The following is a 114,312-nucleotide window of genomic DNA, read 5'->3' on the forward strand; positions in this document are numbered from 1 at the left end:
AAATACACTTAGTACCAGGAACTCTACACAAGCCAAAACTCAGCAATTTCTGTAAATCCTCCACAGAAGGGAAATCCACCTTAAAGACATTAGCTTCGAGGCTGACCAGCTCCCACTGAAAGTCCCCCGGTGCCAACTCCTGAAGCCTCCGGATAATCTGAGCTTCAGTCACCTCACCCTGAATTGCTTTCACAATCCCGGTAGTCAGGCACTGTGTATCCTCGGGAAGCTCCCTCGCGGCCGGGGACTTGAAGAACAATAACTCTGCACAGTACAACCCATACATGGTCAGAGATGGAGCCTGATCACGCACTAACGGGCAATCTCCCGAATCATGTGCAAGCTTGCCACACGAGTCACACAGCTCTGCGACATACTCTGCAATAAAATGGCCCTTCTCACCACACCGGTAACACAGCATCCTTTCCTTCTTGCGCGCCCACTTGGCCGCCCTCTCGGAATCAGACCTGTCTGATGCTTCACCCACAGCCCCAGGCACCGGAACATCAACCTTGGCCAGGGCCGTTACCACCTCCATCGCCTGAGTAGTAATATCCGTAGACTGAGCAGTATCTGTCTCAACCGCAGTAGCCACATGGTCAACAGGAGCCGGAGGCGGAGGCTGCCGACGAAACCTCCCAGAGCCACCACCCCGACCACCCCGATGTCCATGGAATCCACCTCTCTGGCGGTGATCCGGACCGGATGCCCCCTCGACAAAGCCACCGGGAGGTCCGAGGAATGGTCTCTCAGCAGACCCGTCACTCTGCCAAGTATAGCCTCGGCCTCCACCGGTAGACGAGGAACCACGGTGCTGTCCGTCTCCATACGCATCAACACCATCATCACCCCACTGACCTCGGGGCGACTCAAAAGACTCTCGAACTGTCAACTCTTTCCTAGGCTGCGAAGACCCCGGCCGATACTGAGCCGGCCTCGCGGCATAGTGCGGCGGCGGAGCAGCCCGGGGCGGAGCACCACCCGGGACTGGCACCACAGGTCTAGGGCCAGACCCGCCTCCACGACCCATGGCAGTGGCCACCGGAGGCGACGGCCCCGGAGGCCGCGGCCCTATTGGGCCCCCTCTTCCCGCGGGTAACCCCGGCGGCCTGGCAGGCGTTGGCCCCGTAGGTCAGGGACCAGCGGGTCCTCCACTTCCCGTAGGTAACACCAGCGGCCGAGCCGCCGCAGGCACGGGCGGCCGTGTCCCTTGGCTGCCGCCAGCCCGTCCCGAGGGGGCGGGAGCGCCTCGCCCGACACCGGCTACAACTAGCCCAGCACCGGCTGCGCTGAGCCCCGCGCCGGGGGCCCCTCGACCAGCACTCCCAGGCGGCGTCGGCGGCACGACAGCCCCGGCCCTACTCGCAGCCGCTTGGGGCTTCGCTGCAGGCGGCCCACCCGCTCCTCGATCGGCCATCGCACGCAAAGGAGGGATCCGGCGAGCACGGCCAGGACCGCACGGAGGTAGAACAGGCGTCCCGCGCCGACGAACCCTAGGTGAAGATGCAGACACGCACGCGTAGGAGGAAATCATGTCCGTGCATGCGGCGCTAGATGCTATGCATGTGGCGCCCAGTTTGGCCTGGGCCTCATACCCAGCCATCTCCGGCCCACGTAGCAAGGCGTCAACGCAAGTAGAATCCGGCCCAAACCGGCCCAGTAGCTCGTTCAAGCGCTCGCTGAGAGCCTCTCGGATCCCGCTCGGCAACCTCGACGGCACCACAGCCGCCGCCGCCGCCGGCAGCGATCCGGCTCTCGACCGGCGATCAGCCCTTCTTTTCTTGACCACCGTCCACGAATCCAGATGAATTAAATTGAACAACGTGAGGTTTGGAAGGCGTACCTTAGGCAACGGTCCCTTCCACGGCCTGACCGCCGATGCCGCATTTCTCCGGTGAACGACACGGCGTACCAATTCCTTCCTCTCGTCCGGAAGAAGCCCAACCCTCGCCGGATCCTCCACCGGCACAACCGTGTCTACGGTAGTGGCCACCTCATCTTCGTCATACCCTGCATGAAATAGATCACAAATCAGATCCGAAGGCGTAGGCGACGGCGGCGAACCCTCTTAGTTGTCGCTATCTCCGTCGGCCTCCTCCTCGTCCGTAGCCAATAGGGCCCAGAAACGACCGCCGATGCCCGCCCGAGCAGCCGCCGCGGGAGGACACGGCGTGGCGGAGGCCTCCGCGGTCTCCCGGGAAGTCGCCCGGGGAGTCGCCCCAGTCGCCCCTGCTGACATGTCAGAGCGCCGAACCTTTATGAACTGAACCTTTATTAATTACTCGTATGAACTGAACCGTATGGAGTGATGCCATTTCTTGCTACCTAATTGTGCATCAGCAGAAAGCAAATTGGCGAGAGCAATCTTGCGTATAATTAGGAAGATTAACAAGATTGCTCTTATATATACTACAAAACAGAACAAGAAGGACACGTGTTGCGACTTATGAGCAGACGTTATCTGTTGGTAATCCTGTGATATTATTAGGTCAACGCATGGATCTGCTTAGCACGACGTGGACGTAGTTGCTGATTAACTAATGGCCAGCTTAGCATCATGGTTCGTCTTGTCTCTTGATAGTTAACAAATCGGTGGGCTACAAACCCTAGATCGATCATCATCTCCTAATTAACCAAACTGGTACTAGTATATTGTTTTGTTGGGCCAGCTAGCCAGGCTCGTGTACAGGTCTTGCGGGCGATGTGTCCTGAAAATAGCAGGTGACGTGCGTGTTGAGAGATCTCGCTTCGATTCCGTCGATGAACTGGTCTTTGTGCGTCGCGTCGATCCAACTAATTCTTCTTTCCAAAAATGTTTTCACTAAGGAGAGAGCAGGTCAGTTAGAACTTAGAAGACATTTTGAAGATGATTTTCGAATACATTTTGAAAAGCTGATTTTTTTTCGAATACAAAGATGCTCCTAAAGTGTTATTTTTGAATACATTTTGAAGAGCTGATTTTTTTTCTTTTGCCACGGCTTCCTCGAATGTTATTTAGTGACGAAATTTTGCAAGCACGGACAACTTTTGTCGATGTTTGCACCAAAAAAATTTAATTTTTAAAATGTCTTTTATTTTACTGTTCATCACGAGCTCAAATGAGCTCGCGAGCAGAAGATGACTTTCGCCTACCTCCCCCGCTTGTAAATCTTATTGTTGGTATAAGACATGTTTTACCATGAAAAAAAACTAGAGGAACGTCATAAAATTATCTGATGTGCATGGTTTGATGCATAGACCAGGGGTATTCCTCCTTTATGATCTTTTTTTTTAATCTGATAGGACACAGAATTGCTAGCTAGATATACCTTGGAATGGTCGGAGCATTTCTTAGCTAGCCAGCCAACTGGGTGAAGGGTGAAAGTGAGAGCACATTGGTCAGTCAGTCGTTGTCCACTCATCTCTTTCTTGTTGGGCGAAGCTCTGAAATGTGCGATCGTCGGAGATTGCCTCGCCTCCAAGGTGAAGGCGCGTGCCCTTGGCTCGACACGGCGCGCGGCCAGGCACGCAGCAGCTACAAGCCTCGCTGAAAATGATCCGCTCAGGGCATCGATCATCGATCGACTATCCGCGGCCGCACGGCATGGCATCGGCCGACGAGTCGGCGCTGAATTTCCACGCAACTAGAGCTAGCGGACGGAGGCGAGGAAGGGAAAGCCCCGGCCGCGCGCGCGACCTGAGAAGAAGAAATCAACGAACGGTCAAGGAAAGAGAAGATAGAGACTTCTTGCGCGCGCGCGTCAGGCGTCGTGTCGCGCCCGCAGAGACGTTTGCATAGGCGGGAATCGCCGATGCGTCCGCTGCGTATCGATCTGTCGTCGCATTTGCGTGCAGCGACAGTGTGCGATCGGCTCTTGGGGGCGCGTGGCGGCAGCCCAACGGTTTCTTTGTCGATCTCCTGCTCCTAGCTAGCAGTAGATGCGATGGGACTTCGAAAGGAGTAATATTCGAGGCACAAAAGTGCACGGCAGCCGTTGTTGGATCGCATCAGTCATGTATGCGATCCACCGTTTCTTTCATTTGTATGCTATTGTTGCATCCGTATATGTATGCCTTCTACCACAAGCTAGTAGCTGCCAAACTCCAACGATGATGGGTACATTTTTTTCGAAATGGAGATAAAAAATTTACCTCGCCTATTTATTAAGCAGACGGAGAGGTTTGTTACTCTCTCTATAAAGTATTATAAGAGCGTTTAGTTTACTGAAATAGTGATCTAAACGCTTATATATATTTTTATCGAGGAGTACAAACGAACGTTACACAGCATGAATAATTATTCTTGCAAAATAATAGAACCTACTTGTACATACAATAAGCTAGGTGTTGCTGGCTTGCAGTATAGCGCATGGCACGATCAGTAACCATAATTGGCGGTGGCGATATGTGTACATCAGTATAAATTAATCTCAGCTAAGAAGTCACCCTCCTGACATCACCACTACAGTCTGCATATATCCAAATCAAAATTAATCAACACATATAAAACCGTCACGATCCCTTGGCGCCATTTTTCTCACGCATATAGTACCCTCACGTGCTTTTCGTTTTTCAACCCCATTTATTCAATGGAAGAACCTGCAGTCTCGTGCGCGTCTATGTCGTCCAGATCGACACGTCACAATGATCCACACAGTAACGAGTTAACATGCATGTCTTAGCGTGCATACCTCGCATTACCTCTTTCCAATACTATGACGTCGAGTTCGGTCATCACTAGTTTACATATGATCCGAATTGGCCAAATGCAAACGGTGTTTAGTTAGTGCAAATATATAGATCGGCTCAAGCCTTCCCGCGAAAAAAAAAAATCCACCTCAAGCCGGTTTTGCCTCATGCTTGGCTGTTGGCTATGGCTGCGGTTTGCAGGTCAAGTCAAATCGATTAGATTTCCTTGGCTGTGGGCTCATGATTTCTCACTAGCCGATTTTTTCGCTCTTGACGCCCTTCCGGTTTGACCATACAATCCCCATCACATGCACAATTTATAAAAGCTGCCATATTATTGTGTTCTATAAATGTGCCAACAAAATGTGAATCTCAGTACTCGGTGGTCAATACTCTTATGTTCTTAGTAGATTTATGATTTCTTCGGTTAGCCTCCCAGGGGACTGAAGGGAGGCCGGTTCGTAAAATAAGCAGAGCTCATGCTGCACAAAAATAATGTATAAAAGTGTATTTTTATAAGACTCTTACTTGAGTGTGGAGTTTGTGACTTTGTCTGATTGAGCTCCATGGAGCCTTTTTCTTGAAAAAAAAGAAACTCATATTTCAAAGTTTCATAAAATCTGAAAAATTATAGTTGTTCATATGAATGTATACTACATGTATTTGAAATTTCGTGTACATTAACTCAAGAGATACACAAAAAACAAATGGGTTTCTCTTTGATATTGAACAATACATACAATGTTTGCTGTTTTCAATATTAAGATTTTTTTTTCTTTTTGTGTACCTTGCATGTTAATGTATTTCATCATGAAAATTTACAGAATGCAGTATAGATACATGTTTAATGTAGATTTTTTCATGTTTGTTTTGAAACTTCAAGATACAATTTTTTTAACAAAAGGAAAAGGAGCTCACTCGTGGCCGAGCACTAAAAATCATCTCTACTCTTGCTTCAATTATGACCTAGGAGATGAATAACGCATGTGTACGTATATACCAGACATTCCCTCTCCCCCGGTCGCAAGTTAGTACAAAAAAGATACTAAAACGAAATAGAAGATTAACTGCATGATATAAACGACATTTTTTGTTGAGAAAAACGGTTTCGAGCACTGCTTTCATAAAGCAAGTGTCTCACTAGGAAAACGAGATTTTTTGTCCAAAAGGACCACCTGCCCAATGAAATTGGCAGAAAAGACCCCGGGGCCGTGGCGGCAGCACTGTTCACTGTACTGTTCACACGAGGGGTGTGGAAACGAGTACATGCAGTGGTGGCATCACTGTTCATGTGGGGTGAAAGTAATTTCAAAAAAAATGAAAAGTAAAAAAAGCTAGAATTTTTTGGCAGCAAAGACGATGAGTGTTCTAAACGGGTGCAAAATTTCAGTTTTTTTCTGCCTTTTTATTTTATTTTATTCAAAAGTACTATTCATATTGCATGAACAGTGCTGCCGCCACTGTGTGAGGCGGCATGTACCGTTCGTCGCCTCGTTGCCGTTTTTCGCGTCCCTCGCGTGTACAGTATATTAAACAGTGCTGCCGCCTCTGGGCATGGCGGCAGGTGCCACATGGCGGCTGGCACGCCTACCGCTACAGCTCAAGAGGTCTTTTCTGTCAATTTCATCAAAAGGGGGTCTTTTCTGCCAATTTTGTTGGGCAGATGGTCCTTGTTGGAAATATGAGCAAATTACTATGAGATTTAATCCGAATAAACAGAAGATAAATCATTGACCACAGCAGCAGAGATTAAACTAATCATGCGAACTAGCATAGCAGATGAACATATCACATCTAGGGCACATACTAGAAGCATGAATTCTATCACGATCTCGAACAGGAAGGATAGAATCACATACGGTGCAGCGGGTGCAGCACCGCCGGCGTTGACGTTGTCGCCCATGTCGTCGAGGACGAGGTTGCCGAGGTCGGGGAAGAAGTCGTCGTTCGCGAAGTCGTCGCTGCCAGCAGTCGCGCGAGTGCGCTCCCCAAAAACCTGATCGCCCCTCTCCCGTACAGGATCACGAGAGGCGGGGTTCCGGAGGCCTGCTGTCCCTTCTCGCGGTGCACGCCGGAAGGAGGGATGGAGAAGACTTGCTTGGCGGCGCAATGATCTGGAACGGTGGTGAGAAACCATACGAAGCGGCGGCTAGGGTAGACGTCTGCCTGACTATATAGTGCGGGCCGGGTAGGTCGTGGGAGTAAACCCCACGTCCGAGTCGTCACGATCCAAAAAATCGGAAACGGTTCAGTAATTAACGCGTCCGTTAATTATTAATTAATGACTCATTAATTTTCCCATGCAACAAAAATATAGACAACGTGCATAGTTCTGTTCTTAGCTCGGCTCAATCCCGCAACCCGCGGCGCGGCGCGTCGTGACGAGGCGTGGCGTGGCGTGGTGTGGCGAGGCGAGCGAGGAGGAGGAGCGCGCGTGTAGGTCTCCTCTTCTCATGCTCATACAAGTGGTAGAAGAGCTCACCTTATAAAAAGGTGCAACTCTCTCTCAACTTCTGGGGTGGGACTAAACTTTAGCCTCACTCACTCCACTCGCATGTGTGCATGAATGGGCCAAGAGAATTTCAGAATTTTAGTTGGGCTTTGGGCCAAAGGCCTACTAGCAAAATTCCAACAATCCCCCACAAAGTCTCATTGGCACATCTCATCATTTAGTTCCAAAACATTGTTTTATATATCGGTGCTTAGTGGAGACTGTGAAGTTGAACTTCCACTTAGAAATTTATGCTACACTAGATCACAACTTGAATAGTGGACTATGCCTTGAACTACAAGTTTTCTGTGAAACTAGTTTCACACAAATTCTTGACCAATACTGGGCTGCCGCAAGGCTTCCCCGCGGGTGGAGCGTATACGTCATACTCCAGGGTCTTTCATGAATTTATTAGAGAACACCCAATTCTCACAGACTGCGACGTTAACAGTCAAATTCATATAGGTGTGTTCCTCAGAAGATGTTCTGCAGGACAACATCTCTGCTTACCCGAATAAGCCACTTGGAACACATTAAGATAAGTATCAACCTGCCATGCAGATCAGGAGAGTATTGCATCTTCACGGAGTGGGATAATTAATATAGGGATACTCTCCTCCCAGCTGACCAACAGCTTGTCTCCCGCTTCTACTTCACGGGATCTCCGATCACATAGAGTGATTTACCACTATGGACAACTCATGCGGTGGGTCTCAAACCCATCTCCATCGATGCATTATCTATCACATCACGTGATAGACCCTTTGTGAAGGGATCTGCCAAGTTTTTCAACGTTTGGATATAATCCAACGTAATAACTCCGGAGTTCCTCAATTTTCTGACAGATTTTAGTCTCCTCTTCACATGCCTTGAGGACTTCATATTGTCCTTAGAACTGTTTATCTTGACGATCACAGTTTGATTATCACAGTTCATCAGGATAGGGGGTATTGGTTTTTCAACCATAGGTAAGTCCATCAAGAGTTCACGAAGCCACTCTGCTTCAACAGTGGCAGTGTCTAGTGCTGTTAGTTCTGCTTCCATAGTTGACCTCGTTAAGATGGTCTGCTTGCAAGACTTCCAGGAAACAGCGCCACCACCAAGTGAAAAAACATAACCACTTGTGGCCTTAATCTCATCAGCATCAGATATCCAGTTTGAGTCACTATAACCCTCCAGTACCATTGGATACCCGGTGTAGTGAATCCCATAGCTCGCGGTGCCTTTCAAATAGCGCATAACTCTCTCAAGCGCATGTCAATGATTATCTCCCGGTTTTGACACAAACCGACTCAGCTTGCTCACAGCAAAAGGGATGTCAGGCCTCGTGGCACTCGCCAAATACATAAACGAGCCAATAATCTGAGAATACCTCAGTTGACCTCTAGCAATCCATCGATTTTTTCGAAGCAACACACTAGCATCATATGGAGTTGGAGAAGGCGTGCAGTCGCTATACCCAAAACGACTCAAGACCTTTTCCACATAATGAGACTGAAGCAGTGTGATCCCACCATTCTCATCTCTCAACAGCTTGATGTTTAAGATAACATCAGCTACTCCTAGATCCTTCATCTCAAAACAGCGAGATAAGAAATCCTTAACCTCCTTGATTAAATCAAGTTTGGTTCCAAATATCAATATGTCGTCGACATGCAGACAAAGAATAACTCCTTCGCCCCCACCATAGCGATAGTACACGCACTTGTCACCATCGTTTACTACAAAGCCGGCAGCAGTTAATGTTCTTTCGAACTTCTCATGCCACTCCTTAGGAGCTTGTTTAAGGCCATATAAAGACTTTAATAACTTGCACACCTTTCCTTCTTGACCAGGTACTACAAAACCATCTGGCTGATCCATGTAAATTTCCTCCTTCAACTCTCATTGAGGAAAGCCGTCTTAACATCCATTTGATGAACGAGAAGACCATGTGAGGCAGCCAGTGATAGTAGCACCCGAATTGTGGCCAGTCTAGCCACGGGTGAGTAAGTATCAAAGAAGTCTTCACCTTCTTTCTGGGTATAACCCTTGGCCACAAGCCGTGCCTTGTACTTTTCAATCGTACCATCAGGTCTAAGCTTCTTCTTGAACACCCACTTACATCCTACACGTTTGCACCCATAAGGATGGTCAGTGATCTCCCAGGTACCGTTAGCTAAGATGGAATCCATCTCGCTACGTACAACTTCCTTCCAGTAGTCAGCATCAGGAGATGCATAGGCTTCTGAAATAGTCCTGGGTGTGTCATCCACGAGGTACACAATGAAATCATCACCAAAATACTTTGCAGTCCTCTGTCTCTTACTCCTCATAGGAGTTCCATTGTTACCCTCAACAGGATTCTCAACGTGTTCCATCGCAATGGTGGGTTCAGGAATTACAGTGAATTCCTCACTAGATGGAGTAGGTATCTCCTGATTTGATGAACTCGACATATCCTTCATAGGAAATATGTCCTCAAAGAAAGTTGCATCATTTGATTCCATAATCGTACCAACATGCATGTCGGATACCTCAGATTTTATTATCAAAAATCTATAGCCGATGCTATGAAAAGCATAGCCCAGAAGAACACAATCCACGGTTTTTGGTCCAAGCTTGCGCTTCTTGGGAATTGGTATATTGACTTTCGTCAAACAACCCCAAGTACGTAGGTAAGAGAGTTTCAACATTTTCCTTTCCCATTCCTCAAATGGAGTCATGGTCTTATGCTTTGTGGGAACTCGGTTTAGGACATGACACGCAGTCATTAGCGCCTCCCCCACCATTCCTTGAATAGACCCGAAGTGTCTAACATGGTGTTAACCATATCAGTTAGAGTTCGGTTCTTTCTTTCGGCTAACCTGTGACGCCCGGATATTTAAGCTACAGTAATCTTTGCTAACAATGCCACATCACCACGATTACTGTTGTTAATCTCGCGATGATTCAACCCCGTTCGAATTCAAAATTCAAATTCTAGATAAACGATAAAAGTTTTCAAAATATTAAACTAAAATGTTCGGTTTGTACTAAATATTACATAGATAATTATGGTGTAGAAGATACAGTTTTATAAAATGCATAAATATTTTAAATTTAATTAAAACAGAAAAGAAAGAAATAATAAAAGAAAACAAAAAACGAGCAAACAAACAAACAGGGGGGAAAAGAACCCCCCGGGCCAGCCGACCCAACTGGCCGGCCCATTCAGCCACCGACCCAACTGGGCAAAGGCCCAGCCAGCCACTCTCTCCCCTTATTCCCCCCGTCACCGTTGAGACCCCGAAACCCTAACCGCACAACCCCCTCTTCGAAAATATCTCCTCTCCCCCTCCTCCCTCCCGATCTGGATCGGGATCCAGAGGAGGCCACCGCCGCCTGGAACCGCACGACGCCACCGGACCTCCCTCACCGGACGCCGCCACCTCGCCGTCCTCCTCCACTCCGTCGCTCGTCCCCGTCGGCCCCCCCAACCTTCCCCGAGCCCACTGCCCCGTTCCCTGCTCCGCGATGTGAGCTTCCCCTCCCCTGCACGTTCCCCCCTGCCACATCTGCTCCTCATGCCGTCATGCACGCGCGCGCCTGCACGGCCACAGACGCGCCCCCTCACCTATCTCGCATCACCACCGCGGCACTTGCCGCTCCGGCCGCTCGTCCTACGCGCGCGCCCGCACCCCGCGCCTCCCTCTCTCCCCTATCCCCGCGCGCCTGTCGACCGCGCTCGCGCGCCCGTGCTCGCTCGCAGCCTTGCCTCTGATCTGCCGTGCCGCTCCACTGCCGCGGCTCTGCTCCGCCAGCGCCGCCCTGCTGCAGCCGCGCCCATGCGTCGCTTTGGTCGCGTGGTGCTCCCCCGCTGCCGCTAGCTGCTTCTGCCGCTACAGACTGGTGCTGCCGTCCGGCCTCGCCCGCGCTTACGCCGCTCTCCCGCCGACGCCCGCAGCTCCAGGCGCCGTTGCTGCCGCCCCGCCTCTGCTCCCTACGCCGCCGCCGGCCTCGCCGTGGCCGCGGCCGCCACTACACCCACGTCATGGCCGCGCCGGCGCCGCCCTGACCTCTGGCCTCGCCCCGCCGCTCCCTGCGGGCGAGCGCTCGCACAGGCGCCCGTAGCGCCCGCTAACCCGCAACGGCCCCCAGGGCCAATGACACATGGGGCCCAGCCCCAGAACGTTTAATAAAAAAAGATTTAAAAAAACTAAATAAAAATAAAAATATTAATTAATTAATTAACTTAATAAATCCTAATTAGATTAGCCTAATTAACTAGTTTCACCTAATTAACTTTGATTAATTAACTAACGGTGAATGACATGCGGGACCCACACGTCAGTTGACCCAGTCAACGCCCTGTTGACTGCTGGCGTCATGATGACGTCAGCATGCACTATTCTGGATAATGTTGTTTTAAAATAATTAAATAAATTCTAAAAATAATTAAAACTTTAGAAAATTAATATAAAATAAACCGTAGCTCGGATGGATAAACTTTGTACATGAAAGTTGCTCAGAACGACGAGACGAATCCGGATTCGCAGCCCGTTCGTCCGCCACGCATCCCTAGCATAGCGAACACGCAACTTTCCCCCTCCGGTTCATCTGTCCAAAAACGCGAAACACCGGCAATACTTTCCCGGATGTTTTCCCCTTCACCGGTACCACCTCGTACCGCGTTAGTGGCACACCTAGCATCACGCCTTGTCATGTCATGCATTTTTTTGCGATATATTTATTGTTTCTTCCCCCTCTTCTCTCGCTAGACACCGAGACCGACGTCGCTGCTACCCAGTACGACTACGGTGTTGACGACCCCTCTCTCTTGCCAGAGCAACCAGGCAAGCCCCCCCCCCCTTTGATCACCAGATATCGCCTACTCTTCTCTCTACTTCTTGCATTAGAGTAGTGTAGCATGCTACTGCTTTCCGTTAATCCTATCCTGATGCATAGCCTGTCCTTGTTACTACTATTGTTACCTTTACCTGCAATCCTAATGCTTAGTATAGGATGCTAGTTTATCATCAGTGGCCCTACATTCTTGTCCGTCTCCCATGCTATATTATCGGGCCGTGATCACTCGGGAGGTGATCATGGGTATATACTATATACTTTATACATGATACATGTGATGACTAAAGTCGGGTTGGCTCGAGGAGTACCCGCGGTTGATTCACGAATTGGGGGCTGGAAGGACATACTTTCCCGACGGCCCTCTGTGTGGATCTTTGTGGCGAAGCGACAGGGAAGGTTGAGACCATCTAGGAGAGAGGTGGGCCTGGCCCTGGTCGGCGTTCGCAGTTATTTCAAGATAACACGTTTAACGAGATCTTGGTAGACGGCCCTCTGTGTGGATCTTTGTGGCGAAGCGACAGGGAAGGTTGAGACCATCTAGGAGAGAGGTGGGCCTGGCCCTGGTCGGCGTTCGCAGTTATTTCAAGATAACACGTTTAACGAGATCTTGGTATTTGATCTGAGTCTGGCCACTGGTCTATATGCACTAACCATCTACGCGGGGACAGTTATGGGCACTCGACATCGTGGTATCAGCCGAAGCTTTCGTGACGTCAGCGACTGAGTGGCGCGCGCCGGATTGGACCGTAAGCCTACTCTTGTATTAAGGGGGCCAGTTCTGCTTCCGGCCGCGTTCGCAACGTGCAGGTGTGCAAAGGGCGATGGGCCCAGACCCCTGCGCCATAGGATTTAGACCGGCGTGCTGACCTCTCTGTTGTGCCTAGGTAGGGCTGCGACATGTTGATCTTACGAGGCCGGGCATGACCCAGGAAAGTGTGTCCGGCCAAATGGGATCGAGCGTGTTGGGTTATGTGGTGCACCCCTGCAGGGAAGTTAATCTATTCGAATAGCCGTGATCTTCGGTAACAGGACGACTTGGAGTTGTACCTTGACCTTATGACAACTAGAACTGGATACTTAATAAAACACACCCTTCCAAGTGCTAGATACAACCGGTGGTCGCTCTCTCACAGGGCGACGAGGGGAGGATCATCGGTTAGGGTTATGCTATGTGATGCTACTTGGAGGACTTCAGTCTACTCTCTTCTACATGCTGCAAGACGGAGGCTGCCAGAAACGTAGTCTTCGACAGGATTAGCTATCCCCCTCTTATTCTGGCATTCTGCAGTTCAGTCCACCGATATGGCCTTTACACATATACCCATGCATATGTAGTGTAGCTCCTTGCTTGCGAGTACTTTGGATGAGTACTCACGGTTGCTTCTCCTTCTTTTCCTTCTATCCCATCTACCTGGTTGTCGCAACCAGATGTTGGAGCCCAGGATCCAGACGCCACCGTCGACGACGACTCCTACTACACCGGAGGTGCCTACTACTACGTGCTGCCCGCTGACGACGACCAGGAGTAGTTAGGAGGATCCCAGGCAGGAGGCCTGCGCCTCTTCCGATCTGTATCCCAGTTTGTGCTAGCCTTCTTAAGGCAAACATGTTTAACTTATGTCTGTACTCAGATATTGTTGTTTCCGCTGACTCGTCTATGATCGAGCTCTTGTATTCGAGCCCTCGAGGCCCCTGGCTTGTAATATGATGCTTGTATGACTTATTTTATTTGTAGAGTTGTGTTGTGATATCTTCCCATGGGTCCCTGATCTTGATCGTACACGTTTGCATGTATGATTAGTGTACGATTGAATCAGGGGCATCACAAGTTGGTATCAGAGCCGACTGCCTGTAGGAATCCCCCTTCCACACTGCTTGGCCGAAGTTGAGTCTAGACATTACAAAACTTTTACTAACATGGTTGTGTGCCTTACGAGCCCACGTCGCCATCTGGGTGGTATTAGGATCTTTTACTCCTCGATCCTTACTCTGGGACTCTGAACTCTCTCCTACTCGGGTTAAACGATTTTACTAACTCTAACACTAGGATCCCGTGACCATGTTCACCCCAAATTTGGATAAGCCCTAGTTATTCTTTAGAGTAGTATTTGAACATTATCCACATTGTCATTTGACTCCTGTGAAAACATCCTTGTTTTCAGATGGAACCCACGAGGCAGGTCGTGCGCCACACGACGGCCATTGGTGCCTCAGGATCACCTGCTGTGTTGGTTGAGATGATGACCTATCTGGGTTATCGCTGGCACCCTGAGTACACCGTCTATGAGGAGTATCAGGACTTCAACCAAGAGCAGTACCGTGCCATCGTCCACCTCTACTCTCGGGAGTATGACTCCACTACTGTGCTTCACACTGCTCATGGTGTTGGAGTGACTATCGATATGGCGGTCCACGATGCTGCTTATGCTGCTCTGACACGTCTTCGTGGAGAGTATCAGGAGTTGGACACCTCCCCCTTCAGGCACATTACTATCGCATCCGATGTTGGTGCGGAGGGATACTACACTACTGCCTACTCCACTGTCACCCGAGAGCCCTTCTACCATCAGAACCTGGTTCTGCATGCTGATGGGCTGGATAGAGCTAACTGAGCTCTTCGCCACGAGTTGTACACCACCCGTCAGCACCTGTATCGTGCTCTGACGCTGTTGCACCCCTCTGTCCGCTCTGGTGATCTGTCGCGTTCTGCGATCTACCCTGCCCGGACCGTGATGCCCCAGGGCGTCGGCTGGCCAGATGTGGGAGGCTACTCTCCTGCATTGGGTCCTCTCCTGCCACCTGCGCATCGGGTTCTGCACCAGAGTATCCGCGGACCCCAGGCTACTCGCGTGGAGGTCTTCCCTTCGCGTCACTACCAGCTGTCGGGCTACACCTACCTCCGCAGTACCGCATGGGACTGACGTAGACTTGCTTATTAGTGTTAGATGCATTCGCCGCGAGCCTGTGTGCCGCCTATGATGTCTTAGCCTATGTACTGAACACTGTGTAACGAACTCTATGCATGATCTCTTTTGTAAGATATGCCGACTACTATGTAGTATCTATCGTGCTGCTTTCGTTGTGCATGTTTCATCATGAATGATTCTTGTTTTTGCAAATTTCTCAATGCTGAACTACCCCTGTTAAATATTAGCAGGATGGTTAGACCAGGTGGTCGTGGTCATGGTGGCAATGCCCCACCACCGCCTGAGTACATGGCTGGGATGATGCAACAGTCTGAATCGTCAGTTCATGGAGAATATTATGGCTCAGTTTCCTCGCCCCAATATGAACCAGCAGCCAACCCAAGTGACTCTGCAAGATTTCATGCGCCTCAACCCAACCGTGTACCGCAGCTCAACTCAGCCTCTGGATGCTGATGACTGGCTCCGTGACATCACCTATGAGATGGAGTCTGCTGATGTAGCCCCTGCCAGCTATGTCACCTTTGCTTCCTTCTTCCTGAAAGGACCCGCAGCTCAATGGTGGGACAGCCACAGTCGTACTCTGCCAGCTGGAACAATCATCACCTGGCCAGACTTCCAAGCTGCCTTTCGTGCTCGCTTCATTCCTCAGGGAGTCATGGACCGTAAGAAGCGCGAGTTTCGCAACCTCACCCAAGGCAACAAGACTGTTGAAGCTTATCAACGGGATTTTCTTGACTTGTCCCGCTATGCTGAAGAAGACATTGCAACTGATGCACGCAGACAGGAGAAGTTTCGTGATGGCCTTCAAGCTGACATCAAGCTCGCACTTCTAGTGCATGACTTTGCTGATTTCGCCATCCTGGTGAACAAGGCCATCAATGTCGAAACTGGTTTGCAGGAATACCAGGGCTCTCACAGGCGCAACCGTGACACGGACTCATCTTCGGGCCCGTCTTCACAGAAGCGTAAGATATGGATTCCCAACAGTATGTACCAGCCAAATGCACCTGCCCCAAGGCAGATCTATGCTGCACCTCGTCTGCCTGCTCCTCCAACTAGGCAACCAAGACTTCCAGCTCCACCACCACAAGCTCCTGTTCCCACTCCCAATAATGGTCTCTGCTACAAGTGTGGTCAGCCAGGTCACCGTGCTAGGGATTGCAATCAGAACCAGAATCAACTGGCCCTCCCAGCAACTGGCCGTGGAAGCAACCAGCCTCGCAACAATAGTGCCAAGTCTTATGGTCGTGTTCATGCCAACCATGTTGATCTCAATGAAGTTCTAGACCAGCCTGCTACCGTGATGGGTACACTCCTCGTAAATTCAGTACCAACATCTGTTTTATTTGATACGGGAGCATCGCATTCATTCATATCAGCTGAGTTTGCATTCATGCATGGCATTAAATACGAAGAGATGAACACTGCGATTGTGGTACACACTCCTGCGGGCCAGTGTCAAACCTCTATGGTTAGTCACGATGTTCCCGTTGAAATTAAAGGACTGGGATTCCTTGCCTCTCCCATCGTACTGAAGTCCTGTAGCATCGACCTCATTTGGGGAATGGATTGGTTGAAAGCGCATACTGCTTCTATAGTTTGCGCCACTAAGGTCGTCCATCTGCTACACCCTACTGATGAAATAATTGCTTACCAAGCTCATCTAGTTCAGAACGCCGAGGCACGTCTTTATGCCTTGAATGTGTTGAACGCTGCACCACTCGAGGGCATTGGAAACATTCCTGTCGTTCGTGAATTCCAAGATGTCTTCCCAGAAGAACTTCCAGGGATTCCCCCTGCTAGAGCTGTCGAATTCATCATCGACTTGAAACCCGGCACTACCCCTATAGCTAAACGACCCTACAAGATGCCGCCGCATGAACTCATTGAGCTTAAGGAGGAAATCGACAAATCTCTTGTCAAAGGTTTCATTCGCCCAAGTTGCTCTCCTTGGGGAGCACCTTCTCTCTTTGTTAAGAAGAAGGATGGGACAAACCGATTAGTCCAAGACTACCGTCCTATAAACCAAGCTACCATTCAGAATAAATATTCTCTTCCCCGGATCAATGATCTTTATGATCAACTGGCTGGCTCATCAGTGTTCTCCAAACTCGACTTGAGGTTGGGTTACCACCAGATCCGTGTTCGTGAGGAGGACATCCCAAAAACCGCCTTCGTGACTCGGTATGGATCATACGAGTACACCGTCATGTCATTCGGCTTAACGAATGCTCCCGCCACCTTCTCTCGTCTGATGAACTATATATTCATGGATTACCTTGACAAGTTTGTCGTGGTTTATCTGGACGATATCCTTGTATTTTCCAAGAACGAAGAAGAACATGCTGCACATCTTCGTCTTGTGCTGGAAAAACTTTGAGAGCATCAACTGTATGCTAAGTATTCCAAGTGTGAATTCTGGCTCCCCGAAGTAACCTATCTTGGGCATGTCATCTCCAAGAATGGTATTGCCGTCAACCCTGAACGAGTTCAGGCTATTCTCGATTGGACTCCTCCGAAGAATGTGAAGCAAGTCCGAAGTTTTCTCGGCCTCGCCAGCTATTGCCGTCGATTCGTCGAGAACTTCTCCAAGATTGCCAGGCCTCTGACTAATCTGTTGCATAAGGGTGTCAAGTTCGAATGGACAGACAAGTGTCAGGAAAGTTTCCAGGCGCTCAAAGACAAGTTGACTTCTGCCCCTGTGTTTGCTCCACCTGATACTAAGAAGGACTTCGTCATTTACTGTGACGCTTCCCGTCAAGGATTAGGTTGTGTCCTAATGCAAGAGCGCAGAGTGATTGCTTATGCCTCTCGTCAACTGCGCCCTCACGAAGAAAACTACCCAGTTCACGACCTCGAGCTTGCTGCTGTCATTCATGCACTGAAGCAGTGGCGACACTACCTTCTCGGTAATCGTTGCGAGATCTTCACCGATCACCAAAGTCTGAAGTATCTGTTTACTCAGCCAGATCTGAACCTCCGTCAGCAAAGATGGATGGAGACTGTTGCAGACTTTGACGTGGGTATATCATATACCCCCGGCAAGGCTAATGTAATGGCTGATGCCTTGAGCCGCAAGTCTTACTGCAACCACCTCCAGGTTCACAAAGTTCAGCCCTCGCTTGTCGAAGAATTTAGAAAGCTGAACCTCCATATTGTTCCTCCTGGAGCACTCGCTCCCCCTCCCCCGGAGTTCCGCGAGATGAATCTTCTTGTTGTTACTAAGGGTTCTCTAAATACCCTGGCTGTCGTACCAGATCTCGTAGCTGGTATAAAGACTATTCAAGGTTATGACTCTGAAGTCCATAAAATTAAACGCCATCTAGCAGAAGGAAAGCCCTCATTCTTCACTATCGCCGACGATGGCGCCTTGTATTTCAAAGGCCGCCTAGTGGTACCATGTTCGAAGAAAAATCTGGATAAGACTAAAAGGGTTATGCAAGAAGCTCATGATACGCCTCTGTCCATCCATCCTGGTAGTACGAAGATGTATCAGGATATTCGCCAAAGATTCTGGTGGTCTAATATGAAGCAGGACATTGCTCGTTATGTTGCGGAGTGTGACATTTGCCGTCGTATCAAAGCTGAGCATCAAAGGCCTGCTGAAACTCTGCAACCTATCTCTATTCCTGAATGGAAATGGGACCATGTTGAAATGGACTTCGTCACTGGATTTCCCAAATCGCAGAAAGGTAACGATGCTATTCTTGTCGTCATTGACCGGCTTTCCAAAGTTGCCCATTTTCTGGCGGTCAAAGAGACAATCACTGCTAGTCAGCTTGCTACTCTCTACATGGCCAGAATTGTTTCACTTCACGGTATTCCACTGGTTATCAGTTCAGACCGTGGCAGCTTATTCACTTCAAGGTTTTGGGCGAGTTTCCAAGAAGCTATGGGAACTCATCTGTCGTTCAGTACTGTGTTTCATCCTCAGTCGCAAGGACAGGTTGAACGTGTCAACCAAGTTCTCGAAGACATGCTTCGAGCTTGTGTAATCTCATTCGGCAAGAAATGGGAGAAATCTCTTCCATATGCCGAGTTCTCTTATAATAATAGCTATCAAGCTAGTCTAAGATGTCCCCCTTCGAAGTGCTATATGGACGAAAGTGTCGAACCCCTCTGAACTGGTCAGAAACTGGGGAACGTCCACTCTTCGGTCCGGATATTATCCAACGGGCCGAAGAACAAGTTCGCATTATTCGCGAGAATCTCAAGACTGCTCAGTCACGTCAGAAAAGTCAGTATGACCATCATCACCAAGACATGGTCTATCAACCTGGCGAAAAGGCTTATCTTCGAGTTACACCAATGAAGGGTGCTCACCGCTTCGGGATCAAGGGCAAGCTAGCTCCTTGCTATATCGGTCCCTTCACTATTCTCGAAAGGCGTGGAAAGGTGGCATATCAACTGGAGCTTCCGCCGAACCTTTCTCAGGTTCACGATGTGTTCCATGTGTCACAATTCCGCCGTTGCTTCAAGGATCCAATCCGAGCGGTGGATCATGAAGTGCTCGAATTGCAACAGGACCTCTCTTATAAAGAGCATCCGGTCCGCATTCTTGACCAAGCTGAACGCCGCACACGCCAGAAGGCGATCAAATTCCTCAAAGTCCAGTGGTCGAATCACTCTGAAGACGAAGCCACTTGGGAACGCGAGGACTGCCTGCGTGATGAATACCCCGCACTGTTTCCTTCTACCTCCTAAATCTCGGGACGAGATTTCTTGTAGTGGAGGAGAATTGTGACGCCCGGATATTTAAGCTACAGTAATCTCTGCTAACAATGCCACATCACCACGATTACTGTTGTTAATCTTGTGATGATTCAACCCCGTTCGAATTCAAAATTCAAATTCTAGATAAACGATAAAAGTTTTCAAAATATTAAACTAAAATGTTCGGTTTGTACTAAATATTACATAGATAATTATGGTGTAGAAGATACAGTTTTATAAAATGCATAAATATTTTAAATTGAATTAAAACAGAAAAGAAAGAAATAATAAAAGAAAACAGAAAACAAGCAAACAAACAAACAGGGGGGGAAAAGAACCCCCCGGGCCAGCCGACCCAACTGGCCGGCCCATTCGGCCACCGGCCCAACTGGGCAAAGGCCCAGCCGGCCACTCTCTCCCTTTATTCCCCCTGTCACCGTTGAGACCCCGAAACCTTAACCGCACAACCCCCCCTCCGAAAATATCTCCTCTCCCCCTCCTCCCTCCCGATCTGGATCGGGATCCAAAGGAGGCCACCGCCGCCTGGAACCGCACGACGCCGCCGGACCCCCCTCACCGGACGCCGCCACCTCGCCGTCCTCCTCCACTCCGTCGCTCGTCCCCATTGGCCCCCCCAACCTTCCCCGAGACCACTGCCCCGTTTCCTGCTCCGTGATGTGAGCTTCCCCTCCCATGCACGTTCCCCCCTGCCACATCTGCTCCTCATGCCGTCGTGCACGCGCGCGCCTGCACGGCCACAGACGCGCCCCCTCACCTATCTCGCATCACCACCGCGGCACTTGCCGCTCCGGCCGCTCGTCCTACGCGCGCGCCCGCACCCCGCGCCTCCCTCTCTCCCCTATCCCCGCGCGCCTGTCGAGCGCGCTCGCGCGCCAGCGCTCGCTCGCGGCCTCGCCTCTGATCTGCCGTGCCGCTCCACTGCCGCGGCTCTGCTCCGCCAGCGCCGCCCTGCTGCAGCCGCGCCCGCGCGTCGCTTTGGTCGCGTGGTGCCCCCCTGCTACCGCTAGCTGCTTCTGCCGCTGCTGACTGGTGCTGCCGTCCGGCCTCGCCCGCGCTTACGCCGCTCTCCCGCCGACGCCCGCAGCTCCAGGCGCCGTTGCTGCCGCCCCGCCTCTGCTCCCTACGCCGCCGCCGGCCTCGCTGTGGCCACGGCCGCCACTACACCCGCGTCATGGCCGCGCCGGCGCCGCCCTAACCTCTGGCCTCGCCCCGCCGCTCCCTGCGGGCGAGCGCTCGCACAGGCGCCCGTAGCGCCCGCTAACCCGCAACGGCCCCCAGGGCCAATGACACATGGGGCCCAGCCCCAGAACGTTTAATAAAAAAAGATTTAAAAAACTAAATAAAAATAAAAATATTAATTAATTAACTTAATTAATCCTAATTAGATTAGCCTTATTAACTAGTTTCTCCTAATTAACTTTGATTAATTAACTAACGGTGAATGACATGCGTGACCCACACGTCAGTTGACCCAGTCAACGCCCTGTTGACTGCTGGCGTCATGCTGATGTCATGATGACGTCAGCATGCACTATTCTGGATAATGTTGTTTTAAAATAATTAAATAAATTCTAAAAATAATTAAAACTTTAGAAAATTAATATAAAATAAACCGTAGCTCGGATGGATAAACTTTGTACATGAAAGTTGCTCAGAACGACGACACGAATCCGGATTCGCAGCCCGTTCGTCCGCCACGCATCCCTAGCATAGCGAACACGCAACTTTCCTCCTCCGGTTCATCTGTCCGAAAACGCGAAACACCGGGAATACTTTCCCGGATGTTTCCCCCTTCACCGGTACCACCTCGTACCGCGTTAGTGGCACACCTAGCATCACGCCTTGTCATGTCATGCATTTGTTTGCGATATATTTGTTGTTTCTTCCCCCTCTTCTCTCGCTAGACACCGAGACCGACGCCGCTGCTACCCAGTACGACTACGGTGTTGACGACCCCTCTCTCTTGCCAGAGCAACCAGGCAAGCCCCCCCTTGATCACCAGATATCGCCTACTCTTCTCTCTACTTCTTGCATTAGAGTAGTGTAGCATGCTACTGCTTTCCGTTAATCCTATCCTGATGCATAGCCTGTCCTTGTTACTACTATTGTTACCTTTACCTGCAATCCTAATGCTTAGTATAGGATGCTAGTTTATCATCAGTGGCCCTACATTCTTGTCCGTCTGCCATGCTATATTATCGGGCCGTGATCACTCGGGAGGTGATCATGGGTATATACTATATACTTTATACATGATACATGTGATGACTAAAGTCGGGTTGGCTCGAGGAGTACCCGCGGTTGATTCACGAATTGGGGGCTGGAAGGACATACTTTCCCGATGGCCCTCTGTGTGGATCTTTGTGGCGAAGCAACAGGGCAGGTTGAGACCATCTAGGGGAGAGGTGGGCCTGGCCCTGGTCGGCGTTCGCAGTTATTTCAAGATAACACGTTTAACGAGATCTTGGTATTTGATCTGAGTCTGGCCACTGGTCTATACGCACTAACCATCTACGCGGGGACAGTTATGGGCACTCGACGTCGTGGTATCAACCGAAGCTTTCATGACGTCAGCGACTGAGTGGCGCGCGCCGGATTGGACCGTAAGCCTGCTCTTGTATTAAGGGGGCTAGTTCTGCTTCCGGCCGCCTTCGCAACATGCAGGTGTGCAAAGGGCGATGGGCCCAGACCCCTGCGCCATAGGATTTAGACCGGCGTGCTGACCTCTCTGTTGTGCCTAGGTAGGGCTGCGACGTGTTGATCTTACGAGGCCGGACATGACCCAGGAAAGTGTGTCCGGCTAAATGGGATTGAGCGTGTTGGGTTATGTGGTGCACCCCTGCAGGGAAGTTAATCTATTCGAATAGCCATGATCTTCGGTAACAGGATGACTTGGAGTTGTACCTTGACCTTATGACAACTAGAACTGGATACTTAATAAAACACACCCTTTCAAGTGCCAGATACAACCGGTGGTCACTCTCTCACAGGGCGACGAGGGGAGGATCATCGGTTAGGGTTATGCTATGCGATGCTACTTGGAGGACTTCAGTCTACTCTCTTCTACATGCTGCAAGACGGAGGCTGCCAGAAGCGTAGTCTTCGACAGGATTAGCTATCCCCCTCTTATTCTGGCATTCTGCAGTTCAGTCCACCGATATGGCCTTTACACATATACCCATGCATATGTAGTGTAGCTCCTTGCTTGCGAGTACTTTGGATGAGTACTCACGGTTGCTTCTCCTTCTTTTCCTTCTATCCCTTCTACCTGGTTGTTGCAACCAGATGTTGGAGCCCAGGATCCAGACGCCACCGTCGACGACGACTCCTACTACACCGGAGGTGCCTACTACTACGTGCTGCCCGCTGACGACGACCAGGAGTAGTTAGGAGGATCCCAGGCAGGAGGCCTGCGCCTCTTCCGATCTATATCCCAGTTTGTGCTAGCCTTCTTAAGGCAAACTTGTTTAACTTATGTCTGTACTCAGATATTGTTGTTTCCGCTGACTCGTCTATGATCGAGCTCTTGTATTCGAGCCCTCGAGGCCCCTGGCTTGTAATATGATGCTTGTATGACTTATTTTATTTGTAGAGTTGTGTTGTGATATCTTCCCGTGAGTCCCTGATCTTGATCATACACGTTTGCATGTATGATTAGTGTACGATTGAATCGGGAGCGTCACACATTTGACTGGGGTGAGTAGGGAGGCGTCCTCTCATGGATTATACCATGTTCCGCACAAAACAGATCAAATTCATTGGAAAAATACTCTCCACCACGATCGGACCTAAGCCGTTTAATTTTTCGATCAAGTTGGTTCTCTGCCTCAGCTTTATAGTTTTTAAAGAAAGTCAAAGCCTCATCTTTTGATTTCAGAAGATACACATAACAATATCTAGTGGAGTCATCAATCAACGTCATGAAGTATCTCTTTCCACCTTTTGTTAACACGCCATTCATCTCACAAAGATCAGAATGTATAAGCTCAAGTGGCGCCAAGTCTCTTGCCTCTGCAGTCTTATGGGACTTGCGAGGTTGCTTAGCTTGCACACATACTTGGCACTTGGAGCCTTTGACAGTAGAGATTTTCGGAATTAAATTCATATTGGCTAACCGCGTCATGCAACCACGGTTAATATGACAGAGTCGTGAATGCCAAATATCAGACTCATTATTGTGGCAAACATTATTAATAACTTTAGTGCAAATATTTGACAAAGATAGACGGAACAAGCCTCCGCACTCATAGCCTTTTCCAACAAATTGTCCACACTTAAAGATTACAACTTTATTGGATTAGAAAACCAACTTAAAACCATCTCGACATAAACGGGACCGATAATGAGATTTTTATTGATGGACGGCACATGATGAACGTTCTTCAGACGCACAGTCTTCCCCGAAGTAAACTTCAGATCGACCGTACCAACACCTCGAACGATGGCATGTGATCCGTTCCCCATCAGCAGGGTGAAGTCCCTGTTGGCTGGTAATAAGAAAACATGGAGGCGTCAGCACAAACATGTACATTGGCACCGGTGTCAATTAACCAATCAGGGGATTGAAATACTGAAAGGATGCTAGGAAAAATATCGTACCCTGATTCCTTCATATCAGTATCACCGATGACAACATTAGCAGACTTGCCGCTCTTCTCATGTTCGCGCTCCTCAAAGCGGTTAGGACACTTCGGAGCCCAGTGATTAGGATCACCGCAGACATGGCAAAGTCCCTTCCCCTTCTTATGAGAATTCTTCATGAAGTTGGTAGAATGTGATGGCTTGTTCTTTGTATCAAACTTACCTTTGCCCTGAGTTTTGTTCTTATTGTTTTTGAACTTGTTGGGCTGGGAGTTCTTCTTCTGTACCATGTGGGCACTAGAACCTCCCTCAGCAACTCGAGCACGTGTGTCCTTTGCTCTCGCCTTCTCTTCAACATCAAGAGTACCAATGAGATCTGCAACGGAAAACTCCTGTCTCTTGTGTTTCAGGGAAGTAGCAAAATTGTTCCACGAAGGTGGAAGCTTGGCAATGATGCCTCCGGCAACAAATTTGTCCGGCAACACACACTTGAAGTACTCAAGTTCTTTTGCGAGCGACTGTATCTCATGAGTCTGCTGTACAACAGGGCGCTCATCAGTCATCTTGTAGTCATAGAATTGCTCCATGACGTACAACTCGCTGCCGGCATCCGAGGCACCAAACTTGGCCTCGAGCGCAGCCCACATGTCCTTGCCGTTGTCAAACGACATATACGAATCCACAATGGAGTCATCAAGAACACTCAGAAGAGCGCCTTTAAAGAGGGTATCGATCTTCTCAAAAGCTTCCAGCTGTGCTGGATTAAGATCGCCCTCAGGCTTGCCCTTGGTGGCATCATAGCAGCCCATGGTCTGAAACCAGTAGACTGCTCTCGTGCGCCACCTCTTATATTGCGCCCCCTTAAAGGCATGCGGCTTCAGATGCGCAACAAAACCACTCGGAGTAAATTGCCTATAATCAGGTTTTTGGATTGTTGGAAATATGAGCAAATTACTACGAGATTTAATCCGAATAAACAGAAGATATATCATGACCACAGCAGCAGAGATTAAACTAATCATGCGAACTAGCATAGCAGATGAACATATCACATCTAGGGCACATACTAGAAGCATGAATTCTACCACGATCTCGAACAGGAAGGATAGAATCACATACGGTGCAGCGGGTGCAGCACCGCCGGCATTGACGTTGTCGCCCATGTCGTCGAGGACGAGGTTGCCGAGGTCGGGGAAGAAGTCGTCGTTCGCGAAGTCGTCGCTGCCAGCAGTCGCGCGAGTGTGCTCCCCAAAAACCTGATCGCCCCTCTCCCGTACAGGATCACGAGAGGCGGGGTTCCGGAGGCCTGCTGTCCCTTCTCGCGGTGCACGCCGGAAGGAGGGATGGAGAAGACTTGCTTGGCGGCGCAATGATCTGGAACGGTGGTGAGAAACCATATGAAGCGGCGGCGGCTAGGGTAGACGTCTGCCTGACTATATAGTGCGGGCCGGGTAGGTCGTGAGAGTAAACCCCACGTCCGAGTCGCGTCCGTTAATTATTAATTAATGACTCATTAATTTTCCCATGCAGCAAAAATATAGACAACGCGCATAGCTCTGTCCTCGGCTCGGCTCGGCTCAATCCCGCAATCCGCGGCGCGTCGTGACGAGGCGTGGCGAGGCGAGCGAGGAGGAGGAGCGCGCGTGTAGGTCTCCTCTTCTCATGCTCATACAAGTGGTAGAAGAGCTCACCTTATAAAAAGGTGCAACTCTCTCTCAACTTTCAGGGTGGGACTAAACTTTAGCCTCACTCACTCCACTCACATGTGTGCATGAATGGATTAAGAGAATTTCCGAATTTTAGTTGGGCTTTGGGCCAAAGGCCTACTAGCAAAATTCCAACAATCCTTTGGACAAAAACTCAGAAAACCAAGAAATTATAGAAGGAGCATCGACCAAAATCTAGCAACAAAACTTGATCGATCTCTACAGTTAATAAACAAATACGCCACGTAGCAGTGTTGCGACTTGCATGCCTGCGAAAGTTCTCTGTTCTTGATCATAATATCATATTAGTAAGTCAAAGCATAGATTTACGGAAATGTTAACGCCCACATGTGGGCGTTAACCATCTCGACCACACGCATCCATCATCGTCCAGTACTATATGCATGAATTTTGATATAATATGGCTGATTTTCTGTGCCATGTAGGACAAGGCGTGTGTGTGGTGTGTGACATAGTTCGCTCACACATCCGTTTTACCACACGGAGGGGCCGGTGTGTGGGCGTTTAGCAGTTCACCCACACACCAGTTTTCAGTCACGCACAAGGGCTGGTGTGTGGGCATTTTCCATCTCGCCCACACGCCCGTCTCCTCTCCCACACGTAAGCTGCTAGTTGCCATGCGTTTTTGCAGCGCACATGGCAACTGCCTCTAGTGTGCTTTATAAGCAGGTGGCAACTCTCTTTTTTTACCCGAGTTGCCATGTATTTTTGCAGGGTATATGGCAACTGCCTAGTGTGCACGTAAGCAGATGGCAACTGTCTTTTACCGAGTTATCATGTGTTTTTGCATGGTACATGGCAACTGCCCCAACGTGCACGTACATGGCAACTGCCCTAACGTGCACGTAAGCAGATGACAACTCTTCCTTTTTACATGGCAACTGCCCTAGCATGCTTGTGAGCACATGGCAACTCTCTCAACTGCCTAGTGTTAGTATGTGGCAACTCCTAAAGTTATGAAATCATGGCAACTATATTAGATCAGACCATACATGGCAACTGCAGTTGAGCAACCATGGCAACTGCAGTTATCTGACATGGCAACCGTAGTTCAGCGACATGGCAACTGCAGATAAACGAACATGGACGAGGGTCTGGACCATGGCAACTGCGGGCGCGCGATGGGCGTCATGCGTCGCGTGCGGGACCAGAAGGGTACGAGGCCTGACATACGGGCGTGTGGGCGTTATCAACTTCGCCCACACGCACGTGTGTGAGAGGGTTCAGGAGGAAAAAAAATGTGTGAGCATTAGTTGTTTTGCTCACACATAAGTGTGTGGGCTAGTTGCTGTCCATTCCACACGAGGCGTGTAACACAACTATCCGATACACCACACATGTGGCAGTTATTGGGACCCTAGATTTATTTGACACGACGAGGCGTGGTTACAATGCGCCAGCTTAGTGCCCACTAAAATATATAAATAATAGCTCAGGATCGTCATGTGGCAGGCTTCTTCCTGTCTCCCGAGAATTAACATAGATGCTTATCAAGTTGTATACGCTACTAATCCTTGATCAGATTTTACTTCTAGATGTCTAGTGCTGTATACATACGTGTCGTTGTTGACGTGTCCACATGTATGGCATATTTTCATATCACCCGCATGCCTTAATCCATGTTGATTTTATTTTGCACGAACCTTAAAGAAATCTGTTAGAATCTAAATGCCACATGTGCATCATCGTATGTGTGGGTATTGAAAAATTCACCCACACGCCCCACAACACGTAGTTTGCCAACTGCGTTGTGTGAGCGAACTAGTTTTTATCCACACAACCACCACCTAGTCTACGCTCGTATGGACAAACTGTTTTTCGCCCACACGACACTCATATGTTGTTGGATGACAACTAGGTAAACACACACGGCAACTATAATTTGTTGCTAGACGGCAACTGCAGTTACGCTTATGTGGCAACCAGCTAAACACAGATGACAATCGTGATTAACCATATGTGGCAACTATGGTTGGATCACACGTGGCAACTAGGTAAGCACATATGTTTGACCATCTGTGACAAGTAGTTAATCACACACGCGGACACGCCAACTATGGTTAGATCGCACATGGCAACTAGGTAAGCACACATGTTTGACCATATGTGGCAAGTAATTAATCACACACGTGGACACGCCAGCTATGGTTTGATTGCACGTGACAACTACCATAAATTAGACATGACAACTATAGTTAATCAAAACAGAGAGAGTTGTGATGCTTTTACAGATACATTTGTCATCCCGAATAACTACATCTGCCATTTCGGATGGCAACTAAATCGTCATGCCGTGGTTACCTAACGTAGCTGCGCCAGGACATGTGGGCATATTTATTTCGTGTCACACGCGTGAAGTGAGGATGAGTAGTACTTGTTGAATGTGTGGCACGAAGTAGCTGCGCCTATACATATGGGCAATTCTAATGTTCGCCCACACACAACCTGTGTGGGCTGTCTCCTGCTCACGCCACACATAATGTATGGATGGATGTCTAGAATGCCACGAACACTTCGCCTTCGGTACAACTAATTGTTGACAAGGCAAAGCGAATACATGGACGTTGTTTTTTTTAACACAAACACGGTTGTAGTTGATCCTCGCATATTCCGATACGTCGTCTTGTAGCCATGCAACCAGTGGCGGAGCTTCATGGGGGCCAATCTGGGCGGTTGCCCCCCCAGCTCAAAGAAAAATTTGCATATATATCTATGTATTTGATCAAATTTTCTTTGTTTGCCCCTCCTAACCACAAATGATTTTAGCCCAAGCCCCGCCACTGCATGCAACGTCGTGTTGTACTCCGATGGTAGCAGCAAAGCTAGCCAGCCAGGCCAGGGGAGAGGAAGTGAAGATGTGCGGTCGACATTGTTCCGGTCGTTGTCCACTCGATCGACCGTTGTCGTCCGCTCGAAACATGCGATCGGGGTAGATAGCCTCGCCTCCAAGGTGAAACAAGTAGCATTGGCTCGACACGGCGCACATACATGCCACCGGTGAAAGTCTGTAATCCGTCCAGCTCATCGGCTGACTGTCCGCGGCCGCACGGCACGGCAGGATGGTCGCCGGATCCATCGACGAGCCGGAAGGAAAAGCCCTGCGCGCCCGAGACCATGAAGCCGAAAACTGGAAAAACATCGACGCGAGTGGTTCGCCGGCCCGTCACTTCAGGCGCGGTCGCTGTCGTCGCGGCGCCCCGGCCGGCCCCCGGCGACGTGTCGGCTCTCCGAGCGGCGCGCGCGATCTGCTGTTGGTTTAGATCTGTGGGTTGTGTGGTGGTTGCGTACTTTTGGCGCTGGGTCGATCGATCGAGCCGTCGTCGTTTCGCATCGGCGGAGCCGCGTATCCATCCATCCATCCAGTGCGCGCCCAGTGGCGGGCCTAGGCTATTACTATTAGCTTTGCGTGCAGCAACAGTGTGCGCGGTCCGTCTCTCTGATCTGATATGATGGTGGGCTGATGGCCATGGCGAGCGAGCGAATCTACTTTTGCCGGGCGTGGCACATGGCACATGGCAATGGGAGGTTCGGTGTGCTGCTGCCGGGGCACGTGGCGCCGAGCCAGCGGTTCCCTCTCCTGCCCGTAGATCACAAAGCTCGGAAAGGTAGATATTTGGAGCCGAAAAGTGCGGGGACGGAACAGCCGCCTGGTCGGGCGGTTGCATCAGCCAACACTACGTAGGTATGGCCACCCACCGTGCGTGCTGCTTTGTGGCGGCAGTGCGGCACCACGGCACTAGCTATGCATTGTTTGTGCATGCATTCACGTGGACCCTAGTCACACGTACGGGTGCATGTGCATGATAAAGCTTCTCGCATATACTCCTATAAGAAAAAGAAGCTTCTAGAAGCTGTCAAACCACCCCGGGTGACATGCATGCATGAGTTTTCGTATGATGTACACAAATCATGCTTCATTGATCTCATTGGATTCCCGCTTTGTACTAGTAATTACACTCGTAGGTGACATCACGAGTACGTACACATACGTACCCTAATCCAAAATCAACCAGCGATGCTCACTCAGTCGCGCGTGACTTTCACCACATTGTCGCGATCCTTGGGAGCCATTTTTCTCCCCACGGATAGACTGTCACATGTTTTCCGTTTTTCAACCCGGCAATAACTCATCAACGCACGTAGCACCAGCTGCTAACTTAGCGTCTCTGTCGTCCAGGTCGACACGTCAGGTCGATTCCACACCACACGGCTGGGAAGGATCGAGTTATAACACGTCCCAAGGAGCTGAATCAACATTAGGACGTCGTATAGCTTTCACGTGATCCGAGACTTTGTCAAAAGGTAAAGTGCTGCGTCTATAATTAGTGCATGGGATTAGTATATTAGACCCGGCATGTCGTGTGGCTGTGGTTGCAGCCTTGCAGGTCAAGTCGAATGCGCGCGGCGTACTTGTCACCTGGCTCGGCGGCAGCTGCGTTGCTGCCGATACGATTTCCTTGCAACCTGGAGATTTCGCTGCCAAATCGTCCATCTTTTTCCATGTAGTAGTACTGTACAGCTCCTAGCGATTTGGGTTTGACTTTTGCTTGAGTACTCAACGTATCCACACACTATGCATCAGTAGCCCAAGCTTAATTATGATGTAGAATAGCGTGACATGCCAACTTTTAGCATGGGAACTGCATTCAAATTCTGACGCCAAGTTGACATTTCCCGCCGTACGATCGATCGTGTGGCTCAGTGCGATTTGCGAGGGCACACCACCACCACCGCCACCAGCACCAGATACTGCACCACTCACCCAACCCAACCTGCGCCGCTATGCAAATCATTGTACCGCACCCCGTCCACGGCCCGCCGCGTGTCCCGCCCGGCCCATCGGACCACGTGCTCCCCGCAAAGGCCCAAGCAACCTCTCCTCTCCAAACCTCGGCCGTCCACCTGGCGCCACCGCCCCCGCCGGCCCGCCGCTATATATATCCCGCGCACCAGCGCCATCCCAGCCGAAAATCTTTCTTCTTCGCCGCCGAACCGCCAAAGCGTCACTCTCGACATCCCTCGGTTCCTTCTCCCTTCCCTCATCGGTTTCTCACCGAGCAGTTTTGGCAGCCGGTTCGATCGCTCCAAGGTCGCAAAGACTCGATACTTTGTTGAACAGTCGGTGGCTGGTGTTGCGTTTGTGTGCCATGAGGAATCACAAGAAGTTGCTGCAGTTCCTGCGGCCGGATCCGGCGGTGGCGGCGACCAGCGAAGACGGGTGCTCCCCGCTGCCGTCGCCCACGACCACCAGCGGGAGCGCGAGCACGTCGGCCACGGCGTCCCCGTCGCCGTACGTCGCGTCGCCGTGGGTCAACCTCCCGGGGCTCGGCGCCGGGGCGGCGCTGACGGCCGGCGCGGCGGACGAGACCGGGCTCCTGGGGTCGTTCGTCAAGGAGGACGGGCACGTGTACTCGCTCGCCGCGGCCGGAGACCTGCTCTACACCGGCACGGACTCCAAGAACGTGCGGGTGTGGCGGGATCGGCGGGAGTTCGCGGGGTTCCAGTGCGGGAGCGGGCTCGTCAAGGCCATTGTCGTCGCCGGGGACGGCAGGATTTACACCGGCCACCAGGACGGCAAGATCCGCGTGTGGCGCGCGTCCGCGGACGACCCCGCCGTGCACAAGCGCGTCGGCTCGCTCCCGAAGCTCGGGGATTTTCTCAGGAGCTCCGTCAGGCCGTCGCACTACATCGAGACGCGCCGCCGGCACAGCTCCGTCTGGCTGCGGCACTTCGACGCCGTCTCGTGCCTCAGCCTGGACGCCGACGCCGGGCTGCTCTACTCCGGGTCGTGGGACAGGACCTTCAAGGTGTGGCGCGTGTCCGACTCGCGGTGCCTCGAGTCGGTGCGCGCCCACGACGACGCCGTCAACACGGTGGCCGCGGCGGGGTTCGACGCGCTGGCGTTCACCGGCTCCGCGGACGGCACGGTCAAGGTGTGGCGGCGGGAGGACGGCAAGGGCGGCGCCACGAGGCACGTCATGGAGCGGGTGCTGCGCAAGGGCGAGAGCGCGGTGACCGCCATCGCCGTGGCGGCGGAGGCGCGCGTGGTGTACGTGGCCTCCTCGGACGGGGCCGTGACGCACTGGCAGTGGCGGCGCGGAGCCGACCGGGAGAGCGCGCCGAGGAACGGCGGGGCGCTCCGCGGGCACAAGATGGCCGTGCTGTCCCTCGCGGTGGCCGGGCGCGTCGTCGTGAGCGGCTCCGCCGACCGGACGATCTCCGTGTGGCGGCGCGACGAGGGCGCGGACCACTCCCGCCTGGCCGTGCTGAGCGGGCACACGGGGCCGGTCAAGTGCGTGGCCATGGACGAGGAGGAGTCCGTCGACGCGGACGGGCACCGGCGGTGGGTGGTGTACAGTGGCAGCCTGGACGGGTCGGTGAAGGTGTGGCGCGTGTCCGACGCGCCGGGCGCGATGACGGCGCGGACGCCGGCGCACGTGTGGAAGGGCACGCCGTCGCCGCTGGGCGCGTGGACGCCGTACCGGGCGCCGGAGCGGAGCTGAACAAGGCCCGTCTGCGCGTGCAATGCAGAGCACGCACGTGTAAACCGTGTGGCCGTGCGAGAGCCTACGCTGTAGATACGCGTACGTGCAACGTAGTAGAAGAGAATCGTACGCACACCGTATCTAGGTATACGTATACGGTGTGGCGCATGCTGATTTGTTATTTGTTTATTTGTTCGTTTGTCCATTTTGGTGTCCCCTGAAATGGACGGCTGCGATGTGGACTCATGAGTGCCGTGTGGTGGTGATTTGGTCGGTGGAGACTGAGAGGTCGATTTGTACAATCTCGACTAATAAGCAAAGGAATTGCTCGACTTTTGGAGATGTGAACGGCGTTTTTCGTGCGGTTCGTTTCGTGTTTGAATTGCAAGACAAGCTGTTCAAATTAGGTCCGTTTATTTATAAAGGGTTTGCTTGTGCGAGAAGGGAAAATTAAAGAAGGAGGGTGTGGGTTCGCTTTGAATCGTTTCTTTGCCGCGGACGGCAGCAGGCCTACCGCCGCCGTAGAAAACGGTGCCTGTGAGACCTTTCAGATGTCAAGACAGTGATGTCTTCCCACGCAAAAAAAAAGACAGTGATGTCTTCGATTCAGATGAATGAGTTAATTCCCGGTTGCTTCATGGAAAGCATCGGGGAAGATATCTGTCATTGCAGGTAAGCAGCCGGCCGGGTGCACGTACTTTTCGTGGCCCGGGTCGTAAAAAGGAAGGTCGTGTTCGTTTGTCAGCCGTGACATGCAACGAAGCGAAGCCACAAGGAGTAGATGAGTGTGTGACGCCGAAACTGACAAAGGAGATGCTGCTATCGTTGGTGCCTCCCGTCGTGGTGGAAGAGGGGGCCGATCCAAATGAGTACCGTACGTGCGAGGCAACGCAGAGCGGCCGGAGGAGGCGCGGGCGGCTGGCGTGCGCCGGCTAAGTGATCCCCGCAGCCTTACACATTTTTGCCGAATTCTACCTTTTCTTTTATACCGGCTGAGCTTGTCGTTTACTACTTATTCTTTTTCTTTGCGGAATTGTCGTCTATAATGTCTAGGCCGATCCTTCGATTGAGCATTTTCTTTTCTTTTAGCAAAACGGGTTTCCCCGATTTCCACTAATAGTAGTTCAATACACGAAAATGCTAAATGGAGGACAAGGTACGTGGAGCTTTTTTTTAAAAACGAAAATTACATTTTGAAGTTCTGAAATTTCTGAACAAAATCACAATATGGATATATAATACATGTTTATAAATTTTGAATATGATATAAATTATAAAGACAGTACATTAAAAAGACAAAAATCATGATTTGAAAATGGTGAACAGTATGCCAACCGTGCACTACTATAAAATGCACGAATTTGTCTTTTTTGTGTACCTCTCGACATAATATATTTCATCGTCAGACTTTATACACATGTAAAATACACCCATATGAACGTGTAGAATGTTTTTCAGAATTTTGTGGAACTTAAAAAAATATGTTTTTTTTAAAGACAAGCTCCATGAAGCTCATCCTCCAGAATGCCCTACTCTTCAGTACAGCCAAAGTAAACCTACTTGCCACCTAAATCATTCAAGACTAACTGCAAGAGAAAACTACAGAAAGCCTCTGGAGAGTGAGGGCGCAACCCCTCTCCAGTCACACTCCAAATACATATCATTTCACCACTTTTATCCAACTTACAAGTAATTAAACATTTACAACCTTACATCATATAATAAGGAAGGAGTAGCAACAACTGCAGATAGCACCAAAGGAAAATGAGAAACACGACTGGACCAAAGATAAAATCACTCTGAACGGAAACAACAAGATGTAGATCCTCATTTTTCTGGCAGCAGCTCCGATGGCATCAAGATAGGATCCCTAGAAAATCTTCCTGTTCATCAGCCACCTGCAATCTTAAGAACCCCGGGGCCGCCAACCTCTAGCTGTGTTGAAAACTTCACTTGGAACTTGTTGGAGCAACTTTACCCCTCATGTCAGTTCCCTTTGTCTTTCCTGATTTTTCTGCAATATGGACCAAGAGTTAGCAAAGCACATGATCTATGCAGAATCATAGAAGGATCTAGAATCCTCTTACATTCAAAGCAAATATCATTTCTGCAGTTTGAGATGGACCATATCACTGCTGATATGCCAACTGATGGACGGGGCCTTAGACACATCGCCAGCAGACCTTTTTTGATAAGGAGAATATATTGATATCGCGAAGATACCAATTACACCAAGTCTGTACACCAATAAAATATATAAAGATATTAAGGATGCACACAACCAAGAAAAAAATAAAAAAAGAGAAAAATAAAACAAGGACCACGTCACGGTGATTGAAACTTGCAATAGCAGCACTCTAACCATCACCGAAGACATCACCCGGGCCACAAGAGATTTTCCAAAAGCAATGCCTCCAAGAAGGAAACAATGCACAAACATTGTCGTCGCCCGATCGAAGATCTTGGGTTTTCACCTGGAGAGAGTCCGAGTTCACAAAAAATACCTACAACAAGGCCATTGCTAGGTACACCCAATTAAGGCTAGATGACCTTGGGCTTTCACCCTGAAAATCAAGGCTCGGCACTCGAGGAGCATCATAAAAAATGTAGTCCACTAGTGTTGCCACCCCCTCTTGCCAAGGCTGCAGCTGCAAGTCACCAAACACCTGACACACAGGAAGAACCTGTGACGCAGGTCTTCATTGCAACCAAAACACCTCTCCACCATTTCAAACCTCTGATTGCAGCCGCCATGACTTTTTCCACCTCTATCAATACCATAGAAATCTATATTTAGGCATGTCCTATGGCACCAAAAGAACGCGAAGCTTCATGCCACGCCCTCATGAAGCCTCATTGGCCGAAGATAAGGGCGCGCACGACCAGAACGAATCCAATCTAGATATCCAGCGGCGCCATGCGCCAATCAACAGAAATCTCCAAGGGGGAAGGCCGGAACTCGTCGGCGTCTAGACCTGGGAGGCCGACATGAATAGATCAACAACTTGGCGCTTGAAGATCAGCAAGTACAAACCACCTGTAGATGCAAGACCATCAAGCCCCCACGCTACCTGTCAACTCCCTGCCAGACTGGCCGTCGAGAAGAAGGCAACCCCGTGCGTCCACATTGGCCCCGACCGGCCGGGAGGCCCAGATCAGGCCATGAGGTCCAGATCGGATCGGAGCACCACGTCTGCCAGTGGCACGCCAGCACCTCTGCGACGTCACTCTGCCGGAAGACCTCAGACCATGGCCATAACTACCGTGCCACCTTGCACCACCAGCAAGCGCCCCACCTACGCCTATGGAGCGCTGCTGCGCGGCGCCTCTCCAGCCCTCCCTCTTCGACGGGTTGGGCGTCGCCACCGCCGCCAGTGCCGGAAGCAGCGGCGTCCGGAGGAGACAGGATCGGGGAGGGGAAGAGTCCTCCGGAGCCGCTCGAGGGAGGAGCGACCCGGGAGGAAGAATGAACTATCATTTGACTTGACCTGCAACCACAACCACACGACAGGCCGGGTCTAATATACTAATCCCATATACGCTAATTAGGCTGGCCATAGTGGGGAGTAACTTATACTAGTGTCATGCATATGACACTAGTCTAAGTTACTATCTCCATATTGTAAAGTAACATAATAGTTAAATGGATTCATTTATTAGCTTGTAGACTCATCTTTTCTCGGAAAAGCGCTATGTTTTTTTCGATAAAGGGCGGTTTTTATTGATTCATAATGTAACATCAAGGGGATACATGCACTATGAATACACACCCGGTCTCTGCATAACTAAGATGCACACAGCCGACACTACACACACACAATCCTATTAGCAGATAGCAAAGTCATACAAGACCAAAGATATGCCTGGGATGAAGAGAAAAAAACGAAGCAATCAAAACAGTGATCAAGAAAAAACAACAACTACCATGGGCACCAACCACCACTTGACAACACAAGGACTATGATAAATGTCCTCCAAAAGCAACGTCTTCAGGAAGGAAACGACGCTCAGGCATCGCCGTCGCCTGCTCCAACCACTAAAGGCTAGATCATGGGCTTTCACCCTGAAGATAAAGTTTGAGCACGATCCAAGCAATGTCTTCAACAAGATAACGATGAAAACCATCGCCATTGCCAAGTATAATAGACCAGGGTCACACCTAGGATTTTCACCCCGGAGCTCGAGATCGGATACCTGAGAAGCAACACCAAAACTGAAGTCATGTTGTGTTGTCGCTTCCACTTTCCGCTATTCCAGCAGCATTGCACACGCGATAAAGCCACTGACAAAGGTGAAAGGTCATCGGCATCGCCAAAATCCCTTGGGACGCTCTGGCAGCACCACATCATCCTCACAAGCGGCAGCCGGTGATAGATCTGTACCAGACGACACCACTATACGCCGCCACTTGCTTTGCCGCCCTCACCAGTAGTGTAGGTTCACAGCACGCCACCCGCGAGTCCGAGTGGAGGACAGCCTCATGGGTACACGGATGGCTACCATGGCACCAGGGGCGGAGCTACGTTGGGGCCAAACTGGGCCTTGGCCCGCCCAGCCCAGCCGAAAGTAGGGAAGGATAATAGAGAAACTGGGTCAGGGAAACAACTGACGTGTGCAATTTCTTATCATGGCCCACACTGGCCCGCCCAGCTTTCATGCTGAAGCTCCGCCACTGCATGGCACTGGCAAACCTCAGATCACGGCTTCTGAGCGAACTGGACTCTGTCAGGTATGTCGTCGGTACAACTACAACACACATTACGGAGGAGCAGACACCACCGACACCACAGACGCATGTGCAGCCCAAACGGCCACCATGCCTGAAGGCACCGGTGTGCCGCTCGGGGGCAACACTACTGCACGCGTGCACCAGATCGAATCCCATCGGGCGAGCGGCGACGCGGCCTCCCACTCGATCTTGCCGGCAAGCGGTGCATCCGCCGACTTCCAGCAAGGGAATCGCTCCATCTTGCCGGCGAGTGGTGCGTTGCCCTGACCATGCGATGCAACGAGAACCGCCTTCCAGATTGCAACGACGCCCATGTCCAGTGGTCCTTGCCCAGCTGTGGCCGCTGCTACTTCTTGTGTACTGCTGCTGCCTGTTGTCGCTACTGCAAGTCTGCAATAGCCGCAGCAAGCAGTACGTACATCCATCTTTGCTCATAGATTGATGCCGTACCGTCATGATTTTCCCGTCGCTGCTGCTCACTGCTCGCCGCTGCCGTGGACCACCAGGGCCCCGCCGTCACCGTCGGCCGCATGGGCTTTGCCCCGCGGCGTCGTCCGGCAGCGGCGAGGGAGAGAGATCGGAGAGGGAGGTCGCAGAGAAATCGGATCTAGATCGCCTCCCGTGTCGCCCGTCCGGACGACGCGGGGGCAGTTTAAATATCTCTCTCCTCATTAACTACATGTCACATAAATAATTTTTTTTGAAGTGCGCTATGTTACTATCTAAATTACAGTACCCTCACTATGACTAGCCTTGTAGATGCAGCACTTTGCCCTTTGACATAGTCTCGGATCACGTGAAAGCTATACTACGTTAAATGAACTTGGAGCGCATTAGTCCATGTTGATTCGGCTGCTTGGGACGTGTTAGCTCGATCCTTCCCAGCGGTGTGGTGTGGAATCGACGCGACGTGTCGACCTGGACGACGGAGACGCTAAGTTAGCAGCTGGTACGTGTGTTGATGGGTTATTACCTAGTTGAAAAACGGAAAACATGTGACAGCCTATCCGTGAGAAGAAATGGCGCCCAAGGATCGCGACAACGTGGTGAAAGTCCCCCCTGACTGAGTTATCACCACTGATTTTGGATTAGGGTACGTACGTATGCACGTACTCATGATGTCACGTACCAGAGTACAAAGCGGGATCCCGATGAGATCAATGAAGCAGAATCTGTACGCTACTAAAACTAAGGAAATGGCATGTCACCCGATAGAGTAAGTTCGACAGCTTCTAGAAGTTTCTTCTTTTTTTCCTTTGAGAAGCTTTATCATGCACATGTGCATGCACCCTTACGTGCATCAAGGGTCCACGTGAATGCATGCACAACCAATACTACTGCACAGCTAGTGCCGTGGTGCCGCACTGCCGCTGCAAAGCAGCAAAAGCAGCACAATGGAGGTTGGGTGATGCAACCCGACCAGGCGGCTGCTCCTTCCCGGCACTTTTCTGCTCCAGATATCTCCTTTCCGAGCTTTGTGATCTACGAACCGCTGGCCCGGTGCCACGTGCCCCGGCAGCAGCACGCCAAACCTCCATTGCCATGTGCTACGCCCAGCAAAAGTAGATTCGCTCGCTCGCTACCATGTGGCCATCAGCCCGTCATCATATCAGATTAGAGAGACGGACCGCGTACACTGTTGCTGGACGCAAAGCAAATGTAGCCCGCATAGGCCCGCCACTGGGCGCGCACAGCGCACTGGACGGATGGATACGCGACTCCGCCGATACGAAACGACGACGGATGGATCGATTGACCCACCACACAACCAACACAACAGATCCCAACCAACAGCAGATCGCGCACCACGCTCGGAGAGCCGACACGTCGCCGGGGGCCGGCCGGGGGCGCGGCGACGACAGCGACCCCGCCTGACGTGACGGGCCGGCGAACCACGAGCGCGCGCGCCCATCCGTCGGCGTCTTACCAGTTTTCGGCCTCAGGGTCTCGGGCGCGCGGGGCTTTTCCTTCCAGCTCGTCGACCGATCCGGCGCCCCCGCTGCCGTGCCGTGCGGCCGCGGTCAGTCGGCCGATGGGCTGGACGCATGTACAGACTTTCACCGGGGGCATGCACGCCGTGTGGAGACCAGGGTACTTGTTTCGCCTTGGAAAAAGTCCATTTTAAACCTTGAATTCGTAGACGTCCGGCGAATCAAACCCTGAAGTCGAAATCCCTGTCGTTCGGACCCCAAACTAACTAATCCCGGTCTAAATCAAACCTTAGTGTCGTTTCCCAAACGGGGATTGCCGACGTGGCAATGGGGTGGCCGGGATGGGTCGTTCGGCGCGCGCCTGAGGCGATATTAGTGGGCCGGCCCAGTTCGGCCCATCATTTCGCTTCGTTCTCTCCGTGTCCCCCTGCATTCCTCCTTCTCTGGTGACGACAATGGCGACCGGCGGTTGATCGCCACCTCTACGACGATCGTGACGGCGCGACGGCGCGTCGAAGAAGAAGGTAATGTCCTGGATGCCCTCCTCACTTGTTATTCATAGGTTGGAGTAGTTGCCGCATTAGGGTTAGGGTTTCAGCAGCAAATTTGGGGCAAATTTGGGGGCGATTTGGGTGACGCAAAAAAATTGATTTTTTCTGAAGGGAATAGGTTGTTAAGCTTTATTTTGATCGCGGTGTATGTTTTTCAGTGAAATCATGGACCCGAGTGAGATTTTGAATGTTCGGTTTCATATTGGAGGGAAGTTCATCCGCATTGGTCCAAATTTGGACTATGTTGGGGGAGATCAAGCAATGTCAGAGATTGAGAGGGATAAATTGTCTCTGCAGGAAGTGAAAGGCTATTTAAAAGATCATACTCAGTTGATGGAATCGATGAAGTTCTATTTTCTGCTTCCTGGAAAAGAGCTTATCAATGGCTTGGTGTTCCTTAATGATGACAGTTGGTGTGTGAAGATGGCTGAGTATATTTGTGTTGGAGGAGTTGCTGATGTGTATGTGGAGTATCATGGAGAGGAAGATAGCAATGACAACAACAGTGGGAGTGATTTTGAGGATGAAATCATGGAACAGAGTGATGATGATGAACTAGATGCAGTTATAACTGCTGAAGAACCAGATGCAGTTATAACTGTTGATGAACCAGATGCAGTAACTGGTGTTGAACCTGCAGAGTCTGACACGGATGTGCTCATACCTGATGAAACTGGTGTGATCACTCAAAGAATTTGCAGCCCCTTGAAGCAGAGAAGAAGCAATGCCATAGAAGTAGATGTGGATGAAATGGCAGGCATGGAAGGAGTTTTTTCTCAGGTTTTGGATCCAAGTCAACCTGCATCAACCTATGCTTCTGAACCTCAGGCTTCAGGGCATGTCAATAACCAAATGGTGATAGCTGCAAATGTTGACAGTGGCAATCAAAATTCAGACTCAGACAGTGACACTGAATACATTGGACATACTGATGATAGTGGGGAGGATTCAGAAGTTGTGGAGCTCAGGAGACATGCTAGGAAATTTAAGAAAAGGATGAGAGACTCCAAGAGCTGGATAGGTAGGGATGCTACAGGGCCAGTGCCAATTGAATTGATTGCCAACATGGAGGAGCAAATTGAAAGAGAAGAAATGGATTGGAACTATGATTCATCTGATGAGGACTACATCTATGATGAAGATTCAGATGGTCATATAAGGAAGAGGAAGAGTACATTCCCAAGATACAACCCTGAAAGTGAAGTACCACATTTTTCTTTGACCATGGTTTTTAGAAGCAAGAATCAGCTGTGCAAAGCTTTGAGAAGATATGGACTAGTAACAAAGAGGAGCATAAAGTTCATGAAATCTGAGTGTGACAGAGTAAGGGCAAAGTGTGGATGGCATGGCTGCCCATGGCTGATATATGCAGCCAAGAGATCAAGGACTTCAAGATTCCAAGTCATAACATATAATGATGATCACCAATGTGCACAGAACAGATGCAACAAGTTGGTTACTGCAAAGGTGATTGCACAGAGGTGTGAGCACTTCATATTGGCAAATCCTATGTGGAAAATTGAGAGCATGAAAGCAACTGTTTTGCAAGATATGTTTGCTGATGTCTCCACTTCAAAGTGCAAGCATGCAAAAAGAATTGTCATGGACAAATTATTGTGTGGAATGAACAATGAATACACTAGAGTGTTTGACTACCAACTTGAGTTGCTAAGGAGCAACCCTGGAAGCACAGTTGCTGTTTTCATGGATCCAACCAACATGGAGGAAAGTGTATTCCAGAGCTTCTATGTGTGCTTTAATGCAATGAAGCAAGGATTCAAGGCTGGTTGCAGAAAAGTAATAGGCCTTGATGGTTGTTTCTTCAAAGGTGCAGTGAAGGGTGAGCTATTGTGTGCCATAGGTAGAGATGCAAATAATCAGATGTATCCACTAGCCTGGGCTGTAGTTGAGAATGAAACTAATATCACATGGAAGTGGTTTGTTGGGCTGCTCATTAAGGACTTGGAAATAAACAATAATGGAGCTGGCTGGGTTATTATTTCTGATCAGCAGAAGGGCTTGATAAATGCAGTGAATGATTACCTTCCTGCTGCAGAGCATAGGATGTGTGCTAGGCACATTTATGCTAATTGGAGGAAGAAACATAGAGATCATGAGTGGCAAAAGAAATTCTGGGCAGTTGCTAAGGCTTCCAACAGGCAAGATTTCAACTATTATAAGGCCAAGTTTGCACAGGTCACTCCTGAAGGGGCTAAAGACATCATGAGGACTGAGCCAGTGCACTGGGCAAGGGCTTTTTTCCCAGTTGGTTCAAATTGTGAGTCAGTTGACAACAACCTTTGTGAGTCATTCAACCATGCTATAGTTGATGCTAGGTTTTATCCTATTATTTCTATGAATGAAAAAATTAGGAAGAAAGTACTTGTGAGAATTCAGGAACAAAGAGAGAAAGGTGCCAACTTTAGAGGAAAAATATGCCCTGCTGTTTTTAAGAAGCTCAAGAAAAGTATTGCTAGAACACAATATCTTGAAGTGCTCTAGAATGGAGAAAATGGATTTGAAGTGAAGCAAGTGAATGGAAGAGGAAGGCAGTACACTTTGGACCTGAAAAAGTGGACATGCTCTTGTGGGTACTTCCAGCTGGCAGGGCTTCCTTGCCACCATGCAATTAGTGCCATCTACAAGTGCAACAAAAATGTTGAAGATTTTATTGCTCCTTGCTACTTTGTTGAAGTGTTCAACAAAATCTATGAGCATTGCTTGCAGCCAGTGGAGGGTGAAGAGATGTGGCCAGTGTCACCCAATCCTAGGCCAGTGCCTCCTGAATATGTTAGGTTGCCAGGAAAAGAGAAGAAAAAAGGAAGGCCTAAAAACAATGATAGAAGAAGAGAAGAAACTGAGCAACCCAAGGGAAAGAAAATGAGCAAGCATGGCACAATTATCAAATGCTCATTGTGTGGTAACCCCGGACACAACAAATCAGGATGTAAACAGAATCCAGAGAGAGGCAAGAAAAAGAATGCACACCTTGCTAGAACTAGCAAGAAAAAGAACCCAACTGAGGTATTTGTTGTTGTCATGTACTTATTGCATATTGCATATTTATCTTGCTTATTAGTCTTTTGTTGGAACTTATTGCATATTTATCCTTAATTTGTAGCAAGCTAAAGGAAGTGCATTTGCCTCTGCCTCTGCATCTGCTCCACCAACAACAACAAGTTCAGTACCAGCAGGTCGTTCTACTGGGACCAACAGGTTTAAGCCTCCAAGAAAGAGAACTGCAACTGCTGAAGCTGGATCATCTGCTGCCCCTACAGCATCTACTTCCACAAGGACAGGATCTGGAGCTAAGAGTGGAAGAAGGCCTGCATCATCAGTGCCAAGCTTCAGATATTTCACTTGCAGTGGAAACTATTAGTTGTAGTTGAAGAAGGGTTGCATCTAGTTCTTTTGTTCAAGTTGCAATGTTCCAAAACATTTCTGATGTAATGTTGCAAACTTATCTTTTGTTCATGGCTCAAACTAGGGGTCATGTATGTGTGGGAGTGACTTGTTTCAAACCCATTTTATGTGCAATTAACTTGGTCTGGATGATCTTTCTATTATCAGTTGCATTTCCTTGTTAGTTAACTGCTAGCAGTGTTTCTAAATGCCATCCTGACAATGCTATCTAGTGCTTTGTCTTCCAATCTGGATCATATATGCATTGGAATTATCTTATAACTTGCATCATCTATGCATTATCTTACAAACTGCATCGTCTTCCACTTTACTGCATTATCTTACAAACTGCATCATCTTCCACTTTACTGCCAGCAAAGATTGCAAACATATATGCATTTCAGAGGTACAAAATGATGGCATAACACAACTTGCACTTCCACTTTCATTGATTCCAAACAGTGGCAAATGCATACAACTTCCAATTTAAACAAAGCATACAACTTGCATCTTCAGTGCCCAAAAGATCAGTTCATTCTAAAAAACTAAAGCATTACTAGATTGCATAAAAATAACACTTGCAAATCTTATTGCAGTAGCATCTTCCCTGCAACTAAACCAACCACAAAGACAACAAACAGCATGACAACATTCTGATATTTCCCCTTCAGTGCATTTATCTCTGCATTTTTCTGCTTCAACTGATCTTGCAGAGACATAGCCATTCCCATTCCTCCTGTTTCAGCTTCAGGCAGAGCCACAACTGCAGTGGGATCTTCAATGACAGCAGCACTTCCTTGACCTCTCAGCCTGTGCACTTCATCTCGCAAATCACCAATCAAATCACTCCAAAACTTGGGAAGAGGATCATCATGCCATTCCACGAATCCACAACCACCATGCTGTTCAATTGTACCAACAGAAATCAATGAGAGGGGAGAAAAACAAATGAACAGAAAATAAACACCAACTTGAAGCTCACCATGGCATCAACGCAGGCGTAGTACCTCCTGTCTGGGTTCTGACGGCTCCACGAGATCCACCTTGGCGCCTTCCGATGGGGGTTGCACCAGCACAGCTTCGCTGGCTCGTACTGTTGGGGAACGTAGTAATTTCAAAAAAAAAATTCCTATGCACACGCAAGATCATGGTGATGTATAGCAACAAGAGGGGAGAGTGTGATCTACGTACCCTTGTAGACCGACAGCGGAAGCGTTAGCACAACGCGGTTGATGTAGTCGTACGTCTTCACGGCCCGACCGATCAAGCACCGAAACTACGGCACCTCCGAGTTCTAGCACACGTTCAGCTCGATGACGATCCCCGGACTCCGATCCAGCAAAGTTTCGGGGAAGAGTTCCGTTAGCACGACGGCGTGGTGACAATCTTGATGTACTACCGTCGCAGGGCTTCGCCTAAGCACCGCTACAATATTATCGAGGAATATGGTGGAAGGGGGCACCGCACACGGCTAAGAATATGATCACGTGGATCAACTTGTGTCTAGAGGTGCCCCACTGCCCCTGTATATAAAGGAGCAAGGGAGGAGGAGGCCGGCCCTAGGAGGGGGCGCGCCAAGTGTGGAGTCCTACTAGGACTTCCTAGTCCTAGTAGGATTCCACCTCCCATATGGAATAGGAAAAGAGGAAGGGAAAAGGAGAAGGAAGGAAGGGGGCGCCCCCCTTCCCTAGTCCAATTCGGACCAGACCAAGGGGAGGGGTGCGGCCACCCTTGAGGCCCTTTTTCTTCTTTCCCGTATGGCCCAATAAGGCCCAATACGTATTCCCGTAACTCTCCGGTACTCCGAAAAATACCCGAATCACTCGGAACCTTTCCGATGTCCGAATATAGTCGTCCAATATATCGATCTTTATGTCTCGACCATTTCGAGACTCCTCGTCATGTCCCCGATCTCATCTGGGACTCCGAACTCCTTCGGTACATCAAAACTCATAAACTCATAATATAACTGTCATTGAAACCTTAAGCGTGCGGACCCTACGGGTTCGAGAACAATGTAGACATGACCGAGACACGTCTCCAGTTAATAACCAATAGCGGAACCTGGATGCTCATATTGGCTCCCACATATTCTACGAAGATCTTTATCGGTCAGACCGCATAACAACATACGTTGTTCCCTTTGTCATCGGTATGTTATTTGTCCGAGATTCGATCGTCGGTATCTTAATACCTAGTTCAATCTCGTTACCGGCAAGTCTCTTTACTCATTTCGTAATACATCATCTCACAACTAACTCATTAGTTGCAATGCTTACAAGGCTTATGTGATGTGCATTACCGAGAGGGCCTAGAGATACCTCTCCGGCAATCGGAGTGACAAATCCTAATCTCGAAATACGCCAACCCAACATGTACCTTTGGAGACACCTGTAGAGCTCCTTTATAATCACCCAGTTACGTTGTGACGTTTGGTAGCACACAAAGTGTTCCTCCGGCAAACGGGAGTTGCATAATCTCATAATCATAGGAACATGTATAAGTCATGAAGAAGCAATAGCAACATACTAAACGATCGGGTGCTAAGCTAATGGAATGGGTCATGTCAATCACATCATTCTCCTAATGATGTGATCCCGTTAATCAAATAACAACTCTTTCATTTATGGTTAGGAAACATAACCATCTTCGATTAACGAGCTAGTCAAGTAGAGGCATACTAGTGACACTCTGTTTGTCTATGTATTCACACATGTATTATGTTTCCGGTTAATACAATTCTAGCATGAATAATAAACATTTATCATGATATAAGGAAATAAATAATAACTTTATTATTGCCTCTAGGGCATATTTCCTTCAGTCTCCCACTTGCACTAGAGTCAATAATCTAGTTCACATCGCCATGTGATTCAACACTAAGAGTTCACATCACCATGTGATCAACACCCATAGTTCACATCGTCATGTGACCTATACCCAAAGGGTTTACTAGAGTCAATAATCTAGTTCACATCATTTATGTGATTAACACCCAAAGAGTACTAAGGTGTGATCATGTTTTGCTTGTGAGATAATTTTAGTCAACGGGTCTGTCACATACAGATCCGTAAGTATTTTGCGAATTCTATGTCTACAATGCTCTGCATGGATCTACTCTAGCTAATTGCTCCCACTTTCAATATGTATCTAGATCGAGACTTAGAGTCATCCAGATCTGTGTCAAAACTTGCATCGACGTAACTTTTTACGACGAACCTTTTGTCACCTCCATAATCGAGAAATATTTCCTTATTCCACTAAGGATAATTTTGACCGCTGTCCAGTGATCTACTCTTAGATCACTATTGTACTCCCTTGCTTAACACAGTTTAGGGTATACAATAGATCTGGTACACATCATGGCATACTTTATAGAACCTATGGCTGAGGCATAGGGAATGACTTTCATTCTCTTTCTATCTTCTGCCGTGGTCGGGCTTTGAGTCTTACTCAATTTCATACCTTGTAACACAGCCAAGAACTCTTTCTTTGACTGTTCCATTTTTTAACTACTTCAAAATATTGTCAAGGTATGTACTCATTGAAAAAACTTATCAAGCGTCTTGATCTATCTCTATAGATTTTGATGCTTAATATGTAAGCAGCTTCACCGAGGTCTTTCTTTGAAAAACTTCTTTAAAAACACTCCTTTATGCTTTGCAGAATAATTCTACATTATTTCCGATCAACAATATGTCATTCACATATACTTATCAGAAATGCTGTAGTGCTCCCACTCACTTTCTTGTAAATACAGGCATCACCGCAAGTCTATATAAAACTATATGCTTTGATCATACTATCAAAGCGTTTATTCCAACTCCGAGAGGCTTGCACCAATCCATAAATGGATCGCTGGAGCTTGCACACTTTGTTAGCTCCTTTTGGATCGACAAAACCTTCCGGCTGCATCATATACAACTCTTCTTCCAGAAATCCATTCAGGAATGCAGTTTTGACATCCATTTGCTGGATTTCATAAAATGCGGCAATTGCTAACATGATTCGGACAGACTTAAGCATAGATACGAGTGAGAAACTCTCATCATAGTCAACGCCTTGAACTTGTCAAAAACCTTTTTGCGACAATTCTAGCTTTGTAGATAGTAACACTACTATCAGCGTCCGTCTTCCTCTTGAAGATCCATTTAATCTCAATGGCTCACCGATCATTGGGCAAGTCAATCAAAGTCCATACTTTGTTCTCATACATGGATCTCATCTCAGATTTCATGGCCTCAAGCCATTTCGCGGAATCTAGGCTCATCATCGCTTCCTCATAGTTCGCAAGTTCGTCATGGTCTAGTAACATGACTTCCAGAACAGGATTACCGTACCACTTTGGTGCGGATCTCACTCTGGTTTACCTACGAGATTCGGTATTAACTTGATCTGAAGTTACATGATCATCATCATTAATCTTCCTCACTAATTGGTGTAGTAGTCACAGGAACATATTTCTTGTGATGAACTACTTTTCAATAAGGGAGAAGGTACAATTACCTTATCAAGTTCTACTTTCCTCCCACTCACTTCTTTCAAGAGAAACTCCTTCTCTAGAAAGGATCCATTCTTAGCAACGAATGTCTTGCCTTCGGATCTGTGATAGAAGGTGTACCCAATAGTCTCCTTTGGGTATCCTATGAAGACATATTTCTCCGATTTGGGTTTGAGCTTATCAGGATGAAACTTTTTCATATAAGCATCACAATCCCAAATTTTAAGAAACGACAACTTTGGTTTCTTGCCAAACCACAGTTCAGATTGTGTCGTCTCAACGGACTTAGATGGTACCCTTTTAAACGTGAATGCAACTGTCTTTAATGCATAACCCCAAAACGTTAGTGGTAGATCGGTAAGAGACATCATAGATCGCACCATATCTAATAAAGTACGGTTATGATGTTCGGACACACCATTATGCTGTGGTGTTCCAGGTGGCGTGACTAGTGAAACTATTTCACATTGTTTTAACTGAAGGCCAGACTCGTAACTCAAATATTTTACCTCTGCGATCATATCGTAGAAACTTTTATTTTCTTGTTACGATGATTCTCCACTTCACTCTGAAATTCTTTGAACTTTTCAAATATTTCAGACTTGTGTTTCATTAAGTAGATATACCCATATCTGCTCAAATCATCTGTGAAGGTCAGAAAATAATGATACTCGCCACGAGCCTTAACACTCATCGGATCTCATACATCAGTATGTATTATTTCCAATAAGTCAGTTGCTTGCTCCATAGTTCCGGAGAACGGCGTTTTAGTCATCTTGCCCATGAGGCATGGTTCGCAAGCATCAACTGATTCATAATCAAGTGATTCCAAAAACCCATTAGCATGGAGTTTCTTCATGCGCTTTACACCAATATGACCTAAACGGTAGTGCCACAAATAAGTTGCACTATCATTATTAACTTTGCATCTTTTGGTTTCAATATTATGATTATGTGTATCACTACGATCGAGATCCAACGAACTATTTTCATTGGGTGTGTAACCATATAAGGTTTTATTCATGTAAACAGAACAACAATTTATTCTCTTACTTAAATGAATAACCGTATTACAATAAACATGATCAAATCATATTCATGCTCAACGCAAACACCAAATAACACTTATTCAGGTTCAACACTAATCCCGAAAGTATAGGGAGTGTGCGATGATGATCATATCAATCTTGGAACCACTTCCAACACACATCGTCACTTCACCCTTAACTAGTCTCTGTTTATTCTGCAACTCCCGTTTCGAGTTACTAATCTTAGCAACTGAACTAGTATCAAATACTGAGGGGTTGCTATAAACACTAGTAAAGTACACATCAATAACATGTATATCAAATATACTTATGTTCACTTTGCCATCCTTCTTATCTGCCAATCACTTGGGGTAGTTCCGCTTCCAGTGACCAGTCCCTTTGTAGTAGAAACACTTAGTCTCAGGCTTAGGACCAGACTTGGGCTTCTTCACTTGAGCAGCAACTTGCTTGCTGTTCTTCTTGAAGTTCCCCTTCTTCCCTCTGCCCTTTTCTTGAAACTAGTGGTCTTGTCTACCATCAACACTTGATGTTTTTCTCGATTTCTACCTTCGTCAATTTCCGCATTACGAAGAGCTTGGGAATCGTTTCCGTTATCCCTTGCATATCATAGTTCATCACGAAGTTCTACTAACTTGGTGATGGTGACTAGAGAATTCTGTCAATCACTATCTTATCTGGAAGATTAACTCCCACTTGATTCAAGCGATTGTAGTACTCAGACAATCTGAGCACATGCTTACTAGTTGAGCGATTCTCCTCCATCTTTTAGCTATAGAACTTGTTGGAGACTTCATATCTCTCAACTCGGGTATTTGCTTGAAATATTAACTTCAACTCCAGGAACATCTCATATGTTCCATGACGTTCAAAACGTCTTTGAAGTCCCGATTCTAAGCCATTAAGCATGGTGCACTAAACTATCAAGTAGTCATCATATTGAGCTAGCCAAACGTTCATAACGTCTGCATCTGCTCCTGTAATAGGTTCGTCACCTAGAGGTGCATCAAGGACATAATTCTTCTGTGCAGCAATGAGGATAAACCTCAGATCACGGATCCAATCCGCATCATTGCTACTAACATCTTTCAACACAATTTTCTCTAGGAACATATCAAAATAAACACAGGGAAGCAACAACGCGAGCTATTGATCTACAACATAATTTGCAAAATACTACCAGGACTAAGTTCATGATAAATTTAAGTTCAATTAATCATATTACTTAAGAACTCCCACTTGGATAGACATCCCTCTAATCCTCTAAGTGATTAGTGATCCAAATCAACTAAACCATGTCCAATCATCACGTGAGATGGAGTAGTTTCATTGGTGAACATCGCTATGTTGATCATATCTGCTATATGATTCACGCTCGACCTTTCGGTCTCCGTGTTCCGAGGCCATATCTGTATATGCTTGGCTCGTCAAGTATAACCTGAGTATTCTGCGTGTGCAACTGTTTTGCACCCGTTGTATTTGAACATAGAGCCTATCACACCCGATCATCACGTGGTGTCTCAGCACGAAGAACTTTCGCAACGGTGCATACTCAGGGAGAACACTTCTTGATAATTAGTGAGAGATCATCTTATAATGCTACCGTCAATCAAAGCAAGATAAGATGCATAAAAGATAAACATCACATGCAATCAATATAAGTGATATGATATGGCCACCATCATCTTGTGCTTGTGATCTCCATCTTCGAAGCACCGTCATGATCACCATCGTCACCGGCGCGACACCTTGATCTCCATCGTAGCATCGTTGTCGTCTCGCCAATCTTATGCTTCCACGACTATCGCTACCGCTTAGTGATAAAGTAAAGCATTACAGCGCGATTGCATTGCATACAATAAAGCGACAACCATATGGATCCTGCCAGTTGCCGATAACTCGGTTACAAAACATGATCATCTCATTCAATAAAATTTAGCATCATGTCTTGACCATATCACATCACAACATGCCCTGCAAAAACAAGCTAGACGTCCTCTACTTTGTTGTTGCAAGTTTTACGTGGCTGCTACGGGCTTAAGCAAGAACCAATCTTACCTACGCATCAAAACCACAACGATAGTTTGTCAAGTTGGTGCTGTTTTAACCTTCGCAAGGACCGGGCGTAGCCACACTCGGTTCAACTAAAGTTGGAGAAACTGTTACCCGTTAGCCACCTTTGTGCAAAGCACGTCGGGAGAACCAGTCTCGCGTAAGCGTACGCGTAATGTCGGTCCGGGCTGCTTCGTCCAACAATACCGCCAAACCAAAGTATGACATGCTGGTAAGCAGTATGACTTATATCGCCCACAACTCACTTGTGTTCTACTCGTGCATATAACATCAACACATAAAACCTAGGCTCGGATGCCACTGTTGGGGAACGTAGTAATTTCAAAAAAAAATTCCTACGCACACGCAAGATCATGGTGATGTATAGCAACGAGAGGGGAGAGTGTGATCTACGTACCCTTGTAGACCGACAGCGGAAGCGTTAGCACAACGCGGTTGATGTAGTCGTACATCTTCACGGCCCGACCGATCGAGCACCGAAACTACGGCACGTCCGAGTTCTAGCACACGTTCAGCTCGATGACGATCCCCGGACTCCGATCTAGCAAAGTGTCAGGGAAGAGTTCTGTTAGCACGACGGCGTGGTGGCGATCTTGATGTACTACTGTCGCAGGGCTTCGCCTAAGCACCGCTGCAATATTATCGAGGATTATGGTGGAAGGGGGCACCGCACACGGCTAAGAATATGATCACGTGGATCAACTTGTGTCTAGAGGTGCCCCCCTGCCCCCGTATATAAAGGAGCAAGGGAGGAGGAGGCCGGCCCTAGGAGGGGGCGCGCCAAGTGTGGAGTCCTACTAGGACTCCCTAGTCCTAGTAGGATTCCACCTCCCATATGGAATAGGAAAAGAGGAAGGGAAAAGGAGAAGGAAGGAAGGGAGCGCCCCCCTTCCCTAGTCCAATTCGGACCAGACCAAGGGGAGGGGTGCGGCCACCCTTGAGGCCCTTTTTCTTCTTTCCCGTATGGCCCAATAAGGTCCAATACGTATTCCCATAACTCTCCGGTTCTCCGAAAAATACCCGAATCACTCGGAACCTTTCCGATGTCCGAATATAGTCGTCCAATATATCGATCTTTACGTCTCGACCATTTCGAGACTCCTCGTCATGTCCCCGATCTCATTCGGGACTCCGAACTCCTTCGGTACATCAAAACTCCTAAACTCATAATATAACTGTCATTGAAACCTTAAGCGTGCGGACCCTACGGGTTCGAGAACAATGTAGACATGACCGAGACACGTCTCCAGTCAATAACCAATAGCGGAACCTGGATGCTCATATTGGCTCCCACATATTCTACAAAGATCTTTATCGGTCAGACCGCATAACAACATACGTTGTTCCCTTTGTCATCGGTATGTTACTTGCCCAAGATTCGATCGTCGGTATCTTAATACCTAGTTCAATCTCGTTACCGGCAAGTCCCTTTACTCATTCCGTAATACATCATCTCACAACTAACTCATTAGTTGCAATGCTTGCAAGGCTTATGTGATGTGCATTACCGAGAGGGCCCAGAGATACCTCTCCGAGAATCGGAGTGACAAATCCTAATCTCGAAATACGCCAACCCAACATGTACCTTTGGAGACACCTGTAGAGCTCCTTTATAATCACCCAGTTACGTTGTGATGTTTGGTAGCACACAAAGTGTTCCTCCGGCAAACGGGAGTTGCATAATCTCATAGTCATAGGAACATGTATAAGTCATGAAGAAAGCAATAGCAACATACTAAATGATCGGGTGCTAAGCTAATGGAATGGGTCATGTCAATCACATCATTCTCCTAATGATGTGATCCCGTTAATCAAATAACAACTCTTTTGTTTATGGTTAGGAAACATAACCATCTTCGATTAACGAGCTAGTCAAGTAGAGGCATACTAGTGACACTCTGTTTGTCTATGTATTCACACATGTATTATGTTTCCGGTTAATACAATTCTAGCATGAATAATAAACATTTATCATGATATAAGGAAATAAATAATAACTTTATTATTGCCTCTAGGGCATATTTCCTTCACGTACGCCATCGGGTTCTCGCGGTACAGCATCGGCGACTTCGATTCCTCCCCTCTCCTTCCGGCGGCTCGACGAAAGCCGGGAGCACTCAAACCACCCGAAGACCACGACATTGCCCTCAACGCAGCCGCCGCCGCCCCCTACGCATTCGCCTCCTCCGCCGCACCCCTCAAGGAATCGCCGCCGCCTAACCCTAGTTTCTCCCCCAAATCCCCAATCCATTTGCTGTTCACCCCCCGCGCGTTCCAGTTATAACCTGGCCCACCTAACTAGCAATCCTAGCCACATCAGCGTTTTTGGGCTAAAATGACACTAAGGTTTGATTTGGACCAGGATTAGTTAGTTTGGGGTCCGAACGACAGGGATTTCGACTTTAGGGTTTGATACGCCGGACGTCTACAAATTCAAGGTTTAAAATGGACTTTTTCCTTTCGCCTTGGAGGCGAGCGAGGCTATGAGAGGCTATCTACTGGGATCGCATGTTTCGAGCGGATGACAACGGTCGATCGAGTGGATAAGGACCGGGACAATGTCGATCGATCGCACACCTTTCCTTCCCCTTGCCTGGCTAGCTAGCTTTTCTGCTAAGACCAAAGTACAACATGACGTTTTTTCTTCTTCTTTTGCATGGCTACAACACGACGTATCGAAATATGCGAGGATCAACTTCGTTCATGTGTAGAAACTCAAACCACATCTCAATCAGTATGTCAATGAGAGGCTTAGTAGCAAATTATACCATCTCTTATAGTCCAAAGGCTCATGCCCGGTTAGATGCTTGGCTGAAATCAATATATGGTTACATGAAATTAAACGTTGATGCTGGATTTGATAGTGGACTGAGCTATCCACATCGTGAGATCGTAGGGGGGAATTTATACCGGTTGCTAATGAAAGCATAGAACTTTGCTTTGACTCGTTCACAGCAGAAGCAATTGCAGTGAGGTTTGGTTTGAATCTTGCTAATACCGTCGGATGCAGTAAAATTGAAGTGAATTCAGATAGAGTGGAGGTGGTGAAGGCGTTGAGCCAAGGCTACTCTTCTTCAGTCGCTTCATCAATTATAGGTGACTGATATTTCATGTCATTAGATTTTTCCCATGCAACTTATGATCATTGTAATAGAGAGCTTAATCGAGTAGCTCATGAACTACCAAGGTTAGCTAGGTTTTCTCCTCCAAGTGTTCGGATGGATATATAACGCCCCTGATGAGGCCAACCCTTTACTTGTAAATGTTGCTGCTTTACTTATGAATGAATAAAGGTGGAGAAGTTTATCAAAAAAAAACTTTGTTCATGTGTACGCTTTGCCTTGTCAACATTTTTTTGCGGATTGAAAACTTGTATTACTCAATCAACAAGTCCTTCCAATCATCAAAAGCTAGAGATAAAAGCAACGTCCGGGTCAGACCCTAACCAAATCATAGTTCTGCCCTTAGCTCTAGCAAACTTAGCTAAACTATCACTAACACTATTTCGAGCATGATTAACATGAGTAATACAAGTAAGACGAAGAAGGTATCTAATTTCCTTGACGAGTCAAGCATATACTGATCTATCTACTATTGGAAATATGCCCTAGAGGCAATAATAAAATGGTTATTATTGTATTTCCTTGTTCATGATAATTGTCTATTGTTCATGCTATAATTGTATTAACTGGAAACTGTAATACATGTGTGAATACATAGACCACAACATGTCCCTAGTAAGCCTCTTGTTGACTAGCTTGTTGATCAATAGATGGTTATGGTTTTCTAACCATGGACATTGGATGTCATTGATAACGGGATCATATCATTAGGAGAATGATGTGATGGACAAGACCCAATCCTAAGCCTAGCACAAGATCGTGTAGTTCGTATGCTAAAAGCTTTTCTAGTGTCAAGTATCATTTCCTTAGACCATGAGATTGTGAAACTCCCGGATACCGTAGGAATGCTTTGGGTGAGCCAAACGTCACAACGTAACTGGGTGGCTATAAAGGTGCACTACGGGTATCTTCGAAAGTGTCTGTTGGGTTGGCACGAATCGAGACTGGGATTTGTCACTCCGTGTAAACGGAGAGGTATCTCTGGGCCCACTCGGTAGGACATCATCATAATGTGCACAATGTGACCAAGGAGTTGATCACGGGATGATGTGTTACGGAACGAGTAAAGTGACTTGCTGCTAACGAGATTGAACGACGTATTGGGATACCGACGATCGAATCTCGGGCAAGTAACGTACCGGTTGACAAAGGGAATTGTATACGGGATTACTTGAATCCTCGACATCGTGGTTCATCCGATGAGATCATCGAGGAGCATGTGGGAGCCAATATAGGTATCTAGATCCCGCTGTTGGTTATTGACCGGAGAGTCGTCTCGGTCATGTCTGCGTGTCTCGCGAACTCGTAGGGTCTACACACTTAAGGTTCGGTGACGCTAGGGTTGTAGAGATATTAGTATGCGGTAACCCGAAAGTTGTTCGGAGTCCTGGATGAGATCCCGGACGTCACGAGGAGTTCCGGAATGGTCCGGAGGTGAAGATTTATATATAGGAAGTCCAGTTTCGGCCATCGGGAAGGTTTCGGGGGTAATCGGTATTGTACCGGGACCACCGGAAGGGTCCCGGGGGTCCACTGGGTGGGGCCACCTATCCCGGAGGGCCCCATGGGCTGAAGTGGGAGGGGAACCAGCCCTTGGTGGGCTGGTGCGCCCCCCATGGGCCTCCCCCTGCGCCTAGGGTTGGAAACCCTAGGGGTAGGGGGCGCCCCACCTGACTTGGGGGGCAAGTCCCTCCCTTGGCCGCCGCCCCCCCTTGGAGATTGGATCTCCTAGGGCCGGCGCCCCCCTTAGGGGCCCTATATATAGTGGGGGGCGGGAGGGAGGGCAGCCGCACCCAAGTCCCTGGTGCCTCCCTCTCCCTCCGTGACACCTCTCCCTCTCGTTGGTGCTTGGCGAAGCCTTGCCGAGATCCCGCTACTTCCACCACCACGCTGTCGTGTTGCTGGATGTCCATCAACCTCTCCTCTCCCCTTACTGGATCAAGAAGGAGGAGACGACTCTCCCAACCGTACGTGTGTTGAACGCGGAGGTGCCGTCCATTCGGCGCTTGGTCATCGGTGATTTGGATCACGACGAGTACGACTCGATCAACCCCGTTCTCTTGAACGCTTCCGCTTAGCGATCTTCAAGGGTATGAAGATGCACTCCTTCCCCTCGTTGCTATATTACTCCATAGATTGATCTTTGTGATGCGTAGAAAATTTTGAATTATTGCTACGTTCCCCAACAGTGGCATCATGAGCTAGGTCTATGCGTAGTTTCTATGCACGAGTAGAACACAAGTTGTTGTGGGAGTCGATTTTGTCAATTTACTTGCCGTTACTAGTCTTATCTTGATTCGGCGGCATCGTGGGATGAAGCGGCCCGGACCGACCTTACACGTACGCTTACGTGAGACTGGTTCCACCGACTGACATGCACTAGTTGCATAAGGTAGCTAGCGGGTGTCTGTCTCTCCCACTTTAGTCAGATCGGATTCGATGAAAAGGGTCCTTATGAAGGGTAAATAGAAATTGGCATATCACGTTGTGGTTTTGGCATAGGTAAGAAATGTTCTTGCTACAAACCTGTAGCAGCCACGTAAAAACTTGCAACAACAATTAGAGGACATCTAACTTGTTTTTGCAGCATATGCCGTGTGATGTGATATGGCCAAAAGGATGTGATGAATGATATATGTAATGTATGAGATTGATCATGTTCTTGTAATAGGAATCACGACTTGCATGTCGATGAGTATGACAACCGGCAGGAGCCATAGGAGTTGTCTTAATTTATTTATGACCTGCGTGTCAACATAAACGTCATGTAATTACTTTACTTTATTGCTAACCGTTAGCCATAGTAGTAGAAGTAATAGTTGGCGAGACAACTTAATGAAGACAGGATGATGGAGATCATGATGACGGAGGTCATGGTGTCATGCCGGTGACGATGATGATCATGGCACCCCGAAGATGGAGATCAAAAGGAGCAAAATGATATTGGCCATATCATGTCACTATTTGATTGCATGTGATGTTTATCATGTTTTACATCTTATTTGCTTAGAACGACGGTAGCATAAATAAGATGATCCCTCACTAAAATTTCAAGAAAGTGTTCCCCCCTAAATGTGCACCGTTGCTAAGGTCCATTGTTCCGAAGCACCACGTGATGACCGGGTGTGATAGGTTCTAACGTTCGCATACAACGGGTGTAAGCCAGATTTATACACGCAATACACTTAGGTTAACTTGACGAGCCTAGCATGTACATACATGGCCTCGGAACACGGAAGACCGAAAGGTCGAACATGAGTCATATAGTGGATACGATCAACATGAAGATGTTAACCGATGATGACTAGTCCGTCTCACGTGATGATCGGACACGGCCTAGTTGACTCGGATCATGTATCACTTAGATGACTAGAGGGATGTCTATCTAAGTGGGAGTTCATTAAATAATTTGATTAGATGAACTTAATTATCATGAACATAGTCAAAAGGACTTTGCAAATTATGTCGTAGCTTACGCTTTAGTTCTACTGTTTTAGATATGTTCCTAGAGAAAATTTAGTTGAGAGTTGACAGTAGCAATTATGCGGACTGGGTCCGTGAACTGAGGATTGTCCTCATTGCTGCACAGAAGGGTTATGTCGTTAATGCACCGCTCAGTGTGTTGAACCTCGAGCATGTCTATAGATGTTGGGAAACATCTGACATACACGTTTTGATGACTACGTGATAGTTCAATGCGTAATGCTAACAGTTTAGAATTGTGGCACCAAAGACGGTTTTTGATACGTCGCAGAACATATGAGATGTTTCAAAGACTGAAATTGGGATTTCAGACTAGTGCCCACGTCAAGAGGTATGAGACCTCTGACAAGTTTCTTAAGCCTGCAAACTAAGGGAGAAAAGCTCAATCATTGAGTATGTGCTCAGATTGTCTGAGTACTACAATCGCTTGAATCGAGTGGGACTTAATCTTCCAGATGAGATAGTGATAGTTCTCCATAGTCATTGCCACCAAGCTATTGGAGCTTCATGATGAACTATAACATATTAGGGATAGACATGATGATCCTTGAGCAATTCGCGATGTTTGACACCGCGAAAATAGAAATCAAGTAGGAGCATCAATTGTTGATGGTTAAACCACTAGTTTCAAGAAGGGCAAGGGAAAGAAGGGATATTTCATGAGACGGCAAATCAGTTGCTGCTCTAGTGAAGAAACCCAAGGTTGAACCAAACCCGAGACTAAGTGCTTCTGTAATGAGGGGAACAGTCACTGAAGCAGAACTACCCTAGATACTTGGTAGATGAGAAGGCTGGCAATGTCGACAGAAGTATTTTGGAAATACGTTAAATTAATATGTACTTTACTAGTACTCCTAGTAGCACCAGGGTATTAAAATACCGGTTCAGTTGCTCAGTGTTAGTAACTTGAAATAAAAGGCTACGGAATAAACGGAGACTAGCTGAAGGTGAGATGACGATATGTGTTGGAAGTGTTTCAAGGGTTGATATGATCAAGCATCGCATGCTCCCTCTACCATTGAGATTGGTGTTAAACCTAAATAATTGTTATTTGGTGTTTGCATTGAGCATAGACATGATTGGATTATGTTTATCGCAATATGGTTATTCATTTAAGGAGAATAATGGTTACTCTGTTTATTTGAATAATACCTTCAATGGTCTTGCACCTAAAATGAATGGTTTATCGAATCTCGATCGTAGTGATACACATGTTCATGCCAAAAGATATAATATAGTAATGATACTACCACATACTTGTGGCACTGCCATTTGAGTCATGTTGGTATAAAACGCATGAAGAAGCTCCATGTTGATGGATCTTTGAACTCACTCGTTTTTGAAAAGATTGAGACATGTGAACCATGTCCATTGGTATATATGCATGAAGAAACTCCATACAGATGGATCGTTTGGACTCACTTGATTTTGAATCACTTGAGACATGCAAATCATACCACATGGGCAAGATGACTGAAAGGCCTCGTTCTCAGTGAGATGGAACAAGAAAGCAACTTGTTGGAAGTAATACATTTTGATGCGTGCAGTCCAATGAGTGCCGAGGCACGCAGTGGATATCGTTATGTTCTTACTTCACAGATGATTTGAGTAGATGCTGAGTATATTTACTTGATGAAACACAAGTCTGAATTATTGAAAGGTTTAAGTAATTTTAGAGTGAAGTTGAAGATCATCGTGACAAGAGGATAAAATGTCTATGATATGATCATAGAGATGAATATCTGAGTTACGAGTTTGGCACACAATTAAGACATTGTGGAAATTGTTTCACAACTAATACCGCTTGGAACACCATAGTGTGATGGTGTGTCCGAACATCATAACTGCACCCTATTGGATATGGTGCATACCATGATGTCTCTTATCGAATTACCACTATCGTTTATGGGTTAGGCATTAGAGACAACCCCATTCACTTTAAACAGGGCACCACGCAATTCCGTTGAGATGGCACCGTATGAACTATGGTTTAGAAAAACCTAAGCCATCGTTTCTTAAAAGTTTGGGGCTGCGACGCTTATGTGAAAAAGTTTCAGGCTGATAAGCTCAAACCCAAAGCGGATAAATGCATCTTCATAGAATACCCAAAGCAGTTGGGTATACCTCCTATTTCAGATCCGGAAGCAAAAGTGATTGTTTCTAGAAATGGGTCATTTCTCGAGGAAAAGTTTCTCTCGAAATAATTGAGTGGGAGGATGGTGGAGACTTGATGAGGTTATTGAACCGTCACTTCAACTAGTGTGTAGCAGGGCACATGAAGTTGTTCCTGTGGCACCTACACCAATAGAAGTGGAAGCTTATGATAGTGATCATGAAACTTCGGATCAAGTCACTACCAAACCCCATAGGTCGACAAGGATGTGTACTACTTCAGAGTGGTATGTAATCCTGTCTTGGAAGTCATGTTGCTAGACAACAATGAACCTACGAGCTATGGAGAAGCGATGGTGGGCCCGGATTCCGACGAATGGCTCGATGCCATAAAATCCGAGAGAGGATCCATGTACAAAACAAAGTATAGACTTTGAAAGAACTACTTGATGGTCGTAAGGCTGTTGGGTGCAGATGGATTTTAAAAAGAAGACAGACAATGATGGTAAGTTTTACCATTAAGAAAGCTCGACTTGTCGTTAAGATGTTTCCCGACAAGTTCAAGGAGTTGACTACGATGAGACTTTCTCACTCGTAGCGATGCTAAGAGTCTGTTGGAATTATGTTAGCAGTTACTGCATTATTTATGAAATCTTGCAGATAGGATGTCAAAACATTGTTTCCTCGACGTTTTTCTTGAGGAAAGGTTGTATGTGATACAACCAGAAGGTTTTGTCAATCCTAAAAGATTCTAACAAGTATGCAAAGCTCCAGCAATCCTTCTAAGGACTGGAGTAAGCATCTCGGAATTGGAATGTACGCTTTGATGAGATGTTCAAAGATTTTGGGTTTATACAAAGTTTTTGAGAAACTTGTATTTCCGAAGAAGTGAGTGGGAGCACTATAGAATTTTTGATGAGTATATGTTGTTAACATATTGTTGATCAAAAATGATGTAGAATTTCTGGAAAGCATGCAGGGTTATTTGAAAAGTGTTTTTCAATGGAAAACCTGGATTGAGCTACTTGAACATTGAGCATCAATATCTATAAGTATAGATCAAAAATGCTTAATAGTACTTTCAAATGAATACATACCGTGACAAGATTTTGACGGAGTTCAAAATAGATCAGCAAAAAAGGAGTTCTTGGTTGTGTTACAAGGTGTGAGTATTGAGTAAGACTCAAGACCTGACCACGACAGAAGAGAGAGAGGACGAAGGTCGTCTCCTATGCCTTAGACGTAGGCTCTACAGTATGCTATGCTGTGTACCGCACCTGAAGTGTGCCTTGCCATGAGTCGTTCAAGGGGTACAAGAGTGATCCAGGAATGGATCACACGATAGCGGTTGAACTTATCCTTAGTAACTAGTGGACTAAGGAATTTTCTCGATTATGGAGGTGGTAAAAGAGTTCGTCGTAAAGGGTTATGTCGATGCAAACTTTGACACTAATTCGGATGACTCTGAGTAGTAAACCAGATTCGTATAGTAGAACAGTTATTTGGAATAGCTCCAAGTAGCGCGTGGTAGCTGCATCTACAAGATGACATAGAGATTTGTAAAGCATACATGGATCTGAAAGGTTCAGACCCATTCATTAATAAACCTCTCTCACAAGCGAGATATGAACAAACCCCATGGGTGTTGGATTCATTACAATCACATAGTGACGTGAACTAGATTATTGACTCTAGTGCAAGTGGGAGACTGTTGGAAATATGCCCTAGAGGCAATAATAAAATGGTTATTATTGTATTTCCTTGTTCATGATAATTGTCTATTGTTCATGCTATAATTGTATTAACTGGAAACCGTAATACATGTGTGAATACATAGACCACAACATGTCCCTAGTAAGCCTCTTCTTGACTAGCTCGTTGATCAATAGATGGTTATGGTTTCCTGACCATGGACATTGGATGTCATTGATAACGGGATCGCATCATTAGGAGAATGATGTGATGGACAAGACCCAATCCTAAGCCTAGCACAAGATCGTGTAGTTCGTATGCTAAAAGCTTTTCTAATGTCAAGTATCATTTCCTTAGACCATGAGATTGTGCAACTCCCGGATACCATAGGAATTCTTTGGGTGAGCCAAACATCACAACGTAACTGGGTGGCTATAAAGGTGCACTACGGGTATCTCCGAAAGTGTCTGTTGGGTTGGCACGAATCGAGACTCGGATTTGTCACTCCATGTAAACGAAGTGGTATCTCTAGGCCCACTCGGTAGGACATCATCATAATGTGCACAATGTGATCAAGGAGTTGATCACGGGATGATGTGTTACGGAACGAGTAAAGTGACTTGCCGGTAACGAGATTGAACGAGGTATTGGGATAACGACGATCGAAACTTGGGCAAGTAACGTATCGATTGACAAAGGGAATTGTATACGGGATTACTTGAATCCTCGACATCGTGGTTCATCCAATGAGATTATCGAGGAGCATGTGGGAGCCAACATGGGTATCCAGATCCCGTTGTTGGTTATTGACCGGAGAGTCATCTCGGTCATGTCTGCGTGTCTCCCGAACCCGTAGGGTCTACACACTTAAGGTTCGGTGATGCTAGGGTTGTAGAGATATTAGTATGCGGTAACCCGAAAGTTGTTTGGAGTCCCGGATGAGATCCCGGACGTCACGAGGAGTTCCGGAATGGTCCGGAGGTGAAGATTTATATATAGGAAGTCCAGTTTCGGCCATCGGGAAGGTTTCGGGGGTAATCGGTATTGTACCGGGACCACCGGAAGGGTCCCGGGGGTCCACCGGGTGGGGCCACCTATCCCGGAGGGCCCCATGGGCTGAAGTGGTAGGGTAACCAGCCGCCGGTGGGCTGGTGCGCCCCCCATGGGCCTCCCCCAGCGCCTAGGGTTGGAAACCCTAGGGGTAGGGGGCACCCCACCTGACTTGGGGGGCAAGTCCCTCCCTTGGCCGCCGCCCCCATTGGAGATTGGATCTCCTAGGGCCGGCGCCCCCCTTAGGGGCCCTATATATAGTGGGGGGGAGGGAGGGCAGCTGCACCCAAGTCCCTGGCGCCTCCCTCTCCCTCCGTGACACCTCTCCCTCTCGTTGGTGCTTGGTGAAGCCCTGCCGAGATCCCGCTACTTCCACCACCACGCCGTCGTGCTGCTGGATCTCCATCAACCTCTCCTCTCCCCTTGCTGGATCAAGAAGGAGGAGACGTCTCTCCCAACCGTACATGTGTTGAACGCGGAGGTGCCGTCCGTTCGACGCTTGGTCATCGGTGATTTGGATCACGACGAGTACGACTCCATCAACCCCGTTCTCTTGAACGCTTCCGCTTAGCGATCTTCAAGGGTATGAAGATGCACTCCTTCCCCTCGTTGCTAGATTACTCCATAGATTGATCTTGGTGATGCGTAGAAAATTTTGAATTATTGCTACGTTCCCCAACATCTACATCCCGAGCTTGAATCAATTTGACAGCAACTATGAAATCCATCTCAATAGTGATGGGAAAATCACTACTTTGTAAAGCAAAAGCGACCTTGCATGCATGCACCCAATTCCGCTTCAAGAGCTTCCCGGCAAGAAAAAGCTCCCTGCAAGATTAAAATATAATATTACCCTTGTCATCCCTTAGAACCATACCTGCTCCAGAAATACCATCCGCAGCAAATGCATCATGAGCAGTGGCGGAACCAGAGGGTGTGCCGGGTGTGCCGTGGGACACCCAGAAAATCTGGGATTATATATATATATATATATATAATTTGGATGTTCACTATTGAGCCCAGGCCCACCTCATCTTCTCGGGCTCCACTATGAGCGAGCGAGAGAGAGGCACAAGCGCACAGGCGCACAACCGCATCTCGCTCGGCCGCCGCCGCTCCCCGCTGGCGCTCCCCGCCTCCGCCCAGTCGCTCCCCGCTCGCGCTCGGCCACCGCCGCTGGGCTGTCGCGCGTGGCGGCCGCCGCTAGAGCTCCTTCGGTCCTTCCCATCGCGGCCATCGACCGTCGCGTCTCCCATGCCGAGGCGCCATCGAGCCGACCCGGACCAGACGACCGCCGCCGCTCCGGTCTCCGGAGGATCTGCTCCCGCCTCCCGACGCTCTCCTCTCCTCTGGTCCTTCCCGCTCCACCACTCCCCGCCCTGGTCGTGGCCTCATGGGTGAGTTTTGACGACGGCCTCCCCTACATCTCTGAACATATGCTCAATTTTTGTCTGAACAACAAGCATAGTGCGCTCATGTTTGTCTGAACAACAAGCATAGTCCACTCGGCGGCCTCCCCTACAGCTCTCTCAAATTGAATCTTGCATATATATCAAACTGATGTATTTCGGATGCTGCTCTGAACATATGCTTCCTGAAAATCTTATATAGCAAACTGATGCTTGCTTCTGCTCTGAACATATGCTTGCTGAAAATCATATGTTTACAAACTGATGTATTTCGGATGCTGCTCTAAAACATATGCTTGTTATTGCTCTGAATCGTATGCTTACATACTGATGTAGCAAACCGATGCTTTTCTGAAACGAATGTATGTTTGAAAACTAGGACGTGTGCCATTTTTTGTTATGTTGTCTTGCTGACATTATGTTCTAATTGTAGAACTGAAGATGAAGAGGAATGGTGACATTAAGTCTTTTTCCGAAATTATGAGGCAAAAACAAGAAAGGTTGCAGCCGAAGAGCAACCTGAACCTGATATTTATCCACCTCTAGTCCATTCGGATGCAGAGATTGGCATTGATATTGATCCACCTCCAGTCTATTCCGATGCAGAGATTGACATTGATATTGATGATGAAGCGCCACGACATTCATCACCCCAACATCCACATGCAAGGTCCTATAATATTCAAAGGCTTCCACCTGATCCAGGGGCAAGGATTCCTATTTTAGATTATGATGTTAATGATCAAGACGAAGTTCGGAGACGGTACATTGCAAACAATGCAGTCCAACTATATGCACACAACTTTGAAGTCAAGAAAATGTATGGTAAAAATCGACACTTCAACTTTGTTTGGTTTGAGAACTACAAATGGCTAGAATATAGTGTCAAATATGAGGCTGCATTTTGCTTTGTGTGTTATTTGTTCAAAGGCAAATCGAATGGGGGGCCTAAGGGTGATGCCTTTGTTAAAGGTGGTTGGAAAAATTGGTATAAGCCTGATGCATTAGACAAACATGAGGGTGGTATTAACAACATTCACAACAAAGCTCAAGAGAAGTACAATTTATTTGTGGCACCCCAACCATCAATTGATAACATTATGGTGAGGGTGGATAAAGAGGATTTGCGTATGTACAAGGCTAGGCTGACTTATTCACTTAGATGCTTGAGGTTTCTTTTGAACCAAGAATTGGCATTTCGTGGACATGATGAGAGTGAAGAATCTAGCAATAGGGGGAACTTTGTTGAACTTCTTAAGTGGCTTTCGGAAAATGATGAAGAAGTTAATAAACTTGTTTTGAACAATGCTCCTGGGAATTGCATCTTGACTACTCCAAAGATACAAAATCAAATAATTGAATGTTGTGCGGTGCAAACAACTAAAAGAATTATTGAAGATATTGGTGATGACCACTATGCAATCCTAGCTGATGAGTCTAGTGATGCATCTCATAAAGAACAACTTGCTCTCTGCATACGATTTGTTGACAAATCGGGAAGAGGATGTGAGAGGTTCCTTGGAGTTCTTCATGTTGCCAATACAACTTCATTGTCACTTAAGGATGCAATTCAAACTTTTCTTAAAGATCATCATTTGACTCCTAGTCAAATGCGTGGGCAAGGATATGATGGGGCAAGCAACATGAAAGGGGAGATTAATGGGTTGAAAACATTGATCATGAATGAGTCACCCTCTGCCTATTACATCCATTGTTTGGCACATCAACTTCAGTTGGTTCTTATAGCCGTGGCAAAGGAAAATGAACCATGTTTGTGGTTCTTTGATCATGTTTCTTACTTGCTCAATATTGTTGGAGTTTCTTGTAAGCGCCATGACATGCTTCGAGATGTTAGAGCTCAAAAGGTTTTGGAAGCACTTGAAATGGGTGAGATTGAAAGTGGAAGTGGGCTAAATCAAGAGATGGGACTAGCTAGACTCGGCGATACTCGTTGGGGGTTCTCATTTTAAAACCATTATGCACATTGTTAGCATGTATTCCACAATCCTTGAAGTACTTGATGCTATTGGAAAAGATCCTTCACAAAAACGTGAGTGGACAAGAATACGTGGAGTTGCTCAAGCCATTGAATCATTTGACTTTGTTTTCAATCTTCACTTGATGCTTGTTATTCTTGGCTATACAAATGTAGCGACCAGACCTCAAACAGTCTGATCTCTGTGCTCAGGTGTCATCCCTGGATCAATAATGCTGACACCACACAGTACTTGAAGGATTTATAACAGAGTAGCAATCACACACTTATTACATCGAGTGTCTCAATAGAGAATTTATTACAATAAATATGGCTTAAGGCCATCTAATAACGATAACAGCAGAAGGCTTAGAAGATAAGTGAGTCCATCAACTCCAACGGCATCACTGAGTATAGAACCACGACCTAAAACTCCTTAATCGTCGTCTAAAAAGTCTGCAACATTAACGTTGCAGCCCGAAACGGGTCAGCACATGGAATATGCTGGCAAAGTAACACATAGAGAGTAATGGAATGGAACAGCTATACTATATGCATATTTGGCTGGTGGAAAGCTATATGGTTATAGTTTTGCGTAAAGCTGATTTTTCCCTACTGCAAAGGAATAAATTTTATTTAACTATCATGGTAGTTGTTAAACATTGAGAATGGTTGACAGCATTCTCAATCCCAATTAAGCATCATCATTAAACAAAACCCATCAAAATTAAATTTTAGAGTAACATGTTGAGATTCACATGATAATCCAAGTACTAGATACTCAAGATGTCCATAACCGGGGACACGACTAACCATGATTAGTTTATACACTCTGCAGAGGTTTGCGCACTTTTCCCCACAAGACTCGATCGCCTCCGTTTGGTTTCTCGCACTACACGGTGTTTGAGAAACGGATGACCGAGACATAGTCTTTCAGAAGCGCTAGCACCTTATGATGGATAGACCGTTACACCTAGTTTCCCCTACATCTGCTAGTATACCCTGTAAGAGTTCGCACGACTTAATCAACTATGCTAGATCCCATAAAAGTTTGTGGCTGCACACGGAAGTTTCTAGTATGAAAATATCTCATGATCCCTTTGGGCCTGGGTGGCGGTCCATAAAGAAAAACAGGCAATCCTGGAATACCCAGGTACCTCAATCCGCCCAGATGTGTGTTTAAGTTGCCACCTTAGATGAACCATTAATTAACAAACTCACATCTGTCATGGATATCACTCACCCAATCCACGTCTACTAGCATAGCATAACAATAGTAAGCAAACGTAGAAGTAACTCCCAAAGGTTTGATAATACAACAGGTAATAGGTACTACCTCAACTACTTCCCATCTCACAATTTAATTAGATGCTAATCATGCAATGTTTGAGGATTGATCTAATGCAATAAAACTAGGTAGTAGGAGGTATGATCAAAGTGTTACTTGCCTTGCTGATGATCTGCGAAACCTAGAGATTCGAAGTAACAGGCGGCGCACTCTGGGTATTCTATCGCAGACAAACAAACAAGCATACAATAAGTATTCATCTAATGCACAGGTAAAACTCAAATAAGAGATCTAACCAGAAGGTTCAACTTAAGAACTCCGGTTTGCAAAAAGAATCAAATCAAACGAAGCAACGAAAGTCAAACGGCGAAAGAAACAAACTTCGTTCTACTAATCTGGATCTAAGTCAATTTTACAGTGGCAAAAACTTGTTTACGTTGGTTAAACGGATAGAGGGTTTCGAGACGAAACTCCAGGCGCTTGAATCACCTGATTCCGATAAACGAGCGAAAAGTTATACTAAAACGAAAATCGGATCAGGAATTGCGATCAGAAAATCACGGATTTAATCCGAGAAAAGAAAAACGACAAACATTCGCTAGAACGAACGAACGCATGAACGCTCGCTATTTAAATAAATCGGAAAAACTGATCTATTTAAAAAAACCGGAACTAAAAACACGAACAAAACCGTCGGAAAAACCGAACGGTTTTTCGGAAAAAAACCGGCGACTAAAAAAAAACTACCCCGGCAACTCCGGCGACGGATCCGGTGGCGGCGGCGGCGGTCAGTGGCGGCGGCGCGTCGGTCGGAGGCGGCGCGGCGGCGCGGGGCGGCGGCGGCGGCGGTGCTAGGGCGGCGGGGCTGGGGCGCTAGGGTTTGGGAGTTCCCGAGCTGGGCTCCCCGACTTATAAAGCCTGGACGGGCCTAGTGTCCGGGTCGGACACGGCCCGTAGGTCGGTTGCGTTTTTTTAATTATTCCGCGCAGAAAATCAAATAAAAGAAATACTAACGGACTCCAAAAATCTCGAAATAAATTTTCCCCGGCTTCTAAAATCAAGCCGCACAAGGTGAACATTTATTTGGGGCCTAAATGCAATTTTGAAAAACGCGCATTTTTCCTAAATTCAAATAAAATAGCAAATAAAACCAAATAATATCTTATTTGATTTTTTTATTAAATCCTCAATATTTCTTTATTTTGGGAAAGTCATTTTATTCCCTCTCTCATATTTTTGTAATAGAAATAATTGAAGATAAAATAAATAAAATCAAATGATCCTATTCTCAAAATTTTAAAAAAACTCAAATATGAAAATAACGAAATCCCCAACTCTCTCCGTGGGTCCTTGAGTTGCGTAGAATTTCTAGGATCAAAACCAAAAGCAAATAAATTATGATATGCAATTATGATCTAATGTATAACATTCCAAATTGAAAATTTGGGATGTTACAAACCTACCCCCCTTAAGATGAATCTCGCCCTCGAGATTCGGGTTGGCTAGAAAATAGGTGAGGGTGGTCCTTGAGCAAATCTTCCTCTTGCTCCCAGGTGGCTTCATCCTCCGTGTGGTGGCTCCATTGAACCTTACAAAACTTGATAACCTTGTTGCGGGTGACTCGGCTGGCAAACTCGAGAATCTTAACTGGTTTCTCCTCATAGGTCAAATTGTTATCCAACTTAATTACTTCCAATGGCACTGTGTCTCTCAAGGGTATGTCAGCCATCTCCGCGTGGCACTTCTTCAACTGAGAAACGTGGAACACATCATGAACTCCTGACAATCCTTCGGGCAATTCCAACTTGTAGGCCACTTCTCCCATACGTTCCAATACTCGGTATGGTCCTACAAATCATGGCGCTAACTTTCCCTTAACACCAAAGCGCTTTATTCCCCGAAGTGGGGATACTCAAAGATAAACTCGGTCTCCGACCTCGTAAACTGTCTCCTTGCGTTTAGAATCTGCGTAGCTTTTCTGCCTAGACTGGGCTACCTTAAGCCTATCGCGAATCAACTTCACCTTCTGTTTAGACTCTTTAATCAAATCAGGTCCAAACAACTGGCGGTCTCCAAATTCATCCCACAACAACGATGTCCTGCACCTCCTTCCGTACAAGGCTTCGAAAGGGGCCATCTTTAAACTGGATTGATAGCTATTGTTGTAAGAGAATTCTGCATATGGCAAATTGTCGTCCCAACTAGATCCATAATCTAGCGCACAAGCTCTCAGCATGTCCTCCAAAATCTGATTGACTCTCTCGGTCTGTCCATCTGTCTGTGGATGAAAAGTTGTGCTGAACTCTAGCCTGGTACCCAAAGTTTCGTGCAACTGATTCCAGAACTTTGAGGTAAACTGGGTTCCTCTATCTGATACTATACTCCTCGGAACTCCATGTAAGCATACAATCCTGGTCATGTATATCTTTGCCAACTTAGCACTGGTGTAAGTGGTCTTTACCGGGATGAAATGAGCTACTTTCGTCAACCGATCAACTACAACCCAAATCGAGTCATAGCCTGAATGAGTCCTGGGTAATCCTGTGATAAAATCCATGCCTAACTTATCCCACTTCCATTCGGGTATCGGCAATGGCTGTAACAATCCTACTGGCTTCTGATGCTCTGCTTTTACTCTCTGACATACGTCACAAACTGCTACATACTCCGCAATATCTTTCTTCATTCCGGTCCACTAGAAGGTATCCTTCAAATCCAAATACATCTTGGTATTTCCTGGGTGAATCGAATATGGTGAATCATGTGCCTCTTGCAGAATCAACTTCCTGATCTCCGGGTCATTGGGCACATAAACACGGTCTTCAAACCATAGGGTGTTGTGCTCATCCTCACGAAATCCTTTAGCCTTTCCTTCGCTCATTTTCTCCTTTATAGAGGCAATCTCCTTGTCAGTCTTCTGAGCTTCTATGATGCTATCCATCAAAGTTGACTGAATCTCCAATGCTTCTACATAGCCTCTCGGAACTATTTCCAAACATAGCTCACGAAGATCCTCGGCTAATACCTTTGGTATTTCTCCCGTCATTAGTGTATTGACATGGCTCTTAAGGCTCAATGCGTCAGCTACTACATTAGCCTTTCCGGGATGGTAATGCAATCTCATATCATAATCCTTGATGAGCTCCAACCATCTCCTTTGTCTGAGGTTTAACTCCTTCTGCGTGAAAATGTATTTCAAACTCTTGTGATCTGTGTACACCTCGCAATGATTTCCAATGAGGAAATGTCTCCATGTTTTCAATGCATGCACTACGGCTGCTAACTCCAAATCATGCGTGGCATAATTCAATTCGTGGGGTTTCAGTTGTCGTGAGGCATATGAAACAACTCTCCCTTCCTGCATAAGCACTGCTCCAAGTCCTCGTCGTGAAGCGTCGCAATACACCTCATAATCCTTGGTCTGGTCTGGCAAAATCAACACTGGTGAAGTAACCAAGCATTTCTTCAACTCCTGGAAACTAGCCTCACACTCCTCAGTCCATATGAACTTGGTATCCTTCTTTAACAACTCCGTCATAGATTTTGCAATTTTGGAGAAATTCTCAATAAATCTCCGGTAGTATCCTGCGAGTCCAAGGAAACTCCGGATCTCTCCAACTATTGTTGGTGCCTCCCACTTGGTCACGGTATCAACTTTAGTGGGATCAACTGCTATTCCTTCTCCGGATATAACGTGTCCGAGGAATCCTACTCCCTTCAACCAAAACTCACGTTTGCTAAACTTGGCATATAGTTGATGTTCCCTGAGCTTTCCAAGAACCAAACACAAATGTTCCTTATGCTCCTCTGCATTCTTCGAGTAAACCAGAATATCATCAATGAACACCACGACGAACTTATCCAAGAACTCCATAAACACTTTGTTCATCATGTTCATAAAATAGGCAGGTGCGTTAGTCAGACCAAATGACATAACGGTATACTCGTACAGCCCATACCTGGTGGTAAAAGCTGTCTTAGGTATATCCTGTTCTCGAATCTTCAACTGGTGGTATCCTGATCGCAGATCGATCTTGCAAAATACCTTAGCTCCTTGCAATCGATCAAACAGATCATTGATCACTGGTAGTGGGTACTTGTTCTTGATCGTTACTTCATTCAACCCACGATAATCGACAACCATCCTTAACGATCCATCCTTCTTCTCCACTAGAAGTACTGGTGATCCCCAGGGCGGCGAACTTGGGCGAATGTAACCTTTATCCAGTAACTCCTTAATTTGCTTCTTAATCTCCACCAAATCCTTTGCGGGCATCCTGTATGGTCTCTTTGATATTGGCCCTGTGCCTGGCAAAAGCTTAATCAAAAACTCAATATCTCTATCCGGTGGCATGCCTGGCAATTCTTCGGGAAATACGTCAGGGAAATCCCTTACCACTGGTACTTCCTCCTGCACACCTCCTGATAAGGAATTTACTTGTGTCCTATTTGGCGCATGCCGGGATACATACTTGATCCTTCTTCCTTCTGGCGTCGTAAGCAAAGTTGTCTTACTGGCGCAATCGATGTTTCCCCCATACATCGACAGCCAATCCATACTGAGAATTACATCCAAACCTTGGGATTCCAGAATAATTAAATCCGTTGGGAAAATATGCCTTCCTATACTTAATGGCACTTGGAAACATCCTTGACTAGCCATAGACTCCGCTCCTGGTGAGCTTACTAGCATAGGTGTTCTAAGAACCTTAGTGGGCAAGTTATACTCATCCACAAATCCCCTTGATATGTATGAATGCGATGCACCAGTATCAAAAAGAATGAGTGCAGTAACTGACTTAACCAAAAACTTACCGATTACTGCATCCGCTGCTCTTCAACCTCCTCCACATTAACGTGGTTCACCTGTCCCCTGTTGAAAGGGTTCGGCTTCTTCCCAGAGCTTCCATTGCCATTCTGGCCTTCAGGACATTCATTGGCATAATGTCCGGTCTTCTGACACTTAAAGCAAGTGACTTGGCTCAGGTCTTTCTTGGCTGGGGTTGATGGCTTGGTACGGTTCTGGCCGTTGCTTCCTCCATTACCATTACCATTCTTGGTGCCATTGTGATTGTGCGAGGTACCTCCTCCATGGATATGCTGAAAATATCCTCCTGATCTAGGGGTAAATCGTGGCTTCTGCTAAGCTCCTGAATTGTGTTGGGGAACGTAGCAAAAATTCAAAATTTTCTACGCATAACCAAGATCAATCTATGGAGTAATCTAGCAATGAGGGGAAGGAGAGTGCATTACATACCCTTGTAGATCGCTAAGCGGAAGCGTTCAAGTGAACGGGGTTGATGGAGTCGTACTCGTCGTGATCCAAATCACCGATGATCCTAGTGCCGAACGGACGGCACCTCCGTGTTCAACACACGTACAGCCCGGTGACGTCTCCTATGCCTTGATCCAGCAAGGGGAGAAGGAGAGGTTGGGGAAGACTCCATCCAGCAGCAGCACGATGGCGTGGTGGTGGTGGAGGAGCGCGGGAGTCCAGCAGGGCTTCGCCAAGCACTACGAGAGATGAGGAGGGAGAGAGGTAGGGCTGCGCCAATAGGGAGAGCAAATCACGTGTGTTGGGCAGCCCCATACCTCAAGTATATATAGGGGGAGGGGAGGGGCTGCGCCCCCACCTAGGGTTCCCTCCCTAGGGGTGGCGGAAGCCCCCAGATCCCATCTGGGAGGCGGCCAAGGGGGAGATAGAGGGGGGCGCACCTAGGGTGGGCCTTAGGTCCCATCTGCGCCTAGGGTTTGCCCCCTCTCCTCTTGAGGACGCCTTGGGCCCTTGGTGGGAGGCGCCCTAGCCCACATAGGGGCTGGTTCCTTCCCACTTATGGCCCACGCAAGCCTCCGGGGCTGGTGGCCCCTCCCGGTGGACCCCCGGACCCCTCTGGTGGTCCCGGTACACTACCGGTGATGCTCGGAACACTTCCAGTGGCCAAAACCATACTTCCTATATATCAATCTTTACCTCCGGACCATTCCGGAACTCCTCGTGACATCCGGGATCTCATTTGGGACTCCGAACAACATTCGGTAACCGCGTACATACTTTCCCTATAACCCTAGCGTCATCGAACCTTAAGTGTGTAGACCCTACGGGTTCGGGAGTCATGCAGACATGGCCGAGACAACTCTCCGGTCAATAACCAACAGTGGGATCTGGATACCCATGCTGGCTCCCACATGATCCACGATGATCTCATCGGATGAACCACGATGTCAAGGATTCAGTCAATCCCGTATACAATTCCCTTTGTCTATCGGTACGATACTTGCCCGAGATACGATCGTTGGTATCCCGATACCGTGTTCAATCTTGTTACCGGCAAGTCTCTTTACTCGTTCCGTAACACATCATCCCGTGATCAACTCCTTGATCACATTGTGCACATTATGATGATGTCCTACCGAGTGGGCCCAGAGACACCTCTCCGTTTACACGGAGTGACAAATCCCAGTCTCGATTCGTGCCAACCGAACAGACACTTTCGGAGATACCTGTAGTGTACCTTTATAGCCACCCAGTTACGTTGTGACGTTTGGCACACCCAAAGCACTCCTACGGTATCCGGGAGTTGCACAATCTCATGGTCTAAGGAAATGACACTTGACATTAGAAAAGCTTTAGCATACGAACTACACGATCTTTGTGCTAGGCTTAGGATTGGGTCTTGTCCATCACATCATTCTCCTAATGATGTGATCCCGTTATCAACGACATCCAATGTCCATGGTCAGGAAACCGTAACCATCTATTGATCAACGAGCTAGTTAACTAGAGGCTTACTAGGGACATGTTGTTGTCTATGTATCCACACATGTATGTGAGTTTCCTATCAATACAATTCTAGCATGGATAATAAACGATTATCATGAACAAGGAAATATAATAATAACCAATTTATTATTGCCTCTAGGGCATATTTCCAACAATCTCCCACTTGCACTAGAGTCAATAATCTAGTTCACATCGCCATGTGATTAACACTCACAGGTCACATCGCCATGTGACCAACATCCAAGAGTCTACTAGACTCAATGATCTAGTTCACATCACTATGTGATAAACACTCAAAGAGTTCTGGGTTTGATCATGTTATGCTTGTGAGAGAGATTGTAGTCAATGGGTCTTGCCACATTCAGATCCCTATGTATTTCGCAAAACTTTATATCGTAGATGCTGCTACCACGTTCCACTTGGATCTATTCCAAATTATTGCTCCATTAAACGTATCCGGTATCTCTACTCAGAGCTATCCGGATAGGTGTCAAGCTTGCATCGACGTAACTCTTTATGTCGAACTCTTTATCACCTCCATAACAGAGAAACATTTCCTTATTCCTCTAAGGACAATTTTGACCGCTATCTAGTGATCTACTCCTAGATCACCTTTGTACCCTCTTGCCAGACATGTGGCAAGGCACACATCAGGTGTGGTACTCAGCATAGCATACCGTATAGAGCCTATGACAAGATCATAGGGGACGACCTTCGTCCTTCCTCTTTCTTCTGCCGTGGTCAATCTTTGAGTCTTACTCAACTTCACACCTTACAACTCAGGTAAGAACCCCTTCCTTGACTGATCTATTTTGAACTCCTTCAAAAACATGTCAAGGTGTGCGTTCTTTGAAAGTATCATCAGGCGTCTTGATCTATATCTATAGATCTTGATGCCCAATATGTAAGCAGCTTTATCCAGGTCTTCCTTTGAAAATCACTCTTCAAACAAACCGTTTATGCTTTCCAGAAATTCTACATTATTTCTGATCAACAATATGTCATCCACATACACTTATCAGAAATGTTGTAGTGCTCCCACTCACTTTCTTGTAAATACAAGTTTCTAGCAAACATTTATAAACCTAAAAGCTTTGATCACTCCATCAAAACATATATTCCGATTCTGAGATGCTTGCTCTAGTCCATAGAAGGATTGCTGGAGCCAGCATACCTTTTAGCATCCTTAGGATCGTCAAAACCTTTTATTGTATCACATACAACTTTTCTTACGAAAACTGGTAAGAAAACTTGTTCTGATATATGGATCCTATCTCGGATTTCATGGCTTCTAACCATTTGTCGGAATACGGGCCCACCATCGCTTCTCCGTAGATCGTAGGTTCATTGTTGTCTAACAACATGATATCTAAGAGAGGATTACCGTACCACTTAGGAGTAGTACATATCCTTGTCGACCTACGAGGTTCGATAGAAACTTGATCTGAAGCTTCATGATCACTATCATTAACTTCCTATTCAACAGACGTAGGCTCCACAGAAAACATCTTTCTATGTTGCATCACTCTCTGGTTGAAGTAAAGGTTTGACAACCTCATCAAGTTCTATCTTCCTCCCACTCAATTCTTTCGAGAGAAACTCCTTCTCGAGAAAGGACCCGTTCTTAGCGACAAACAATTTGCCCTCGGATCTGAGATAGAAGGTATACCCAACTTGTCACCTTTGGGTATCCTATGAAGATGTGTTTGTCCACTTTTGGGTTCGAGCTTCTCCGGCTGAAGCCTTAAGCATCGCATCCCCAAACATTAAGAAATGACAACTTTGGTTTCTTGCCAAACCAATGTTCATTTGTCGTCTCAACGGACTTAGATGGTGCCCTATCTAAAGTGAATGCAGCTGTCTCTAACGCATAACCTCAAAATGAAAACGGTAGATTGGTAAGAGACATCATAGCGCACCATATCTCATAGGGTTCGATTACGATGTCCGGACACACCATTACGTTGTGGTGTTCCAGGTGGCTTCAACTGTGAAACAATTCCACAATGTCTTAAGTGATTGCCAAACTCATAACTCAGAAAATCCCCTTTTGGTCAGATCATAGGAACATGATCTTATTGTTATGATGATTCTTAACTTCACTCTGAAATCGCTTGAACTTTTCAAATGTTTCAGACTTGTGCTTCATTAAGTAGATATACCTATATCTACCCAAATCATCGGTGAAGATGAGAAAATAGCGATATCCACCGCACGCTTCAATTCTCATTGGATCACACGCATCAGCATGCATGATTTCCAACAAGTCACTTGCCCGTTTCATTGTACCTGAAAACGGGGTCTTAGTCATCCTGCCCATGAGGCATGGCTCGCATGTGTCAAGTGATTCAAAATCAAGTGACTCCAAACATCCATCGATATGGAGTTTCTTCATGCATCTTACGCCAATATGACCTAAGCGGCAGTGCCACGAGAAAGTGGTACTATCATTATTAACTCTACATCTTTTGGCGTGAACATGTGTATTACCATGACCGAGATTCAATGAACCATACACATAGGGTGCATGACCATGAAAGGTATCATTCATGTAAATAGAATAACCATTATTCTCTAACTTAAATGAATGACCGTATTGCAATGAACATGATCTAATCATATTCATGCTCAACGTAGACACCTGATAACATTTATCTAGGTTCAATACTAATCCCGAAGGCAGATAGAGCGTGCGATGGTGATCTCATCAACTTTGGAAACACTTCCAACACACATCGTCACCTCGCCCTTAGCCAGTCTCCGTTTAGTCCGTAGCTTTTGCTTCAAGTCACCAATAATAGCAACTGAACCGGTATCCAATACCCAGGTGCTACCAGGAGTACTAGTGAGGTACACATTAATAACACGTATATACTTTGTTGAAGTTACCAGCCTTCTTATCTACCATGCATTTGGGGTAATTCCACTACCAGTGACTGTTCCCCTTACAATAGAAGCACTTAGTCTCGGGTTTGGGTTCAACCTTGGGTTCCTTCACTGGAGCGGTAACTGCCATCCATGAAGTTTCCCTTCTAGCCCTTGCCCTTCTTGAAACCAGTGGTCTTGTTAAACCATCAACACTTGATGCTCCTTCTTGATTTCTACCTTTTGCGGTCTTAAGCACCGCGAACAGCTCCAAGATCAACTCCATCCCTTGCATGTCATAGTTCATCATGAAGATCTAGTAGCTTAGTGATAGTGGCTAGAGAACTCTATCAATCACTATCTTATCTAGAAGTTTAACTCCCACTTGATTTAAGTGATTGTAGCACCCAGACATTCTGAGCACATGCTCACTAGCTGAGCTATTCTCCTCCATCTTGTTGGCAAAAGAACTTGTCAGAGGTCTCACACCTCTCAACACGGGCATGAGCCTGAAATCCTAATTTCAGCTCTTGGAACATCTCATATGTTCTATGGCGTTCAAAACGTCATTGGAATCCTGATTCTAAGCCGTAAAGTATGGTGCACTAAACTATCAAGTAGTCATCAGGATGTGTCTGTCAGGTGTTCACAACATCCACAGACGACGTTGTAGGGGTTTGCACATCGAGCAGTGCATCAAAGACGTAAGCCTTCTGTGTAGCAGTGAGGACACTCCTCGGACTACGGACCTAGTCTGCATCATTGCTTACAATATCTTTCAACTTAATCTTTCTCTAGGAACGTATTGAAACAGGGAGCTACAACGTGAGCTATTTATCTACAACATATTTGCAAAGACAATTTAGACTATGTTCATGATAATTGAGTTCATTTAATGAACTCCCACTCAGATAGACATCCCTCTAGTCATCTAAGTAAAACATGATCCGAGTCAACTAGGCCGTGTCCGATCATCACGTGAGACGGACTAGTAAACATCGGTGAACACCTTCATGTTGATCGTATCTTCTATACGACTCATGCTCGACCTTTTGGTCTTCCGTGTTCCGAGGCCATGTTTGTACATGCTAGGCTCGTCAAATCAACCTAAGTGTTTTTGCTGTGTAAATCTGGCTTACACCCGTTGTATTCGAACGTTAGAATCTATCACACCCGATCATCACGTGGTGCTTCGAAACAACGAACCTTCGCAACGATGCACAGTTAGGGGGAACACCTTTCTTGAAATTTTAGTGAGGGATCATCTTATTTAAGCTACCGTCGTTCTAAGCAAATAATATGTAAAACATGATAAACATCACATGCAATCAAATAGTGACATGATATGGCCAATATCATTTTGCTCCTCTCGATCTCCATCTTCGGGGCTCCATGATCATCGTTGTCACCGGCATGACACCATGATCTCCATCATCGTGTCTTCTTGAAGTTGTCTCGTCATCTATTACTTCTACTACTATGGCTAACGCTTTAGCAATAAAGTAAAGTAATTACATGACGTTTATGTTGACATGCAGGTCATAAATAAATTAAGACAACTCCTATGGCTCTTTCCGGTTGTCATACTCATCGACATGCAAGTCGTGATTCCTATTACAAGAACATGATCAATCTCATACATCACATATATCATTCATCACATCCTTTTGGCCATATCACATCACAAGGCATATGCTGCAAAAACAAGTTAGACGTCCTCTAATTGTTGTTGCAAGTTTTTACGTGGCTGCTATAGGTTTCTAGCAAGAACGTTTCTTACCTACGCGAAAACCACAACGTGATATGCCAATTTCTATTTACCCTTCATAAGGACCCTTTTCATCGAATCCGATCCGACTAAAGTGGGAGAGACAGACATCCGCTAGCCACCTTATGCAACTAGTGCATGTCAGTCGGTGGAACCAGTCTCACGTAAGCGAACGTGTAAGGTCGGTCCGGGCCGCTTCATCCCACGATGCCGCCGAATCAAGATAAGACTAGTAACGGCAAGCAAATTGACAAAATCGACGCCCACAACAACTTGTGTTCTACTCGTGCATAGAAACTACGCATAGACCTAGCTCATGATGCCACTGTTGGGGAACGTAGTAGAAATTCAAAATTTTCTACGCATCACCAAGATCAATCTATGGAGTAATCTAGCAACGAGGGGAAGGAGAGTGCATCTACATACCCTTGTAGATCGCTAAGCGGAAGCGTTCAAGTGAACGGGGTTGATGGAGTCGTACTCGTCGTGATCCAAATCACCGATGATCCTAGTGCTGAACGGACGTCACCTCCGTGTTCAACACACGTACAGCCCGGTGACGTCTCCTATGCCTTGATCCAGCAAGGGGAGAAGGAGAGGTTGGGGAAGACTCCATCCAGCAGCAGCACGACGGCGTGGTGGTGGTGGAGGAGCGCCGGACTCCAGCAGGGCTTCGCCAAGCACTACGAGAGATGAGGAGGGAGAGAGGTAGGGCTGCGCCAATAGGGAGAGCAAATCACGTGTGTTGGGCAGCCCCATACCTCAAGTATATATAGGGGGAGGGGAGGGGCTGCGTCCCCACCTAGGGTTCCCTCCCTAGGGGTGCTGGCAGCCCCCAGATCCCATCTCGGAGGCGGCCAAGGGGGAGAGAGAGGGGGGGCGCACCTAGGGTGGGCCTTAGGGCCCATCTGCGCCTAGGGTTTGCCCCCTCTCCTCTTGAGGACGCCTTGGGCCCTTGGTGGGAGGCGCCCTAGCCCACATAGGGGCTGGTTCCTTCCCACTTATGGCCCACGCAAGCCTCCGGGGCTGGTGGCCCCTCCCGGTGGACCCTCGGACCCCTCTGGTGGTCCCGGTACACTACCGGTGATGCCCGGAACACTTCCGGTGGCCAAAATCATACTTCCTATATATCAATCTTTACCTCTGAACCATTCCGGAACTCCTCGTGACGTCCGGGATCTCATCTGGGACTCCAAACAACATTCGGTAACCGCGTACATACTTTCCCTATAACCCTAGCGTCATCGAACCTTAAGTGTGTAGACCCTACGGGTTCGGGAGTCATGCAGACATGGCCGAGACAACTCTCCGGTCAATAACCAACTGCGGGATCTGGATACCCATGTTGGCTCCCACATGATCCACGATGATCTCATCGGATGAACCACGATGTCAAGGATTCAGTCAATCCCGTATACAATTCCCTTTGTCTATCGGTATGATACTTGCCCGAGATTCGATCGTCGGTATCCCGATACCTTGTTCAATCTCGTTACCGGCAAGTCTCTTTACTCGTTCTGTAACACATCATCCCGTGATCAACTCCTTGATCACATTGTGCACATTATGATGATGTCCTACCGAGTGGGCCTAGAGATACCTCTCCGTTTACACGGAGTGACAAATCCCAGTCTAATTCGTGCCAACCCAACAGACACTTTCAGAGATACCTGTAGTGTACCTTTATAGCCACCCAGTTACGTTGTGACGTTTGGCACACCCAATGCACTCCTACGGTATCCGGGAGTTGCACAATCTCATGGTCTAAGGAAATGACACTTAACATTAGAAAAGCTTTAGCATACGAACTACACGATCTTTGTGCTAGGCTTAGGATTGGGTCTTGTCCATCACATCATTCTCCTAATGATGTGATCCTGTTATCAACGACATCCAATGTCCATGGTCAGGGAACCGTAACCATCTATTGATCAACGAGCTAGTCAACTAGAGGCTTACTAGGGACATGTTGTTGTCTATGTATCCACACATGTATCTGAGTTTCCAATCAATACAATTCTAGCATGGATAATAAACGATTATCATGAACAAGGAAATATAATAATAACCAATTTATTATTTCCTCTAGGGCATATTTCCAACAAATTGTACTTTCCTTGTGCATACTTCCTCTTGCGATTTTCAATTTGCTGCTGCTTCCCTTCAATCATAAGAGCATGATCTACCAACTCCTGGTAGTTGTTGAAGGTTGCTACCATCAACTGCATGCTCAACTCATCATTCAGTCCTTCCAGAAACTTCTCCTGCTTAGCTGCATCTGTAGCAACGTCATCTGGGGCATAACGTGCTAATTTACTGAAGTCCTCCACATACTGGCCAACTTTCCGTCCTCCTTGGCGCAAGTTGCGAAACTCTCGCTTCTTCAAGGTCATAGCTCCTGCTGAAACATGGGCAGTTCGAAAAGCCTGCTGAAACTGGTCCCATGTGACAGTGTCGACGGGGAAAGTGGTTATGAAATTCTCCCACCATGATGCTGCGGGTCCTTCAAGCTGATGTGCGGCAAACTTCACCTTCTCCGCATCTATGCATCCTGCTGTGGTCAATCATCTAGCTGTCTTGCGGAGCCAATCATCTACTACTATCGGCTCGGTGCTACTGGAAAACACCGGTGGATTCAGCCTAAGAAAACGGGCTAAGTGATCAATAGGTGGTGGTGGTGTTGGGTTGTTGTTGTTGTTACCCTGATTCTGATTCTGGACTAGCAACTGCATCAATGTGTTCTGCTGCTGGATCAACTGGGTGAGCTCCGGTGGGAAGATAAATCTGGGGTCACGTCTCGGAGGCATCTGAGGGTTTAGAAAAGATGAGATTTAAGAATAGAGGGGGTCTAAAGAGAAAACACTACCCATATGCACATGAGGCAAAAGCAAACAATTCACTTCATTCAATCAAATAGGGCATGCAATCGATCTAACTATCGTTAAAGTGCTCGGACTACTGTATTTACATGGTGGACTACTACTACTGATGAGGTGGTCTACTAGAAATATTCTTCGGTTGCAGACTCCATGATATCTGCTCCGGCTTCATCAACATAGTCATCATCACTATCATCTGGGTCCGAGTCGGTGTCGTCGATGATGATGTAGTCTTCCGGGCGAATCTTCTTGGGTTCTTCTGTAGGGGAACATAGCAGAAATTCAAAATTTTCCTACGTGTCACCAAGATCTGTCTATGGAGAAACCAGCAACGAAGGGAAGGAGAGTGCGTCTACATACCCTTGTAGATCGCTAAGTGGAAGCGTTCAAGAGAACGGGGTTGAAGGAGTCGTACTCGTCGTGATCCAAATCACCGGAGATCCTAGTGCCGAACGGACGGCACCTCCGCGTTCAACACACGTACAGCCCGGTGATGTCTCCCATGCCTTGATCCAGCAAGGAGAGAGGGAGAGGTTGAGGAAGACTCCATCCAGCAGCAGCACAACGGCGTGGTGGTGGTGGGGAGTGTGGTACTCTAGCAGGGCTTCGCCAAGCACCGCAAGAGACGAGGAGGGAGAGGGGTAGGGTTGTGCCAAGGAGAGGAACTCGTGTGTCTTGGGCAGCCCAAACCTCAAGTATATATAGGGGGAGGGGAGGGGCTGCGCCCCCACCTAGGGTTCCCTCCCAAGGGGTGGTTTCAGCCCCCAGATCCCATCTGGGTGGCGGCCAGGTGGAGGGGGAGAGGGAGGCGCACCAGGCATGGGCCCTAAGGCCCATCTGCCCTTAGGGTTTGCCCCCTTCCTCCCCTTAGGCGCCTTGGGCCCTTGTGGGGGGCGCACCTGTTGGGGAACGTAGTAATTTCAAAAAATTTCCTACGCACACGCAAGATCATGATGATGCATAGCAACGAGAGGGGAGAGTGTGATCAACGTACCATTGTAGATCGACAACGGAAGCGTTTGGTTGATGTAGTCGTACGTCTCCATGGCCCGACCGATCAAGCACCGAAACTACGGCACCTCCGAGTTCTAGCACACGTTCAGCTCGATGACGATCCCCGGGCTCCGATCCAGCAAAGCGTCGGGGAGGAGTTCCGTCAGCACGACGGCGTGGTGACGATCTTGATGTTGTACCGTCGCAGGGCTTCGCCTAAGCACCGCTACAATATGATCGAGGTGGAATATGGTGGAGGGGGGCACCGCACACGGCTAAGGAACGATCACGAAGATCAACTTGTGTGTCTAGGGGTGCCCCTCTGCCCCCGTATATAAAGGAGCAAGGGGAGGAGGCCGGCCGGCCCCTATAGGCGCGCCAGGAGGAGTCCTCCTCCTAGTAGGAGTAGGACTCCTACTAGGAGGGGGAAAGAAGTGGGGAGGGAGAGGGAAAGGGGGGCGCCGCCCCCCCTCTCCTAGTCCAATTCGGACCAGGGGGGAGGAGGCGCGCGGCCCACCTCTGGCAGCCCCTCTCTCTCTCTCCACTAAGGCCCATATGGCCCATTACTTCTCCCGGGGGGGGGGGGTCCGGTAACCCTCCGGCTCTCCGGTTTTCTCCGAAATCACCCGGAACACTTCCGGTGTCCGAATATAGCCGTCCAATATATCAATCTTTATGTCTCGATCATTTTGAGACTCCTCATCATGTCCGTGATCACATCCGGGACTCCGAACTAACTTCGGTACCTTAAGCGTGCAGACCCTACGGGTTCGAGAACAATGTAGACATGACCGAGCGTCTCTGGTCAATAACCAATAGCGGAACCTAGATGCTCATATTGGCTCCTACATTTTCTACGAAGATCTTTATCGGTCAGACCGCATAACAACATACGTTGTTCCCTTTGTCATCGGTATGTTACTTGCCCGAGATTCATCGTTGGTATCTCAATACCTAGTTCAATCTCGTTACCGGCAAGTCTCTTTACTCGTTCCGTAATACATCATCTCACAACTAACTCATTAGTTGCAATGCTTGCAAGGCTTATGTGATGTGCATTACCGAGAGGGCCCAGAGATACCTCTCCGACAATCGGAGTGATAAATCCTAATCTCGAAATACGCCAACCCAACATGTACCTTTGGATACACCTGTAGAGCACCTTTATAATCACCCATTTACGTTGTGACGTTTGGTAGCACACAAAGTGTTCCTCCGGCAAACGGGAGTTGCATAATCTCATAGTCATAGGAACATGTATAAGTCATGAAGAAAGCAATAGCAACATACTAAACGATCGGGTGCTAAGCTAATGGAATGGGTCATGTCAATCAGATCATTCACCTAATGATGTGATCCCGTTAATCAAATGACAACTCTTTATTCATGGTTAGGAAACATAACCATCTTTGATTAACGAGCTAGTCAAGTAGAGGCATACTAGTGACACTCTGTTTGTCTATGTATTCACACATGTATTATGTTTCCGGTTAATACAATTCTAGCATGAATAATAAACATTTATCATGATATAAGGAAATAAATAATAACTTTATTATTGCCTCTAGGGCATATTTTCTTCAGTCTCCCACTTGCACTAGAGTCAATAATCTAGATTACACAGTAATGATTCTAACACCCATGGAGCTTTGGTGCTGATCATGTTTTTCTCGTGGAAGAGGCTTAGTCAATGGGTCTGCAACATTCAGATCTGTATGTATCTTGCAAATCTCTATGTCTTCCACCTGGACTAGATCCCGGATGGAATTGAAGCGTCTCTTGATGTGTTTGGTTCTCTTGTGAAATCTGGATTCCTTTGCCAAGGCAATTGCACCAGTATTGTCACAAAAGATTTTCATTAGACCCGATGCACTAGGTATGAAACCTAGATCGGATATGAACTCCTTCATCCAGACTCCTTCATTTGCTGCTTCCGAAGCAGCTATGTACTCCGCTTCACATGTAGACCCCGCTACGACGCTTTGTTTAGATCTGCACCAACTGACAGCTCCACCGTTTAATGTAAACACGTATCCGGTTTGCGATTTAGAATCGTCCAGATCAATGTCAAAGCTTGCATCAATGTAACCTTTTACGATGAGCTCTTTGTCACCTCCATATATGAGAAACATATCCTTAGTCCTTTTCAGGTATTTCAGGATGTTCTTGACCGCTGTCCAGTGATCCACTCCTGGATCACTTTGGTACCTCCCTGCTAGACTTATGGCAATGCACACATCATGTCTGGTACACAACATTGCATACATGATAGAGCCTATGGCTGAAGCATAGGGAACATCTTTAATTTTCTCTCTATCTTCTGCAGTGGTTGGGCATTGAGTCTTACTCAATTTCACACCTTGTAACATAGGCAAGAACCCTTTCTTTGCTTGATCCATTTTGAACTTCTTCAAAACTTTGTCAAGGTATGTGCTTTGTGAAAGTCCAATTAAGCGTCTTGATCTATCTCTATAGATCTTAATGCCTAATATGTAAGCAGCTTCATCGAGGTCTTTCATTGAAAAACTCTTATATCCCTTTATGCTATCCGGAAATTCTATATCATTTCCAATTAGTAATATGTCATCCACATATAATATCAAAAATGCTACAGAGCTCCCACTCACTTTCTTGCAAAAACAGGCTTCTCCAAAAGTCTGTATAAAACCAAATGTTTTGATCACACTATCAAAGCGTTTATTCCAACTCCGAGAGGCTTGCACCCGTCCATAAATGGATCGCTGGAGCTTGCACACTTTGTTAGTTCCCTTTGGATCGACAAAACCTTCTGGTTGCATCATATACAACTCTTCTTCCATAAATCCATTCAGGAATGCAGTTTTGACATCCATCTGCCAAATTTCATAATCATAAAACGCGGCAATTGCTAACATGATTCGGACAGACTTAAGCATCGCTACGGGTGAGAAGGTCTCATCGTAGTCAATCCCTTGAACTTGCCGAAAACCTTTTGCGACAAGTCGAGCTTTGTAGACAGTAATATTACCATCAGCGTCAGTCTTCTTCTTGAAGATCCATTTATTCTCAATTGCTTGCCGATCATCGGGCAAGTCAACCAAAGTCCATACTTTGTTCTCATACATGGATCCCATCTCAGATTTCATGGCTTCAAGCCATTTTGTGGAATCTGGGCTCACTATCGCTTCTTCATAGTTCGCAGGTTCATCATGATCTAGTAGCATGACTTCCAGAACAGGATTACCGTACCACTCTGGCGCGGATCTCACTCTGGTTGATCTACGAGGTTCAGTAGTATCTTGTTCTGAAGTTTCATGATCATCATCATTAGCTTCCTCACTAACTGGTGTAGGTGTCACTGAAGCAGTTTTCTGTGATGCACTACTTTCCAATAAGGGAGCAGGTACAGTTACCTCGTCAAGTTCTACTTTCCTCCCACTCACTTCTTTCGAGAGAAACTCCTTCTCCAGAAAGTTTCCGAATTTAGCAACAAAATTCTTGCCTTCGGATCTGTGATAGAAGGTGTATCCAATAGTTTCCTTTGGATATCCTATGAAGACACATTTCTCCGATTTGGGTTCGAGCTTATCAGGTTGAAGCTTTTTCACATAAGCATTGCAGCCCCAAACTTTCAGAAACGACAACTTTGGTTTCTTGCCAAACCACAGTTCATAAGGCGTCGTCTCAACGGATTTTGATGGTGCCCTATTTAACGTGAATGCGGCCGTCTCTAGAGCGTATCCCCAAAACGTTAGCGGTAAATCAGTAAGAGACATCATAGATCGCACCATATCTAGTAAAGTACGATTACGACGTTCGGACACACCATTACGCTGTGGTGTTCCGGGTGGCGTGAGTTGCGAAACTATTCCACAATTTTTCAAATGTACACCAAACTCGTAACTCAAATATTCTCCTCCACGATCAGATCATAGGAATTTTATTTTCTTGTTACGATGATTTTCTACTTCACTCTGAAATTCTTTGAACTTTTCAAATGTTTCAGACTTGTGTTTCATTAAGTAGATATACCCATATCTGCTTAAGTCATCTGTGAAGGTGAGAAAATAACGATATCCGCCACGAGCCTCAATATTCATCGGACCACATACATCTGTATGTATGATTTCCAACAAATCTATTGCTCTCTCCATAGTACCGAAGAACGGTGTTTTAGTCATCTTGCCCATGAGGCATGGTTCGCAAGTACCAAGTGATTCATAATCAAGTGGTTCCAAAAGTCCATCAGTATGGAGTTTCTTCATGCGCTTTACACCGATATGACCTAAACGGTAGTGCCACAAATAAGTTGCACTATCATTATTAACTCTGCATCTTTTGGCTTCAACACTATGAATATGTGTGTCACTACTATCGAGATTCCTCAAAAATAGACCACTCTTTAAGGGTGCATGACCATAAAAGATATTACTCATATAAATAGAACAACCATTATTCTCAGATTTAAATGAATAACCGTCTCGCATCAAACAAGATCCAGATATAATGTTCATGCTTAACGCTGGCACCAAATAACAATTATTTAGGTCTAATATTAATCCCGAAGGTAGATGTAGAGGTAGCGCGCCGACTGCGATCACATCGACTTTGGAACCGTTTCCCACGCGCATCGTCACCTCGTCCTTAGCCAATCTTCGCTTAATCCGTAGTCCCTGTTTCGAGTTGCAAACATTAGCAACAGAACCAGTATCAAATACCCAGGTGCTACTGCGAGCATTAGTAAGGTACACATCAATAACATGTATATCACATATACCTTTGTTCACCTTGCCATCCTTCTTATCCGCCAAATACTTGGGGCAGTTCCGCTTCCAGTGACCAGTCTGCTTGCAGTAGAAGCACTCAGTTTCAGGCTTAGGTCCAGGTTTGGGTTTCTTCTCTTGAGTAGCAACTTGCTTGTCGTTCTTTTTGAAGTTTCCCTTCTTCTTCCCTTTGCCCTTTTTCTTGAAACTAGTGGTCTTGTTGACCATCAACACTTGGTGCTCCTTCTTGATTTCTACCTCCGCAGCTTTCAGCATTGCGAAGAGCTCGGGAATAGTCTTATTCATCCCTTGCATATTATAGTTCATCACGAAGCTCTTGTAGCTTGGTGGCAGTGATTGGAGAATCTGTCGATGACGCAATCATATGGAAGATTAACTCCCAATTGAATCAAGTGATTATTATACCCAGACATTTTGAGTATATGCTCACTGACAGAACTGTTCTCCTCCATCTTGCAGCTGTAGAACTTATTGGAGACTTCATATCTCTCAATCCGGGCATTTGCTTGAAATATTAACTTCAACTCCTGGAACATCTCATATGCTCCATGACGTTCAAAACGTCGTTGAAGTCCCGATTCTAAGCCGTAAAGCATGGCACACTGAACTATCGAGTAGTCATCAGCTTTGCTCTGCCAGATGTTCATAACATCTGGTGTCGCTCCAGCAGCAGGCCTGGCACCCAGCGGTGCTTCCAGGACGTAATTCTTTTGTGCAGCAATGAGGATAATCCTCAAGTTACGGACCCAGTCCGTGTAATTGCTACCATCATCTTTCAATTTTGCTTTCTCAAGGAACGCATTAAAATTCAACGGAACAACAGCACGAGCCATCTATCTACAATCAAGTATAAACAAGCAAGATACTATCAGGTACTAAGTTTCATGATAAATTTAGGTTCAATTAATTTACTTAAAGAACTCCCACTTAGATAGACATCCCTCTAATCCTCTAAGTGATTGCGTGATCCAAATCAACTATACCAGGTCCGATCATCACGTCAGATGGAGTAGTTTCATTGGTGAACATCACTATGTTGATCATATCTACTATATGATTCACGCTCGGCCTTTCGGTCTCCATGTTCCGAGGCCATATCTGTATATGCTTGGCTCGTCAAGTATAACCTGAGTATTCCGCGTGTGCAACTATTTTGCACCCGTTGTATTTGAACGTAGAGCCTATCACACCCGATCATCACGTGGTGTCTCAGCACGAAGAACTTTCGCAACGGTGCATACTCAGGGAGAACACTTCTTGATAATTAGTGAGAGATCATCTTATAATGCTACAGTCAATCAAAGCAAGATAAGATGCATAACAGATAAACATCACATGCAATCAATATAAATGATATGATATGGCCATCATCATCTTGTGCTTGTGATCTCCATCTTCGAAGCACCATCGTGATCACCATTGTCACCGGCGTGACACCTTGATCTCCATCGTAGCATCGTTGTCGTATCGCCAATCTTATGCTTCCACGACTATCGCTACCTCTTAGTGATAAAGTAAAGCATTACAGCGTGATTGCATTGCATACAATAAAGCGACAACCATATGGCTCCTGCCAGTTGCCGATAACTCGGTTACAAAACATGATCATCTCATACAATAAAATTTAGCATCATGTCTTGACCATATCACATCACAACATGCCCTGCAAAAACAAGTTAGACGTCCTCTACTTTGTTGTTGCAAGTTTTACGTGGCTGCTACGGGCTTAAGCAAGAACCAATGTTACCTACGCATCAAAACCACAACGATAGTTTGTCAAGTTGGTGTTGTTTTAACCTTCGCAAGGACCGGCGTAGCCACACTCGGTTCAACTAAAGTTGGAGAAACTGTCACCCGCAAGACACCTATGTGCAAAGCACGTCGGGAGAACCGGTCTCGCGTAAGCGTATGCGTAATGTCGGTCCGGGCCGCTTCGTCCAACAATACCGCCGAACCAAAGTATGACATGCTGGTAAGCAGTATGACTTATATCGCCCACAACTCACTTGTGTTCTACTCGTGCATATAACATCAACATATAAAACCTAGGCTCTGATACCACTGTTGGGGAACGTAGTAATTTCAAAAAAATTCCTACGCACACGCAAGATCATGATGATGCATAGCAACGAGAGGGGAGAGTGTGATCTATGTACCCTTGTAGATCGACAACGGAAGCGTTTGGTTGATGTAGTCGTACGTCTCCACGGCCCGACCGATCAAGCACCGAAACTACGACACCTCCGAGTTCTAGCACACGTTAAGCTCGATGACGATCCCCGGGCTCCGATCCAGCAAAGCGTCGGGGAGGAGTTCCGTCAGCACGACGGCGTGGTGACGATCTTGATGTTGTACCATCGCAGGGCTTCGCCTAAGCACCGCTACAATATGACCGAGGTGGAATATGGTGGAGGGGGGCACCGCACATGGCTAAGGAACGATCAAGAAGATCAACTTGTGTGTCTAGGGGTGCCCCTCTGCCCCCGTATATAAAGGAGCAAGGGGAGGAGGCCGGCCGGCCCCTATAGGCGCGCCAGGAGGAGTCCTCCTCCTAGTAGGAGTAGGACTCCTACTAGAAGGGGGAAAGAAGTGGGGAGGGAGAGGGAAAGGGGGGCGCCGCCCCCCTCTCCTAGTCCAATTCGGACCAGGGGGAGGAGGCGCGCGACCCACCTCTGGCAGCCCCTCTCTCTCCACTAAGGCCCATATGGCCCATTACTTCTCCCGGGGGGGTTTCGGTAACCCTCCGGCTCTCCGGTTTTCTCCGAAATCACCCGGAACACTTCCGGTGTCCGAATATAGCCGTCCAATATATCAATCTTTATGTCTCGACCATTTCGAGACTCCTCGTCATGTCCGTGATCACATCCGGGACTCCGAACTAACTTCGGTACATCAAAACTCATAAACTCATAATATAACTGTCATCGAAACCTTAAGCGTGCGGACCCTACGGGTTCGAGAACAATGTAGACATGACCGAGACACGTCTCCGGTCAATAACCAATAGCGGAACCTGGATGCTCATATTGGCTCCTACATATTCTACGAAGATCTTTATCGGTCAGACCGCATAACAACATACGTTGTTCCCTTTGTCATCGGTATGTTACTTGCCCAAGATTCGATCGTCGGTATCTCAATACCTAGTTCAATCTTGTTACCGGCAAGTCTCTTTACTCGTTCTGTAATACATCATCTCGCAACTAACTCATTAGTTGCAATGCTTGCAAGGCTTATGTGATGTGCATTACCGAGAGGGCCGAGAGATACCTCTCCGACAATCGGAGTGACAAATCCTAATCTCGAAATACGCCAACCCAACATGTACCTTTGGAGACACCTGTAGAGCACCTTTATAATCACCCATTTACGTTGTGACATTTGGTAGCACATAAAGTGTTCCTCCGGCAAACGGGAGTTGCATAATCTCATAGTCATAGGAACATGTATAAGTCATGTAGAAAGCAATAGCAACATACTAAACGATCGGGTGCTAAGCTAATGGAATGGGTCATGTCAATCAGATCATTCACCTAATGATGTGATCCCGTTAATCAAATAAAAACTCTTTGTTCATGGTTAGGAAACATAACCATCTTTGATTAACGAGCTAGTCTAGTAGAGGCATACTAGTGACACTCTGTTTGTCTATGTATTCACACATGTATTATGTTTCCGGTTAATACAATTCTAGCATGAATAATAAACATTTATCATGATATAAGGAAATAAATAATAACTTTATTATTGCCTCTAGGGCATATTTCCTTCAGCACCAGCCCACCTGGGGCTGGTCCCCTCCCACACTTGGCCCATGCAGCCCTCCGGGGCTTGTGGCCCCACTTGGTGGACCCCCGGGACCCTCCCGGTGGTCCCGGTACGTTACCGATAAACCCCGAAACCCTTCCGGTGACAAAAACAGGACTTCCCATATGTAAATCTTTACCTCCGGACCATTCCGGAACTCCTCGTGATGTCCGGGATATCATCCGGGACTCCGAACAACATTCGGTAACCACGTATATCTATTCCTTATAACCCTAGCGTCATCGAACCTTAAGTGTGTAGACCCTACGGGTTCGGGAACCATGCAGACATGACCGAGACGTTCTCCGGTTAATAACCAACAGCGGGATCTGGATACCCATGTTGGTTCCCACATGTTCCACGATGATCTCATTGGATGAACCACGATGTCGAGGATTCGATCAATCCCGTATACAATTCCCTTTGTCTAGTGGTACGATACTTGCCCGAGATTCGATCGTCGGTATCCTGATACCTTGTTCAATCACGTTACCGGCAAGTCTCTTTACTCGTTCCATAACACATCATCCCGTGATCAACTCCTTGGTCACATTGTGCACATTATGATGATGTCCTACCGAGTGGGCCCAGAGATACCTCTCCATTTACACGGAGTGACAAATCCCAGTCTCGATTCGTGCCAACCCAACAGACACTTGCGGAGATACCTGTAGTGTACCTTTATAGCCACCCAGTTACGTTGTGACGTTTGGCACACCTAAAGTATTCCTACGGTATCCGGGAGTTGCACAATTTCATGGTCTAAGGAAATGATACTTGACATTTAGAAAAGCTTTAGCATACGAACTACACGATCTTTGTGCTAGGCTTAGGATTGGGTCTTGTCCATCACATCATTGTCCTAATGATGTGATCCCGTTATCAACGACATCCAATGTCCATGGTCAGGAAACCGCAACCATCTATTGATCAACGAGCTAGTCAACTAGAGGCTTACTAGGGACATGGTGTTGTATATGTATCCACACATGTATCTGAATTTCCTATCAATACAATTCTAGCATGGATAATAAACGATTATAATGAACAAGTAAATATAATAATAACCAATTTATTATTGCCTCTGGGGCATATTTCCAATAGTCTCCCACTTGCACTAGAGTCAATAATCCAGTTCACATCGATATGTGATTAACACTCAAGGTCACATCCCCATGTGACCAACACCCAAAGAGTTCTGGGTTTGATCATGTTATGCTTGTGAGAGAGGTTTCAGTCAACGGGTCTGCAACATTCAGATCCGTATGTACTTCGCAAATTTCTATGTCATCTTGTAGATGCAACTACTACGCTACATTTGGAGCCATTTCAAATAACTGTTCTACTTGGAGCTATTCTTAATTGTTGCTCCATTATACGTATCTGGTATCTCTACTCAGAGCTATCCGGATAGGTGTTAAGCTTGCATCGACGTAACTCTTTACGTCGAACTCTTTATCACCTCCATAACCGAGAAACATATCCTTATTCCTCTAAGGATAATTTAGACCGCTATCTGGTGATCTACTCCTAGATTACCTTTGTACCCTCTTGCCAGATATGTGGCAAGGCACACATCAGGTGCGGTACTCAGCATGGCATACCGTATAGAGCCTATGACAAAAGCATAGGGGACGACCTTCGTCCTTCCTCTTTCTTCTGCCGCGGTCGAGCTTTAAGTCTTAACTTCATACCTTACAACTCATGCAAGAACTCCTTCTTTGACTGATCCATCTTGAACACCTTCAAGATCATGTCAAGGTATGTGCTCATTTGAAAGTACCATTAAGCGTTTTGATCTATCCTTATAGATCTTGATGCTCAATGTTCAAGTAGCTTAATTCAGGCTTTCCATTGGAAAACACTTTCAAATAACCCTATATGCTTTCCAGAAATCCTACGTCATTTCTGATCAACAATATGTCTACAACATATATTCATCAGAAATTCTATAGTGCTCCCACTCACTTCTTTGGAAATACAAGTTTCTCATAAACTTTGTATACACCCAAAATCTTTGATCATCTCATCAAAGCATACATTCCAACTCCGAGATGCTTACTCCAGTCCTTAGAAGGATTGCTGGAGCTTTGCATACTTATTAGCATCTTTCAGGATTGACAAAACCTTCCGGTTGTATCACATACAACCTTTCCTCAAGAAAATCATCGAGGAAACAATGTTTGACATCCTATCTGCAAGATTTCATAAATAATGCTAATATAATTCCAATAGACTCTTAGCATCGCTACGAGTGAGAAAGTCTCATCGTAGTCAACTCCTTGAACTTGTCGGAAAACATCTTAACGACAAGTCGAGCTTTCTTAATGGTGACATTTACCATCATTGTCTGTCTTCCCTTTAAAAATCCATCTGTACTCAACAGCCTTACGACCATCGAGCCGTTCTGCCAAAGTCTACACTTTGTTTTCATACATGGATCCTCTCTCGGATTTTATGGCATCGAGCCATTTATCGGAATCCGGGCCCACCATCGCTTCTCCATAGCTCGTAGGTTCACTGTTGTCTAGCAACATGACTTCCAAGACAGGATTACGTACCACTCTGAAGTAGTACGCATCCTTGTCATCCTACGAGGTTTGGGAGTGACTTGGTCCGAAGTCTCATGATCAATATCATAAGCTTCCACTTCAATTGGTGTAGGTGCCACAGGAACAACTCTTTGTGCCCTGCTATACACTAGTTGAAGTGACGGTTCAATAACCTCATCAAGTCTCCACCATCCTCCCACTCAATTCCTTTGAGAGAAACTTTTCCTCGAGAAAGGACCCGATTCTAGAAACAATCCCTTATTACTTTCAGATCTGAGACAGGAGGTATACCCAACTGTTTTGGGTGTCCTATGAAGATGCATTTATCCGCTTTGGGTTCGAGCTTATCAGCCTGAAACTTTTCACATAAGCGTCGCAGCCCCAAACTTTTAAGAAATGACAGCTTAGGTTTCTCTAAACCATAGTTCATACGGTGTCATCTCATCGGAATTACGTGGTGCCCTATTTAAAGTGAATGTGGTTGTCTCTAATGCCTAACCCATAAACTATTGTGGTAATTCGATAAGAGACATCATGGTATGCATCATATCCAATAGGGTGCAGTTATGATGTTCGGACACACCATCACACTATGGTGTTCCAGGCTGTATTAGTTGTGAAACAATTTCCACAATGTCTTAATTCTGTGCCAAACTCGTAATTCAGATATTCATCTCTATGATCATATCATAGACATTTTATCCTCTTGTCACGACGATCTCTCACCTTCACCGTGAAATTACTTGAACCTTTCAATAATTCAGACTCGTGATTCATCAAGTAAATATACTCAACATCTACTCAAATCATCTGTGAAGTAAGAACATAATGATATCCACTACACGCCTCAGCACTCATTGGACTGCACACATCAAAATGTATTACTTCCAACAAGTTGCTTTCTAGTTCCATTTTACTGAAAACGAGGCTTTCAGTCATCTTGCCCATGTGGTATGATTTGCATGTCTCAAGTGATTCAAAATCAAGTGAGTCCAAACGGTCCATTTGCATGGAGTTTCTTCATGCATATACACCAATAGACATGGTTCGCATGTCTCAAACTTTTCAAAATGAGTGAGCCCAAAGATCCATCAACATGGAGCTTCTTCATGCGTTTTATACCGATATGACTTACGTGGCAGTGCCACAAGTAGGTGGTACTATCATTACTATCTTATATCTTTTTGGCATGAACATGTGTATCACTACGATCGAGATTCAATAAACCATTTATTTTAGTTGCAAGACCATTGAAGGCATTATTCAAATAAACAGAGTAACCATTATTCTCCTTGAATGAATAACCGTATTGTGACAGACATAATCCAGTCATGTCTATGCTCAACGCAAGCACCAATCTCGATGGTAGAGGGAGCGCGATGCTTGATCACATCAAGCTTGTGAAAAACTTCCAACACATATCGCCAGCTCACCTTTAGCTAGTCTCCGTTTACTCCGCAGCTTTTATTTCGAGTTTACTAACATTTAGCAACCGAACCGGTATCTAATACCATAGTGCTACTAGGAGTACTAGTAAAGTACACATTAACACAATGTATATCCAATATACTTCTATCAACTTTGCCAGCCTTCTCATCTACCAAGTATCTAGGGTAATTCTGCTCCAGTGGTTGTTCCCCTTATTACAGAAGCACTTAGTCTCGGGTTTGGGTTCAACCTTGGGTTTCTTCACTAGAGCAGCAGCTGATTTGCCGTTTCATGAAGCATCCCTTTTTGCCCTTGCCCTTCTTGAAACTAGTGGTTTCACCAACCATCAACAATTGATGCTCCTTCTTGATTTCTACTTTTGTGGTGTCAAACATCGCGAATATCTCAAGGATCATCATATATGTCCCTGATATATTATAATTCATCACGAAGCTCTAGCAGCTTGGTGGTAATGACTTCAGAGAAATATCACTATCTCATCTGGAAGATCAACTCCCACTCGATTCAAATGATTATTGTACTCAGACAATCTGAGCACAAGCTCAACAATTGAGCTTTTCTCCCTTAGTTTGCAGGCTAAGAAATTCGTCGGAGGTCTTATACCTCTTGACGTGGGCACGAGCCTGAAATCCCAATTTCAGCCCTCGAAACATCTCATATGTTTCGCGACGTTTCAAAACGTCTTCGGTACCTCAACTCTAAACCGTTTAACTGAACTATCACGTAGTTATCAAAATGTGTATGTCAGATGTTCGCAACATCCACAGATGACGTTTGAGGTTCAGCACACTGAGCGGTGCATTAAGGACATAAGCCTTCTATGAAGCAATGAGGACAATCCTCAGTTTACGGACCTAGTCCGCATAATTGCTACTATCATCTTTCAACTAAATTTTCTCTAGGAACATATCTAAACAGTAGAACTGAAGCGCGAGCTACGACATAATTTGTGAAGACCTTTTGACTATGTTCGGGATAATTAAGTTCATCTTATGAACTCCCACTCAGATAGACATCCCTCTAGTCATCTAAGTGATTACATGATCCGAGTCAACTAGGCCGTGTCCGATCATCACGTGAGACGGACTAGTCAACATCGGTGAACATCTTCATGTTGATCGTATCTACCATACGACTCATGCTCGACCTTTCGGTCTCTTGTGTTCCGAGGCCATGTCTGTACATGCTAGGCTCGTCAAGTCAACCTAAGTGTTTCGCGTGTGTAAATCTGTCTTACACCCGTTGTATGTGAACGTTAGAATCTATCACACCCGATCATCACGTGGTGCTTCGAAACGACGAACTTTCGCAACGGTGCACAGTTAGGGGGAACACTTTCTTGAAATTTTAATGAGGGATCATCTTATTTACTACCGTTGTTCTAAGCAAATAAGATGCATAAACATGATAAACATCACATGCAATCAAATAATAGTGACATGATATGGCCAATATCATATAGCTCCTTTGATATCCATCTTGGGGCTCCATGATCATCTTGTCACCGGCATGACACCATGATCTCCATCATCGTGTCTCCATGAAGTTGCTCGCCAACTATTACTTCTACTACTATGGCTACCGGTTAGCAATAAAGTAAAGTAATTACATGGCGTTGTTCAATGACACACAGGTCATACAATAAATAAAGACAACTCCTATGGCTCCTGCCGGTTTTCATACTCATCGACATGCAAGTCGTGATTCCTATTACAAGAACATGATCAATCTCATACATCACATATCATTCATCACATTCTTCTTGGCCATATCACATCACATAGCATACCCTGCAAAAACAAGTTAGACGTCCTCTAATTGTTGTTTGCATGTTTTACGTGGCTGCTATGGGTTTCTAGCAAGAACCTTTCTTACCTACGCAAAAACCACAACGTGATATGCCAATTGCTATTTACCCTTCATAAGGACCCTTTTCATCGAATCCGATCCGACTAAAGTGGGAGAGACAGACACCCGCCAGCCACCTTATGCAACTAGTGCATGTCAGTCGGTGGAACCAGTCTCACGTAAGAGTACGTGTAAGGTCGGTCCGGGCCGCTTCATCCCACAATGCCGCCGAATCAAGATTGGACTAGTAACGGTAAGCATATTGAACAAAATCAATGCCCACAACTACTTTGTGTTCTACTCGTGCATAGAAACTACGCACAGACCTAGCTCATGATGCCACTGTTGGGGAACGTAGCAGAAATTCAAAATTTTCCTACGTGTCACCAAGATCTATCTATGGAGAAACCAACAACGAAGGGAAGGAGAGTGCATCTACATACCCTTGTAGATCGCTAAGCGGAAGCATTCAAGAGAATGGGGTTGAAGGAGTCGTACTCGTCATGATCCAAATCACCGGAGATCCTAGTGCCAAACGGACGGCACCTCCGCGTTCAACATACGTACAGCCCGGTGACGTCTCCCATGCCTTGATCCAGCAAGGAGAGAGGGAGAGGTTGAGGAAGACTCCATCCAGCAGTAGCACAACGGCGTGGTGGTGGTGGAGGAGTGTGGTACTCCAGCAGGGCTTCGCCAAGCACCGTAAGAGATGACGAGGGAGAGGGGTAGGGCTGCGCCAAGAAGGAGAGGAACTCGTGTGTCTTGGGCAGCCCAAACCTCAAGTATATATAGGGGGAGGGGAGGGGTCACGCCCCCACCTAGGGTTCCCTCCCTAGGGGTGGCGGCAGCCCCCAGATCCTATCTGGGTGGCAGCCAGGTGGAGGGGGAGAGGGAGGCGCACCAGGCATGGGCCCTAAGGCCCATCTGCCCTTAGGGTTTGCCCCCCTTCCTCCCCTTAGGCACCTTGGGCCCCTGTGGGGGGCGCACCAGCCCACCTGGGGCTGGTCCCCTCCCACACTTGGCCCATGCAGCCCTCCGGGGCTTGTGGCCCCACTTGGTGGACCCCCGGGACCCTCCCGGTGGTCCCGGTACGTTACCGATAAACCCCGAAACCCTTCTGGCGACCAAAACAGGACTTCCCATATATAAATCTTTACCTCCGGACCATTCCGGAACTCCTCGTGACGTCCGGGATATCATCCGGGACTCTGAACAACATTCGGTAACCACGTATATCTATTCCTTATAACCCTAGCGTCATCGAACCTTAAGTGTGTAGACCCTACGGGTTCGGGAACCATGCAGACATGACCGAGACGTTCTCCGGTTAATAACCAACAGCGGGATCTGGATACCCATGTTGGTTCCCACATGTTCCACGATGATCTCATCGGATGAACCACGATGTCGAGGATTCGATCAATCCCATATACAATTCCCTTTGTCTAGTGGTACGATACTTGCCCGAGATTCGATCGTCGGTATCCTGATACCTTGTTCAATCTTGTTACCGGCAAGTCTCTTTACTCGTTCCGTAACACATCATCCCGTGATCAACTCCTTGGTCACATTGTGCACATTATGATGATGTCCTACCGAGTGGGCCCAGAGATACCTCTCCGTTTACACGGAGTGACAAATCCCAGTCTCGATTCATGCCAACCCAACAGACACTTTTGGAGATACCTGTAGTGTACATTTATAGCCACCCAGTTATGTTGTGACGTTTGGCATTACCAAAGTATTCCTACGGTATCCGGGAGTTGCACAATCTCATGGTCTAAGGAAATGATACTTGACATTTAGAAAAGCTTTAGCATACGAACTACACGATCTTTGTGCTAGGCTTAGGATTGGGTCTTGTCCATCACATCATTCTCCTAATGATGTGATCCCGTTATCAATGACATCCAATGTCCATGGTCAGGAAACCGCAACCATCTATTGATCAACGAGCTAGTCAACTAGAGGCTTACTAGGGACATGGTGTTGTCTATGTATCCACACATGTATCTGAGTTTCCTATCAATACAATTCTAGCATGGATAATAAACGATAATCATGAACAAGGAAATATAATAATAACCAATTTATTATTGCCTCTAGGGCATATTTCCAACATCTTCGTCTTCATCTACTGGTGTAGGGTGAAGGAAATATGCCCTAGAGGCAATAATAAAGTTATTATTTATTTCCTTATATCATGATAAATGTTTATTATTCATGCTAGAATTGTATTAACAGGAAACATAATACTTGTGTGAATACATAGACAAACAAAGTGTCACTAGTATGCCTCTACTTGACTAGCTCGTTAATCGAAGATGGTTATGTTTCCTAACCATAAAAAAAGAGTTGTTATTTGATTAACGGGATCACATCATTAGGAGAATGATGTGATTGACATGACCCATTCCATTAGCTTAGCACCCGATCGTTTAGTATGTTGCTATTGCTTTCTTCATGACTTATACATGTTCCTATGACTATGAGATTATGCAACTCCCGTTTGCCGGAGGAACACTTTGTGTGCTACCAAACGTCACAACGTAACTGGGTGATTATAAAGGAGCTCTACAGGTGTCTCCAAAGGTACATGTTGGGTTGGCGTAATTCCAGATTAGGATTTGTCACTCCGATTGTCGGAGAGGTATCTCTGGGCCCTCTCGGTAATGCACATCACATAAGCCTTGCAAGCATTGCAACTAATGAGTTAGTTGTGAGATGATGTATTACGGAACGAGTAAAGAGACTTGCCGGTAACGAGATTGAACTAGGTATTAAGATACCGACGATCGAATCTCGGGCAAGTAACATACCGATGACAAAGGGAACAACGTATGTTGTTATGCGGTCTGACCGATAAAGATCTCCGTAGAATATGTGGGAGCCAATATGAGCATCCAGGTTCCGCTATTTGTTATTGACTGGAGACGTGTCTCGGTCATGTCTACATTGTTCTCGAACCCGTAGGGTCCGCACGCTTAAGGTTTCAATGACAGTTATATTATGAGTTTTGATGTACAGAAGGAGTTCGGAGTCCAGGATGAGATCGGGGACATGACGAGGAGTCTCGAAATGGTCGAGACGTAAAGATCGATATATTGGACGACTATATTCGGACATCGAAAAGGTTCCGAGTGATTCGGGTATTTTTCGGAGTACCGGGGAGTTACGAGAATACGTATTGGGCCTTATTGGGCCATACGGGAAAGAAGAAAAAGGGCCTCAAGGGTGGCCGCATCCCTCCCCTTGGTCTGGTCCGAATTGGACTAGGGAAGGGGGGCGCCCCCTTCCTTCCTTCTCCTTTTCCCTTCCTCTTTTCCTATTCCATATGGGAGGTGGAATCCTACTAGGACTAGGGAGTCCTAGTAGGACTCCACACTTGGCGCGCCCCCTCCTAGGGTCGGCCTCCTCCTCCCTTGCTCCTTTATATACGGGGGCAAGGGGGCACCTCTAGACACAAGTTGATCCACGTGATCATATTCTTAGCCGTGTGCGGTTCCCCCTTCCACCATAATCCTCAATAATATTGTAGCGGTGCTTAGGCGAAGCCCTGCGACGATAGAACATCAAGATCGTCACCACGCCGTAGTGCTGACGGAACTCTTCCCCGACACTTTGCTGGATCGGAGTCCGGGGAGCGTCATCGAGCTGAAGGTGTGCCAAGAACTCGGAGGTGCCGGAGTAACGGTGCTTGATCGGTCGGGCCGTGAAGACGTACGACTACATCAACCGCGTTGTGCTAACGTTTCCGCTGTCGGTCTACAAGGGTACGTAGATCACACTTTCCCCTCTCGTTGCTATGCATCACCATGATCTTGCGTGTGCGTAGGATTTTTTTTGAAATTACTACGAAACCCAACAGTGGCATCGTAGCCTAGGTTTATGTGTTGATGTTATATGCACGAGTAGAACACAAGTGAGTTGTGGGCGATATAAGTCATACTGCTTACCAGCATGTCATACTTTGGTTCGGCGGTATTGTTGGACAAAGCGGCCCGGACCGACATTACGGTACGCTTACGCGAGACCGGTTCTCCCGACGTGCTTTGCACAAAGGTGGCTAGCGGGTGACAGTTTCTCCAACTTTAGTTGAACCGAGTGTGGCTACGACCGGTCCTTGCGAAGGTTAAAACAGCACCAACTTGACAAACAATCGTTGTCGTTTTGATGCGTAGGTAAGATTGGTTCTTGCTTAAGCCCGTAGCAGCCACGTAAAACTTGCAACAACAAAGTAGAGGACGTCTAACTTGTTTTTGCAGGGCATGTTGTGATGTGATATGGTCAAGACATGATGCTAAATTTTATTGTATGAGATGATCATGTTTTGTAACCGAGTTATCGGCAACTGGCAGGAGCCATATGGTTGTCACTTTATTGTATGCAATGCAATCGCGCTGTAATGTTTTACTTTATCACTAAGCGGTAGCGATATTCGTGGAAGCATAAGATTGGCCAGACGACAACGATGCTACGATGGAGATCAAGGTGTCGCGCCGGTGACGATGGTGATCAAGACGGTGCTTCGAAGATGGAGATCGCAAGCACAAGATGATGATGGCCATATCATATCACTTATATTGATTGCATGTGATGTTTATCTTTTATGCATCTTATCTTGATTTGATTGACGGTAGCATTTTAAGATGATCTCTCACTAATTATCAAGAAGTGTTCTCCCTGAGTATGCACCATTGCGAAAGTTCTTCGTGCTGAGACACCACGTGATGATCGGGTGTGATAGGCTCTACGTTCAAATACAACGTGTGCAAAACAGTTGCACACGCGGAATACTCAGGTTATACTTGACGAGCCAAGCATATACAGATATGGCCTCGGAACACGGAGACCGAAAGGTCGAGCGTGAATCATATAGCAGATATGATCAACATAACGATGTTCACCAATGAAACTACTCCATCTCACGTGATGATCGGACATGGTTTAGTTGATTTGGATCACGTAATCACTTAGAGGATTAGAGGGATGTCTATCTAAGTGGGAGTTCTTAAGTAATATGATTAATTGAACTTAAATTTATCATGAAACTTAGTCCTGGTAGTATTTTGCAAATTATGTTGTAGATCAATAGCTCGCGTTGTTGCTTCCCTGTGTTTATTTTGATATGTTCCTAGAGAAAATTGTGTTGAAAGATGTTAGTAGCAATGATGCGGATTGGATCCGTGATCTGAGGTTTATCCTCATTGCTGCACAGAAGAATTATGTCCTTGATGCACCGCTAGGTGACGGACCTATTGCAGGAGCAGATGCAGACGTTATGAACGTTTGGCTAGCTCAATATGATGACTACTTGATAGTTTAGTGCAGCATGCTTAATGGCTTAGAATCGGGACTTCAAAGACGTTTTGAACGTCATGGAGCATATGAGATGTTCCAGGAGTTGAAGTTAATATTTCAAGCAAATACCCGAGTTGAGAGATATGAAGTCTCCAACAAGTTCTATAGCTAAAAGATGGAGGAGAATCGCTCAACTAGTGAGCATGTGCTCAGATTGTCTGAGTACTACAATCGCTTGAATCAAGTGGGAGTTAATCTTCCAGATAAGATAGTGATTGACAGAATTCTCTAGTCACCATCACCAAGTTAGTAGAACTTCGTGATGAACTATGATATGCAAGGGATAACGGAAACGATTCCCAAGCTCTTCGTAATGCGGAAATTGACGAAGGTAGAAATCGAGAAAAACATCAAGTGTTGATGGTAGACAAGACCACTAGTTTCAAGAAAAGGGCAGAGGGAAGAAGGGGAACTTCAAGAAGAACAGCAAGCAAGTTGCTGCTCAAGTGAAGAAGCCCAAGTCTGGTCCTAAGCCTGAGACTAAGTGTTTCTACTACAAAGGGACTGGTCACTGGAAGCGGAACTACCCCAAGTGATTGGCAGATAAGAAGGATGGCAAAGTGAACATAAGTATATTTGATATACATGTTATTGATGTGTACTTTACTAGTGTTTATAGCAACCCCTCAGTATTTGATACTAGTTCAGTTGCTAAGATTAGTAACTCGAAACGGGAGTTGCAGAATAAACAGAGACTAGTTAAGGGTGAAGTGACGATGTGTGTTGGAAGTGGTTCCAAGATTGATATGATCATCATCGCACACTCCCTATACTTTCGGGATTAGTGTTGAACCTGAATAAGTGTTATTTGGTGTTTGCGTTGAGCATGAATATGATTTGATCATGTTTATTGTAATACGGTTATTCATTTAAGTAAGAGAATAAATTGTTGTTCTGTTTACATGAATAAAATCTTATATGGTTACACACCCAATGAAAATAGTTCGTTGGATCTCGATCGTAGTGATACACATAATCATAATATTGAAACCAAAAGATGCAAAGTTAATAATGATAGTGCAACTTATTTGTGGCACTACCGTTTAGGTCATATTGGTGTAAAGCGCATGAAGAAACTCCATGCTAATGGGTTTTTGGAATCACTTGATTATGAATCAGTTGATGCTTGTGAACCATGCCTCATGGGCAAGATGACTAAAACGCCGTTCTCCGGAACTATGGAGCGAGCAACTGACTTATTGGAAATAATACATACTGATGTATGAGATCCGATGAGTGTTAAGGCTTGCGGCGGGTATCATTATTTTCTGACCTTCACAGATGATTTGAGCAGATATGGGTATATCTACTTAATGAAACATAAGTCTGAAATATTTGAAAAGTTCAAAGAATTTCAGAGTGAAGTGGAGAATCATCGTAACAAGAAAATAAAAGTTTCTACGATATGATCGCAGAGGTAAAATATTTGAGTTACGAGTTTGGCCTTCAGTTAAAACAATGTGAAATAGTTTTACTACTCACGCCACCTGGAACACCACAGCATAATGGTGTGTCCGAACATCATAACCGTACTTTATTAGATATGGTGCGATCTATGATGTCTCTTATCGATCTAGCACTATCGTTTTGGGGTTATGCATTAAAGATAGCTACATTCACGTTTAAAAGGGCACCATCTAAGTCCGTTGAGATGACACAATCTGAACTGTGGTTTGGCAAGAAACCAAAGTTGTCATTTCTTAAAGTTTGGGATTGTGATGCTTATATGAAAAGTTTCATCCTGATAAGCTCAAACCCAAATCGGAGAAATATGTCTTCATAGGATACCCAAAGGAGACTGTTGGGTACACCTTCTATCACAAATCCGAAGGCAAGACTTTTGTTGCTAAATTCGGAGTTTTTCTAGAGAAGGAGTTTCTCTCGAAAGAAGTGAGTGGGAGGAAAGTAGAACTTGATGAGGTAACTGTACCTGCTCCCTTATTGGAAAGTAGTTCATCACAGAAATCTGTTCCTGTGACTACTACACCAATTAGTGAGGAAGCTAATGATGATGATCATGTAACTTCAGATCAAGTTACTACCGAATCTCGTAGGTAAACCAGAGTGAGATCTGCACCAGAGTGGTACAGTAATCCTGTTCTGTAAATCATGTTACTAGACCATGACGAACTTGCGAACTATGAGGAAGCGATGATGAGCCCAGATTCCGCGAAATGGTTTGAGGCCATAAAATCTGAGATATGATCCATGTATGAGAACAAAGTATGGACTTTGATGGATTTGCCCGATGATCGGCAAGCCATAGAAAATAAATGGATCTTCAAGAGGAATACGGACGCTGATAGTAGTGTTACTATCTACAAAGCTAGAATTGTCGCAAAAGGTTTTCGACAAGTTCAAGGTGTTGACTACGATGAGATTTTCTCACTCGTATATATGCTTAAGTCTGTCCGAATCATGTTAGCAATTGCCGCATTTTATGAAATCTTGCAAATGGATAAACAAAACTGCATTCCTTAATGAATTTCTTAAAGAAGAGTTGTATATGATGCAACCAGAAGGTTTTGTCAATCCTAAAGGTGTTAACAAAATATGCAAGCTCCAACGATCCATCTATGGACTGGTGCAAGCATCTCGGAGTTGGAATATACGCTTTGATAAGTTGATCAAAGCATATAGTTTTATACAGACTTACGGTGAAGCTTGTATTTACAAGAAAGTGAGTGGGAGCACTACAACATTTCTGATAAGTATATGTGAACAACATATTGTTGATCAGAAATAATGTATAATTTTCTGGAAAGCATAAAGGAATATTTGAAAGGAGTTTTTCGAAGAAAGACCTCGGTAAAGCTGCTTACATATTGAGCATCAAGATCTATAGAGATAGATCAAGACGCTTGATAAGTTTTTTCAATGAGTACATACCTTGACAAGATTTTGAAGTAGTTCAAAATGGAACAGTCAAAGAAAGAGTTCTTGCCTGTGTTGGAAGGTGTGAAATTGAGTAAGACTCAAAGCCCGACCACGGCAGAAGATAGAAATAGAATGAAAGTCATTCCCTATGCCTCAGCCATAGGTTCTATAAAGTATGTCATGCTGTGTACCAGACCTATTGTATACCCTACACTGTATTAAGCAAGGGGTACAATAGTGATCTAAGAGTAGATCACTAGACAGCGGTCAAAATTATCCTTAGTGGAATAAGGAAATATTTCTCAATGATGGAGGTGACAAAAAGGTTCGTCGTAAAAAGTTACGTCGATGCAAGTTTTGACACAGATCTGGATGACTCTAAGTCTCGATCTAGATACATATTGAAAGTGGGAGCAATAAGCTAGAGTAGCTCCGTGCAGAGCATTGTTGACATAGAAATTCACAAAATACTTACGGATCTGAATGTGACAGACCCGTTGACTAAAATTATCTCACAAGCAAAACATGATCACACGTTAGTACTCTTTGGGTGTTAATCACATAGCGATGTGAACTAGATTACTGACTCTAGTAAACCCTTTGGGTGTTGATCACATATCGATGTGAACTATGGGTGTTAATCACATGGTGATGTGAACTATTGCTGTTAAATCACATGGCGATGTGAACTAGATTATTGACTCTAGTGCAAGTGGGAGACTGAAGGAAATATGCCCTAGAGGCAATAATAAAGTTATTATTTATTTCCTTATATCATGATAAATGTTTATTATTCATGCTAGAATTGTATTAACCGGAAACATAATACTTGTGTGAATACATAGACAAACAAAGTGTCACTAGTATGCCTCTACTTGACTAGCTCGTTAATCGAAGATGGTTATGTTTCCTAACCATAAACAAAAGAGTTGTTATTTGATTAACGGGATCACATCATTAGGAGAATGATGTGATTGACATGACCCATTCCATTAGCTTAGCACCCGATCGTTTAGTATGTTGCTATTGCTTTCTTCATGACTTATACATGTTCCTATGACTATGAGATTATGCAACTCCCGTTTGCCGGAGGAACACTTTGTGTGCTACCAAACGTCACAACGTAACTGGGTGATTATAAAGGAGCTCTACAGGTGTCTCCAAAGGTACATGTTGGGTTGGCGTATTTCGAGATTAGGATTTGTCACTCCGATTGTCGGAGAGGTATCTCTGGGCCCTCTCGGTAATGCACATCACATGAGCCTTGCAAGCATTGCAACTAATGAGTTAGTTGTGAGATGATGTATTACGGAACGAGTAAAGAGACTTTCCGGTAACGAGATTGAACTAGGTATTAAGATACCGACGATCGAATCTTGGGCAAGTAACATACCGATGACAAAGGGAACAACGTATGTTGTTATGCGGTCTGACCGATAAAGATCTTTGTAGAATATGTGGGAGCCAACATGAGCATCCAGGTTCCGCTATTGGTTATTGACTGGAGACGTGTCTCGGTCATGTCTACATTGTTCTCGAACCCGTAGGGTCCGCACGCTTAAGGTTTCAATGACAGTTATATTATGAGTTTATGAGTTTTGATGTACCGAAGGAGTTCGGAGTCCCAGATGAGATCGGGGACATGACGAGGAGTCTCGAAATGGTTGAGACATAAAGATCGATATATTGGACGACTATATTCGGACATCGGAAAGGTTCCGAGTGATTCGGGTATTTTTTGGAGTACCGGAGAGTTACGGGAATACGTATTGGGCCTTATTGGGCCATACGGGAAAGAAGAAAAAGGGCCTCAAGGGTGGCCGCACCCCTCCCCTTCGTCTGGTCCGAATTGGACTAGGGAAGGGGGGCGCCCCCTTCCTTCCTTCTCCTTTTCCCTTCCTCTTTTCCTATTCCATATGGGAGGTGGAATCCTACTAGGACTAGGGAGTCCTAGTAGGACTCCACACTTGGCGCGCCCCCTCCTAGGGCCGTCCTCCTCCTCCCTTGTTCCTTTATATACGGGGGCAAGGGGGCACCTCTAGACACAAGTTAATCCACGTGATTATATTCTTAGCCGTGTGCGGTGCCCCCTTCCACCATAATCCTCGATAATATTGTAGCGGTGCTTAGGCGAAGCCCTGCGACGGTAGAACATCAAGATCATCACCACGCCGTCGTGCTGACGGAACTCTTCCCCGACACTTTGCTGGATCGGAGTCCGGGGAGCGTCATCGAGCTGAACGTGTGCCAAGAACTCGGAGGTGCCGGAGTAACGGTGCTTGATCGGTCGGGCCGTGAAGACGTACGACTACATCAACCGTGTTGTGCTAACGCTTCCGCTGTCGGTCTACAAGGGTACGTAGATCACACTCTCCCCTCTCGTTACTATGCATCACCATGATCTTGCGTGTGCGTAGGAATTTTTTTGAAATTACTACGAAACCCAACATAGGGCCTCCCATAAATATCCGGATCTTCATTGTTAGGTCGGCATTCTTATCCACTAATACTTCAATTTATTCTTCATAATCTTCACGCGTAGCCTTGAGTTCTTCCTCCAGTTCCTTGATTCTTGTCCTTGCCTTCTTCAGGTCTATCATGTCGGCGCACATCTGGTTCTCCTGACGTCGAATGTGCTGGTTTAATTCCTGGATAAAAGCTGCAATTGATCTATCATTTCTGGTGCTGAGCATCTCGCAGTGCTCATCTCGGCGCCCACAAATCTGGTAGATAGTATCCTTGAGATAATTGCGGTAGACTTCTCCAATGCGTCCCATGACAATGTGAGCTGCCATGCTCTTTCCTAGACTCCAAGTTGGTGCATCAAAAGAAAACTCTATGGGCTCAGTGACTGGCATGAACGTCCTTCCTGGAACTTGAACTTGAATTATCCAGCGCTCTTCTTCAGGTAAGGTGGCGTTGTAGGTTCCGGTGAAGCTTGGTACTCCTATGTTCAGGTATCTAGTGACTTCCTTCAAGTGACGTCCAAAGGGTGTATCTTCATCCGGTTGCGTGAACTTGTTCCTTGCATCCGCCATCCTAAAGAGTAGAAAAGATGAGAGGTCAGAAGACAAGAGAGTGAATAGTGATCTAGGTCTTTAGCTTAATGGTCATGTCCTACAGTCAGCGTGTGCTCTGATACCATCTTTGTAGCGACCAGACCTCAAACAGTCTGATCTCTGTGCTCAGGTGTCATCCCTGGATCAGTAATGCTAACACCACACAGTACTTGAAGGATTTATAACAGAGTAGCAATCACACACTTATTACATCGAGTGTCTCAATAGAGAACTTATTAAAATAAATATGGCTTAAGGCCATCTAATAACGATAACAGCGGAAGGCTTAGAAGATAAGTGAGTTCATCAACTCCAACGGCATCACTGAGTATAGAACCACGACCTAAAACTCCTTAATCGTCGTCTGAAAAGTCTGCAACATTAACGTTGCAGCCCAAAACGGGTCAGCACATGGAATATGCTGGCAAAGTAACACATAGAGAGTAATGGAATGGAACAGCTATACTATATGCATATTTGGCTGGTGGAAAGCTCTATGGTTACACTTTTGCGTAAAGCTGATTTTTCCCTACTGCAAAAGAATAAATTTTATTTAACTATCATGGTAGTTGTTAAACATTGAGAATGGTTGACAGCATTCTCAATCCCAATTAAGCATCATCATTAAACAAAACCCATCAAAATTAAATTTTAGAGTAACATGTTGAGATTCACATGATAATCCAAGTACTAGATACTCAAGATGTCCATAACCGGGGACACGGCTAACCATGATTAGTTTATACACTCTGCAGAGGTTTGCGCACTTTTCCCCACAAGACTCGATCGCCTCCGTTTGGTTTCTCGCACTACACGGTGTTTGAGAAACGGATGACCGAGACATAGTCTTTCAGAAGCGCTAGCACCTTACGATGGATAGACCGTTACACCTACTTTCCCCTACATCTGCTAGTCTATCCTGTAAGAGTTCGCACGACTTAATCAACTATGCTAGAGCCCATAATAGCTTGTGGCTGCACACAGAAGTTTCTAGTATGAAAATATCTCATGATCCCTTTGGGCCTGGGTGGCGGTCCATAAAGAAAAACAGGCAATCCTGGAATATCCAGGTACCTCAATCCACCCAGATGTGTGTTTAAGTTGCCACCTTAGATAAACCATTAATTAACAAACTCACATCTGTCATGGATATCACTCACCCAATCCACATCTATTAGCATAGCATAGCAATAGTAAGCAAACGTAGAAGTAACTCCCAAAGGTTTGATAATACAACAGGTAATAGGTACTACCTCAACTACTTCTCATCCCACAATTTAATTAGATCCTAATCATGCAATGTTTGAGGGTTGATCTAATGCAATAAAACTGGGTAGTAGGAGGTATGATCAAAGTGTTACTTGCCTTGCTGATGATCCGCGAAACCTAGAGATTCGAAGTAACAGGCGGCGCACTCCGGGTATTCTATCGCAGACAAACAAACAAGCATACAATAAGTATTCATCTAATGCACAGGTAAAACTCAAATAAGAGATCTAACCAGAAGGTTCAACTTAAGAACTCCGGTTTGCAAAAAGAATCAAATCAAACGAAGCAACGAAAGTCAAACGGCGAAAGAAACAAACTTCGTTCTACTAATCTGGATCTAAGTCAATTTTTACAGTGGCAAAAACTTGTTTAAGTTGGTTAAACGGATAGAGGTTTCGAGACGAAACTCCAGGCGCTTGAATCGCCTGATTCCGATAAACGAGCGAAAAGTTATACTAAAACGAAAATCGGATCAGGAATCGCGATCAGAAAATCGCGGATTTAATCCGAGAAAAGAAAAACGACGAACGTTCGCTAGAACGAACGAACGCACGAACGCTCGCTATTTAAATAAATCGGAAAAACCGATCTATTTTAAAAAAACGGAACTAAAAAAACGAACAAAACCGTCGGAAAAACCGAACGATTTTTCAGAAAAAAAAACCGTCGACAAAAAAAAACTACCCCGACAACTCCGGCGACGGATCCGGCGGCGACGGCGGTGCTCTGGCGGCGGCGGCGGCGCGAGGCGGCGTTGCGGCGATCGCCGGCGGCGCGGGGCGGCGAAGGCGGCGGCGGCGGCGCTAGGGCGGCGGGGCTGGGGCGCTAGGGTTTGGGAGTTCCCGGGCTGGGCTCCCCAGCTTATAAAGCCTGGACGGGCCTAGTGTCCGGGTCGGACACGGCCCGTAGGTCGGTTGCATTTTTTTAATTATTCTACGCAGAAAAACAAATAAAAGAAATACTAAATGGACTCTAAAAATCCCGAAATAAATTTTCCCCGGCTTCTAAAATCAAGCCGCACAAGGTGAACATTTATTTGGGGCCTAAACGAAATTTTGAAAAACGCGCATTTTTCCTAAATTCAAATAAAATAGCAAATAAAACCAAATAAAATCTTATTTGATTTTTATTAAATCCTCAATATTTCTTTATTTTGGGAAAGTCATTTTATTCCCTCTCTCATATTTTTTTAATAGAAATAATTGAAGATAAAATAAATAAAACCAAATGATCCTATTCTCAAAATTTGAAAAAAACTCAAATATGAAAATAACGAAATCCCTAACTCTCTCCGTGGGTCCTTGAGTTGCGTAGAATTTCTAGGATCAAAACCAAAAGCAAATAAATTATGATATGCAATGATGATCTAATGTATAACATTCCAAATTGAAAATTTGGGATGTTACAACAAATGAGTTGTCCAAATCTTTGCAAAAGAGGGATCAAGATATTGTTAATGCAATGGCACTTGTTAGTTTGGCAAAGAGTAGAATGCAACACTTGAGGTCTCATGGTTGGGAAGAATTCCTTGCAAAGCTAACCTTATTTTGCAACAAGCATGACATTCAAGTTCCTTTGTGGGAGGATACTTATGAGCATCATGGAAGATCACGTCGGTATTATGAAGTACAAACAAATGATGATCGTTATAGAAGAGAGGTATATCTTGGTGTCATTGATCAAACCATTCAAAAGCTTGACAATCGGTTTGATGAGGTTAATATGGAGTTGCTTATTTGCATGTCGGCTTTGAATCCAATCAACTCATTTGCTTCTTATGATGCACTCAAGGTAATGAGACTTGCTGAATTCTATCCCATGGACATATCAAGCACAGATTTGATAAGGCTAGAATTTCAACTTACTACTTTCATTGATGATATGAGACAAGATGATAGGTTTAGAAATGCAAGTAATATTGGTGAGCTCTCCATTATGCTTGTTGCAACAAAGAAGCATGTTCTTTATGATTTGGTCTACTTACTCATCAAATTGATATTGATTTTACCGGTGGCGACGGCGAGTGTTGAAAGAGTATTTTCAGCAATGAATCTAGTGAAAAGTAAGTTGAGGACTACTATGAGTGATGATCGCTTGAATGATTGCTTGGTGACATTTATTGAACGAGATGTGTTCATGAAAGTAAGTGAAGATGACATGGTTGATGCTTTTATGGCAATGCAAAAACGTAGAGTTACCTAGTGATGTAATTTTCTACTTGTGCTTCTTTTGTGTAAGACTATTCGTATTGTAATTTCGCATATTTGAGATATATTTTGTGAACTAAATTTTTGTGAAATTTGAATTGAGCTATTTATATTATTATTTTGCCATATTTTGTCTGACACTTGGATTAGTAGGGAAAAAAATTAGAGTGCACACCCTTCATTCCATTGCTGGGTACGCCACTGATCATGAGTGTCAAGTTTAACCCACGCATTATCAGGAGGAACCCACCTGGGCTGCACCACATTCAACAATATCACATGTGGTTGTTTCTCTGTTTTTTCATAGGTTATCACCACTTTGCCTTTGCTTGGATCAGATGAAAGCTCAGTTTTAAGACCAATCATAGAGTCTAGATAACTCACAAGTGATAGGTTTCTCTGTGTTCTCACTTTGCCTTGTCAACGATTAACATCCACCGTAGGAATACGTACAACTGACAACATATATGGATCAGTTGCTAGTCTGGGTGAGATGGTATGGTACATATGCAATCTAGACCATAATCCAAAAGAGATCTTGGCACCGCTTTGATATCATCCTTAAGTGGTAGGACGTCGTGTCTCTCCACAATGGTAATCCTTCTAAGGCCATCTCCATAATTTTTATGCTTGTCTTGCAGGAATTTTGAAATGAACGCAACTCGATGCGTCTCCATGGTATCCACTGTCATTTTCTTCGACAGCAAGAAAGAAACATCGCTTAGGATAAAATTTGAGGCACGCCATCCTGGTGTAATAATCCCGGGAGAGTTGTCCCATTGTTTTGACTATGGCCTTGTCATGTAAATAAACTCTCTTATGTGTAATGAAATATGACAAATCTTTCGCCATTCCTTTGAGAGAAAAAAAGATCTTGCGATCCACGCCACCCTGCTACTTTTGGACACGTCAGTACGTCACCAGCGACACATATGATACGGACCTAATTCAATAACAATTCATTAGACATCTTGAAGTAGAATCTGGTCAAGGATTAGTAGCGTACCGCTCGATCACCACATATGTTAATTGTCGGGAGACAGGAAGAAGCATGGCACATCACGATCCTAAGCTATTATTTGTATATTTTAGCAGGCACTAAGCTGGCGCATTGTAACTACGCTACATCGTGCCAAATAAATCTATGCCTTTACTTACTAATCTGACACTATGATCAAGAACAGATAACTTCCGCAGGCAAGTCGCAACACTGCTACGTGGCATATTTGTTTGTCAACTGCAGATATCGATTGAGTTTTGTTGCCAGATTTTGGTCGGTGCTCCTTTATAATACCTTGGTTTTCCTAGTGAGACACTTGTTTTATGAAAGCAAGACTCAGAACCCTTTTTCTTAACAGAAAATGTCGTTTATATCGTGCCATTAATCTTCTACTCCCTTCGTTTCAAATTACTCGTCGCAGAAATGAATGTATCTAGAACTAAAATACATCTAGATACATCCACACTTGCGAGAAGTAATTCAGAACGGAGGGAGTATTTCTTTTCAGCATATTTTTTGTACCTACTTGCGCCGGAGAGATAGGGAACGTCTGGCATGTACGTATACATGTGTTATTTATTTCCTAGGTCATAACTGCAGCGAGAGTAGAGATGATTTCTAGTACTCGGGCACGAGTGAGCTCCTTTCCTTTTTGTTTTAAAAAAATTGTATCTCAAAGTTTCAACACAAACATGAAAAAAAAAATCCACACTGCACATGTATCTATACTGCATTCTGTAAATTTTCATGATGAAATACACTAACAAGCAAGCTACACAAAAAGAGAAAATCTTAATTTTGAAAACAGCAAACATTGTATGTACTGTTCAATATCAAAAAGCAACACATTTTTTTGTATAGCTCTTGAGTTAATGTACACGACATTTTAAATACATGTAGTATACATTCATATGAACATCTTGTTTTTTTTTCAGATTTTTTGAAACTTTAAAATATGATTTTTTAATTTAATTTTATTTTTTCAAAGAAGAAGGCTCCATGGAGCTCGATCACACAAAGTCACAAACACCACACTCAAGTAAGAGCCTTACAAAAATACACTTCTATTGGGGGAACATTATTTTTGCGCAGCATGAGCTCTGCTTATTTTACGAATTCCAGCCTCCCTTCAGTCTCCTGGGAGGCTAACCGAAGAAAACCGAAATCTACTAAGAACATAAGAGTATTGACCACCGAGTATTGGGAGTCACATTTTGTTGGCACCATGCCATAACGCAATAATGTGACGGTGTTTATAAACTGTGCATGCGATAGGGATTGTAAGGGCAAACCGGAAGTGCTTCAAGAGAGAAAAGAGCGGCCAGCGGGAAATCATGAGGCCACAACCAAGGAAATCTAATCGGTTTGGCTTGACCTGCAAATCACAACCATAGCTAACAGCCAAGCATGAGGCAAACCCGGCTTGAGCCGGATCTTTTTTCGGAGGAAGGCTTGAGCCGATCTAATACGCTTGTACTCACTTCATAAACTAATATAAGATTGTTTAGATCATCACAATGATGATCTAAAAGATCTTATATTAGTTTACAAAGAGATTACTAATTTAACTAAATAAATACCATTTGGCCAATTCAGATCATATGTAAACTAGTGGTGATCGAACTCCATGTCATAGTATTCGATAGAGGTAACGCGACGTACGCACGATAACCCAATGATGTTGTTAATTCAGCTGCCAAGACATGTTAACTCGTTACCGTGTGGATCATAGCGCGATGTGTTGATCTGGGCGACAGAGACGCGCGCGAGGCTAGCTGCAGGTTCTCCCATGGAATGAATGGGGCTGAAAAACGGAAAACACGTGACGGTGCTATATGCATGAGAAAAATGGCCCCCAAGGATCGTGACGGTTTTATAAGCGTTGATTAATTTTGATTCCGATATAGTAGTACGCGTACTGGTGAGGGTGACTTGTCAGGTGAGAGTAATTTACTGATGTGCACATATCGCGTCCGCCAATTATGGTTACCGATCGTGCCATGGGCTATACTGCAAGCCAGCAACATGGT

General features: G+C 46.1%; 3 protein-coding genes and 1 pseudogene across 3 annotated transcripts; 3 read left to right on the forward strand and 1 right to left on the reverse strand.

Annotated features, from left to right (window-relative positions):
- The first annotated feature begins 30,838 nt into the window (after window positions 1-30,838).
- Window positions 30,839-32,782, forward strand: LOC125507947 (protein JINGUBANG). The gene has a single exon (XM_048672486.2). The coding sequence runs from the start codon at window positions 31,103-31,105 to the stop codon at window positions 32,456-32,458; it is 1,356 nt and encodes a 451-aa protein (XP_048528443.1). The 5' UTR covers window positions 30,839-31,102; the 3' UTR covers window positions 32,459-32,782.
- A 6,419-nt stretch (window positions 32,783-39,201) lies between these two features.
- Window positions 39,202-43,030, forward strand: LOC147970338 (uncharacterized; annotated as a pseudogene).
- A 610-nt stretch (window positions 43,031-43,640) lies between these two features.
- LOC147970339 (uncharacterized) lies at window positions 43,641-52,815 on the reverse strand. The gene is made up of 3 exons (XM_087523406.1): window positions 52,705-52,815; window positions 44,036-44,146; window positions 43,641-43,955 (listed from the first exon to the last, which is right to left on the reverse strand). The coding sequence occupies exons 1-3, from the start codon at window positions 52,813-52,815 to the stop codon at window positions 43,641-43,643; spliced, it is 537 nt and encodes a 178-aa protein (XP_087379532.1).
- A 12,700-nt stretch (window positions 52,816-65,515) lies between these two features.
- On the forward strand, window positions 65,516-111,277 carry LOC147970340 (uncharacterized). Its single transcript, XM_087522632.1, has 2 exons — window positions 65,516-65,692; window positions 110,492-111,277. The coding sequence occupies exons 1-2, from the start codon at window positions 65,519-65,521 to the stop codon at window positions 111,275-111,277; spliced, it is 960 nt and encodes a 319-aa protein (XP_087378758.1). The 5' UTR covers window positions 65,516-65,518.
- Window positions 111,278-114,312: the final 3,035 nt, after the last annotated feature.

This window comes from Triticum urartu, chromosome 5A (assembly GCF_056163025.1).
Source record: "Triticum urartu cultivar PI428250 chromosome 5A, HENAU_Tu73, whole genome shotgun sequence".
In the NCBI taxonomy this organism is placed as follows: Eukaryota; Viridiplantae; Streptophyta; class Magnoliopsida; order Poales; family Poaceae; genus Triticum; species Triticum urartu.

Coding starts and splice junctions, on each gene's coding strand:
- LOC125507947 (XM_048672486.2), top strand. CDS start 31,103: ATGAGGAATCACAAGAAGTTGCTGCAGTTCCTGCGGCCGGATCCGGCG.
- LOC147970339 (XM_087523406.1), bottom strand. CDS start 52,815: ATGTCGTGGTCTTCGGGTGGTTTGAGTGCTCCCGGCTTTCGTCGAGCC. Junction 44,147..52,704: donor GCGAGAACCCGATGGCGTAC/GTGAAGGAAATA, acceptor GTTCCCCAACAG/TACGAGCCAGCGAAGCTGTG. Junction 43,956..44,035: donor ACGCCTGCGTTGATGCCATG/GTGAGCTTCAAG, acceptor ACAATTGAACAG/CATGGTGGTTGTGGATTCGT.
- LOC147970340 (XM_087522632.1), top strand. CDS start 65,519: ATGCACATTGTTAGCATGTATTCCACAATCCTTGAAGTACTTGATGCT. Junction 65,693..110,491: donor TTCTTGGCTATACAAATGTA/GCGACCAGACCT, acceptor ACAACAAATGAG/TTGTCCAAATCTTTGCAAAA.